The sequence below is a fragment of the Amblyomma americanum genome, chromosome 5 (assembly GCF_052857255.1).
Source record: "Amblyomma americanum isolate KBUSLIRL-KWMA chromosome 5, ASM5285725v1, whole genome shotgun sequence".
Classification (NCBI taxonomy): Eukaryota; Metazoa; Arthropoda; class Arachnida; order Ixodida; family Ixodidae; genus Amblyomma; species Amblyomma americanum.
The window spans coordinates 200,825,815-200,969,993 of NC_135501.1; the positions used below are offsets into that span (position 1 = coordinate 200,825,815).

Genomic DNA, 144,179 nt, shown 5'->3' on the forward strand with positions numbered 1-144,179 from the left:
ACACACACACACACACACACACACACACACACACACACACGCACGCACGCACGCACAGTCACACAGTAAAAAGCAGATGGTGTGCCAATAGGAACCCAACGCACAAAGAGGAATGGGAACATTTGAACAACGCGTAAACATATGCACACATTATAGATTTGTGCTGACCCTCGTGAAATTCTTCAACTGGGACACCAACTGGGAGCTGTAATTGGCATCAAATGGTTTCAGCTGGAATGAACTAGGAATTGTTTCGTGAACCAGTGTGACCCGTGAGAACCAGTTGGGATTTTCACCTGGGAAGAACAGAACAACAAAAAAAAACACCAAGACTTCCTGCTTTTTTGCAGAGCGAAGTGACTACCTCCCATTTATATAGGAGATTTCGGTTACTACTCAATAAGACGGTGGCTCCAGGGCCATTTACGGCACTTAAAGTTCCGTACACAGTTATCGCTTTAAGAGTGGCCGAAAAGCATAGCGCGCACCTGCGCTGCGACCATGAATGCCTGCAAACTGAAGCTCCTGCCTGACCGTAGCTGTTTATGGCCCAGAGGTTCACTGTTGAAGTGACCTAGCACAACGTTAATTTATCTTGTTCTCCTTTGCATTGTCCTCATTGGCGCTGTTCGGTTCAGGCGAAGACCTTCGCTGCGGCAGTTACACCGCAACGGCCGCTGCGTTTAAACATGAGTATGGGGGCGCCATCTCTCACCGAAAGCAAGAACTACGCCGGCGTTTTTATATCATGCTTTCATTGCCGCTGAAGGCGGGAAAGATGGAAAAGACGCGTTTATTCGTATTTGGCTTTTACTTTAAGCAAGTAAAAGGACATTTACGTGACTGAAGCTGCTTCTGCAGAGAGATGAGAGTTCAAACAAAAGACCAGGCTAGGTGGCGGTTCATGAAAATCTGTAGCGCAAAAGAACATGACGGATAGAGAAGAGGATGAAACTCACGAGCACATAACGTATGACAAATATGTGCACGCATCCTATATTGAAGACGACGAGTAAAGGGAACTTGAGTTGCACCGCCGAGACACTTAACCCCTCAATTCCCATAACCGGGAAGGTAAACGCGATTGAGGTATTCCGAAAGGTTGAAGGAAGTGTATTTTAAGACACCTCAGGAAGTTTCAATCTCTCCTTGAATGTGCACTGTGACCGAGCAGACAAGGGAAGGGAATTGGGGGCTCGTTAAGATGTATATAAGAAGGAAGCCAACACTCACCGAAACTAAGGAGCATGGGGGAGTTTTTATATCTTTGGTTTTAATTTGTGATGACGTATGGCAAAATAATGATGGTACTATATAATCCCTGTAAGATAATTGATTAGAAAGCAGAAGAAAAACAACCACACACCGTCGATGGGATCCGAACCCACGAAGTCCTAATTTTGAGTCCCGTTCTCCACCAACTGAGCTACGGCGGTGGCTGTTCAATCCTCCGCTTTCGGGGGTATTTTATTTTGTGTGCAACCCAAACTTGAGAGTGTTCACCAGCGCCACCTTCGTCCGTAAGCGGCGGACGTAGTACGTCCTGTATTGCCGCTGGTGTGGCGTGGAATGTCATCGAACGGCGAGGGCGCAACCTGTGCGAGAACCCTCTTATGACTACGGCATCATGACTGCCAGAACCGAGGCCCTCGTCAAGCTAGTGAGCAGACAAAGGAAGGGAAATTAGGGGCTCGAAAGAAAGACAACGCAAAGAATTTGAAGCTGGTCGCCTTCTCGATAAAGGCAGGGCAAAGGGACTCAGATTCACTGCGAGAATCACAAAGAATTTTTTTTTATTAAAGCTCGTAACTGGCTGTAGATGCTGAACATATCAATACATTTCGGTGCAAGAGTCGCGTCGACGTAATTTAGAAGTGTAAATATTTATAACTAACATTATTAGAGCGCTCATTACCACCGCTGAGTATCGCTGACAGCTGAGTATCCTGTTTAACGATTACCTAACGCGACGTCTGATACCAATGAACAGTATCATAGATATAAAGTAACTTTGGACGTAAAACATCAAACACTAGTGCGTCGTGGGCTTTTGTTTCGGTGCCATTAATGCGCAAAATTCATTCTCACCATCATATCGATAGCTCTAAAACAAACCCGAATTCTTCGCCACTGTCTGTCGTCGCCTCGGAAGCTCGAAACTGTGACGTAGCGCAGTGACGTCACTGCAAGCATCTCCAGTTTGAGTAAACGCGGTCCCTACAGTAGCTCCGTCTCCGCTTGCCGGACAGGGTGAAGAGAGGGAGGAGGAGGGGAGAGGGTGGTAACGTAGAGTGGAGAGGCCTGCCCGGCCGCCATGTCACCGCGTGTTAGTCTTCGCTTCATCGGGCTCCAATGGAGTCCTTAAATCGAGCCCCCTGGTTGTCGGCAGATAGAGAGATGAAAGGAGCGGTAGCGGTAGCTCCCAGACCGGGAGTAAGAGGGGAAAACAAAAGTGGACGGCTGAGACAGGCTCGGCGGCGTTCCTGAAGGTACAGTATTAAAGCGGAGGAAGCGGGGGGGGGGGGGGGGGGGGGAGGTTGGCAGAAGTACGGCGCGCTCCCATAGCTGGGACAATAACAGGAGCAGTTGAGCGAGTGCCAGCTAATGAAAAGAAGTTAAGTACGGCAAACGATCTTGATTGTATAAAGCGATGAAGAGAAGGAGGCCGAGCTCAGGTGAGAGCGGTGGAGTAGGCAGCATGAATTATGAATATGAGGCTTAATAGGCAAGAAGGGCGGGGGAAGGGGTTGTTCCTGTCATCAGGCACGCACTGCAATGAGAAGAACACTGAGAAAGGCAAGCTGATCACTGCGCCGTGAAAATAAAATGAATGAAATAACAAAAATAAAGTACAGAGGGGCTATTGAAAAATCGAGACCCTCGGGGGTGGTTAAAACACGAGGCGTATTTAGACGACAGAACTAATTGCTAAAGAATATGAAACTCTATGTGGTTGGCGTGAGGACAAGCCTCTAATTAAACTTCCTGGGGGTGCTGGGCGCAGAATCGTTTCCGCCATTAAACCTTTGACGCCGGACGTCGATGCAACAAGAAGGGGGGTAGGATAAATGATCCACGTTTTCTAACGTATCCGGTATGGACAGTGCTTAGGCATAGTTTGGCATGTTCCCATCGCGACCATCTGATTCACGACAGGTAGCCAATAACTTCGAAATTTCATGCAACCAACAGGCAACTGGAAGTTGTGGTATTCTGCGATCAGCATTACTAATGCGAAATGAGAAATCTCCATTTCTTTTCTTGGGGAAAACAAGAACGCTCTTTTGTTAGCATTAACGAAACAACGAAAACATTCTTCTCAGGAGAGAGGGTGAACCACGTGCAGATTGGAATGCAGGTGCACCTTCAAAGTTAGCATAAGACCTACTTTGTTCTAACATTCTTGTGAAGCCGTAACGCGCACTGTAGATTTTATCATTCTTCACAAAATGCACAACACTGGGAAAAAAACTGTCAGGGGAGTATGAGAATGGTAGAAAAAAAATGGGGATAATACAGTAATCAAGCTGCAGCCTCGTGACGAGTGGAGAACTACATATAAAACTCCACTATAGTTCCGCCAGCAGCCGACTACCGGCAACAACCAAATCCAACACCAGGGGCATATTTTTTGAGTGTTTGCAACTATTTATTATGCTGCGCTTACCGACGAATCACGTTTCCGACAAATTATCCACGCGTCATACCACGGTAGCTCGCGCGCACACGCACGCAGATTAAAGCTTACAGTGTCGCAATGGCAGCTGTCATTCAGCTAATTATTAAAACTGTAATTAGTAGCAAGTACCACGAGCTTTACGAACACGTAAGTGTAATATAGGTAATAAGTATGATGAGGGCGCCCAGTAATGCCCCTTATTCTAAGCTCATCTAGTCAGCATGCAATGAGAACTAACGTGCAGTAAGAAACCGACTTCAGCCTATACCAGGAACACGCACCCACACACACACAAAAATATTAAAATAAACGTGCATCACAGCCCCAATACCTTGCATTCTTTATTATTTCATCATTCACATGTCAACGCAAAATGCGCGCACACTTCAAAACGACCCAGCGCAGTCATGGACAATAGGATTACGCAGAATACGAGACCAAAAACCGCCGCTACCTCTTCAAACGTTGTGACGCGAAATCGAAACTGACGTGAAAGGACCTCTCCCCTCTATTACTATACACAAAAAGCCCGGCACTGAAAACTACGCTTTAGAACTACGGCTACGATCGTGCTCATTGTTTGAATGACGGTATAGCCTGAGAAGTGGGAACAAAGTTTTCAGAAAACATCGCTAAGGCCGACGTAACAAAGCTCTGCGATGGATGCGCACGATGTAAGTACATGCAGGCTGAAAGACGCCCGTCCTGGAGTTCGTAGAGGGAGGGGTGGGGGGTGGTGGGGGAAGAAGGGGTCTTTTGGATTAAAATAAAAGCCGCAAAAGTGGAGAGGGGGTATTGGGGAGAGAGAAAAACCTCTCCCGGGAGGGAGGACAGAGACCGGATTAGGTACAAGGTATACGTCAAAAGCCGACGCTGGATAACTGGAAAAGTAAGAAGGAACCCGCGCGCTCTCTTCTTGCTGAGAGCTCAATTTAATCCTCGACGGCCCGGGATTACGGAGTGGATTAGTGGGCTCTGGATGCGCCGACGACGGACGGAGCTTCTCACGCAGGGAGTGCGGCGGCGTGCCCTTTGACGAGTCGGTGAAGAGGAGACTCGCGAAGACAGGTAAGATTATGATGCTTTGTATTTGTTCATCATTGTGGTCTTCATTCCTGCAGCCGAAGTCGCAGTCTTAAAGCGGTATGTTTTGCCCCAGGAATGCCGCATTCTGCTTACCGTCTCTTGGAAACTAAACGGGTGTTTTGTAGAGTTCTTTGCAAACTAAAAACGGCTAGGATGCATTTCTGTCTCCGTTTGATGTATTTTGATTCGCAGGCCCTCGTTGAAGGGGGTTAGGTTGTGATGGAAGTATTGAACAGTACAAAGCCGCCTGTAATCAAATAGTGAAATGGTACACTATGACGACGAGACAAGTTGTTTGCCGAGTTGGTAATGGCAGACGAGTCGTTGTGTCCTTTTTAATGTGCCTCATCCGTTGCGCTGTAGTTTTAGAATAATACGACGGATATGACCGCAAACTTGGAGAGGCGATCGAAAGTATGTAGCTACTCCTTTCCATTTCCTTTACCGATAGAGCAACTGACGTCACACAAACACAATCAGGTTGCAGCATTGCAGCCATCGCTCTCATTTGTTTGCCTTAATGCAGGGCTAATAGTCTTGAAGGATTTTGTTTTCTTGTTCGTAGAATACGTGTTACGCTGGAAATAAACTTGTGGAAATACTGTTTTGTCTAACAACGGTCAGCGTACGCAAAAGGAGCAAGGTGCGAACAGTGGATGGCATGACAAGTGTGTGAACCAGGTATGAGTGCAGGTAGGGACTCTGACCTGGGATGCTTGCGAGAACTGCATCATTAAATCAAAAAGTTATCTGAGCTGTCTACAAGCATTGTATATTCTTTGTTTTACATGAAGAGATGCTGTTAGGTCTGATGTGATGTCTGCTCCAGGGTAGCGGTAATATGTTAGTGACTTTTATACCCAACAATTCTGGACAAAAGCATTTTTGAGCTGGAAACCTTTCATGAACTCAAATTTTTGTTCTTATAATGTAAACTTTCACTATAAATATCAATATATTCGCTGATAGTCCTACGTAGTCTCGCAGTTTTTTTTCTATTAACGTTTTGCTATCGTCAAAAGCATTCCCCACTGCTTTTCTGTCGTAGTATTAACTGTTAGACGCGTTCTATGGAAGCACTTTAAAAGAATGATATTTCTACATGTCAGAAGAATAGACCACTATCTTCGGCATTTCTATAAGAGTATCTTACTGTTTTCCAATTTTCAAAATTTTTGTCCGAAAACGTTGTACATGACACGATGGTATTATTAAGATGGTCGACAGCTGGACGTGACTCAGTGTGGGATACACACAAAACTTTGCATTTAGTGGTGTTATGCCTCACAAACCAATGGCTGCAACAATCAAGAATATCTTTAAGGTCAGCTTGTAGTGCATTAACATCATGGTTATTAGTGATTTCTTGGAGTGCGATGCACTCAACAGCGAGCGGATAAATGTTAGGAATAACGTGCTTGGGTAAGTCCTTCCTGTAGATGAAGAAAACAAGGAGACCCAAAACCGAGATTTGAGCTACAACGGAGTGGACTGAGACACTAGATTAAATATTTATAATTGCAGGTTACAAACTCAGTAAGGTGACAAAGGAGCTGTTTTAGCCGCGTTGTAGTTTTAGCGTGGGCTTAATTTTAAGAGTAGCAGCTGGTGCTAAACTTTGAAGAATTTCTCATAAAAATATAAGAAAAACCAAAAAAAAGCGGCGGCAGACAATGAATTAATGGAGCTTAGGAGTAAATGTAAATTTGATTGTGTTTCACAGAGCGTAATGCAGAAGCCGCATTGCGCATGTGCGAATAATAATGAGAAGCATAAGTTAAACGCTTACATGTTTGAGCAATAATATTTTGATGATTTATCTTAGCCATGTCTTTAACAGCCTTGCTGTTTGGCAGTAATCGCAAGTGAAGGAAGACCAGCGCCAAACTTTTGATATGTATACATGATTTTTGCGGGAATCAGTGAATCGGATTTTCTTGCACTCTACGACAAACCCCCGGCAAGTGAACATGAAGTACCTGTACTCAAAAGCGGCTGGAGGCTATCGTCAGATTTTTTGTTTTTTTCGAGAACAATGTCGTGTTGAAGGAAGAATACAGTGCGATTGGAGACGTTAGACGAACAACCATAAGTAGACACTGCAACGCTTGTAACGTGTCCCTGCCATTCTTCGTCCAACATCTCTGTTCGCTTGTGTTAGTCCTTCAAAACGAACGTCGCCTAACTATAGTTCCACTTGCCATTCTTCTAGAGAACTAAATGGGAGGAATATTGCGAATCTCTCGTAATCTTTTAACGAATTTTATCAATAATTAGTTTTAGGTCCCTTTGTCAGTTTGAACAGCCTTTACTATAAACAGTTGGAAGTTCGCTCTCGTGTGCGTGCTTTCTTTTTCCTGTGTGATGTTGTGTTGTGATGTTGATGTTGCAAGAAAATCGAAGCTAAATTATGTTTCTTTTCATTTTCCACTGGTTCTTTCAGATCAGAGAAGAAATCAAAGACAACTGGCAAGCCTCTCTGACATCGAGAGCCGAACCAAGGTTAGAAGCAGGCTGTTTCCTCACATCTTTACTTGACCGTTCAGTATGCGAGATATTCCTGAGGGAACGAAGCCAATACGTAGAGGTCCATCACCCGTCGGCATTCCTGAATGTCGCACCTCGACCTCATATGAACGCCTTTACAAGTGAAAACGAATGTCGGAACCCCGCAGGCCAACGAAACGCAGCCAGCGATCGTCGTCAGAAAGGCATCACGGTGTGACGTCAGACACAACTGCCGCAACGACTTCCGGTGAAGTCGACAGGATCGAATTCGACTTCCAACAAGGCGAAGCCGAAGTGGCGCGTCGAGGAGAACGCATCGAACCCCCATCGCCCCGATGCGGCAAGACAGACTTCTCCATCGATGGCCTGCTGTCATCGTGTGGACCTGGAGCCGGTTCAACCTCGAGTTCAAACAATATCTCTACTGCGACTGTGGTGGGACCGGAAGTGACGGTGCCGGATATGAGTCAGACGTGTTTAGTGAGGATGCCGCACTCTCCAGGGCATGTCACTTCCGCATGCGACCGCAGACTTGGGGAGGTGGCGAACTTCGAGTGGCTGCACTGCAGTCGCTACAAGCCACCAAAGCTTCCCAGTGAGTGAATTTTTCTCTCCCATCAAACATTTATTCACTTTTTTATTTCAGTGCCATCGAGGCCAGAATGCGTTACAGAAATCGGTGGTCGCTAGAAAAAAGCGATGAAAGGCATAAATGCCAGTAGTTGTTGATGAGGGTGATTTGATTTTAATGGCCGAAATATAATTCGGCCACAGAGTACCGTGGCTAAGGTGTTTATTGTGTATTTTGGGTAGGGTCATTAAAGAGCCGCTTCTTTGACCATTTAACTGCAGGGAAGCCAACTACCAGGCCAGGGAAAAGGTTATACCCACAGTGAAAATCGATGCGTACCCGACGGACCAAGGGATCAGACAGCGCATCTCCCGCACATGAGGCAATAGGCCGGCGCTGCACTAGTCATGATTAATTGGGTGAAGTAGTCATTCATGACACACTTTAAATGCTGACGAGACAGGCTTTCTTATGGTTTCATTCGTGTGTCATTTGGAACGAAGGAATAAAAAATTTATCAGCTCGGAAAAACGTTCACTTACTTCATGACTGGAATCAGTGCAAAATGGCACACATGAATACTCTGTAACTAATTCGTATTTCATTTGATGCTTAAGACATTTTACTTCCCCACACCGACTGACAACTCATGCGTTCGTGTTTGTTGTATTGTTGCATCAGAAACTTTCACGGAGGTGAACGATGTTAACTTCGTAATATTCGTAACCTAGAACTAATATAGCCCCGCAGTACGTGGAAAGTAATAAAAATTAAATACCGCGTTCATGTGAAGACCAGACACAAAGTTGCTGAAAGCTCACTGATCATTGCAGTTGAAAAACGCCCCATAGGGTCCATGTATTGCAATACAATGGTCTGAATAGGCCAAAACTCGGATTTTAGCTGACTTTCATGACGCCTGTATGCCGCAAAAAAAACTGTTTACAAGCTGTGAGTGTCGAGCCTAGCTTAAAAGACAATGCTACTCTAAGTTAGCATTGCTAGCTGCAATTTCAAGTTCAACAATCTTCTTACGCTTGTGTCGTAGGGCATTTTGTCCTCTTGTGTTTTCTGAGCAGTGCATGTTTGGGAACTGGCCTCTGTGTTAGCCTTGCTGGCAATATCACTGCACCAGGGAAGTTCACTGAGCTTAAATTGCGCTCCATTCCTGCTCCAATTATAGATTTATTTCTCTTGTAAATTTTGCTCAGACCTGGATATATTAAAAGGATAAATTGATTTGTAGTACGAGTATCACCAGTGACATCACTTCGCATTCTATTCTTTCGTTGCGTCCTGTTTAATATACAGTTGACGACCAAGGCGTTCGCCGCAGTTTCCGCCCCTTACCCTCCATGACCAAGACCACTGTCCGACGCATTTTTTTCTGACACTTATTTTGACCTTTCCAACTTTGACATCACTCTATAGATAGAAAGAAAGGAATCTTCACACAGCTCTGCAGCGCTAGAAACTACGCCGACGCATTCTGGATATGTTGGTTAAGAAATCACTAGCATCATCATGAGCAGCAGCATAACTACGTCTACTCTAGGAGAAAGAGTTCTCCTGTTGAAAACCGGTCATGCATCCATCGTGGCCACGGAATCTCAGCTAATTTCTTAATCTGATTTACCTACTCTAATCTTAATCTACTCTTTTCCACCTCTGATAACTTTTTTGTCGAAAACAACACCCTCTGTTAGACGGCGCTGTCAGGCTCAAATTCGGAAGACCACCTTTCGCTAGTGAGCCAAGCAAGCTTAAGCTTGCTAGAGCGGCGGCAAAAGCCAATTGGCCCCTGGAATGAGGTCCCACCCAGCTATTCTATGCATTAAACGTTTTTCTCTGCCTCTGTTCACTAGCGCCACTCTCGACCGTGGCGGCGGACGCAGTACGTCCTGTATTACCGCGAGTGCCGCGTGTTACGCGATCGAATGGTGAGGGCGGAAGCTGGGCGAGAAGTCTCTCTAATCTCCCTCGGTAGTTGCACCAAGAAGTAGACGATGAGGATGAAGGAGCCAAAAATATGGAAGACGGCGACGAAGTACCTCCTCCGCGTGACGAAGAAGACCTGCCTCGTGCGATAGCTCACGGTCGTCTGTCCGCTCTGCTTCACGATGCCTTCGAGGACCCCGCCTTCAAGGATCCCGCCTTCGTGTTCCCACCCACCGCAGCCCGCGCCGGAAGCATCAGTAAGTGAATAAGCGCGTCGTGGGCACTTTCGGTTGCGTTTATCCAGCCGACGGGAAACAATGGGGAAGCAGTGCTTCCCTTACCTCCTTCCGACTACTACCTGTGCCAGTACATTCTTAAGATCTGAGAGGTTCTTGGAATCATGATAGACCATGTGTACAGTAGGCTGTCCTGAATTAAAACGCTGAAAAACAGACCCGAGAGCATTGATTCGTCATACCGTTTCGTCTCCGACATCCTTTGTCCTCAGTTTGGCCAGGATCTCTCATCTCGAGTCAGACAACCATCCTTGGTCGACCGACGGCGGCCGGTATAGCCGTGCATGCTTGCCAATGTTTAGAATGATTAGTCATTTTTGCATTGTGTTCTACTCCATGTCCTTTAATTGGCTCATGCTTTAACAGCTTCATTATCGGCTTGCTTGCGACGGGGGTGGCAAAGCTGCGAATTGAAGCTTTTCAACTCCTAGTTTCATTAGTTCTTGGGAAAACAGTAAACAAACAGGTGCAACGGCAGAACGAAAGGACAATCTCAGGAATGCGAAGGCGGCCAAGCCGTCTTCTTGCAACCACGAAACTCAACAGTCGTGAGTACCTTAAGCAGCACTCTCGCGGTTATTTTTTTCTTTTGATGTCCCTAACTATCAATCAACGTGGACAGGATGAAGGGCAGGGCATTGGCGGAGTTGTGCTCTTATTTCGTGTACCGTTTATCCAGCGCTAAATATTCACTGCAGGCTGCAAACACACTTGAATAGCGCCCAGCTTTATTGCAAGTTCTTCATTTCGCACTGACCGGCATTGTACATCTGATTGCGAGGGTATAACCACAAAGGCATTCCGACCTCTGGTCTCGACAGGAGAGCTACACCGAGCCTCCGACCGTGATCCGGCCGTCGTGCGCTTGGAGCGCCACCTACCTCGTGTGCTTCCTCATGGTGGCCGTGTCCGGCTCGTGCGCAGCCTTCTACTTCGGCGTGGACGTCTCCAAGTGGCTGTCACCCACGCGAGTCTGCGTCACGCCCGGATGCATGCGGCTGGTCGATCGGCTCTCGGCGTCCATAGACGAGAGCGTCAACCCCTGCGACGACTTCTACCGCTTCGCGTGCGGAGGGGGAAGCCTTCGCAGCGGCGTTGCGAACTCCACGCCACCCTCGTCGTCGCCGTCTCCTCCGACGGCGGTGGTGACGTCTTTGACGTCCAGCAGCCCGGTCTTCGAGGATCCACACAAGGACATGCTGTCCCGAGTCCACGCGATACTGGCCAATTGGGCCCTCGACGACAGGATACAGACTCCCCTGCAGGCGTCCGCGTCCCTCTACCAGCAGTGCTTGTCCGTGTTCGGCGACCAGAAGAAAGGCATCCGGCACTTTCTGCATTTCCTGGAGAAGTGCCGCATCAACTTCGCCAAGGCCGACGCGGACATCGAACCTCTGGACGCCATCTTGAACCTCGACGTGCGCTATAACGTCAAGACGCTCTTCGACGTTGCGGCCGTAGCTCGGATGGTTGTGGTACGGCGGAGGCCCGCCCTAGCTACCTGGGCTACGCAGCGGCAGGTGCTGATTAAGAAGCACACCTACAGCGACTACCTCGAGAACACGTTCACAGAGCTCGGCTTCCCGACGCGCATGAGGATCACCTTCACGGCTGCGTCTGTGTGGGAGGCCGAAGACGTCGTGCTCCGGCTTTTCGCCAAGATGAAGAAGGACGACAGAACGCTGGTCAGGTTCAACTACGTCGAGCCCGGCGTCATGGAGCGTCCAGAGTGGAAGGCGCACCTGGGGCGCTTCTGGGACCGCCTAGCAATCAAGGGAGCCTCGATGGCGAAGTTCGTCAAGCTAGTCTTCGAAGAACTGACGCCGTTGGCCATCACGCAGCACGTCTTCTGGGAGGTCGTCCGCCAACTGGGACCTCTGGCCGACTACCGGCTGCGGATACCCGACGAGACGACCGGCTATAGTAAAGACCGCTGCTTCCGCGTCGTCTACGGCGTCGCCGGGCTGGCCCCGCTAGCTGTGGTCGTGGCGCAAGAGGTCAGCACCGAGGCTGTCTTCTCGGCCACGTCCTTTCTCACCAGGCTGGTGCGTAACGTTGGCGCGACGAACGTGACTCTAAGCGTGGTGGATCCGAGGCACCTCTTGCAGGACACGTCGGTCTGGTCAAAGCCCGAAGCCCGAAGGGACGCTGCGGCGGACGCCAGCGAAGAATTGCCAGAAGTTCCCGGGGAAGAAGGTGGCGCTGGCGCCTTCTTCAAGTCCTACCTGCGCATCCTGAAGGCGTCCAGACAGCAGGAGCTGGATTCCCTCGACTCCCTGGCGCCGATGCTTACTACGCAAGACCTGCTGGCGTCGCGCGTGATCGTCGAGGGCAACCTTGTCAGGGTTCCGACGTCACTGCTCGTCCAGCCCTGGTTCTCGCCCGACGTTCCGCGGAGCTTCAACTTCGCGGGTTTAGGCTTCGCGCTCGTCACGGAACTGATTCGATCCGGTGTCAGGTTGCGTCCGCGGCAGCTACTGCACTCGCCTTCGGTTCCGCCCGAGTGTAGTCGCACGGTGGGCCCCGACGGGCGTGCCTTGGAAGCGTTGCTGGGAGCCCTGACGCACGAAAACCAAGAACGCAACTGGCTCCCCCTGCCGGGCTCGCTGGACGCCATGAGCGACGAGCAGCTCTTTTTCCTCGCCTACTGCGCGGGCGGCTGCTATCGCAACGAAAGCGCTGCTGTCGGAGGAGGCGGTGGCGAGTGTAACGATGTGCTGCGTGGTACGCTGCACTTTGTGAGCGCCTTCGAGTGCAAGCGTGGGGTGCGCATGTATCCGAAGGAGTTGTCGCGCTGTGCGCCGACGACTGAGTCGGTAACGGGCAAGTGGTGGTTGCTTCACGGTGGCCCGTACTTAGCCCGAATCAAGCGGAAGATGGCGGAACTGAAATCGCGCATCGTGAGTCTACACCACTAACGATGTTTCGCCTTGCTTTCGTGCACTTCTTTTCTTAATCTCTGTTTTCTGATGCTTTTCTTTCGTTCTTCTTTTCATTACTATCCCCGATCTAAGCACACACAATACTGAGCATGTTGCTAGGAGATAACAATGTTCTGTATCTATTCCATTGTTTTATACACGTTCTCGTCTCTTATTCGTCTTGGACCTGTTTGGAGGACTGTGCAGTTGCGCATGCAAAGAAGCCAGAGTCTTGAGGCTGCATCGGCGACAACGCCCTCGTCAGAAAGTGAATGAATACGCTTACCCACGTTTCAACAAGTGTTGCTTTCTTTAATATGCTCCTTTCGCGTTTTCAAGCTTCCTTGCATGCCTTATACTTTCGTTGCTTATCGCCACTGGGTCCGCCAGCATGTGCTCAGGCTTTGACGAAAATGCTGAAGCCAGATGGCGATGTGCGCCTGTTTGTTCGTCTTGGCAGCAGCGTGAAAATACTTTTTGCGCCCGTGTCGTCTCTTTCAGAATTTGTGGGGCTGGCGCAAATACACAAGCTGCACATTTGAGCACTTCTTTCATGAGTGCGCGATAAACTTCTGTTCGATTTAACTTTGCTGGAGATGTGTTGCGCCTATCGCACCTACCGACATCAACGGAACAGCGCAATGACCGCTGCTAACGAGGTCGCGCTATTGAACCCTGGACATACTGTATATGTTGTGAGTGTACGTTTCTATGCTAAATCTGGTTTCCAAGAGATCTTTATGAAGAGAACCATTTCAAAAAAATTATCAAAAGCGGGGGCGCTTATTGACAGCGTGCATAACTTTTTGTCTTAGCAAGCCCGTGCATGAGTTGCATGGTTACAGTGTTCAACGTTGCTTCAAAGGCCGCCGAAGTTAATAGAAGTGCGCCTTGAACGTTTTATAGAAACGTGTTACCTATAAACTATGGCGGAGGCTTCGTGTGCACTCTTTGTGCCATTAAATCTTTGTTTCGGTAGCCACATAAGTTTGAATGCGTCCTTCGCGATTTACTGCCTATGCATCTTTTGTTTGAGACAGATTTTAATGATTACAAGAGAGGTGTGCCTGGTAGTTAGCAAAGTTTACTACCAGCCCTATAAGAATGGAGGGGGCAATTAAAAGCGTTTTTCAATGTAGCGCTTTCTGTTACACGCTGACGCTTTGTGCATCTAGATCTTGACCTGTGCGCTCCCACGCCAAGTGTGGTTCATGCTGTTAGGGAACACGATGCAGTAGTACTTTATTCCTGCACTATACAAAGCAAAAATGGTATATTGCTTCGCCACACGCTCAGCATGGCCGCAAAGAACCTTAAATTGGCAGATTCGAGATCTTGTATTCTGCGCATGCGCAAATGTACTGAGCACCAACTTTCGACTCCTCCTCCGGGCTTGTTTGAAGCTTTTTAAACGAAAAATTTGGCTCCAAAACATCCCAGAATGCAACTTCAAAAGATAAAGCAGATCTCGAGAGGGATGGTAGATGATTTGAGTGCAAGTAAAAGTGAAGGAAAAAAAGTGAAAAAAAAACCTGCTTTCGAGTTAGTAGTTTAAACCACAGCTCTTTGGCATTATCCAAGAGCTCTGGTTTAAATGAGGATTTAGCTCTAGTGCATCTCAGAATGCAACCTAAGAGGGGACGCACCCAAGGGTAAATGATTACTTAAGCAAGGGAAATGCGCTAAAAAAGACACGGACGAGGACAGCACAAGGACGGGCGCATTAATTAAAAAGATTAATAGCCTGCATGCTGTTAATGATTCGTTAAGAAAAGGCAACATAAAGCATCGGTAAAACGCACGCACGAACGAACGCACACACACATCGCATAGGATCAGCGAGAATGACAGCTTTTAATTGAGCTGTTACCTGTTCTCACACATATTGTCGCACTTTCGCGCTTGCACAGAACAGAAAAGATGCCGCGCTGGCGAATGTCTGGTCAGCAAGGAGGCAAGAGCCTCAAGCCACTAATGAAGTTGTGCGCATTCACACCGTAAAATTCTCAGGGAGGTCCTATCACCACCATCAGTGTGACTTTAATTGGTAATGTAATTTACATACATTCGCGCGTTGTTTAGGAAAGTAATTAGTAATTAATCTAATTCCTGAAGCCGAGAGTTGGACGAAATCGCGTCTGGTCGGGGAAAATCATAATAAAACTTGAAAATGGGCTCCGAATAAAAGGAAAAGCAACAACAATGTAGACGACTGCTTTGCCTCATTCGTAAAGATGCCTTGCTGGCATTTTCGTCACGTTTGAATTCCATAGAAGAAGCGATTTATTTCACCATTGAAGAAGAAGACAATGGTGCGTTGCCCATCCTGGACTTATCGGTTAAACGCAACCGTGGAAATCTGTCATTCAGCGTTTATGGGGAACTTGCGCTGAAGTTTGCGTTGCCGATAGCAGCGCCACAACACACTGCCTAGCGAGAAGAGCAAGCAGTTTTGGGTAGTACTCTTAGTACTTTTCCGCGCCACCTTCAGGCGCTTATTGGCGTGAGCCTCCGCGCTCTGTCGAAGGCGCACGTGCCGTGCGTCAGCTATCTGGGCTACGCCGAGAGAAGCTAGGCAATGAATGCTGTCATCAAAACGCGGGTATCTAATCACGCAGAATGTGTTCTCGCGTTTGCTGCGGCCCAAGCGGCTGACAAAAGCAGTTTTGAGTCACCGAATGGAACAATTGCAGTGCCACCTTGGCAGCGCAAGTTCTCCATAGGAAACCCACCCGCACCGGAAGATACCTTAACCTCAAATCTGTTCACCCGGCCACTCAAAAGAAATCTGTTGTCACAATCTTATTTAAAAGAGCAGAAAGCATATGCAGTTTTCCTGAAGGCCGGGTAGTGGGCGCTGATACTGTGCGGCAAGAACTCTCGCGCAACCATTACCCAGCTGTTTTTGTTGCATGCGCAGCAAAGCAGTTATCTTGACCGACACGTGAAGCTGCCGTGTCGGCTCCTCTGAAACTGGCCTCTGTTCCGTACCCCCCCCCCCCCCCCTAGAATATTTTAGACCTTGGTGAGCATTCTGGCGCACATTCAAAGTTCATGTCCCGACAAGAAACCTGCGACATGCGCTGATTAATGTCAAAGATGTCCTTCCCAAGGAACAGTATCCCGGCGTTGTTTACAGCGTCTCGTGTTCCGGATGTGACAGCGCCTGCATTGGCGAGACTGGTGATTATAAAAGGTGCCCAAAATAACATTGCAACGCTGCTAAAAATCGAAAAGTGAAATCTAATGCTATCGCCGAACACTCCTTATCAATCGGCCACGACATCGACTTGGATAAGGCACGCGTGCTGACAGCTGAAAATAATCTGTTTCGTCGCCTTCGCCTCGAATCATTATTCATTCAACCGACTAAATACACGCTCAATCGAAACACTGAAAATCTAACCCTAGTACACACCCGCTCCCTGCGCCCTCTTTTTAAGCGTAGTTTAATTCGATACACTACCTGTTTCATCTCATCGTGAACAAGTCTCCCGTCATCAGCCTGACTACGCCCCCTGCAGGGCAAATGCCTCTCCCATGTCTCTCCAATTAACCCGGTCCTTTACCAGCTGCGCCCGCCCTATGCCCGCAAACTTCCTAATTTAATCCGCCCACCTAACCTTCTGCCGCCCCCTGCTACGCTTGCCTTCTCTTAGAATCCACTCCGTTGCCCTCAAGGACCAGCGGTTATCTTGCCTTCGCAGTACATGCCCTGCCCAAGCCCATTTCTTCCTCTTGATTTCGACTAGGATGTCATTGACCCGCGTTTGTTCCCTCACCCAATCTGCCCGTACTGGAGCCGAAACATGTTTTTTTCGTTTGTTTGGTGTCCATTATTGAGTTTTATTGTAATTCCCCTTTATAACTTTGTGTCACATCATCCAACAACGATGTCGTGTTCGAACGCAGGGCGGCGCGAGCTGCCCCGCAGGCGCTACCTGGGCCGCAACCCGCGCATCCCGTTCACTGCCGGCCAGGTGTCGGCGCTGGAGGCACAGTTCGCCGCCGCACGCTACCTGAGCGGGACGCAGGTGCACAGCATCGCCAAGGAGCTGGGACTCACAGAGACCAGGGTGAGTGACACACGGGGTAGTGTGCGGATTTCATCACTACTTTATTTACGCGAATGTAGCGTGACGACGATCGCAACGCGAGGGTCGCTTTTTTTTCGCCGCGGAACCATGAAAAATTACAAAATTATTAAGCGATATTAATTTAATTGCGACGCGAAAGTTGGTTTTTGTTTTTCTGACATCAGAAAAATTGTACGTGTCATATATGCGAGTAAGAATGGTTTATACTAATACAGACACACACACGCGAACCTATGCTTCTTAAACGGCAAGCTTTGATGTGTACTGGTACGATTGATCTATGCCTGCTAATAATAATAATTGGTTTTGGGGGAAAGGAAATGGCGCAGTATCTGTCTCATATATCGTTGGACACCTGAACCGCGCCGTAAGGGAAGGGAGAAAGGAGGGAGTGAAAGAAGAAAGGAAGAAGAGGTGCCGTAGTGGAGGGCTCCGGAATAATTTCGACCACCTGGGGATCTTTAACGTGCACTGACATCGCACAGCACGCGGGCGCCTTAGCGTTTTTCCTCCATAAAGACGCAGCCGCGGTCGGGTTCGAACCCGGGTACTCCGGATCAGTAGTCGAGCGCTCTAACCACTGAGCCACCGCGGCGGGGCCTGCCTGCTACGCTCGATTTAGCTTTTTGAGACATGGAGAGAGTAAATTTTGTTATCGTTAGTCCCCTTTCTTCGGACAGGCTCAGGCCTCTTGAGTTGTGTTGATATTGAAGCGGGAGGCGATGATGCAGGTGGTGATGAAATGTATTTACAAAATTTATGACGACAAACTGTAAGTTGCACCAGTGAAGCCACCCAGACAGATAGCGACTGTAACATAAACAGATTCATCTAGCTGTGACAAACGTTTACAGTAAAAGTCTAGACCGTGTCGAAGAACGCGCTAAGCACGGAGCCTCTACCTTGACTCTGAACGCGCCTGAGCCCTGAGCTCTCAGCCTCTGCCCGTCCCTAAAATGAGCTGACCATTTTCTGACTATTCTGCCTCAGTGCCTTTGTGAGATGTGGCGGCAAATTCCCAACTACGCTACAGCGCATACATCACCACGAAGCCTAGGTTTGACTGCCGCTGCTCCTGTGCTTCGGAGCGCCTTGATGAATTCTTTTTGCTCCAGGAACTCGAGCTTTTTCCTCACAGAGTATGGGTAGGTGGGTTAGGTAGATGGGTATGTAGGTGATTAGGTAGTGGGATAGGCAAGTAGGTGGGTTGGGTAAGCAGGTGGGTATGTGGGTAGCTAAGTGGGGGTAGGTAAGTGAGTTAGGCAGGTAGGTGGGTAGCAAGATAGGTGGGTGGGTAGGTCTGTTGACAGGTGAGTATGTAGGCGGTTAGGTGGGCATGTAAATAGGTGGGTGGATGGGTACGTAGGTGAGTAGGTACGTGGGTTAGGTTGGTAGGTGAGTACGTAGATTGGTAGGTGAGTAGGTAGGTCGGCAGATATGTGGGTAGGCAGGTAGGTAGCCGCGGCTGGCTTCAGACAGGAATGATAGGCGGTCGCTGGGAGGTGGCCTTGTCATAGTGCAGACAACTCTACCTCTTCCGATGAAGGAGAGGAAGTATAAAATAATGAAAATGACGACCCATCTAATCAAATTTATCTGAGTTTGATAATCATTCACTTTCTGTTCTGTCTGCTATGTGTGTTCTTTTGTTTCCATGGCTTTTTGGAATTTATGGTTATTCTTACATTTTAACCCCCACTCCTCCTATATCTTGAGATAGCACTGATGTAAGAAAAATAAATAGATAAATACATAATAAGTAGATGAACAAACAAAACAAAGAAACAAACAATCAAACAAAAATAAATACATGAGCTGCGACTGCCGTCGGCCCCACAGTCAACTTAACGTTGTTTTGCTTATTCGCGTTGTATTTCAGTGCGCAGTGTTTTTCAGTGATATCTGGCGTATGCAACAAAGCTTGGAGTGAGAGCGAGCGACGGGATAGAGGGAAAGGAAGGCACGGGGGGGGGCGTGCTGTTGCCGCGGTACGGAGAGAAGGGCGGGACCAAGGAAGGGAGCCGGCGGGTCAGCTTTGTCGTTGTTATTGGGAGGGAAAAACGTTGGCGGGGAGTCGGCCCCGCTTTTTCCATTGTGACCCAGTTTTCACAAAAAGAAGCCAGTCACAATCCCCTGTCACAGAGCCACGCACACCCCCATAGGGCACGTGCGCCCTGACAAAAAAAAAAAGAGGGATCAGTCGGCCGCGACCAAAGTGGACCGGACAGGCGTCTTTTTGAGAAAGAAACGATACGGGAAGTTTGTGGAGAGAAGAAAAAAAAAAGGAATAGAAACACGAGCAGAGAACAGGAGCAAGTGACAGCGTGAGATTAACAGTAAGGATGGACGGCCGTGAAACGTTAGTCGAATCGTTGTGTAAAGATTCCGAGGAACACTCGCTTTATGGCGCATGCGTCGGAGATGGTGATGCACCCCGAGGGCAGATGTCTCACCACTGTCTTCGTCGTCGTTGTGATGCCACTGAACGCTTCCGTTCCCTCACCTGTTTTTGTTGTTGTTTCTCTCTCTATTTTTTGGCTCATTCATGGGACAACAGTCGTCACCGTCAATGGGAAGATGACGTGGAGGTCGCGGTGGACGGAACTGGACATATATTCACATCCGAGGGTTTCAGCGGCTGTATATCACCCCTGGAGATATATTTTATGTGTGCCTATATCTTTAACTATTTTTGACAGGAAAGTTGTAAATAAGCAAACAAAAAACGACGAGGTTGGTAGTTGATATTTTTACGTGACTGAGACGAGATGACAGATGGCTACAGAATGATTTTAGTGGCGGATGACCTGGCTAAAGCACTCCTGCCCGCGTCACTGCACAGTTCGTCGTCTTCTAGTCGGGCACACTACTCGGGGCCGCCGAGCGATCATCCTGATCGCGAACGAGAAGATCGGCACTGAAGGTGAAACGTAGTAGATGACGATGGGTGAGAGAAATGGCGGAATAGAGAACGAGGTGAAGGGCTTGCCGCCACGGTGGGTGATGCGATTGGCTGACGAGCGATGGAGGCGCATTATCCAGTACAGCCCATTTATTCATTGTGGTCCAAGTTTGTTGGGATAACTCACTAAAAAATTTTAATTGCTATGTACCACGGCACCGTAGGTGCCCCTTACTCTAGTGAAAACCACCTGGACTCGTTTCGGTGTAAAACTACTTCCCCACTGTCGGCTTAGTTCACGTATACCTTCCCTTGGTTTTGAAGGCTGTGCTTCATATCTTTAGATAGGCTGGCTTTCACGCGTGTCATTGATTACGTGGCGTGGTTCCTCGCAGATGCTCATGTCCGACATACATGTCATGCCAATCACCAGCTGCGTTGTCACTGTTTCCCCCTTTCTTTGATGTGCGGTCTCAAACCTCATGCTCTAGATCTCTTTCCTATATTCTTTCTTCACAATCACTTCATACAGTAAAGAATTCTTTTTATTACTAATAGTAGTTCTGTTGTACTTAATAATAATGCCGGAAATAAATGGTACATTATTGAAACATTCCGTGCAACTCGCATTTGAAAGTAGACATAGATTTGAGTACGCGCGCATAACACTCTATAGTCGGATACAACTTAAGGCTGCAGTGAAGCTCCGCCCACATTCAGGACCGGCGCACAGAATTCCTCCAAACAAAAATGTAGGCCGTTGTTAAAACTTCTCTTGTCACCTAAACAAGAAGCTAACGATGAGAAAAAAGTTATAAGCTCTAGAATTTTGATACCTGGCTTGTTTAATAAAGTCAAATATTAAAAAGCTGATTTCGTTCACTTTTGTGACTGGGTAGCGAAGTAATACAGTACGCCGTGGACCGTGGCCCAGTGTAAACAACTGCTGTTTTTTAAGTTGTATCCTACTATAGTGCATCCTTTGGCAGTGAATGCTGCTTGAAATTCAGTAAAAACAATAGCTCAGTAGGGCCTGCCGTAGATTCTTCCTTCGACATGAATGTTCAATTGGCGTCAATCTGCATACTGTATGCCGGCGCATAATAACGGGTGCAGCCTGAAAATAACGAGGAGACATACCGCAAAACCACTGAAAGAACAGAAGGGAAAGTAATGTATGCGCCGAATGGATCCTCAAATGCAGTGTGGTCATTTATTTTAGAGTACTCTTCAAGCGGTCCAAGTCAATTCCTTTTGGTTAAAGCTATCCAAACAATCGCCTTAGTCTTGCCTCTACTGACAGCCCTTTCTAGCATTTTAAACGTTGGTACGACATCCGTCGCATTGTTAGCCTATTACAGAAGCTCGCAAGTGCATGACTTCGTTATCAGTCGTTTTGATCTCGCAACCACATCACCCCGGCCCGACTGTGCTCGTTGTACAATCACGTGACTAATCGAAACGACTGAAATTAAAAGAGCGGAATGATAGGCCAGAGCGCATACAGGTTGACGGCTCAATGACGACACGCGTGCCACCGGACCGCATCAGATATCGGCTCCCCTGTTTAGTATGCAAGAGACAAACAGCTGCATCTTCGAGAAGCCGTGGTCCGCGGCGTGCGCTTAAGATGCGCTGCTCCAGAAGGGTGGTGGCCTGTAAGAACCGTCTTAACCGGGGTCGCATTTACGAATAACGCGACCCGTGAATAAAGCTTCCCGCGTTAGTAGTCGCTGTTACAGATTCAGGCAGTAAGGATTTTCTGATCTCAGATGTTGAGTGCTCCCTGCGAAAATAGTTTTGATTTGCCGAGGAAGTTCATTGAATCGAACAATCGAAGACTCTGTTATTATTTTTGTGGAAGACACAGAAGACAAGGATCATCAGAAAGAAGAGGCGCAGTCTCGTCTGGAATAAGCGCCAAAAGTTAATGAAATAATGCTTGAAAAGGAACTCTTCCAGCAAGCAACTCTAATTATTAGCGCACATATTTAAACAGCGCAATATGTTCAATAACGCAGATATTTCGCATATATTTGGCGTTTCAGTAAAGGTTGTAGCGCCACATTATGAGACAGAGACAGTGTAAAGTCTGTGTCACTTACGGTGGTCAAGCTTTAAATACGTACGCGGGAAGCACTACCGATGGCTCTAGTGTCACGAAAGCAGTCGTACTTCAAGCGTAGAGGGCTTTCACGTTTGAATGTATAATTTATTTACACGCTTTAAAACCCTTCCTCCGAGCATTTTCATACTTCCGTATAGTGCAGTAGTTACCTCAACTATGTACTTACGTCGGTGCAACTTCAGTGTGTTCTACTTGAAAAAATAGCCAACCGGTGCCGGTCGCTTGATGAGTTACTCAGACCCCTTGCTGATAGTTTCCCTCACTTTTTCAAAGACCTTGTCAGAAGTCGTTATAACTGTTCATAACGCCGATCCTATAATAAAAAAGGCAAGCCACGGTTGGGAGCTGCCCACGTCAGTGGCAAGCTGTGTTCAAAGGAGTAAAACTGTCTCTAATCTCTATTTATTCTGGAGGACCGCGGTATAGCAGCAGAGACTGACCTCAGGAGAGTGTGAAGACACTTCACAGACCGAGATAATTTCACGCCTGGGACCCACTATATGGAAGGAGATATCTGTAAATTGTTCATTCTTTATTCAATGTTTTATATAACCTATCAGGGCCCTCTCGGCTATTACATACGGGGTATTGAATAATTACTAGGGAATAATGCTGATAACTAAACAGCCTGGCTTGCCTGGGCAGAACAGAATTAATATGAAGAGTTACATTCCGCGAACACTTTCCTACTTCACTTTTATGTCTATCATCTCAGTCTGTCATTTAGACAAACATTTAATCCATAGGTTGGAAAACCTTTGAAATCAATCATCTCTTGAATCACTCGTTCATTCTTCGAAAACATTTTAATTAGCGCGCGCTGTTGCACTCACAGACGCCATAGCCTGGGAAACATAATTCGAGTACCGAGGTCTCCGCGAGTTGGCCCTTAATCCCTCCACAGCTTTTTCGGCTCGCTAACAATGTCGCCCGGATTGAGCGGTCAGCGAGCGCGACAAGCGGAGAGATCTGCTCTTAGAGATAACGCGAGACGCCGCCGTCTGGGCACCCGCCATTACGCTTCGATACGCAGCCCTAATAATGATTGCAATATTATTTCGACGCATGCGCAGAGCCTCAGACCATTTCAAGAGGGATCAGGTCTGCCTTTGACAAGGGCACGCGTTTGTAATATCGACGTCCCCATCTCGGCCTTGTTAATTTTATTTCCTTCTTCTTTTGCCTCATTGCATAATTTTGTGTTCGCTTATTCTCTGTTTTTGTTAGCTTAATTGTCTAGGCCACCAGCCCAGAAGACGGCAAAATAGCGAGAAAGAGTGGCTGGTATGAAATCTGTGCCAGAAAGACTGCATGTACTTCTTGTGGTTCGTGCTCGAGTTGTCAGAATTGCGTCTTAAGTGTGACCTTGCGAGCAAGCGTACCAGTTCATTATCATAAATCTCGAATGCTCTCAATAACGCTGGAAGCTGGAATACGAGAGGGATTATGGCGGTGTTGACCCAGAATTCTTTATCCTCTCGGTTGCCAAACTCCCCGTAAATCCCCTGCTTGGAAAGGCGAGGCATCGATCGGTCTATTCTGTAGTTTTGGGAGTAGTCGCGCCATCTGTCGCCGTAAGGTAAAATGAAAAACAGTACTTTAACCGGAATGAACTTTTGGCAATTGCTGCCGTAGCTCACAGGTAGCGCTGAAATTCTCACTAAAGTTTCCAAATAACTTCGGTTCATAAATAGGCCGCTTGATTTCCAACGACAGTTTCGAAACTCATAGAAATGAGAACTTTAGTTATGTCCAGTTCATGGGTAGCTGTCTCGGACGCATATTTGTTGATACTATAAAGCCAAGCAAAACAAAGTTTAACACCAGAAACATAGTGTGTAATTATAATACGCACAATCGTCTCCAAATAATACAATGTAGACAAAACTCCTGCTATCGCAGTAATATCCGCTAGTATTCGCTCCTGCATAACAGTTTTTTTTTCGTTTTCATTTCATACTTGCTTATTGAGTGAGGTACGCTATCGGCCAGATAATTGTATTCTACCGAGATAACTCCTATGGCGACCTAAATGTGAAGCGCGTAGTCCCAAAATATATTTGATATTCTACCATGAGAGCAAGTTTTATATCTCAGTGTTGAGCAGTTAGATCACACTAACTAAACATTTTAGGCATAACTAGGAGCTATGGCAAAACACGGGATATGTTTCGCACTAGCGTCCAAGGAAAACATGCAAAGAATCAGTTTTTTCTGAAAAATAGAAAGACGAATTCAGTGCAGACGAACTTGCCACTTAACCCCTCCATTGAAAACGTTTCTACTGCCGTTTACAATGAATCCGCTTTGTTTTTACTACCGTTTACAACGAATGTGTTTTGTCTCCACTCTTTACTTGCAGGTGAAAATCTGGTTCCAGAACCGCCGAGCCAGGGAAAAGCGTGAGCGTCCGCCTCGTGACAGCGATCACGACTCCGCGATGACTGCGGCTTCCTCGGCCCTTAGAGCGACGCTGGCCTCCGAGACCATGCGTTGTTTACCGGCGCTCGGCTTGGGAAACGGAAGCGACTCGCTGCTGCCTTTGCAGCAGCACGTGCAAAGCCCGCCACCCATCTACTCCCCTCGAGGACTCGGCCCGGCATCCGCGCCATCTATCGCGCTGAACGGAAGCAACGCGACGGGCTTCCTTCCGCCCTTCCCGTACTGGCCACCGCTACCACCGCCGCAGTGGAGTAGAAACGCAGGCGACGAGTTACCATGATAACAACTCCTATTGGATTGCCTCTAGTGTACAGAGTATGTCATCATTGCGGAATGCACGTACGGTGATAGTTACGCCAGGAGCCCTGATTCATTCGTGATGACACTTCAGCGTGCGGTGCCATGCAGTGGTAGGTGTTGTGCAACGCTATGCTTGGCGAGCCTTTTTCTAAGCTTCTTCCGAAATCAGAAATGGCACACCATCACGCACATAAATGCGTGATCTGTGGCACTTGTCGCACGAAGTGTGGTGGCGCCATCTGTTAATAGCGAAGACAATTAGTATTTTGTCCGCGGGATGTCTGTGACGCATCTTTTATCCTTCTCCAGTTTGTATACCCCACCAGGGCTGAATATGAAAAATCGTTAATTTTTTTATCTTGGGCCATAATTCAGTACCCGTGCTAGAATATTCGGGAATTCACGCACTCGTTATTAAACAGGCTAGTGTAGTCAAGCAAGCGTGGTCCCACCCATGTCGAAGATTTAAGCGTGAATGAGCCAGAGCTTTATACAGTAAGAAACATTCGCTTCGCTATTACTTTTTTTTTTGGCGGCACTAATGAAAGTTTCCGTATGACGAGTTGAATAATTTTATACGTTTCCATAAAAAAATTATGGAGTCAGTATGGAGCATATGGATTCCTTATACACTGCATGGAAGCACGAATGGAAGTTTACGGACTCCATATGACGTCATGTACAGTTATGAAAATTATATGGAATGCTTATGACGCACAGACGTGATATGGATTTCTATATGATTTTTTATATATTACTGACTTCATATTTCCATAATTCCGTACGAGCGGCTCATATGGAGCACAGCATCATGCCGAAGGGTACTGAATGGTTTGGATATGAGGATGCAGGTCACAGTACTGGTGCGGTATAATGCTGCGGTCAAAATTTCCACCTCCGAATGCGTCCGTGAACCTTGCATTACGAGGAGCCACACGCATATGTCACGATTCTATTCACAACTTACGCCAATACCTTGCGTTGTCCACTCTATGTGGCCGGAAATTTTGTTTGGAACGCTTCCCTCACTATTTCTGCATATAATTATACTTGCGAAATTCTTTGCACCTTATGCCATTGCAGTCTTTGTCGTCTACTTCTAATGAGTATGTTTTCATGAGCGTCTTTTCATGCACCACTACAGCCAGCACGATCATCATCAGCGTACATGTGATAATAGCAGGTTTCTGAATAAAAACTACTTTTTAGGAAGGTCGTACACCCCAGTTTCATCAGGTGAAAAATCTTTCCTAAAAGACAATGTGAGATCTATTAGTGAGAAACGCATAGGATCCTGAGCAATATCTGGAGGGCGACATCAGGAAGAGGCGTATTTGGCTTTCTGAACAACATGAGCTGGTTTTATGTTCAAAGCTTATCGTAGCTTCCCTGCAGGGACAGACAAAGCTCTTTGATGAAGGACTGACATTTCTGGTTGCATCGCAGACATGCGGAACAGTTTATGTAATGATGTAACAAACAGCAAAAAAGTTAGTTATTAGAATTCCGAACAGTTTTCATATTGGTTCGGACAGGGTCAATTCTTTAAAAGTGAGAGCAATGACCCAAGGGTGTAGAAATAAGACACCTAGTGCTTGGCATTGCTGTGAAGGGTATGGCAAAGTACTTGGCAATGTAACTGACATTCGGATGTCTCCATTTTAAACTGTCTACGGTTTTTGAAAAGAAACACTGAGCATTAGAGCAAATTATGTTGCACATTGTCACTATATCTCAGTGTGAACAAAGCACCCGTAGCGGTGTCGAAACGTGAATGTTTACGTTTTTTTAACGTTTTTTCTACAAAATTCACTGTGGCGAGTTTTTTTTTCTAGAGATGCAGTATTTTAATCGCCGGACGGATTACCGTCGAACCCTGAACTATATATTGCACTACTTCAAGTGAACCACGGCTTTCATAGCAAGGAGTGATGGTTTGTATGAAACATACACATAACTTATCTCCAAGCATTGATCTCACTCAAATCGCCTATCACCTAATCCGCTAACCGCGGTAAAGTCTACAGCCTACAGCAAGAGGAAGGGTATTTGTTCTTTCCAAAAGAAAAAAAAAACTTGCGGGACACCTAAGTTCACGTTAAGAGCGTGACGTGAGACCGTTAATTTGTCCCTGCGACCGCTTGGAGGTCCCCTGGCGCACTCTTATTTATACATTGACACACTTGTTGCCGCCACGTACTGCGTTATGACACATCATCGTCCACGTGAATTGGTTAAAATAATTAGTGATCTTAACTAAGGGTTCCTATAATATAACTCGCCTACTATTTATCCAACTGGACGAACGTTACTCACTGGTTTAGACGTAGCTTGCCCGACTCCCGACCCAAAAGAGAGCGGTTTGATTACGCTTCACCACTTTTTTCTCTTTTCACCAAAAGTGCTTTTCTACGTCACTACTCGCTCGACCAATCAGGATTTTCCAGTCACGCCGACGCCGGGTTTTTAGAAATCGCGTTAAACGCGAGCCTCGGCCATTGATTCTAATACAATGTTTACGTTCCTACAACGTTATGTTTGCTGTGCAAACTGCAAGCGTGTATAAGGTAAGGGTCGCACTCTGGGTGTGCTTTCTGATTGTGTATATGGGTAGCCGAATTGTCTGCCATCCTACGAACGGCCGTATTTGAGGTGAAAACCTTGTAACCAGGAACTTTAAGTGTAGAATCAGGTTTTTTTCTTCAAATGCTTGCATGAAGCGCACTGAAGAACGGCACTCAGTCTGTCCGAAAATAGTTCCTTGTATTATTTCTACAGTTACCTCGTAGGAGTTGGTTTGACAAGCCAGAATCATCGAAACACTGTGCGCTGAATCTGTATCACGTCCAGCAGGAAAGAAAAGGTATGAGGAGACAACCACTGAAATAATTTGTGTATCAATCCAAAAACACAATAGAAAAAAGTAAACACGGTGATTTTTCACTACTGTCAATGTAGTGGACAGTTCGATGTGTTTTAGGTACAATTGAGCATGATTCATGCTTCTGGCAAAAAAAGTCTAACCGCGAAGCCCCTCCGTCGAAAGAAATAAAAATGAAGAGGCGATCGTACGATGTGTTGTGTCAAATCTGCGTTATCTGCATTGTTCGTACAATTCAAATTTACACTGACCGCCACCCTATGGCGCCTTTGAATTTCGATTCGCCGTTGGCTTGTGTGTGGAGGTGGTTGCAGGGGGAAGATACATGGATGGTTGGTGGTGTACCCCATGGAGGGTACCTTAAGAGTGGCACCTTCAGTGCTCCAAGAGTGCCCGGGATGTGAAGGCTTTACACAGACTCTTGGGCGTACGCTACCAGAGGACTGTATTGCTGACACAGTAACAGAAACAGTCGGACACTTTCACTCACATACGCTTCTTTTGAAAGTAGTTGAGGTCGAATATTTTTCTTTATTCCCAATCTTTATAAAGAGAAGTGTCTAAAGCCCCGGATATTCTTATGTGGGCGTTTTATTAACATAACCAGGAAAAACGCAAACATATTTAAAGCTCTGCTATGACATCATAGTCTTTTCACACAGACTTCATTCTCCTGCTTTGAAGCATTGCTTAAAGGTAACCAAATTATTGTTCGATGCAGGGGAATTTAAGAATTACTGCGTCCAATTCAGGGCATGAATGGAGGACTTCCGTCACTTAGGGGCGATTCTTCGTCTTCCGATGGTTCGCAGGCGTAGCATCTCTGAAAAGAACGGTGAAAAATAAATAAAAGAAGAAAACTATTTTGACACGCCTATATACTGAAACTTTCCATACGAGTCGCTTGCATGGAATTATGGCAACATAAAATCCATATGATGTGGAAAAATATATGGGCATCCATGCGTTCTCGTGTACAGTCCATAAACTTTTTACAAAATTTTCCTTTTAATTTTTATAAAATGTGCATAACGTCCTATGGAGTCCAAGTTTTCATACGCGCTTTCTATAATGTTCACGCCGACTACATATTTTTCATACTGAATCCATAAAATTCGCATGGAAATATGTGTAATTATGGCACTCGCCTTACCGCGGCGGCTGCGTTTTTATGGAGGCAGAACGCTAAGGCGCCCGTGTGCTGTGCGATGTCAGTGCACGTTAAAGATCCCCAGGTGGTCGAAATTATTCCGGAGCCCTCCACTACGGCACCACTCTCTTCCTTTCTTCTTTCACCCCCTCCTTTATCCCTTCCCTTACGGCGCGGTTCAGGTGTCCAACGATATATGAGACAGATACAGCGCCATTTCCTTTCCCCAAAAACCAATTATTATTATTATTATTATTATTATTATTATTATTATTATTATTATTATCACTCGCCTTATGGAAGCTTTCAGCAAAGCAATGAGCACAACTAGCACAAGAGAAATAATTTTACCGCGGCTAGTTTTAGCACATTCAGCGCACCCAGCATGTCATACGCTTAAGCTTTAATAGGCTTTATATTGGCGAGATTCATCACAAAATCCACCTCCTTTACGTCTACGCCTTAAATCCTGCGTCAGTAGGAATTGAGGAAGGGGGGGGTGAGTTTGTGTCCATTATTTGGCCGGAATCCTCTTCCTAAAGAACACGCGCAGCGCTGCGCCTTTGTGTCTGTGTACAGTCCAAGGGGCCTGCTTCTAAGCACTGCAGTGCGACTCCTCTTGCTTACTCAGGGACCCTAATCTCACGAAGGCGGGAGGGAATTAAGGGCTCAACCATCCCAAACTTAGGACTGTCAAATGTGCTTAAGAGCCCCACTACACCACTTGGAAGCAAACACCTTGGGCTGTATAGTTTTGACAAAGACTGTACGTGTCTGTTCCCCGCGTACTCTTCGCCTCTTGAGCGGCTTTGTCTCCGTTAGGCTAAAGGCGAACACGGCGGCTTCGCGAGCCTACAAGGAAGCGAGGAGACTTCTCTCACCCCGATCTCGCTCCAGCAGACAAAGCAGTAGACGCAGTGGCACACTTCTGTGGGACACAGGTACGATGCACGGTCCTCTGGGTCCCCGCACACGAGGCAGCAGCGCTGGTGAGCCACGCCCACCAGCTGGAGAAACCGGTAGACGCGTGGCGCCATCTTGCGAAAAAACTCAAACCAGCCGACGTCCAGCTGATGCAGTCGCGGACGAGCGAATCAATGAATTAGGCAGCGAATAAAGGTCAAAAGCAATCGATCTAAGACTGTAATTGCATTTATAAAAACGTTTTACAAAAACTACAAAAAATTCACAGGTCCCCCTATTTCCATTATGCGATGGCAATGCGACAGCATTAGCTGCTGTTCCTGCCTTTACCGGAAGTGACGTCACCTTCGGTCTTGTGACGTCTCCTTTCTGCAGCCAATGGGAATGCTGCCGTCTTGGGATGTCACTCACCTTCAGCCAATGGGAATACTCCTGTACAGTGGTGTCACTTCCCTCCAACCAACGGGCGAATTTTATGACCAATGACTAATTTTGGCCTCACGGGGCTAAAAGCAAAAGTTCTTCAGGAAAATAAATGCAGGAAGGAAACAGGAGGCACTCACGTTGAATTCCCGGTCGCGCACCAACTTCCTGATCCTGTGTCGCACATATCGCAGGTAGCCCGCCCTCTGCTTCAGCATCTTGTTGTACAGGTGCAGCACTCGTTTCTTCTCACGCTTAGGTGACGAGAGAGAGAGGGGGGAAAATGCATTGTTAAAGAGCCGGCAGGGCAAACGCACACTCTAAACACTAATACGCCTATCGAGAGTAAGAAGGAAGTAAGCTGTCCTCTAGCCACCGTGCAAGAATAACATACTTATTCTTGCACCATGCTTCTAGCGGACCCCCTCTTATAAAAGGGAGTGAGCTAGAGGACAGCCGACTACTTCCTTTTTGCTCTTTTCTGTTCAGAGTGTACTCTACTGGAAATGGCGCTCGTGCATTGTGCGATGAGAGAATTCGGAGCCCTCCACTACGTCGCCTCTTCGTGTCTACCTTCTTTCACTCCCTCGATCCCTTCCCCGCACAACGTGGTTGAGGTGTCCCCCGATAAACGAGACAGTTTATTTGTTTTGCTTCCCTCGAAAACTCAGACACCCTTTGGGGATGCTCGGCCATATCATATCAACACGCTGCTATCGATCTTTTATACGCTGTTCGCTCTGTTCGGATAGCCCCGATTGACTCGAAGAGCCCGAAAAGACGAGCAGTGCGTAGAGAGTTCATTCCTGCAAATACGACTTATTTCACAATTGCTCGTTAAATCAAGACAGAAAACATGAACTCACTCTACAAACGAAAGTTGATGCACAAGGTAATAAATTTGCGCTGAATATGCTAGCCTCGCGATCTCCACACGCGTTGCAGAAAAGCAAACTAGCTTGAAATGTTCATTGCAGTCATAATGACGATAAAATTATTATAAAAAACAAAACTAGCTGTCTTTTCTATGTCGTTCATACCTTTTATGATTGTTTAGCATTTGTAAAGCACTAGGGTACTGCGCACACAGTGTCGTCCATTTCTAAAGTGGACACAGCAGCGCGCGATGAAGTTAACTCGCAGCTCCGCAGAACGTCACACAAAATTTATGCTCATAATAGAGACTTTTAGCATCCCTTTTATCACCAGTGATACCGCTTACTAGTACCGAGTACCGCTATCCGCGAATGCGCATACGATCCCGAGGTGCGGACGCGAGGTGCAGGTGTGGGCATGTGGGCGCACGTGACTTCTAGGGACCCTTGACGCGTGCGAACTGACGGCTCGTCGTGGCGGCAAGTGGTAGCGCTTACGGTAGACGCTATGCTTGAAGGCTATTATTGTGCAATTGCATGAGAAGGACGAGGAGGAAAAACATTTATTAAGAGCATAAACACTGGGTGGGTTCAGTAGGAGAACCCATTGGTCGCCATCATAATCCGGACCCTCTCGACCAGCGATTTCTGGTCGAGGCGACTGCGTCTATTGAGGGTTGCCTCCCAGCACTCTTGTATTGTATCGGGATTGCTGTCTAGGTCTGTTTTTTTTTTTTACATTCCCAAACTGTGTGAAAGAGAGTGCCAACTGCTCCACAGTAGGGTCAGGACGAATCGTATCTCGGACGCAATGGTATGAAACTGGGAAACTATGACAGTTCCCCGCGCTGTCTGTGCTTTTCGATATAGTTCGCAAGTATCCACCTTAGGGCACATACGGCGTCACCTCAGAGGAGTATTGGTACAGTGTTGAGGGCAATCCTCCCAGGTGGATCAGATATGTAATAGCGGAGCAATTAGTTATTAGCTTCAACCCAAGCTTAGCTACACGACTGCAATGGAAAGGTATATAGCTGTCACAGAAAATTTGTAGTTGAAAAAAAAAATCGTCCTGGTTGCAGGTTCGGACCTGGAACTACCGTGTCTCAGGGGCAGTCTCTGTACCAACTCAGCTAAGCAGGATGGCTACAAAATAAATCAGGTTTAAGCATGAACAGAAATAGTTCATTACTACTACGTCTTGCCTCTGAGTGTGCCCTGTGTAAAGTATTGTGCCGGGTGCCAAGACTACTTCCATGAGCACGAACGGGTTAGAAATTAGCGCTTGTACTGTTCTTCCCACATGTGCGTTTGTCTCCCACCTACGCTACAGTGTTTTAAAATGGTCCACCAACCAGCCCAAACAGTCCACGCTCTTGCTATGTCCTGCTTCGACTTACAATCTATGTATGGTAGTGCCAGTTTTCACCGCAAAGTCATGTTTCATGTCTCCAATGAGCTCATGATTTCGATTAAAATGAGTGTTTGGGGTACTTGGTTCATACTTGATCATAAGCGGGAAGCGCAAAAAAAAATGGTATGCAGCACAGCATTAACGTAGTAGAAGATAGGACGGGCGCTGACCACCACAAGGTTATGATGATGCTGAATTTTTTGGCGCAAGGTAGTCAGTGGCCAAAGAGCACCATGGCACAACGTGTTTTTTCGTCTTCTCAAGGTGGGGTCAGAACCCTTTTCCCAAGCATTTCACCCTAAAGATGCCGAGCACCAGGCAGGGGAAAGCTTGCACCCATTGTATCCCCAGTGGGTACCCGGTGGCACTGGAGATCGAACCCCGCACTACCCGCATGCGAGGCGGACGCTAAAACCACTAGGCCACCACTGCGGTCACCAACAGGGTATTGTGAAGCGACCCGGCACATTATAAATCCATAACACAGATCACGTGCCGTTCAGGGAGCCAACGAAGCGCCAAGGCATAAGGCAAAAAGGAAGAAAAAAAAACTACGGTTCTTTGAATAGATGAAAGAACCGTACTTTTCTTCTTCCATTTAGCGTTTGGCCCTCGTGCTTCATTGGCTCCTTGATTGACACGTGATATGTGTTATGTATTCATACCTAATAATTCTGGACAAAAGCGTTTTTGAACGGAAAAGAGTTTATAAGCGCACATTTTTCATATATTGTAACATTTCGCTATAAAAATCAACATATACATGCATCTCCCGTCGGTAGGCTTGCATTTTTTGCTATTCACATTTTTGCTGTCGTCAAAAGCGTTAACCCATTGGTTTGCTATAGCATCCCTAACAGCCCGATGCGTGTGATTGAAATATTGTTAAGAAAGGTTTTCCTGCACATCGGAAGACACGGGAAGCGGGCAGAGTGAGTGAGGGAACAAACGCTGTGGAATGACATCCTATTCGAAATCAAGAGGAAGAAATGGGCTTGGGCAGGGCATGTACTGCGAAGGCAAAATAACCGCTGGTCCTTAAGGGTAACGGAGTGGATTCCAAGAGCAGGCAAGCGTAGCAGGGGGCGGCTGAAGGTTAGGTTGGCGGATGAGATTAAGAAGTCTACGGACATAGGGTGGGCGCCACTGGCAAAGGATAGGGTTAACTGGAGAGACATGGGAGAGGCCTTTGCCCCGCAGTGGGCGTAGATAGGCTGATGATGATGATGACTATGATGAAGACCTTACAATTTTCCAAAATTTTCAAAATTTTTGTTCGAGAATGTCGGACATACATAATGCGCTTAGTCGCTTCACAATAAGCAGTTCGTAGTCAGCGTCCGTCCTGTCTTCTATGCTGTGCTGCGTGTCGTTTTCTGCACTGCTCTCTTATGATATGTCCCAAGAATCTCCTCCTTCCCTCCGAAACCTCAGTCCTCACCTCGCCTCACTGCTGCATTGGCTTTGGAATGTGTAAGCCAGCGGTTGCTCACCTTCCTGAAGAAGTAAGCGCACACAGCCCTCCTCATCCTGGCCGCGAACAGCTGGGCGAAGACCAGAGCCACGAGTGAGGCGTAGACGAGGTACAGACGCAGGACGAGCCGGCGGGACGTCCGGACGGGCCGCGGAAGGCAGTGCGCGTTGCTGGCGATGCGCTCCAGTTTCTCCTCGATGTCGAAGTCCTTGAAAAGCTTGCGCACCAGGTTGCTCACGGCTCCGGTCCCGAAGACTTGCAGGGCGATGCGGTGAAAGCCTGCGATTCAGCGTTGGTTCGAGATGGACCAAACTTAAGAGCGGGTGAGCGGAGTGTTTTGCGAGACGAAACAACCTCGCGGTTAAAGAAGCGCTCGTAGTGAAAGGGATCCCAGCGGATACATAATAATAATAATAATAATAATAATAATAATAATAATGATAATAATAATAATAATAATAATAATAATAATAATAATAATAATAATAATAATAATAATAATAATAATAATAATAATAATAATAATAATAATAATAATAATAATAATAATAATAATAATCAGCCTGACTGCACCCACTGCAGGGCAAAGGCCTCTCCCATGTATCTCTAATTGACCCTCTCCTTTGCCAGCTGCGCCCACCATATTTGCCAGAAAACTTCCTAATCTCATCCGCCCACCTAACCTTCTACCGTCCCCTGCTACGCTTGCCTTGTCTTGGAATCCGCTCCGTTACGCTTAACTCTTCGGTTACTTTAACTGTCTTATCCATATTGCTAATGACATTGCCGGAGGAAACAACTAAGGGAAAAGGAGAATTTTAGAATAGGCTGCTCAAATGACAGAACAACTTCATTTGAGGATGGTCGGTCATCAGGTGAATATTCTAAGACCGGTTGTTCTGAATCACATAGCTTGATCTCAACGAGGCATCCCGCACATCAGTGCTAAAGCATCGTCTTTTTGATTGCCCTCTGCGCAATGATTCACTACTCAGAGAATAGCGATTCGCCATAGATAAATCAGAAACGAGGGGGAAAATATGAATCCGAAAATCTAATCTACGAAGCAATGAGTGTGTATTTTGTTGTTTAAGTGACATTAACACTACAAAAAAGAGCCAAAATCCGACCATTACGAACAACATAAATTGGAATGCATTGTCCTAAGTGCACCTTAAACTTCGTAGAATCGGTTGTTCTCGGCAACGAGGGGAACGCTCGCTCGCTCTCCACAATCATACTTTCCTCATTCGAGGACCTCCTCTGAGCTAACGGGGCGGAACGGACGCAGTTCTCACCGCCACACAAGCGTCAATCAAGAGGAGAAACTACCGAGCGGTAGCAGGTACAAGCGGGCTACTACCAATTCCAGCGCATCCTGCACATATTCTGTCCCACTCGTTTTCCATCGCAGTCTTCCTCCTGCAGAGCTGCACCGACCCTCTTGCATCTCTTCTCGGAGTACCCAGAACCGCCTTGTCTTTTCCCCACTCCTCCCTCCCCTCCTTAGCTGTGGGAAGCACGCTTGACTCGCATAATAATAATAATAATAATAATAATAATAATAATATAGTCAAGAGTTCGACGGAAATCCGTCTGGTCAGGCATGGTGATGCAATGAAGTGAAGTAGCAGTCACTGACCATAGTCGAAAAAAGAAAGACGTTTCGAAACCCGTACGGGTTTCTTGTTCACAGTGAGCAGGACAAGAGCGGTGGCGAATTTATATCCGGAGAATGTGACGTAAAGATCGGGCGTAGATGCCTGGCATGGGGCCAGCGTTCTTGTTTAATGTTGCTTGTGATGTTTGGATGAATAGCGATTCCAGCAGAAGGCGCGTCGTCAGGTTTCTTTCCTTAGATAAGATGGAGGCATTGGCCCAGTCAATCTGGTGGCCAGTGTCGTGTGCATGACCCGCCAGCGCATTTGTGGCATGCTTTTTGTTTTTTACATCACGTTGGTGGTCCTTTATGCGTCTTGAGAACTTCCCTGTCTCACCGATGTAGGCATGATTGCAGTTCAGGCATGGTATTTTGTAGACGACTTCTGGAAACTGCTCATTTGGTAGTCGGTCTTTCACATTCATTAGCTGATTCCGCAGCTTGCTGACAGGCATGTGGGCCACGCGTAAGTCGTATTTTGAGAACACACGAGACAACGCTTCGCTGATACCAGGCATGTATGGAATGCCTGCTCGTGTTCGATACGTCCTACAATCAGTGGTAGCTGGATGTGCAGCTCGTTCTTGTAGCTTTGATATGAAGCGGCTCGGATAACCGTTGGCTGACAGTTCTTCGTGCACTCTTTTTAACTCCTTTTCTTGATCTTCTCGGCTTTTGCAGACACGTGTCGCACGTTTGGTCAGTGATGTGACGACGGAGGCTTTGTGCGCAACTGGATGATTGGAATGAAAATTTAAGTACTGGGCTGTGTGCGTAGGCTTTCTGTACACAGAGAACGAAAGGCGATTGTCCCTCCGCTCGACCAGGACATCCAAGAAGGGAAGGCGGTTTTCTTGCTCAAACTCGGCCGTGAACTTCAAGCTTGGTTCAACACTGTTTAGTTCATGTAGAAACCGCGACGCGTCCTCTTTCCTTAATATGCAAAAACAGTCGTCGACATACCGGTAGAAGACCTTGGGTGCTGGAGTGAAAGCATTCAATACCTTGTCCTCTAGTGCTTCCATGACGAGGTTTGCTGTGGTGACCGATATGGAAGCGCCCATCGCAGTGCCTTGGGTCTGTCTGTAGAATTTTGAATTAAAGGAAAAATACGTATTGCTTAGGCAGAACCGTAGCAGTGTGCTCAGCTCTGGAACGTCGAAGGGCGTACGACTTGCCAGATTGCGGTCCTTCTCCAACGCTTCCTCGCACGTGGAAACGGCTAGGTCAACCGGGACACTGGTGAAGAGTGCCGTGACGTCGAAGGAGACCATTACGTCCTCTGCGTCCAATTCCAAGTCATGCAGTTTCTGAACAAAATTTGAAGAGTTCCCGATGTACGTCCTAGTCTTTCCGGATAAAGGGCTGAACACTTCGTGGAGGTACCCCGAAAGTCGATACAGTGGCGACCTTGTGAAGACCACTATCGGGCGTAGGGGGATTCCAGGCTTGTGGATCTTCGGTAGACCGTATATAGCAGGAGCCGAACCATTTGTGCATAGGAGGCGGTAGTAAAGTTTCTTGTTATCCGGGGGCACGAGCTTAAATAGGCCCGCCAGCAGTTCTTGCAATTTTGTTTGCAATCTGGCCGTAGGATCGCGTGGTACAGACAAGTAGGTGCCGTCGTTCAGTAAACCGATCATCTTGTCATTGTATTCACTGCGGTTGAGCAGGACGGTAGCATTCCCTTTGTCTGCCGGTAAGATGGCAATCTCCGGGTTCCTTCTGAGGTCGCGTATGGCTCGTTTCTCAGCCACAGAGAAGAGGGGCTTATGCCGCCACTTCGAGAGAACGCCAATGGCGCGAGTGCGGGCTTCATCTCGGACGTTCATAGGTAGCAGGCTTACCGCACGCTCAACCGCACAGATTACCTTTTTCTTTTCTGGTGGGCGATCTGTATTAAAGCTCAAACCGCGGCAGAGGACAGAGGTTTCAGCTGCGCTTGGCTTATAGGAGGAGAGGTTCACCACAACCTGTCTTTTGTTCTCTTTCCTTGGAATCCGAAGAGCATCAATCTTCTTCTCATGCGATGCCTTGCAATGCCGTTCTCTTACTGCTGCCGTGTAGTTGGCGTGCAGTTGTACGTCCGGAAAGCGCTCTTGGACAATGTATTCGAGCTGTCTCCGCGCGAAAAACGAGTCGGTCTCGAGGCGCTTTATCTTCTGCCGGCATTCCTGAACACGTGCAAGTACCAGTTTTCTTTCGGCGTGTTGAATGATCTGGTGGCCCCAGACGGAGTGGACGGGAGTTTTGAGACGGAGAGACTTGGGTACCAGGTTCTCCCACCTGCATGTCAGGTTGAAGTCTAGATGGGTCTTGAAGGCTGCGACTCTTGAAGTTAGTGAAACAAAGCGACGAATCTTGGTGACCACGTCTTGTCCGTAAATGCTCCGAAAGTTCATGTAGTCAAGAGTTCGACGGAAATCCGTCTGGTCAGGCATGGTGATGCAGTGAAGTGAAGTAGCAGTCACTGACCATAGTCGAAAAAAGAAAGACGTTTCGAAACCCGTACGGGTTTCTTGTTCACAGTGAGCAGGACAAGAGCGGTGGCGAATTTATATCCGGAGAATGTGACGTAAAGATCGGGCGTAGATGCCTGGCATGGGGCCAGCGTTCTTGTTTTAATGTTGCTTGTGATGTTTGGATGAATAGCGATTCCAGCAGAAGGCGCGTCGTCAGGTTTCTTTCCTTAGATAAGATGGAGGCATTGGCCCAGTCAATCTGGTGGCCAGTGTCGTGTGCATGACCCGCCAGCGCATTTGTGGCATGCTTTTTGTTTTTTACATCACGTTGGTGGTCCTTTATGCGTCTTGAGAACTTCCCTGTCTCACCGATGTAGGCATGATTGCAGTTCAGGCATGGTATTTTGTAGACGACTCCTGGAAACTGCTCATTTGGTAGTCGGTCTTTCACATTCATTAGCTGATTCCGCAGCTTGCTGACAGGCATGTGGGCCACGCGTAAGTCGTATTTTGAGAACACACGAGACAACGCTTCGCTGATACCAGGCATGTATGGAATGCCTGCTCGTGTTCGATACGTCCTACAATCAGTGGTAGCTGGATGTGCAGCTCGTTCTTGTAGCTTTGATATGAAGCGGCTCGGATAACCATTGGCTGACAGTTCTTCGTGCACTCTTCACTTCACTTCACTGCTACTTCACTTCATTGAATAATAATAATAATAATAATAATAATAATAATAATAATAATAATAATAATAATAATAATAATAATAATAATAATAATAATAATAATAATAATAATAATAATAATAATAATAATAATAATAATAATAATTAAAATAATAATAATATTATTAATAATAATAATAATAATAATAATAATAATAATAATAATAATAATAATAATAATAATAATAATAATTGGTTTTGGGGGAAATTAAATGGCACAGTATCTGTCTCATATATCGTTGGACACCTGAAGCGCGCCGTAAGGGAAGGGATAAAGGAGGCAGTGAAAGAAGAAAGGAAGAAAGAGGTGCCGTAGTGGAGGGCTCCGGAATAATTTCGATCTTTAACGTGCACTGACATCGCACAGCACACGGGCGCCTTAGCGTTTTTCCTCCTTAAAAACGCAGCCGCCGCGGTCGGGTGACTCGCATTATCCTCAACAGGTTTTCACTGCTCCAGAAACCAAAGTTTTGGGCATGGGCAATAGGGTCTTGGACTAATGGCTCCATCCGGGCATAAAACATCACCTACACACGGCTCGAGAATGTTTATCCCCTCACTCACTTGGATCACTGCTGAGGATGGAACTCATTGTATATTTTGGGGGCTGTCATTGCTGTGCGCTACCTTTGCTACCAGCACGTTCATAGCGACCAGATGTCGGGCAGTGCTATGCCATGTGTTGTGATCTTGAGTCGAACAAAAACGCTTCACCTTTCGATAAGAGGCGGCTCATTCGAGAGCAGATCACCCGTGAACGGGCGTGCATGGCAGTGCGTACCTTCCTGGACAAACTCGACCTCCGCGTTGCGCCGTATTATGTCCAGGGCGTCGTAGATGAGGTAGTCGAGGCCCAGCACGATGCTTCCGAAGGCCACGTGCACGAGTTCGGAGCCGACGCCACGCATCTGTCGAGTTTGTTGCCCCTCTGGTTAGACATTTGGCGATGCGCGTTGTTGTATGCACTTCTTAGTCCGGCTGGGAGGCTGTCAAGGTTCAACTGGTTTCCCCGAAACTTTTGCGAGTACGATTGGCCTAGACAACCATTTAACGGCATCAAGAGCAGGGATAACGAACAGACCGAGATGTGATAGGGAAGTGACCAGTTCAGGTTGTAACCTTAATAGCGCAATTTCAAAGTAGTGAACTCGCATGTGTAAGGGGTAGGTCAATATTTTCCAAGCCACATGACCTGTTTTTGACCCTTGTACGTGAATCAGGATATTTACGACAGCGTGAAATCTCAAAATTTGTGGACTTTGAGGAGGAATGTAATTCTCCTGCCCCAGTACCTTGTACCTTGGTGCTTTTGTAGGTGACGTATGTGCCGGACAACACTGGCCATAACCACTCCCTGAGGCCAGGGCATTTTCAGCTACCCTGTAATAATAATAATAATTGGTTTTGGGGGAAAGGAAATATTGCAGTATCTGTCTCATATATCTTTGGACACCTGAACCGCGCCGTAAGGGGAGGGATAAAGGAGGGAGTGAAAGAAGAAAGGAAGAATAGGTGCCGTAGTGGAGGGCTCCGGAATAATTTCGACCACCTGGGGATCTTTAACGTGCACTGACATTGCACAGCACACGGGCGCCTCAGCGTTTTTCCTCCATAAAAACGCAGCCGCCGCGGTCTTTATGGAGGAAAAACGCTGTATATGACGGAATTTTACAACGCCAATGTTGGGGGTTAGCCTCAGCGCCGTTACATTCCATGCCGTAGCCGAGAATCCCATCCATTACATTCAGAAAGCCATATTTCAGACACTTCTTCTCTCCAGCAGCTTAAAAAATCCTAAATTTCTACCAAATGAGAAAAGCTTTGTTCTTAAGGTTCCCTAAAACTCCCTAAAATAATTTTATCAAATTATTACTCTTCCCTTTCCTGAAAAAAGTAAATTCCCCGAATGGAACACCACTGTCATAGTCAGCGTCTTCTTGCCGTGTTTGCCCCCTGCGCTACATTAGAGCTATATCTAGATTTTGCAACTAATAGGGAGCGGCTTGCAGCTTTACCCGGTCCTCTTTCCATGCAGCTGCCTCTTTCTGCACTGGCACCGCAAGTTAAGAACTATGTCTCAAGCCAAGCCAGCTTTTCAAACGTAAGGCATGAACAACTCACCAAAGCTGTGTATTCGTGCCGGGAGAAGCGAAATTCAAGGGGGTCGTAGATGTCTATCGCCTCGTATCGCTTAAGAGGCAATAGGGTATCCATCCCCTGCAAATAGAGACCATGCAACTGGTAATTAGAACTGCGCATTCCTGATGACTCAAGCCGCCATTAAGCGTTGCTACTGCGCGCTGAGTTAGTAGACCTACCAACCTTTCTGGCTCGCCTGTCGTCGATCTTGCAGAAGTATTCGGTTACGTAGATATTGTCAAAGGCCAGGTCATCCAGATATTTTTCCACGTAGCCCTTAGCTCTGCAAGGGGAACAGAAGACTGCTTAACGGGGCTTGTCATTCACTGGCATAATTGTTTCTGAGTTCATGGCGAAATAGTATCGCACGTATAAAGGACGTTTGCTTGAACGTTACAAAAGATAGTCGACCCGACTTGTTTGGTACGAATATGCTCATCGGGCTTGTGAAAAGATTAGCGGGTGGGCTTGATTGACTTCTAAGTCGGCTCGCTTGCATAGGGCTCATGAAAAAAATAAAAAAAACGTGCAAAGACAGAAATGAGCAGCACAAGCCTAGTTAAGCCTTTCTGGCTTTTTGCCTGTGCACCCAACAGCACCTGATGTTGAATCAAGATCAAATAAAAAATTGCCAGTAGCTTAGCTCGGCTGCGCCAGGATATACGTAGCGAAAGCTAAGGCATAGCTTTGTTAGCCTTGGTTAATCTTGATTGGAAGTGCAGGTTAGTCTGGTTGTCTGGCTAGTTGTCACGTGGTTCGTCACGCGGTTGGTCACGTGGTTGGTCACGTGGTGCGGTGCGACCACGGTGGGACTGCGAGCACCGCGAAACTGCAAGTTCTTGTCCAATGTAGCTTTCGCTACAAAAAAAACAAACTAGATCACTGCGGTAACACCTATTGGAGTAATGCGAAAGCATTGACGCCTCATCGGCACTCGTCGCCTCTGTTTGCTCCTCTTTTTAGACGTTCTCTCTTTCTAGTGTCCCACAATGGCTGCGGACACGTTTCGATTACACGAAATTGCCGACATAGCCCAGTTCGCTCACTCTACAAAAGCTCCGTGACGTGGGTGATCAAATGATTGCCCGAATCACAGCCTAAGAACCGCGGTACATTTGTCATCACCCGTATCGTTAATGTGGCAACATAGCTTCGCCTCAATAAAGCCGATATAAAGCATCCCTGCACCACAATCAGAACGACCTATAGAAAAGATATGGGACTGCTGTTATTAACATCGACAGAGCGACTGCTCCACTTCGGAGCTCGCAACACCATCGAGAAATTCATCGAGGCACACTTCAAGGCTCAAGTCGTCCGACTGGCAACCACACAGACAGGAAGAAGTTCAATTCAATTCATTTTACCAGAAGTCTGGAAGGGTACCGGGGCTAAAAGCTTGAAATCACAGCTTGACATTGCCCGGAAAACCTCTACAAGGCAGTGCCGACCTAGTTACTAACAACAATAATTAACAGAAACAATGAAGAAGTCGATAATAGCAGACACTGTACAATAATAACTTTGCGTAGTTTTTCAACATACAAACAAACTTAGTTTACTACAAATAATAGAAGAATACTTTATACATACATACTAGAATAAAACTGCAGATTTATACAATCATAACTGAACCCAAGATAACGTAAAGGTAAGAGAGATAATAGATCAGTGAAGCAGATATATATCAAAACACTACTATTTATAGGTTGGAAAAATATTCTCGAATTGGTTTCATTGAAATTAGCTGGACATATTGATGTTGACTGAGTATTTGTGGGAGGTTGTGGTGCAATGACTGATATTTGTAGATTGCGCGGAGATTCGGAGTATGCCATTAGTCAGTACTACGAGCAAGTATAAGTGTTTTTTTAGGTGGAAGACTTGCGGTTTGTACTAAACAATTCTTCTGCTCAGTAGTCGAGAAGAAGGAACTTAAAATGCGGAAATTGTATATGTTATTAGCTCTGACGATTTTGTATGAGGAAAATAGCTTTAGTGTCCTCAATAATCTTAATGTTGAGCGTCCCCACAAAATTCTTACTAAACAAGTTATCCCAAGTCTATGAACGGGATGTGTCAAGTCTACTCCAGGAAACATGCACCCAGCCACCAGGCACTAAGACAAGCAAGATGAAAGGAAAACCAGTAACACTACAGCATGCAAGAAGCAGTATTCTACGTCGATGCCGTGGGTCCCAAAGGACTATTAGCCATAGTGGCGGTTGTGCACAAAGGGCAGACGATCGATCAACTTACAGGCAGTCAGATTCGACACACAAACAGCATAAGAGGAATAACACTCGCGTCCACAAATCCTGCCCCGCAATACATACTCACAGACTCAAATTTAGCATATCCAAACTTCACTAATGGTAGATGACGGAATCGAAGAGTCACCGCTCCTTGGCTTCGGTGAGTGTGAGGTTCCGTCATGTATGTCATAACGCGACCCTCTATTCAATTGTCCTGTCTGTTAATTAAGAGTAGAGTTGGTTTATGGTTTATGGTTTATTAGGGCTTAACGTCCCAAAGTGACTCAGGCTACGAGGAACGTCGTAGTGCAGGGCTCCAGATCATTTCGACCACCAGGGCTTCTGTAACATGAACTGACATCGCACAGTACACGGGCCACTAAAATTTCGGCTCAATCGAAACTCGACCGCCTCGGCCGGGATCGAACCCGCGTCTTTCGGGTCAGTAGCCAAGCTTCTTAAGCACTGAGCCACCACGGCGGCTAAAGGGAGGGTTACCTTACTTGCATCATCTTCTTCCTCCACACTAGACAAGCATACGTTGACGTCAAACCTGGCCACCAGGGTAGAGAGTTGAACGAGTTGGCACACAACTCAGCCGGAGCCTTCCTCCTCCGGGACCTCGGCTGAGGTACCACAGAATTTCACCTGTGCGATCCGTTCACACCGTTTCTAAGTACGCAACCTGCGCCGAGGTAGAACGCTCACGGCGACAGACTAACGTTCACAGCACGTAAGCAGTCTTTTAGTGCCCTCTGAGTTTTTTTCTTTCGGATTTCGCCTGAATCGAAATAAAGCCACTGCCCTTTGAAAGAGTTGTACGAACCTCCCGAGCCTTTTCTGCTGTGTCCAACAACAATCTACCTCGACGGTCGTGAAAGGGCACGTCGTCTGGTGCGCTGGACGACATATGCGGTACGTACACGCCTGTAATGGCTCAGTGTGCGCTGCAGCTTCTCCATGCGATATAATACATGGGTCGTGCTGTTTCACTGCATTTAATGCACCTGGACATAATTAAAAAAGTTAGGTGAATGTATTGGTGGATACCGTCACCACATCCAGATCAACAAATGATGACATCGCTGGGATTTCGTCTGCACCTGCCACATCTGCTGCTCAAACCAACGTCGTCGCTTCAACGGACGCGGTTTTGCGCCGTGCGTCTCTTTCCATCATTCCTCCTCTCTGCTGTCTGCACGTGACAGTGATCGTGTCCTATTCCTTTGTATGCGCATTTTCGCTTTCTATGCAACTTTACTTCGCCAAAGGGTGGTAGCCTGCTCTCCCGTGGGTGCAGCCTAAGCCGAGGGCTCGGGGGTTAGGCTACCGGACCTGGAACGGTGCCGTTGGTCGGTCACATCCTCGGCCGCCAGGCTGATGAGTTTTTCCCTGCGTAGCGGGGTCCTCGCTTCGCAGCAAATCGTCCCAAGCTGTTCCATGATTGAACTCCGCAGCCCCAGGGGAGCTGTTACATTCTATAGTGATGCATGCCAAAGTACCTTTAGCTCCGCAGTATTTACATACCCTGCCCTCTACCTTGTGCTGATTTTATATACCTAAGATTTCTGGCGAAAAGTAGATGATCGTTTGTATCTTCCTCCAGGCCATTGCTTCCTTTGGTGACAGTGATTTGTCGAGGGGAGGGGGGTAAGGCTACAGACTCAATAGAAGGAAATTACCACCCGCTCCGGTGTAACGTCATCACTGTCTAAATTTTGCGTCATACTGTCACGTCATCTCGCATGTCGGCGGCCCGGATTCGATTCCTACCTAGACACCAATTTTCTTTTCTTATTTTTATTCTAATAACTCATGGCGTCCATATGGCCAATGTACTCACATACCTAGTTACGTCACAGGGGACAAACCTCCGACGACCCATTTTGCGGACAGTTCCGGAGTCAAAATAGCTACCTAATGCTTTCGCATTAATAATATGACCAGTCCACAAAGAACCGAGGGCAATAACTGCCAATTAAGCTGCTAAAGACACACATACCTTTACCAAAAAAAAGCCAATCAGCGAAGCGCGATGCTGCAAGACTTACTCGAGGACAGCGAAGAGCAGGACTGCTGCGAAGATGCGACTTAGGGCGATCGAGATGAGCGCGAGGCTTTTGTGGCGGTGCTCGAACTCCTCGTGTACGCCCCGGGCCAGGTCTTCGGGGCTGACGACGTTGATGGCGTCCTCGGGCATTATCAGCTGCGTGCAGGGTGACGCCGAGGCAGACAACACAGGCGCCTGGTTAGGGGGCATCTTCGATGTTCTTAAAGGGACACCGAGAACTAATCCATCCAATATTGTTCAGAGTAAAAATCGAGCCTGTGCGTGGCTCTGGCTATCTGTACGTTGGCTGGGCAGCAAAAGATGCATTCAGCGGTGAAAAAAATGGTATAAAAAAATTCTTTCCCTGCCATTCGAATCAAACTAGTCACATTAAAGCGAAAATGACTGTGATCCGCGTTGGAACGTGAATATCGATGTAGCATAGCCTCAGGGAACCGTGTTCCTGTCTTCAAATCATTTTGTTTTGGTTGCAAAAGTACCACTGGTGGCCAATGGATACCTGTACTTTGATTTACAGCAAAAGCTCTACCCCTCAGGGTGCAACTTCCGATTTCGATGTGGATGAGACAATGACCTTCAGTGCCTCACAAGGTCAAACCGAACTTAACTGCATGGTGGTATGGCCCAAGCTATAATAGTATGGCCACGTGATCATAACCATGTCCACTGGGTACGTAACCTTGACCTTCGACTTTGACCTTGACCTCAATATCAACTGTGACCTCTGAACTTTGCCTTCCGGGTTCGAACCCGACAGCGGCGGCTGCGTGTTTATGGAGCAAAACGCTAAGGCGCCCGTGTGCTGTGCGATGTCAGTGCACGTTAAAGATCCCCAGGTTGTCGAAATTATTCCGGAGCCCTCCACTACGGCACCTCTTTCTTCCTTTCTTCTTTCACTCCCTCCTTTATCCCTTCCCTTACGGCGTGGTTCAGGTGTCCGCCGATGTATGAGACAGATACTGCGCCATTTCCTTTTCCCCAAAACCAATTATTATTATTAATTATTATTATTGAACTTGGCCTTGACATTTGATTTGTGACAGTGGGCACCACGTCGACAATGACCTTATATGCCTCACAAGGTCATATCGAACTTAACTGCTTGGTGATATGGCCCAAGCTATGGTAGTATGACCACGCGATCATATGTCTATGACCACTGGGTACCTGACCTTGAATTTTGGCCTTCACATTTTATTTTTGTAAATCGGGACCATGCTTAACCGACCTTTCGCTCGCATAACTAGGTTCAAGCCACATCGAACCCCAGCCATTTTTTTTAAATTTTTTCCTCATACAAGCTGCGTTTTCAGTTTTAGCTTGTCTTTGTCAATAGAACAAGCTAATTTATTGGTACAGACCAGCTCAATTGGTGAAATAATGCGAATAAGTAAGAATTAGTAAGTGGATTAGTGTCTATTAGTTGGTGGATGAAGGCGGAAAAGTGTGCCGGGTTTATAACCCCATATGGTATAACTCCAATGGAAGGTACTCAAACATTCTAGCCCTAAGATTTTCAAATTTGGCTGTGCTGAATACGTCACAGCCTTCTTGACTAATCCGGAATTTCATTACGCAGACACCTGGGGGCTTTTGCATGACTACAAACCAAATGCTATCGCACTGAAAGATGCGCCGTTGTCCGGCAAATCCATCTTCCTCGGGCAAAAATTTTGCAAACTGGAAAAATTTAAGACACTGTTAGGGAAGTATCGAAGATAATGGTTCATTATTCTGACATGTAGCAAAATATTACTTTTAAAGTGTTTCCAGCGATTACATCGAACAGTTAAGACTGACATAAAAAAACCAATGGCGAATGCTTTGGAAGATAGCAAAACCGTCAATAAAAAAAAATACAAGACTACCGTCGGGTGATCTGTGGATTTATTGATATTTATAGTGAAATCTTACATTATATGAAACAACTGCGTTCGTAAACGGTTTCCCGCTCAAAAATATTTTTGTCCAGAATTGCTGGGCATGAGGGCGCCAGAATAATTTTCACCGCCAGGGACTCTTCAACCTGTACTCAAAGGCACGGTGTTGGTCGCGGCATGTGCCGTGGCAGCAACTGTAGAAGTAGATCGCGAGCTTCTCAAGAACGCAGCGAGATATTGGAGGGAAAATTGTCTTAAAATGTGACACACGGAACAACCGACCGACCTTGTATTGGACGTTGACCCTGAAATTGGAGTCGAATTCCCGTTTGACGGCCTCCATGGCCGAGATGCTTTGACCGAAGCCAGCGTTTATGGGCTGCAGGCCGTCGCAAGTCCTCTTTCCCAGAAAAGCTGCACAGGGGAGGGGAAGGAGATGTGGAGCACAGTATTAGTTCCCGATGTCATTACTGGTACTGTATATACTAGTGTATGTCGTCTCAAAATTATCGAAAAATTACAGGTTCGAACTTAACTCTGCTTATGAGCGGAAATTAGAAAGCCTTTCCCTGTCCTTTCTCCCCCACTTTACATTTTTAATTTTTAGATTGTTATTTAGATTTCTCATTTTTTATTGATTTTAGTTTTATTTTATGCATTTATTATTATTTTCCTTATTTTATTTGTTTTATTTTTATTTTTAATTATTTATTTTTTTGTGGTTTTTTGTTTCACTACATATATGCTGCTTATCACCTGTTGATTGACAGTTCGTGCGGACAACTTCCGTCCACAACCTCCGTCCGCGCCACTCATGAGCCAAGAAAGGCTTTCGCCTTAATATCGCCACCGCTACGCAATGGCATTGGAACAAGTTACCAGGTGATTTTGTTTTTACCTTAAATCATGACGCCTTTGTGCAAGAACTAAACTGTTTTTTTACAAATAAATTCTGAATAGGAAGACTCGATTCCTGCTAATGCTCAACTTCGAATTCTCTGTACCTTTTTTCCCATTTTGCCTGTTGTTTTGGATTTGTGTTGCTTGTAAAACTATGTGCGGAGTATTGTTTATTTTTAACTGTACACCCCACCCCCCCTCCCCTATGAAATGCCTGAGAAGGGCCTTTAGGGTATGTAAATAAATAAAAAATAGAGCAGTTACCGGCGCTATTAGTAGGTAATTGTTAGTTAAAGTGTACAGTCTTTGTCGAAAGTACGCTGCCCAAGGGGTTTGCTACCACGCCGTGTAGCGGTGACTCTTTAGCACATTTGAAGGTCCTAAGCTTGGGAGGGTTGAGGACTTAAGCTCCTGCCGCATTCGTGAGGTTAGGATACCTAGCTGAGTACGCAGGAGGAGCCGCGCTGCACGGGTCAGAAGCAGACCCCTTGAGCTGTATACTTTTGACAAAGACTGTACATGTTCCTAATCACCACGGTGAAAAATAACATCATCATTATCGAAACTGAGTGTGCTGCAGCTTAGAAACATTCATTTTCTTGCTTTACTTAGATTTGTGACGTTTTTGAGAACACTGCCTTTGATTTTTGACGTCGGTGTAGGGAATAATGCGAACGCGTTGACATGCAATGCATTTCCGTCAGAAGGAGACTTGTGTGGCCTTTCGTCGCAACATTTTGTTTCAAGATGTAGAGTATATGGTATATTTACAACACGCGAAATGGTTCAACCGGCTCTTAAAAGGGGGAAAGTCGGTTTGACAGCGAAGCGAAACAAAGTGCGCGAAGCTGGAGAGGATGTCGGTGTCATGCGGTGTCATGACCAGAAGTCGGTGTCATGCTTCCCGGCAAAGCCTGCATTTATCCGCTTTAAGCATTTCTTGTGTTCCCTGTAAGTATGACACATACTGTACACGTGCGTTCTTGGTAATACGGAGGTCTCTTCGGCGTTCTAACTTTCCTCATTAATTCTGTAAAAAAATCACCAAGGCTTCTAGAGGTTATACGCGAGCACAAACAGCGGAATTTTATTGTGAACGTACAACTACTTCCTAATTTTTTCCTAGGTAAGGCTGGCGAGGAGTTTGACACCGAAGTTTGCTCCGTATTATTATCGCCCCGACTGTACATGCTGTTTCGCGTCATAGTGCCGATGCCGTGTTCCGCAGCACTGCTGCTTGCCTTTCGCAACTCCGTGTGTCGATGTGTTGCCAAGATGAATTTTCTTATTTTGCTTTTCCTTTATAAGAGCGAACTCGAGAAACGACCCTTCGATACGTAGCAACACAATATCGCAAACCTGGAACGTGTCGACGACCATTCTTGGCTGTCAGAAGACCAGTGGAACTACGCTTCATTTAGGCCAAACCTCACTCAACTCACACAAGCCGTATCGCACGAATTTCATACTTGTATAGCTAGCAGCATTTAGCTTTATGAACACCACGACACCTGGCTAATAATAATAATTGGTTTTGGAGGGAAAGGAAATGGCGCAGTATCTGTCTCATATATCGTTGGACACCTGAACCGCGCCGTAAGGGAAGAGTAAAGGAGCCTGGCTAAAATCCTTCTTTTTCACTCGGGCACTCTGCCCATGCTCGCCTCTTCTCCATCAACTTCACTGAATGAAAAGAGTCAGCTCTTATTGCGCATGCGCAGTTTACATTAGTGACGGGCGCATGCGACAGATGGCGGCAGCTGTCAGGCTAGCACGCAATCTTTGTTGGCGCCTCTGAACTGGATAGCGCCTACTTTCATCGCTTGTTTTCAACCAGTAGCAGCCGAATTTTTGCCACTCGTCAGAGGGCGCCACATCTCCTGAAGAAAGGCGGATTCTAACGTGATCCTAACAACAAGTAGCTGTTTGATTTTGCGACTAGCGCGCATCTTGTTACCTCACCTGAAGTTATGTTTGCAGACTGGAATTGGAATATGTTTTGAAAATCACGGCTAATACAAGCATGTATGCTTGCTTATCGAACTGATCATAAAGGCTTAGTTTCAGGGGTGGCCATAAATATCGGTGTTAGGCGCTCTGACACCGTGCGTATATGGCCTATTAAGTGGAGGATAAGAGTGTCTTGAGGACACGCTTGCTTCACTCACTGCTGACGAGGTGGCACAAGATGGTGAGTTTCATGGGCCAACACAGGAGGTATCCCAGGAGGGACAGCGCTTCGAAGCAACGGGCTTCGGCCGACTTGAACGCGTTGCGGCAGGATCGTACGCCCTGGGAAAAGATGCCTGGAATTAAGGAAATATTTGTCTATTTAGTCCTTGTTGGCAGCTATAATGTCGAAATTAAACTGACTTGTTTGCTAACGTGTGTATTCGGGCCTATCCATAAGCCATATCCAACTTATATACAGCAAGTGCCAAGGCAAGTGTTAGACCATACAACGCGTTAAGGAACTGCACATGGTTCATTACTTTAATACGAACTAATGTGTAATAAATATTATAATTGAAAATAAAATTAAAATTGAATTTAATTAAATATTTTAATTACACAATTAATATTATTTTAATGTAAATTTCTAAAAATGTTTACGTAAAGCTTCACAAAGCTAAAGTTTGTGAAGCTTTAGGCACTAACGGGACGCAGTAGGTTGTGAAACACACCAAAGAACAAAGCTCTGAAACAATTTCGACGATTGACACCGAAAAGTCAGTGCACAGGCATTTTCTTTTGTGCATTTTCCTCTAGGAGCACCGCACTTGCATATTAATGCGTAAGCACTAATCCAATGGGTACCAACCCCCAACAAAATCCTCCGTTGCTTGTTCCCTCGTCTGTTCGCAGCTGGCCTAGTGCGAGCGCTCCGTCCCGCGCCACTGCCTGCTTTTCGTCGTCTTCTACGTAACACAAATTCGTGCTTTCGCACTGATTCAGATGCAGTAAACATGCTCAGAAGTCTTTTGTTCAGGAGGTCATGATGCGATGTCCCCGTTTCGAAAAAATTTGGTACGCCGTCCTAACCATGACAATTTACATTGAACTTTAAGTAAAACATCTTTAACATTATTGTTTACGTTAAACATAGCCGTGTTTTACTCCTACACTGCGTACCAGTCTGATTGTGAATTTTGGAATATGATATATAGGTGTTTTGTTTTTTAGTTGCATGTCAGCCTTGTTCCTGATGTTCCTGCATTCCTATCCTCGCAAATTGTAACGTAGAGAAAAACGCGTAACAACTGGGAAACAGGTCTATGAAGTTAAATGTGTACTTCTGGAAACTGCGCAACACGAAACTTCCGTTTTCGGTATTCGCAAAAATGCGCAATTTCGAGTTGCCGCGACGAAGAGGCGAACGCGTGTCCCCCCCCCCCCCCTGACCTTCGCAGCGAAGCTCGAGTTTCTTGGCGTAGTCGGCCTCGATCTCTTTGTCTCGCTCGATCTCCTTCTTGAGCTCCTCGTACTTCTCGCGCACCAGCTTGGAGCGCAGCTCCGAGTCGGACACCTTGTCCACGTACTCAGCGTCCGCCTCCAGAGCCTTCGCCTCTCGGCCGTCTCCGGACACCTGTGCAATTCAGGGGGGGGGGGGGGGGGGGGGTGCACTTTGTTGACCTAAAGTGCAGTGAGGCGGAAGCCTATAGCGCGGTTTTGCTGCTTGTGTCGCTGGTGCGAGGTGTAGATGTTGATTAAATACTGCACAATTGTTTGTGAATCTTCAAATTTCTTTATTCGTAGTAGGCTGGAGCGCAGGTGCATTGTATGCCGGCGCCTTGCGCATGCGCTGTGGATTATCGTATACTGAGTTCCCAGTTACGACATCCCACACCAACCACTATTACTAATTAACTGAACACGCATTAATGAGTAAAATAATCACTGTATAACTGATTTAATAATCAATTAATCGACCAATTGTCATTAGGTGATTAATTGCTAATTTCCTAATTAACAGTTGATTGATTACTACGTCACTAATCACTAATTGTAGTTCGAGCACTATATATATAGCTACGACATACTACACCACTGATGACCTCATCAGTTTGACAGCTATAGTGTGACACTTTTCTGCGAACATCCCCGCTGGAGAGTCATGAGCCTACAAAGGCTTTCGCCTTAAAAGCTTGCACCGTTTGAAAAGGGTTTGACCCATCCTTGAGCAATTGAATAGTGCCGTGAAAATGTGACGGCTAAGCCAATCGGTGGGGCTCAATTCGCATGGATGATTAGCGATTTTGTTTTTCAAGCTTCCGAAATTCAACTTACGCCGAATGAGAAGGTCGTTTCTAGCGATTTCAAAAGGAAGCACTTAGAGTACTTATACATAGTACACTTATTGTACTTATAGTACAAATGGCTGCATTCATAAATAGTAAGTGCTGATATTAAGCAGGGCACCCCTAGTTGCCGAATCGGTAAACAAGACCAACAAGTTGGCGTCAAGCGGCACTATATTAAAAAAATAAAACTTCCTCACCTCGGCCTCAATCGGTTTGACCTCTTGATCGATGGCAGCTGTCTCGTTGTGGATGACCTTAGCCTGCTCCTAAAGGTCGCGTAAAAAAAAAGGAATAATCAACTCACAGTTATTGTTTCACTGCATTATCATCACCGTCGTCAGTACCGACCGAACCATCATCACTACCCAAGCCTCTTCACGTCCACTTTACACGGGAATGCACCAGAAACAAGCGAGGAAATTCGATGACTCACATCGAAGTCCCAGATGATGCGTTTGATGGGCTTGTACATGAGGAGCAGGCGTTCTTTGGTGTGGTTGTAAGAGAGGGCGCCCAGGCACATGAAGGAGTCCACGGCGATCTTGCTGTTGATCATCATGTTCTCTATCGGGCCTGCACGCGGAAGTCGCTATGAATGAGGGTATAGTTTCGTTCTTCTTATTTTACCTTCTGCAGATATTATGAGCTTCGCTGGTGTCGTAACTGTTTTACTATAATTGCTCGAAAAGCAAACCCTGTGGCCTGGTATCTTTTGAGCGACCCTGTACCTTGCAGTATGAGGGAGACGCTGGCGGTGACCATCGCCGACCGCCCTGCCTTGCCGCACAGGAAAGGCACGAGGAGCCAGGCGATGGCACGGGCGCGGGCAGACAGCGCGTATCCGACGCCGGTGAGCAGGATCACAGCGGTGCCCATGACACGCAGAGTCAGCGCAGTGGTGAACAGCTGGCGCACGATGCCCCAGTAGAAGACTGCACTCCCGGCGTGCGTAAGAAGACAGGGGCGATCAGAAGCGAATAAGGCTACTTCGCTTTTACATGTTAAACAACATTGGGCAAAAATTTTGAACATTGGAAAACTGCAAGATACTGGTATAGAGTTATTGAAGGAAATGGTCTCATTCTTCCGATGTGCAGAAAAAATTGAAGTTGTTCTATCGCTCACATCGAGCAGTTCAGCCTGCCATAGAAAATCAATGGGGAACGCTTTCCGCGAGAGCTAAATTGTTAATAGAAAAGAATTCAAGCCTGTCGACGGGAGATCTGCGGTGATATTGCTTGTTATAGTGAGATCTCACAATAGTATGAAAAATTGTGCTATTAAGCTATTGCTAGATTAAAATTGCTTTTGTCCAGAATTGTTGGGTATGAATGGGATAGCAAGGCCACGCTACCTTGTGACGCCGTCATAACCTGCTCAGCGTGGCAGGTGGCAACATGGCCGCCGGACTGTCAGCTATGTATCCACCATGGTAGGTGGCAACTAAATTCGTGATTGGTCGAGAGAGGTCACATGGTTTTCTGACGACATCATAATCTGTCCATCGGGTTGGGAGCAACTTATCTTATAAAGAGCCACCTAGAGGGAAACGAAATCAAAAAGAGAAAAATGGGGTACATGCAAATGTCGGCAGCGTCTTAGCAAAGCGGATGCCTTCTGCTGCAGCAAGCAGTCAGAATATGGAGCTTGATGCACCGACAGTTGCAAACTAAATTGACGCAAACACGCACAGCAGTTGCAACAGAAGCTCCCGCAAATGTGAAATCTGATGCCAGCGCATTCAATTCTGAAGGCGACTTAGGTGTCCCTTTATTTTTTGTTTTTACGCACTGCTTTTTTTTCATATTCTCGTACAACCAAAGAGCCTAGCTACATACTGTTATTTTTGTGTTTGGCCGAAGAAGCCGAACTGCCGAAAAATAATTGGCGCGCGATTTTGCCTTCGATCATCCCAAGCACATCACGCAACACGGCATATACATATGATATGAATTCAGCGTAGTTTTCAAGCTTCACAGTTTGGGAGCGTGTAGCGCCTCTCGCGTGTACCGTGACTTCATGAGAACTGGAACGAACAATCTTTGGGGAATCCTTAGGTCCTACTTAAGAACCGAAGTATCTCCAGATTCACACAGAACCTGAAAGGGGCATATAAAACGTACCTATCTCTACAGGAATATTATTCATGCATTCATCTAGCTCCTGCTTCAAGAATAACTTTTGAGACTTGATTCTATCGGACCTGATATAATTAGATGGCCTTTCATGGTGTCTGTGCCATCCAGAATTCGTCATAAGCCGATAATCTATCTTTGTTAAATGTCTGATAAAGCAGTGCTCTCATAATATTGCGAAAATAAAGAGTGCACTAAAATTTTTAGAGGGATTAAAGCAAGTTGCTACAAGTTAGTAAGGTTCTCCTACCGCTTGCTTTCTGCCTGGCCAAGGAAATGCTGATAGCAAAACACCACTGCTTAATAAAAAACCACGCGTCCTAAAAACACTGATTAAAACCATTATTAGACCGCCCATCACTCTTGACTATAGTCTTGCCTTCCTATTTCCGGAACGCCTCTATACGTCTTCCTGGTATTCATCGTAAGGTGTAAACCTTGAGAGATAGGCAAAAATATTACGGTTGCATTATATGGCATTAAGAAAGCGAGGGGAAGCTTCCAACAGATTCTCTATATTAGCGAGAGCAATCAATATTTTTTTAAGTATCACTCACAGTAGCCCATAAAGAGGCCGAAAACAAAGCCGAAGACGACACGCAGCGCCCTGCATTGTTCGGGTTCGCCGAAGAAAAACTTGAGCACCGGCACGGGCACGTGATGCTTGCTCCCTGCGTCAGCAACGGCCCGCGTCTGTCTGATGGCATACAGACCGACGTAAGAGATGCAATCATCATCAGCACCACAACCACCTGTGTCACTTTCGTTATCATCGTCTCAGTCTAAAATATTAACACTCACGTCTCATATTTCTTGTGTTCTCTATTCCAGGTAGGTAGTATTTCTTCTATTTTTAATACGACACCATTGGAGTTGTCACGACAAAACCCGGCCAATGTCCCGAGACGAAATTCGTTAATTGGTCGTTATATATTTTTTTTCACATACCCTATATAGGCCCTTTTCAGGCATTACATAGGGGGGGGGGGGGGGTTGTACAGTTACATATAAACAATACTCCACGCATGAAGACAATATCACCCGGTAACTTGTTCCAGAGGTGAACGGCAAGAAACAATGGTGAATGACTAAAGAGATGGGTACGTGCAAACATGGGTTTGGTGAATGACTGAAGAGATGGGTACGTGCAAACATGGGTTCGATTTTGAGAGCATGATCTAAGCGCGGAAAGATACGGTGGGCGGGTCTAATATAGTATGAAGCGAATGAAGAGTGACTGTGATACAATCTGTGAAAGTGGGATAATAGTGCCAGTATTCTCTTTTCGAGTGATGGTAGCTTTATCGACGCTTTGATTGCCGTTATGCTGGACAGACGTGAATAGTTCTTAGTTATAAATCTCGCTGCTTTATTTTGTATTCACTCCAGTTTGTGAATTAAGTACAATTGGTGCGGGTTCCAAATTAAAGATGCGTATTCGTATATATATGTCACGCGACCTTGCAAAGTCATCACAGCCTGACCTGATGGGCCACCCTAATTGGTCGAGAGAAGTCACGTTGCGTTGTGACGTCTTCCCAACCTACCCACCAGGTGCGGTCTAGTTTCGGAGCATAAGCTAGCAATGTTAGATAGCTGAGAGGAGTTAATGCATTCATATGCTCCTTTTTTCTAGGTGCCTGATTTGGCAAACGTACAAATGCTAACTTGGTGCTATATGTTCGTGCAATATTCTCCTTGTTGAAAAAAAAACGCTATGATGTTACAGGTGACTCCGGAGCATCTCATAGGCATGCGCATGATACCATGGTTTTGTCTCACGTGGTTTTGCGCTTCATCGGTTTCGAATTTACTGCGGGCAACCGCGGATATTTCCACAACAGTGAAAAAACAAAACAAAAACGTAAACACATCGAAGTGTCAAAACTTCAGTCTGAATACGAGGGCCTCGTTTGAGAACAACGCACTGGTGAAATCGATAAATATATGAGGTGGACACGCATGAATAGGGAACTCAGCGATATTCACCGTTTTCCGTGTATCCGTCTTTTACGCTCGCCTCCAAAGTACTCATAAGATGTAATTTTCTGCGATAATGTAAGTGTGAAGTGAACTAGATCTGTACTCACAGTTTCTAATAGCTTTGAACAGGGAGTAAACATTTCCCGTCGCCATGCCTGTTCCACGTTGCAAGCATTCTTCTTCTTCTTCACCCCAGATATATGGCACATACCCACGCGGGGGGATTGGCCAAGGTGTAGTTGAATAAACAAAGAAGTTTCCATGGAAGATGACGACAGAATTGTAGCACCAATCGTGAATTTTGAAAAATCAATGAATAAAAACAACAGAACAATATTGACAGTTAAATGCAAGCATGGAACGGGTTTTTCCTCTTCTTCAGAGCGGGAACATATTAGAGTAGGTTACTCTACGGAATTGAAGAATGGTTCTCGGGTTGACTCAGTCCAGTAACAGTAATGTACTTTGAATGAATGAATTCCTAAAAAAATACGCTGAGTGGTGCAGTAGGTATCTAGGACAGATTTTTCGCAAGTCACTATCAACTGCTAACCTGCCACATGATTGGAAAAAGGCTAAAATAGTGCCGATCCACAAGACAGGAGACAAAAATAATGTTTCTAATTTCACACCTATATCGCTCACCAGCCCTTCATGCAAAATACTAGAGCATATCATTTTAAAACACATAACAGTCTTTCTAGAACGCGAAAATATACTCTCGCCCCACCAGCATGGTTTTCGATCAGGCTTATCAACCATCACTCAACTAACAGATGTAGTTCATGACCTTGCTTTTTGTGTTAATAATCGTTCTCAAATTGACATGATATTACTTGATTTTTTAAAGCCTTTGATAGCTTAAGTCCCGCCAAGCTCATCGCAAAACTGGAACAAGGTATTGGGAAGGGAGAAGTTTCCGCTTGGATTACAGATTTTTTAACAAACCGCTCTCAGCTTGTTTTGTTCGATCATACGCCACCTGATATTGTACCTGTCATATCTGGAGTACCACAAGGCTCAGTTCTTGGGCCACTGCTATTTATTATATTTATTAATGATATAACCAATAATATAGGGTGCAAAATTAAACTCTTTGCTGATGACTGTGTGATATATAAAGAAATTAACAGCCATGACGACCATCTTGCTCTTTCTGGTTCTCTTAACACGCTAGCCGAGTGGTGCTCCAAGTGGCAAATGTCTATTAATGTAAATAAATCAGTGTCAATGACGATAACAAGAAAAAAACAGCCATCTCACTTCACCTATACCGTTAATAACATGCCTCTTTCGAAGGTCGATCAACATAAATACTTAGGCATAACATTTACATCAAACCTCAAATGGGAAACACACATAACTAATATTAAATCTACTGCACAGCGAAAGCTATTTTATCTAAAAAGACTCCTAAAGCTCGCTCCAATGAATATTAAGCTTCTGGCGTACAAAACATTTGTGAGACCTATTTTAGAATACGCTAACACAGTTTGGTTTCTTTACACAGCAACTAACATAGCTAAACTAGAAGGCGTACAAAGAAAAGCCGTAAGGTTCATTCACAGCAAATACCGTCCTACTGACTCACCCTCGCGTCTCTTAGCTTGTTCAGGCCTTAACACACTATTGACGAGAGCAAAACAAGCTCGACTTAAGTTCCTTTTTTCAAATTCTGCATTGTCAGTATAAAATGGATACCACCCAGTACATTTCATATTCGCAAGCTAGAAAAACACGGCATCAACACGAGCATACGCTAACTGAGTATTCTTTCTCTAAGGACACATTCAGGTACTCATTTTTTCCTCGCGTGATCAGAGAATGGAATGAACTTAGCTCATCATTAACAACGACAAATTCATTATCCGGGTTTGTTTCACAGTTATAGTTAATCACAAAAGATTATTAAGATCTTCTAATGTTTGTTCGCGATTCTATTTTAGGTAGCACTCTCAATAAATAGAATTTAAATGCAGTTGCTTCTTTAAACTTTCTCGTTTTTGCTTATGACTATGACGTGCACAGTTGTTGTCATTATATACTACGTCGTTTTCTATTTTATGCTTCTATTACCTTGTCGCTTGTATTTTGATGACTTATGTTGTTTCTTCGTGATTTGCGTCACTTACACGTATACTTGTACGCGTACAAGAAATCATTTTTTATGCCCTTCTGCTAGGCTCTCAGCTGAGAGCGGCAGTATCGTAAAATAAGTAAATAAATAAAAATAAATAAATAAAACTTTTCATTTTAGCCAAAAAAAGAATAAATACCACTGATACGACGTCTCTTAACTCTCAAGCAATCTAACCAATGAGGTTTAGTAGAAGCGGCTTGCTTCAAGTCAGAAGATACTGGTGAAGATACGTGACGCTTGAACAGCCTTCAAAGGACACAACGTAATGGTTTATTCTTTTGATAATATCGTATTCACACAGTTTAAAGACATGTTAAGAGAAGGCTACAAGATATAAATTCGGGAGAGGGGAGGTTGTGAAACACGAGGTGAGGACTATCGCAGGAAATAAAGCAGACGATGAGGCGCTTCGCTATTTGCACGGGTTCTGGCGGTAGTGCAGCTTGAATCCACGGGCGTTGTTCACGTGGTTCGAGACGAAACGCATGAGGAACGGGCCTGGTGTGCTGTCTGCAAATCGAGAGAAGGAAAAAAGATAACGTAAGTAAGGATCTTTAGATAGGCATCTAATGCAATAGTGGTGGCACTGGTAGAAAGGGTTTGCAGAGGTAATTTCTTTCTTCACCTTGTTCCTCCTACCTTTTCATTCTACACAGGGGAATTTTAATTACACTTTCCTTCTTGACGCCGCCGCGGTGGCTCAGTGGTTAGGGTGCTCGACTACTGATCCGGAGTTCCCGGGTTCGAACCCGACCGCGGCGGCTGCGTTTTTATGGAGGAAAAACGCTCAGGCGCCCGTGTGCTGTGCGATGTCAGTGCACGTTACAGATCCCCAGGTGGTCGAAATTATTCCGAAGCCATCCACTACGGCACCTCTCTCTTCCTTTCTCCTTTCACTCCCTCCTTTACCCTTCCCTTACGGCGCGCTTCAGGTGTCCAACGATATATGAGACAGATACTGCGCCATTTCCTTTCCCCCCAAAACTAATTATTATTATTTCCTTCCTGGCTTTCCTGTATTTTACTAGAATAAGAAGATGAGAGCCAACGGAGTCCTTCTCGCCTTTTAGGCTATGTATTGTAATCTAACCTGGAGCGATGGAAGCAATAAAGGATAGACGTCAACCGAATGAAAGGGAAGTAGATTGCATTACTACAGACAGTGACCGCCAATCTCTACAATCTGACCTGAACGCAGTAAGCTCTTGGTGCTCATCATGGTTAATGGCAATAAACGTTTCTAAAACTAAACTAATATCTTTCACTCGCCGTACAGGTCGCATTCCAACCACTTATATTCTAAATGACAATACTGTGGAACTAACATCAACATACAAGTACCTTGGGGTGCACCTTCAGTTTGACCTAACATGGCATCACCATATCGACCTCACCCTAGCATCTGCTAACCGCTCACTTGGTTTTCTTAAACGTAACCTCAGATACGCCCCTATACACGTTAAAAAGCTTGCTTATATAACTCTAATACGCCCTAAAATCGAATATGCTGCGGCCATTTGGGACCCTATTCAAGCCTACGTTATCACTAACATTGAATCCTTGCAAAACCGTGCTGTTCGTTTCATATTTTCAGACTACTCACCCTTCACAAGCCTTTCAGCATTAAAAAAACGTGCCGAACTGGAAGATTTGTCATATCGCCGTAAACTTGCTCGCTTAACCCTTTTCCATAAGCTTTATCACCACCCATCCCTTCGCCGTGATTTGTTTCAGTCACCTGATGCTCTCTTTCCACGCCGTGATCATTCTTTCAAAGTTAAACGCGTAAACTGTCATTCATCGTCTTATGCCAATTCATTTATTCCCCGTACTATCACTGAATGGAATAGTTTGCCATCAGTCATCGCCACAGAAACTGACAATAAAAAATTCCAAGAGCTTCTTCGCTGTGACGGAAATGTGTAAATGTTTGCTGTTTTTGTTAGTGTTCAATTTTTCTTTGTGTGATGCCTTATGTTTTAATTAGCGTTTTTACTTATGATTGTACCCCCCCCCCCCCTATGTAATACCCTCTTCTGGAGGGCCTTTAGGGGTAACTTGAATAAATAAAATAAATAAATGCACTCCTCGGGCAATGGTACGAATGCACATCTGGCCGCGTATTAGCTCATTTGTTTACCAAGAGATGTCGTAAGTTGGATGGAGCTTCGGTATTGTGTTCTTGGTCTCTTTATCTCATTTCATTTCATTCTATTCCTAATCTTGCTGTAAAAATTATCAAAACAATGACCGAAGCCATAGCCAGAGACTAGTGTGGGGTTCAGAAACAAAATACATTATGGCAATGACGCAGCACTTGTGTAAAATGAAAAGCACAAAATCACGACGCAGGACCAAAATACAGCCTACAATGTAGAGAAAATAAGTCAATGTGCATTTTATAGCAGAATGAATAAATATCTATCATGAACAACACTGTACAGCAAATACAAACCGAAAACGACTGTCACGGAGGTCAAATAAGGCTAATAATGTATGTACTTAATGTTTTATTTGTTTCGTGGGACTCTTTTATTTCTGGGAGTAAAGCATTCCAAACCTTGGCTCCTGAAAAGTGTACCAATCTTTCGGTGCAGATGTTAGTATTCGGTGGCAGATTAAAGTTACTATCTGTGAGGTTTCTTGTGAGTCGAGAAGGAGAGCGAAACATCTCTCCCTTCTCTTCCTGTTTGACTTCTCTTTCGAACACCACTGCTACGGCACAACACTTGTGCCCGGCCGTTAAAAACATTTTGAACCACATCTTCATTCACATAAAGCTGCTGCGAAAATTGAGCTGTAATGTTCGTTGCTTCCATTTTCCAAAACCAAGTGTGATAGAGATCCGAAACCCGAATTCAAAGAGCGCCTCTCCGCAGCCCAGCCGCCGTGACCTTGTGACCTCATCACAACGAGCCAGCTGTAATTAAATTAATGCTTAGTAAGAGAGGTCGCGTGACCTGGTGACGTCATCGCAACCTGCCGATGCCGAAGACAGAAGAAAAAGAAGCACGGAAGAGAAGGCAGGAAGAGCGAAAAAGAGAAGAAAAGAAAGCGAAGCAAGAGAATTGGTAGGAAAATTCGGATAAAAGAGTTCTTGACTTCGGCTAGACAAGAATGTCACCAGCCAATCCAAACACGTCTGTGAGATCGAAGTGGACTGGTTGAGCGTTGACGAGTGTACCAGGAGAAACGCAAAAAAATTACATATAAACACCAAAATAACAACAATGGAGATCTATTATGCTATTGCATTCCACTCTTCAGGGGCGTTACGCGTCGCCCAAGTTTTTTTTTTTATTAAGCACAAACGTCATACTGAGAAAGGCATAACATGAATACGTAGGATGAAATAAATTGTGCACTGCTTGCGAAACTCATCTTAGATTACGGCCGTACCTTGAGATAGAACTGTTTGTATCTATGCCCCACTAAACGCCCCTAGTAACCTCAGTTCGATATGTTGCTTCGATACCACCTTCGTTGGCATCAAGGTACCATAGCCGTTTGGAATAATGACATACGTGCCAATAAATGTATTCGCGCTACTTTACGCATGAATGTAGTGAACCGCAAAGATTATTTTTTATTATGATATACTTGCTCCAGGATTTATTAATTTATTTATTGATTTAATTCAATACCCTCAGGGTCAATGCGGGCATTACTTAGGGAGAGATTCATCAAAGATAACTTATCAAATATAGCACATAAAATACAAGAGCTAAAAACAGGAATAACAAAGCTAAAGAGCCAGGTGCTAATTAAGAAGAGAAAGGGGAAAAATTGCTAGGAACAGGTACTTGAAGGATAACAAAAATTGCGCATATAGCATGATTGGCACATAAAGTCGTTCAGAAAAGATAACTAAAATTCCATCTTCGGAAGTTATGAAACATGGCACCTAACATTTCTCGGAGCGTAGCCACCGACACACACACATACCCACCCAAGAAAACGGAAGAAAAATAGTGAACCACAAAGCGAGAAAAAGCGCACATCACTCTAGGTTGGAAGATTCTAAATATCTTAATAATGAATAAGTTCATTGCATGCACGAAAAGTATTTGAAGTAAGTGATATATATTCACCGGTGATTAGCGTGAGGCCCGTGGCGTTGAGGTCCCTGGTGTGGCGCTGTTCGACCTCCGCTTCGTGGCCCGTGGAACACATGCGCACACCGCCTATTATGATGTAATCATCCGGGCACTCGGCCATGATGGGAGAAGCGGTCAACTGCACGCTGTAACAAATAAATGCGAGAAGAAAAATTTGGCGGTGGTTTAGCTCTAGTTAAACCTGGAGCGACGCGATAGCTGCAGCTGGCCGAGTAGAACTCGCTCAGTTGAATTGCACAGTCAGTCTTTAGCCGCTCCGTTTCGCTGGGCGTTCCTTCTTCATCTTCGTCCCACATGACACAGCGCATACGCACAGCTATGGCAGCTCGGTTTCGCCGGCGCGCCGCACCGCCGGCAGCAGCAGCTGCTCCGCACCACGTGGCTGGCCACGTGACCAACCACATGAAGAACCACGTGATCAGCCACGGCACCGCGCCGCCGGCAGCTGCTCCGCACCACGTGACATGCCACGTGACAGCGTCGCGGCGCAGCCACAGGGTGGCGGCGCCGTTACCGCCACGCTGAAGGGTCGAAATGCTACCGTAATGTAGCTATCGCTACAAAACACAGGCAGCAGTGGTGTATCGCCTGCTCCGCCGGAAGACTCAAGAGCGATAAACGATGTGAGACAAGCGTGGATTAACGTGAACCGATGTGACGAAAAACATTCGAGGTAATCGTCAAGCAAAAAAAAAACGTGAGCTAAGCGACCGTAATCACCGTGAGATAAACGAGGCATAAGATGTGAACTAAACCTATGTAAACAGCAGAGGGTAAACATGAGATCAACTACGTGAACTAAAGAAATGTAAACAATGTGCGGTAAGTGTGATGCAAACAACGCGAAGCAGACATGGGGTAATCAATGTGAACGAAAGTATCGTAAACAACATGATGCAAACGCAAGGCAAGCAACGTCAATACTGTGGAATAAACAACATGCGGCAGTCTTCAGATAAACAACGTAAACAAACTGATATAAACGTCGCGAAGCAGACATGGGGTAAAACGACGTGAACCAAAGTGGATGTAAACAAGGATGCACGTACCCGCCCCTAAACAAGGTGCGGCAGTCTTCAGGCAAACAACGTTAGCAAACTGATGTAAACATCGCGAAGGAGACATGAGGCAAAACAACGTGAACCAAAGTGCGTGTAAACAATGATGCGCGTACTTGTCCCTAAACAAGTTTCGGTAGTCTTCAGGCCAACAACGTTAGCAAACTGATGTAAACATCGCGAAGCAGACATGAGGCAAAACAACGTGAAACAAAATGCGTTTAAACAAGGATGCATGTGCCCGTTTCTAAACAAGGTGCGGTAGTCTTCAGACAAACAACGTTAGCAAGCTGAGGTAAACTTCGCGAAGGAGACATGAGGTAAGACAACTTGAACCAAAGTGCATGTAAACAATGATGCACGTACCTGTCCCTAAACAGGTTTCGGCAGTCTTCAGGCAAACAACGTTAGCAAACTGATGTAAACATCGCGAAGGAGACATGAGGTAAAACAACGTGAACCAAAGTGCATATAAACAATGATGCCCGTACCCGTCCCTCTGCGAAGGTATGGCGCCCACACCGAAGGGCGACGCGCCTAGCTCCTCGTCGGGCGCCACCTCGTAGGTGACGGAGCAGAATCCGGGCTCCTTTCGCAGGCAGACCACGTAGTCCAGGTCGTTCGGGTAGCCCTGGTGGTGGACGCTGCCGCCGGCCTCGTCGTAGTTGAAGCTCTTCACTGTGCCGTGCGTGCCCCAGAAGTACTGGAGGCAGTGCGAGGGCGCTGCGAGCGGGGTTGACGTTTGAATAATGCAGGTCATCGATCTTGAACATTTCAAGGAATTGTAATGTTCACGACAGTTACAAAAGCGGAGCAGAGAAGATTAAGGATAGGAAAGAACACACTAGCGCTGATCCATCCTTCTTACCTCCCTTCTGATCTGAACACTGTCTCTTCCTGTCCGTCTACTAGATAATTAGTAACTAACCTAATTAGCAATTTAAAAGTTTTTAGCGCTGGCGCTGGGTGCAAGAGAGAAACGAGGCGGCTATTACTTAAGCAACAAGCATGGCAAATGTAGCGAAAATGGTAAAGTATATATCGAGGTGATCGTCGGAGAGAAGCAGGGGGCATGGAATGCTTTGTGGGGAAATCATGCGCTGACTCATAGATTTAAGTTCGTTTACTGGGGCAAGGGCATGCTGGATAAATCTGTGTTTGGACTGTCTGATCCTGAAGAACTGCCGCAAGGTGAATGAATGCTTACCGATGTGTGTATTATCATTGCCCAGTAACAAAAAAGTACACCACAGAACAGAATTCATTTAGCTTTAAAGGCGTCACTGGGGACAGCAGTGGCCAATGACAGGTTTTTGAAAGATGGTATCGCGCCTAAGAAGTGCAGAGCCATCGGGAAAACAAGGTGCAGTGAGGTTGAGAGCTCTTTCACGTGCTTTTTTTGCAATTTTCCTCAACACCAAGCCAGATTGAAGTTCTTCGGTGTGACAGAGATTCTTTTAAACCACTACTCGTTGAAAAACAGCTCCGTCAGGGTGCATGTGAGTAAACGGATGACCAAAAGAAGACCGTGCAACTTTGTGCCTCAGAAGTGGCCAAAACTTGTTATGACGCTGTGACACTCTCAATCTCCAACGCCACGAACATTCTGTAGCATTCGCCCTTGAGACGTCGGGTTTATTTATGCATTATCAACCACACACAGCGTTAATTGTACGTTTAGTTGTTTAGCTTAGTGCCTGCAATTTTGTGAGCGCTCCTTAAATCTGTTCCAGTCCATGGAAAATTTTTGAATTGTTACTTACTAGAACATAATGAAAATAAGATGCATTCATAACTGCCTCGTCTCCAATAAAAAATGTGAGGTAAAAACGTGAATTTTCTTTATGTAACTCAGCGACCGGAGTATTTTTCTCATTCGCATCGAACTTGCCAAAAAAGCCTAACAAAAATATTTCTCCTACTTTTTGCATCACAGATATTCAGCTAAAGGTCAGTTTTATTCCGAATAACGTGTAGCGCCGGTCTTAAGGTGCGTTTAGCTGGCATCGCAAGAAAATTCAAGAAGGTTGCTAGGCTAAAAAGGGCTGAACTGAGAAACAAAAAGTTAAAGTACAGAAGAGGAAAACGCAAACATTGATCCGCCTTTCACATGTTTCACGAAAGGTTGAGCTGCCTTCTCGAACAAAAGTGAAATCAATGATCAACTCCCTAAAGACACCGCACATGCCGCGTTCTGTCACATGAAAAACAGCGGCTATGGCATTCAAAAATAGCGCTCTTGCTCAGCTGTGTCTATGGATAAACGTAGAAAGTAAGGGCATGGAGAAATTGATACTGCTTTGAATTTTTGCTTTCTTTTCAAAGTCGAATGACGACCGCCACGTGCTCTCGAACCGATCAGTGCTTCCACTTACAAGTTTGGCTTAAAACAACAAAAACCTCAGGAAGAGTGCTATCTTGATGCCCTTTATCTTTTTACCTCTACAACGCACCGTCCCAAAGAATTAGGAGACTGATTGAAACAGTATGCTAAATCACATTGCTTCGCTGGCGGAAATCAATCGAATCGCGAGTAGTATCTTAAGGCTAGGGCGAGACGCTGCTGCGTCTGACGGGAACCGGTATTGAAGCAGAAAGCGCGCTTCCTTTATCGGATGTCAATCGGTAAACGAAAGTGGCTGGTCCTGTCGTCCAGAATGCGAGCGCTTGTCTCGCTTGACTTGGGACATTGCACTCGAAAATTGTGCTTAAAAGTAGACTGGGTCAGACACGTGTGGGCTGCTTTAGCAGTGCTTGAGTCTCTTTTTGCCATACTTATTCCTTAGCGAGAAAAGAAAACTTCCATGTCTGAAGCACGATGACAAACTTTTTCGAAGTCAGTGACATTGTTTTCAATGTTTCAACGTCGCGCTGAGCGCAGGAGATTCGTTGTAGTATTCTACTAGACAGTCGCAAAAATTTTTTTTTGACTTTTTGCTCGGATGCGTCGATATTGCCTTTTTTTCTGAAACTATATGATGCGACACGCCTTCTTGAGTGTGGTGTTTTGTTGTAGACTTTTATAAAGTTTCGTTGAAGTCCTTGCATAGATTGGATGTACTTTGTTGCCCAGACAACGAAGTTCCACATGCCTATTGGGGAGGTTGTGCTGGTAATATTTAACCTTTTGTGTAATATCAAACTATTTGGTAAATTCGGTTTGGTATTCATCACATTCACACCTTGCTAACATTCAAATGATGTTCATAAATCATGTAAAACCAGTTATTGAGACTGTGAAGCTGCTCATGTCATCAGTACTGGAAAACACCTGACCTATTTTTTTTCTCCTCCATGTCTAGGCTTTTTCCTAGACGCGACCTTGATGCTCATGCGAGTGCCATCACATTGATTTTTGTAGCACGTTCGAGAAATAAGACGTCATCCGAAGAGATTCTGTACAGTGCCGTCATCAAATTCAGGATCGCCGAGCGACTTGTCCAAGGTATATGTCAGAAGGTGTACATCCTCATTTCATATTCATACTCAAGAACTATTCAAGTAAGTGGCATACCAATTAAGCATAATTCTATTATGAAGTACAGGTTAAACTCTAACATAAACGTTTCAGTGATGGCCACTGTGATGTTTGCGGAGAATCGGACTGCCTTATGCCTACCGTCCTACATATAGGACACTGCTTTTTTGCTCAGTAACTCTACAAGTGTAACGTGTAAAAGCTTGCCCCTGCTAGCGTAGGTTCAACAGGGTCTAAATTTTTCCCCTAAAAGGGTTTTGTTGTGTGCAATAAGGTTTGCACGCTGTGTGCGTTCATAAAGATTTGCCAATGTTCTCTGGACCTTATTTTTGTAATTCGACCCCATCGACTACATTGCAGTTCTGTAAGAAAAACAATTTTTGCGCATAATCATGAGCAAGCCACCGCGCGCCATATTCTAATTATCTCAAGTTTCCGAAGCTTCGGCATATATGGGTTAACGCCCAAGGAGGCGACGGCCACGTTAAAAAAAAACAGTACTTAACCGGCAGTCAGTGAAGTAGATGACCACTCCGATGTTTGACGTACTACCGTCCTTCTCAAATTTCACACGCTTTTCGCCTATGAGAAGGTTGTTTGCGAAATGCGTCCCTCTAGTTTCAAGAGGGGGGGGGGGGGACAAATTTGATGCTCAAGATGCATATGCTTCGATGAAGATGAGGATAAGACTCATTTCCGGAATACTATAAGGCAGGAGCTGATACGTGGCGCAACCGTTTTAATTCGTAAAATAAAACGCAGTTCCGTAGACGGGAAGTGACGATGGTCCTCGCTTCACAAGAAGGCATGAAAAAGTGGGGGTGAAGTGAAGTTACTTTGTCAGTTTTCCTCAGTCAAGTAGGTGTTGCGAAAATTAGGAAACACCACGTTGCAATTTTTAGCCGTCTGAGGTACGCCGTAATGAGATTCTGACCGAATTTATGAATTTAGCATCTCCGCTTACCCCGCCGCGGTGGCTCAGTGGTTAGGGCGCTCGACTACTGATCCGGAGTTCCCGGGTTCGAACCCGATCGCGGCGGCTGCGTTTTTATGGAGGAAAAACGCTAAGGCGCCCGTGTGCTGTGCGATGTCAGTGCACGTTAAAGATCCCCAGGTGGTCGAAATTATTCCGGAGCCCTCCACTACGGCACCTCTCTCTTCCTTTCTTCTTTCACTCCCTCCTTTACCCTTCCCTTACGGCGCGGTTCAGGTGTCCAACGATATATGAGACAGATACTGCGCCATTTCCTTTCCCCCCAAAACCAATTATATCTCCGCTTCGAGGGAGCTCTAGCTAACTCGTCACATTTTGGGCGAGATTTCTCGGCAAGGCCGAGCATCACTTTGTTCTTTCAGCTTTTTTATGACACGCAAGAGATATCGAACAATAAAAACCGATGAAAAGACTGTGTCACGGCAGCTGATGGTTCTCCCAAAGGAGAATTCCTCAGTGCGCTTTTAAAATTGGTAGGAACGCTGAGTTAGGAGCATAAGCTTGCAATCAACGGGAGTAGTTTGAAAAGAACTCAGTGAAGCGTCAATACCTTCGGTTGCCGATCTTTACAGGAAGGTTGGATATCTTCGGACAGACATGAGTCGTTGTAGTGAAGGGGTGTTTATGTACTATTACAGTTATTTACATCAGTGTTGCACTCACGCAAGCAAACGTGCACGCAGAAAAAGGCGCAAGCAACAGATGCGTCCGGCAAGCCTACCTGACTGTGGGCCTTCGCATTCCAGCTGAGTTACTTTGATGTCAAATTTTCGCGCATAACTTCCGACCATCATCAGGTTCAAACTGATGCCCCCGGATTCTTCGACGTCCACGTACGCTGAAAAACAAGTACAAAAGTTGTGTAAAAAAATGTTGATACTGAGCCAACACTGTCACTACTCCATGAGCAATATGTATTTAGCGAAATGCCTCTGACGAGGTAGCTTGAGTTAGCTCCTTCGTTTCCTTGAACCCTGACAATCTTGAAAATATCCCCGTTATTGCTAACTGTTGAGATACCGAGCAATTCTGGACCAAAGCATTCTTCAACGAGAAAAATTTTTGAACGCAATTTTAACATACATTGCGAGATTTCACTACGATAATCAATATATTTGCAGATCACCCTTCAACAGGATTGAATTTTTTGCTATTAACATTTCTGCAATCGTAAAAAGTGGTTCTCATTCTGTGGCACTCTTAACTGCTCCATGCGAGCGAGGGAAAAAGTTTTGAAGGATGATTTTGCAACTCATCAGAAGAGTAGACCATTACCTTCAATATTTTCATAACGGTACCTTACAATTTTTAAATATTCGAAATTTTTATCCAAGAAAGTTGGACATGAGCTTAGCAGTGATTCTTGCAGTTACTGTGTGACCCCGTTTTTAATGACAAGTTGCAAACAAAAATTTGAATTTAAGAGGATTTAAAACTTCGTGATTCATTGAGGTGGTTCCGGCGTTTCTGTGCTACCCATGAAAGTTAATAGGTTTAATTACTAGGTTTAAAATTTTAAACGGTGCTTCGAAACTGCCGTAGTGCAGTGAGACATACCGCTTTTCGCTAGAAATTCTAGGTCCTCAATTGTAGACGGTCATCTTCGCGTAAAGGAACACTATTGACCTAACTATTGACGTTTAGTGTGTTGGCCGCAAGTCAGAACTTTTGGAGTTATTTGGCCGGTTGCTAGAAAAACGCGAGCTAATCGCTCCAACACGCCCAAAGTTGCTATTGGGTGAAGATGCAACCTTGTGTTTTTTGCTTTTTAAGTGATGCCGGTTTTCTCTGCAAACTCTAATTTTTTACCACATGATTCACTGCATTCTTTGACACACCTCAGCCACTTTCTCACTCCTGAGAAGAAGGCTGAGTTTTTTTTCTTTGTTGTGGTTAGGAGCCTCGAGATCCTTGCCCAGGCAAGGATGGCTGCTGAGGTTACCCGACCCTCTTGAAACCTTTTCTAAGTAGCCATTTCTTAAATATCTTCAGTTTGTCATCACTAGGTAGTACTAACATTTTAGACGCTGCACCAGCGATTATTTTTCACATCTCTATAGATTAAGCATCCGCCTCGCATGTGGTAGGTGCGGGGTTTGATCCCCAGTCCCGCCGAGTACCCACGGGTGATGCAATGGGTACAAGCTTTCTCCTGGTCCGGTGCTCGGCTTCTTTAGGGTGAAATACAAGGAAAAAGGGTCTTTGACCCCACCTTGAGTAATCGAAAATACTTTGTGCAATGGCGCTCTTTGGCCATAGATGCCCTTGGGCCACAAAAATCCATAATCATCATTTCTATATAACTCTGCAGGAAGCTTTTCTTATACCTTGAGCTTGGCGCATGATGGCTATAGTTGCCTATGCGCCATGAAACCCAACACAGCTGCGTTTTTATGGAGGAAAAAGGTTAAGGCGCCCGTGTGCTGTGCGATGTCAGTGAACGTTAAAGATCCCCAGGTGGTCGAAACTATTCCGGAGCCCTCCAATACGGCACCTCTCTCTTCCTTTCTTCTTTCACTCCCTCCTTTACCCTTCCCTTACGGCGCGGTTCAGGTGTCCAACGATATATGAGACAGATACTGCGCCATTTCCTTTCCCCCCAAAACCAATTATTATTAATTATTATCACACACACAACTAATCGCTCCAACAACGCTGCTACACACTCGCTCTAAAGGCGTCCCCCGATCTGTCCCCTTACCGTGTTGTCCTGTGTTTAGCCCGCAGATCCGCGGCGCCTGGTTGTTCTCATTCTGGCCTGAGACGACGAGCATGTCCTGCGAGCAGTTTCCGTCCACGGGCCGCGCCAGGTCCAGCGTGAGGAAGTCCAGCCGGAACTGGCACACGTCGGCGTCTCGCTTCGCCACACGAACCTTGCACATGGCCTCCCGGTTGTGGGCGCCAGGGAAGCCCGGGTTACGCACGTACGCTGTGCGTTCCGAGCTCGCCTCTCCGCACGACAGCTCGACTGGGCAAGAATTGGGAGGCGAGGTGAAGAACAGCAGAGAGAATGAGGTGCTTTATTGCATCATGCTACTTGGGATGTTCGATAGGCCTTGCCCACTGTGCTACCGGTTTTAAAGCGAAAGCAGTACTTAACACGGTTCCAACCAGGACTTTTGTGTGAAGACATCGTAAATGGAATACAATGGCGCAAGAAAACGAAGATCAGAACACGCAAAAGAGGGAACAGGCGCCAACTACCAACTGATTTTATTATCTCGAAAGAACCGCTTATAACCGCAAGAGAGGCACAAATATATGCAAAACACAGAAGGCGTGGGAAAGGAAAAGCAGATAAAAAAACTGGCATAGGATCGCGCATAAAGGCAATCTCTTCGTCTGTTAAGGACACAGACGGCCTACTCACGCACACGTGAACCCGCTGCTTAATCAGTTATGCCTCTGTTATTTTTCTTTCCAGCCTATCTTTTGACCAAGCGATGAACCTGGATTTATTAAGAGCAGGATAACATGTCACCTACTGCAGTGTGTGGGCTTGTGGTAAGCTCAGGTTAGTTCGGAGGAGCGTCGCGCAAGCTGTAGCAAATCGGATGGTGGCCTTGAGGGTGACCTGGGCACTCTCAAGGTTCCTTGCTTGGACACCTTTCTGGGGAGGGGTGTTTTTGCACCTCTTGCTTTCACACCTCTCCTGGGTTTTACTACGTTAAAACCCCACCACTTTTTTTTTTCTACAGGTATGGCTGGATCTGTACCTGGGAATACACAAAGGGCGCCGTCACATTATAAGAGCCTCTTAGGTACCCCGCCTGCCCGTCCCCTCTCTCGGTAACTACAGTAGTGATTTCAGTTATGGCTACAACTACGGCTGGAGCTATGGTTTTTGCCATGGACTTATTTATGGTTTCTGTGATAGATGCTAGCAATAAGGTTAGCCGCAGCTGGCATGGAATGGTCACGGGGGTGCTCACAGACGCAGCAGACTCCGTCCTCGCAGCGTCCCATGGGCGTTCCTCCGCGGTTGAGGCACTGGACGGCGTCGTAGCAGGTGCCATCGCGGCCGTCGGCTGCCCGGCATGTCTCCTGGTCGCTGGGCTCCTTGAGCAGCAGCTCGTGGTGCCGGTGGTGGCCCGACGTCGAGGCAGACCCGGCGCCCTGCCGGTGCGGGTTGTAGTAGTAGGTGGTGGCAAGAAGGGGGGAGTTCGAGTTCAGCACGGGCGCTGCGGAGGGCGTCGAGAGGAATTACGTGAGAAAGGAGAAGCGAGAAATGAATAAAAAAACACAATGTGTTTCCTTAAAGAATCTCAAAACAACTACTTTCCTCCACAAGTTTGAAACACATTGGAGAGCTCGGCCACTCTACTACTTGACATGCTCCGTTCTCTTGCCTTGCTGAACGACACATCGCCACACATCCTAGACCGTGCATCTGTCGCTGCGTCTTCGGTCTCCCGAGTAGCCCACCGGGACTCATTTTCATGCGAACTCGGACATAGCCGGTTATGAATGTAAATGTTTGACTGACTGACTGACTGACTGACTGACTGACTGACTGACTGACTGACTGACTGACTGACTGACTGACTGACTGACTGACTGACTGACTGACTGACTGACTGACTGACTAGATGACTAGACTGACAGGACTGACTAACTGACCAGCTGATTGACTGGAATAATTGACTGACTGACTGACTGACTGACTGACTGACTGACTGACTGACTGACTGACTGACTGACTGGGCTGATTAACTGACTGTACTAACTGACTAGACTGACAGGACTAACTGATCAGCTGATTGACTGGAATAACTGACTGACTGACCATCTGGCTGCCTGGTGTGACTAACTGCCTGACTGGAATGGCTGACTGAATGGACAGCTTAACTGACTGGACTAACTGACTAGACTGACAGGGCTGACAGGGCTGACTAATTGACCACCTGATTGACTGGAATAAGTTGCTGACTGACTGGTCTGACGGACTGACAGACGGGGCTAATTGACTGACTGGTTTGACTAATCGCCTGAGTGGAATGACTGAATGGCTGACTGACTGTACTGGACTGTTTAACTGACAGGACTAACCGATTAGTCCGACAGGGCTGACTAACTGACCAGCCGACTGACTGACTGACTGACTGACTGACTGACTGACTGACTGACTGACTGACTGACTGACTGACTGACTGACTGACTGACTGACTGACTGACTCACTCACTCACTCGCTCACGGGAGACTTAGTCGCAGAAATAGAAAACTGCGCACATGCTTTGGCGTACAAAAGCTACTCTACCAAACTTCGCAGTTCCAGCACTTTCACCTCTGGACAACCCGTCATATAACGTATTCTTTTGTTTCGAAAAAAAAAATCCACAAGGTTTCCTCACAGAACGGGTTTGAGGGCACCCCGGGCCTCTGGTCGTTCTCGCCAATGAAATCTTTGCCGGAGCCAGACTGCTTCCGCGTCCCCGTGCGGGAGTTCTGGTGGTGCGCATGTCGGGTGTGGTCGACCGTGCCGGCGATGATCGTGGGCACCACTGCCAGCGCCAGCCAGAGGGCAACGAGCTGCGAGGTAAGTGAGCACAAAAAGCGACGGCTAAAAAAGATAAAGCAGCCCGCAGCTAGCCTCGCTGTGGAGGTTACAGAAAAAGGCAAAACTTAAGACTACTTCACCGACGTACCAAATGCGGAACGGAACATGAATAAACAGTAACAAATGCATACTGCTACAAAGAAAAAGTCAGCAAACATACAGTTCAAACCTTGTGGATGCATTCCTGAATGTATTTATGCAAAACAATGAGAACGCGCGGTATCAAAATTACGCAAGACAAACTCTCTCGTCTCACACAAAAATAGAAGAGTTTGAGATATACAAGCCTACAAAATGCTTCTACTTTACGCTTTTCTATTAATGCGTTTACAAAAGCAACTGTTGCAAGCATTTCGTACTGTGCTTTCTTGGCGCGAACTGCGCGCTTGGCGTTATCTTTGTGTCCATTGTGTCTATGATGATGATGATCACAACGACCTCTCTTTTAGCCTGTTCTGACATCTTCTTTTGCAATCGACGTGACCAACTTCAATGGGACTCTTGTAACTGAACCAGTGTGAAATGTCGAATAGCCACGTGACCCGCCAACGGGGAACGCCCTCGGGCGGCTGGCTGCTTGCCGTGACGTCACGACGAAGGCTCGGTCGCGTAGGCGGCGTTGACCCCGCCCACGTGGCTGCATGCTCGCGGTGACGTATCTGGTCACGTGACCCGTTAGTGCTCACGTGAACAGTCATGCTACTAGGCCGACGACTGTAAATATAGCGCGAACGATCTGCTAACAACTACAAAGCAAAGCAAACTGAGGCACGTAAACAAATGATAGGAGATGGTTCATTCAAACACTCCTACTCAAAGAAAAAAAGGTAATTAAAGGCCGCAGCGGTGGCTGAGTGGTTAAGGCGCTCGGCTGCCGGCCCGAAAGGTGCGGGCTCGATCCCGGCTACGGCGGTCGAATTTCTGTAGAGGCGAAGTTCTAGTGGCCCGTGTACTGTGCGATGCCAGTGCACGTAAAAGAATCCCAGGTGGTCGAAATCTCCGGAGCCCTTCACTACGGCGTCCCTCATAGCCTGAGTCGCTTTGGGGCGTTAAACCCCCATAAACCATAAACCAAAGGTAATTGAAACGTAGGTAAAATGCACACGTTGGTAATCAAAAGGGATCCGCACAACTTAAGTCTCGAGAGAAAGCTGCTATGTGATGGGCAGCTGATTATAATTTGCTGATGCATTCTATTACAAGGCAGCTTGTTAAACGAAACATTACGTATATAGGCCACAGTGAAACCTATATTCTGTTAAATGTTTGTATGCATAGTGTTCCTTGTGAATTAAGATGAAAAGTGGCGACTTCGGTCAACCTTTAGCGCTCCACTCAAACGGTCACAATCGAGCCTCGGAGAGAGGAAAGACAAGCTTTATTAAAACAATAGCTACTCCATGCGCGACCTTGATTTTTATTATCCAATCATCGTCTTAGCTGTATCATTGTCAGAAGTATGAGTTCAGGGATGTATTCGTTCCGAAATCGAGTAATCAATAATAATAATAATTGGTTTTTGGGGAAAGGAAATGGCGCAGTATCTTTCTCATATATCATTGGACACCTGAACCGCGCCGTAAGGGAAGGGATAAGGAGGGAGTGAAAGAAGAAAGGAAGAAAGAGGTGCCGTAGTGGAGGGCTCCGGAATAATTTCGACCACCTGGGGATCTTTATTAACGTGCACTGACATCGTACAGCACACGGGCGCCTTAGCGTTTTGCCTCCATAAAAACGCAGCCGCCGTGGTCGGGTTCGAATCCGGGAACTCCGGATCAGTAGCCGAGCCCTCTAACCACTTAGCCACCGCGACGGGTCAAGTAATCAGCGTCATTACCCATTTAGAACGAATTATAGCTTATGACACCAGATCGTATACCCGACGCGGTGGCTCAATGGTTAGGGGATGTGATCAGCCCGAAATCAAGCAATCAGCGTCATTGTCCATTTAAAACGATATATAGCTCATGACACCAGATCATACCGGCAGGGTTCGCTCAGTGGTTAGCGCGCTCGGCTACTGAGCCGGAGTGTCCGGGTTCGAAGCCGACCGCGGCGTCCGCATTTCGATGTAGGCGAAATGCAAAAAGGGGCCCGTGTGCTGTGCAATGTCAGTGCACGTTAAAGATCCCCAGGTTGTCGAAATTATTTATTGCGGAGCCCTCCTCTACGGCGCCTCTTTCTTCCTTTCTTCTCTCACTCCTTCTTTTATCCCTTCCCTTACACGACGGTTCACGTGTCCATCGAGACAAATACTACAATTTTGAACGCTCAGGAGCTAACTACGAATTCACTCGTTTCAATGAGCTGGTCCGCATCGAAAGAATGGAAGAAGAGATAATAACGACAAAAATATTTGCATTCGTTCAACAAGTGTAAATGTTATTAACTTAATTTATAATCTGTCTAAGAACGTCAACCCACCGCGGTGGCTCAGTGGTTAGAGCGCTCGGCTACTGATCCGGAGTTCCCGGGTTCGAACCCGACCGCAGCGACTGCGTTTTTATGGAGGCAAAACGCTAAGGCGCCCGTGTGCTGTGCAATGTTAGTGCACGTTAAAGATCCCCTCGACCAGGTGGTCGAAGTTATTCCGGAGCCCTCCACTACGGCACCTCTTTCTTCCCTTCTTCTTTCACTCCCCCATATATCCCTTCCCTTACGGCGCGGATCAGGTGTCGGCCGATATATGAGACAGAAACTGCTCCATTTCCTTTTCCCAAATACCAATGATTATTATTTTTATTATTATTAAGAACGTGAGTAGTTACTCCGAGGCGTAAGAAATTTCTGTAGTAGTCAACGATGGAGGTGCTGCATACATTCTCTGAGCACAGGCCTGCTCTGCATAGGTCGTATGCACAATTCCGAGCACGCAAGGGTAACCCTTGGAACCAAATGTGGGCGCTTCTGAAATTTTTCCGAAATGTCCCTGCGAATGCTCCAGCTATGTGCGTGACACATTTGCTGAGCCATAGACATCACAATAACCCCCACCCCCACCCTCCCCTTTTGGCGTTGCCTGAATACATGGACTGCCGTTACAGTAGCGTTAACTCAGCAGCCTCCGTGGACAGGTTCTATGCGCCTGACATTCACTCATCGAAGAAGAAAGAAAGCAGGCTTTGTAGGTGCCGAAGTCGATTCCCAATAAATGTTTACTGTTCCGCCTTTTTTCTCTCTCTCTTAGTGTAGTTTTTGTGTACATTTTGTATAACGATAGCATGGTGATGTCTTTGTAATAGAAAGGAAAGGTCTATAGTCGAGGAGTACACGACATCTTCGTCGCAACCACACAGCGGTACTGATTGTTCGTACTGTACTAAAGGCAAGCAAGTCCGAGCAAGTATGGACTTTTTTTTTCGAGCCTGTTATGCCTGGTGGCGCCTAGTAGTGACGTAACTGAGTGCGAATTAGTATTTCATGTTAACTTACTCAATTAATCTTGCGTTCCCGAGCAGTTTAAGTTTGACCGTGAAAACGGGTAGAAAGCATTCGCTGGTTCTATATTTATATGCCGAGTTTGCTTACATGCTTCTTCGTTGTGACGAATATATATTTTGGCTTCCAGTTCAACGTACACGCAACGAAGGAATATAAGAAGTTCAACTCTCCGATGTTGCATCAGCGGCCATCTCTCTTGCTCATTGTTTGATGGCGTCAATGTGTGCAAAAGATGGTTGTGTTTGTAAAAAATCCGGCAGCATACCATCGCACAACAATGAAGGGGTGCTGGCTATGCCATGATGTGAAAGGACATCTGGAGAATAGTTATCTTTTGTGCCAAGTATGTGTACGTTTCTGGTGCCAAAGCATGGATGATATACTCATGGAGGAATATTTTGTATAAACGTTTAGTAAAAGTGCCACTGAAGCTTCTTTTTCCGTTGAAGAACTATGATATATGGTACAATTTTCCTATATGGCTACATTCAAACTCTTACAAAGATGCCGAAAAAATATTTATTGGCCCCTATTTATCACACCGCGAGGATTTTAAGGTTTCACTAACAACTGAACTAAGTTAGATTTTATTCATTATCTCACATATATTAAATTGAAGTCCGACTTTGCCTTAGAAATGCCGTCTTTTTGACGCGAGAGTTAGAGCGAAATGAGTGAAATGTATAAATAGCGGTCGTTTACTTCCGTGAGCTTGCATGAACCCGGAAGGTCGAATATTTGTAGCCGTAAAGCCTATCATGAATGCTGTTTGTGCAGTTTTACGGTATGAGGGTTAACGTGAAACGTGCTCACGAATTAAAGACATACGAAAAGTTTAACTCGGTAATGAGCCCTCCCTGACCAGGTTTAAGATCTTCGCAGAGTGTGTTAGAAGATGAGTCCCTGGTTTGAACTAAGGGAGTTGTACGCACGAATCTTTCTCTTTCAGAATGCTCATCACCTATATGGTTATGAAGGTTCATATTACCTTTAGGCGTGTTTACCTGGGAAAGCTGACCCTGCCCGACGAAGCACACCGCAGTCGAGGCCCCAGATTAGTGCCTACTTCCGGGGTATTCCCTTTATCACGCTCATCTGGACTATCACCTAATCTAGGCATAAAGAGAAGAAATGCTTTGTCGGGAGCGGCAGTTACTCAGCCGGCAAGAAGAGCTCAAGAACCGTGCAGAAATAATATAGCCACAGGTACCGCGAAATAATCATTATTTTGGAGAAGGCTTTACCCTGCAGTGTAAGTATTTCTGGAAAGTGGCGATGGGGCTGTGAGGTAATCATGGTTTCTGGGATTCTTAAGGGTGCACCAAGCTCTCGGTTCCTGAAATATTTGTAATCCGCCTTTATCAAGACGCGATAAGCCGCTTTCCGCCTTGGTTGAGACATTTACTGCAACTTTCCTTTCCTGACAAACTTATGAACTCCACAAAGATTCCTCTTAGAACATCACCTTCAGATGACCTCGCAGTTAAAATAGTGAGTTGCCACAGTATCGAATGTAGCTACTACTTCCCCGCACAAATCTCACTCCGTCTCGAAATTAGTTTCTAAGCCACCATCGCCACTATCGTAATAAATTTGAACCGGGCGTGTCATTCGTCATTTAAGCAAAGACAATCGCCATGAACACTCACCAGCACTCGGGTTCTATCCTGCAAGGGAGTCGCCATGCGTCGCCGGCGACCTGTATCCAGCGACGAAGCCGTTCAACTGACCGCGGTCATGTGAGGCCAGCGAACGCTAGAGCTCCCCCGACAGAGTTTGATCAGCAGTCCCTACGCCGGCCCCCTTTCGCGCTTTTTTTTTCTATTTTCCACTTTAATCCGCCATTTGTGTCTTTTTGTGGACTCGAAGCGCTGCGCCAGAGAGACTCACCTCAGGGTACCTGTTCTCCCACAAGCGATCTTTACGATCGTTTTATGTAAAATCGCTGCTTTTCTTCGTCAATTTTTGCTACTTTTATTGGTGTTTCTCGCGTTTTCAGTTTTACTTCCCACGCCTCAAAACGCAGCCGACGCGGTGGGAACGCGAGCCACCGGAAGCGCCGCCGACCACTTCCGGTTAGGAGGTCGCGTATACGCGTGCGCACGCCTGTCCGAAACCGGACGCAGTGGACGCCGGCATTCGCTTCCGGTTCCGATAGGCGAACCATCGCCGTGCGCGTTCGGCTCTGCGCCTGTCACAACCATCTTTCATCGCGTTCGCTTTATAATGAAAATCCGGGTGGGAGGCGAGTCAATTCAGTTACGTCGTGTGGGCTCTGGTCTGTTATGTTAGAAGGTTTAAAAAATGAGCAAGTGGAAAACGTTTTTTGAGAATGTTCCGAGAGATAAGATGATTTCATATTTTTTCTTTGTTATTGGTATAAAGGCCGTTTGAATTGGGGCCAGCCCCTGCAGTGACTGCGCGTTGAAAAGCTGCTTGCTGAGTCCGTCCCACAAAAACGTGAAGCATCTGCTGAACCTGGTTATTCGGACAAGGACCAAACGCATCCGTTTGTAGACCACGTAGCCCATATGGTTCAGCGGAAGATCAGTTTAGGACAGCGGTATAAAAGCAGTTATGTGTGAGGTCGGTGAACTTAGAGGAGATGAATATAATGGCATCACGCTGCACAGAATAATGCTCTAAAAGAGAAAAAAAGCATGAAAGTTGAAGAGGAAAATTCGCAGGTAATCAGGATTAGTTACAGACTAGTTTCTGACTAAGGCTGTTGAGAGCAAAGTGCCATGTGAGGGCTGTAGCTGAAGCCCGCAAAGCATTTACACTATGCCTTATTCATTATCATCATCATTATAACTAGTCATGAACGCAAATTGCAAGGCACGGTTCCATTAAAATCATGGAGTACACTGCAGCCATGCAGTTTGTTCTGCGTTAAAACTTACCCTTAAAGAAGTCCTAAGGGGGAGTGGGGGGGGGGGGGGGGGGGGTCTTGTCAGCCACCTTTAGGAATGGATCATAAGTACTTTTCTTTCAGTGTGCGCTGTTGTTTCGTGAATATTTATACATGACTAAACCTAAAGCGATAGACGGCTAAGCATTAGACGTTGTCAGTGAATGTATCTGCTCACGGTAGCTAGTAACAGCTTACTGGGACCACGAGACAAAAATTAATAGGAAATAAGAAACGGATGCAGTGCGTTGCGTAGGTACTCTAAGATCACGATTAGAAGCGTACCATGCAGTATACCTTAAGAGGAAAGTATATATATAACAGTTGTATCTTGCCAGTGCTGATCTCTGAGGCGGGAACTAGGAGGCTTGAGAAGGCTTGAAATTAAGTTGTGGACAGCACAGCGAGCTATGGAAGGAAAATGATATGTGCAACATCGAGAGACAGGAAGACGGCAGTATTGGTGAGGTAACAAGCCTGAGTTAATGATATCCTAACTGAAATCAAGAGGAAGATATGGGCTTGGACAGGGCACATAGTGCGGAATCAAAATAAGCAGTTCTCTCTCAGCATAACTAAATTCGTTCGAATAGAAAGCAAGCGTATATTAAGGCAAGCCAGAAAGTTATGTACGTGGATGACGTTAGAAAGTTTGCGGATCAAGGGTGGCTGCAACTTACACTAAACAGCGTTATTTAGACGGATGAGGGAGGTGCTTTGTCCTCCTGCCTATGTAGATAGGGCGGGGATGTTGAGGATGATTAAATTTAAGTTTTTCCTCACCGGTGGTCTATATGGCTCTACGATACAGCTCTGAGTGCATATTGAGCACCAATGACTGCCAGAGGCGTTGCAGAGCTGGTGGCGTCTTACCTACAAATTATGTGCTGCTTGCTGCAATCATAGTTTCCCCTTATTCATTTATGCAAGTTATGTTGAAGCTCCTACCGTAGCAGTGAGCATTGGGCTGTGCAATGCTAATGGAGTAAAATACTACGATGCCACAGACACTATCCCATAATTCACCATGCCATGGCTGCTATGCATTTCATCTCGGCCAGCAGAGGCCATGAAAGCCGTTTTCAGTCCTGCCATAAGCGTCAATTATCGCGTACGTAGCTATCTTTGTGAAACAGTTGACTTTAAATCAATGCCCCAGTAACCTATATATCGTGGTATTCGATAGATGTATTGTTATTAACGGCGTATTAATAGAATACCGCAATTTATAAACACACGACTTGCCGCGTGTAAATATGTCACTAGTAGAGTGTTGAATGATTAGACCGCACTGAAGCAAAATAAGGCAGAAACATCCGCCTAGTTCGCGGGAATTTCGAGGTTCTATCTCCAGTGTTGCGCGGGTAGCCACTGGTTATACAACAGCTGCAAGCCTTCTCCTGTCGGGGTGGTCAGCTTCTTCGAAGTGAAATGCATGAAACATGGGTGTCTTACCCCAGGTTGAGTAGCAAGAAATACTTTTGATATGGGGCTCTTAGGCGAAGTTTACTCAGTTACGCGAGTTTCGGCGTATATGAAAATTCCTTTTTTTTTTGTCAACGTTGAAGGTTAGAGAAATGACGCAGGTGCCTTTATTAACACAAATTCAGAAGGCTTCACAGATTTCTTTTGTGTTCTGGCTTTTGAATCAGCGCAGCACTCGTGTCGAAGCAAAGTCGCGTGTGCACTCGTGATCCCAGCTGCAGTGATCAGCCAGATGGTTTCCGCCACCGCATTGAAGCTGTGGACGCAAGCTGCGTTTTGAAGCACCATGCCTATTGTTGAAAACTAACTCGCCCAAACGGTGACCCTTACAGATAATAATAATAATTGGTTTTGGGTGAAAGGAAATGGCGCAGTATCTGTCTCATATATCGTTGGACACCTGAACCGCGCCGTAAGGGAAGGGACAAGGGAGGGAGTGAAAGAAGAAGGGAAGAAGAGGTGCCGTAGTGGAGGGCTCCGGAATAATTTCGACCACCTGGGGATCTTTAACTTGCACTGACATCGCACAGCACACGGGAGCCTTAGCGTTTTTCCTCCATAAAAACGCAGCCGCCGCGGTCGGGTTCGAACCCGGGAACTCCGGATCAGTAGTCGAGCGCCCTAACCACTTAGCCACCGCGGCGGGTACCCTTACAGATCTAGAAGAGATAGTGGAAGCGGATGGCATGCTGCTCTGGGCAGCTGGGACATTGCGTGGCCCCCTGAACAGGCACAGATAGGTCTATAACCGACGTGTAGAATATGTTATATACGCCTAGGCGAAATTCCGCTCTTGCTAATACCCAGAAATTCTGGATAAAAACATTTCTGAGCGCGAAACCGTTTATGAACGCAATTTTTTTCATATCATGTAAGATTTCACTATGAAAATAAATATATCGGCACATCACCCGACGACAGTCTTCTATTGTATTTCTATTGACGCTTTTGATATGGTGAAAAGCGTTCCACATTGGTTTTCTATGGCAGACTTAACTCTTTGATGCAATCGCTGGAAACATTTTAAAAGAAAGGTTTAGCTACATATGAAAATAATGGGCCATTACCATCAATATTTTCATAACAATGTCTTGCAATTTTGCAATGTTCAAAATTTTTCCCTAGAAAGTTAGACTTCCTCCAACGTGTGCATTCCAAAAAAGTGCTTCATTTTTCCAACTAAACAACTACTGTCACAACGGGGGCGCTCATGAGTCTGCATGTAAGGACACCACGTAAGAGGAGAGAGACGCAATAATCCGCAGCCCGGAAATTTAACAAGGCAGCTATTATTCGTGCCCTCGTTCTAAATTTGAATTTCATATTCGCACCTGAGCGCTTATCTTTCCATCCCGCCATTTTTAAACAGAGGAAATCACATGACATTGACCGAGCGAGTAGAGGATGCGCACCGGCTCTTCTTTATATACCCCGACGCTGAATTGTTCGTGCGCAGTCGGTCCAGACATGTGCGGCGTGTCGTCACGGACGGTTGGGCACATCGGGCGCGGTGCGATCTCCCACGCCCCTGAATGGGACAGCACGCACAGCCGCTTTCGTGAATTCTTCTTTCAGCCGGCGCGCGCAAATGTATTCGTGCTGTGTTTGAAAATGACCCGTCCAAGTGCTCAGGCTCGAAGGCACGCGAAGTACACCTCCAGTTTTAGTGCGCCAGCACTAGATGGGTCACTAGCGTAAAGGACATGACTCGTCATGTTGAGGCCTGGGAGTAACTCGAGTAAGCTCTGAGGATCGTCGCGCCAACTGCAGCCAATGGCAGGAAGCGCGTGCAAGCTAGGAGGAGCGTCGCGCCACCTGCAGTCAATAGGAGGAAGTTCGTGCAAGCTCGGAGGAGCGTCGCGCCGGCTGCAGCTAATAGGAAAATGTTCGTGTAAGCTCGGAGGAGCGTCGCGCCAGCTGCAGCCAATAGGAGAAGGTTCGTGCAAGCTCGGAGGAGCGTCGCGCCAGCTGCAGCCAATAGGAGAAGGTTCGTGCTAGCTCGGAGGAGCGTCGCGCCAGCTGCAGCCAATAGGAGAAGGTTCGTGCAAGCTCGGAGGAGCGTCGCGCCAGCTGCAGCCAATAGGAGAAGGTTCGTGCAAGCTCGGAGGAGCGTCGCGCCAGCTGCGGCCAATAGAAAAATGTTCGTGTAAGCTAGGAGGAGCGTCGCGCCAGCTGCAGCCAATAGGAGAACGTTCGTGCGAGCTCGGAGGAGCGTCGCGCCAGCTGCAGCCAATAGGAGAAGGTTCGTGCAAGCTCGGAGAAACGTCGCGCCAGGTGCAGCCAATAGGAGAAAGCTCGTGTAAACTCTGAAGAGCATCGCGCTAGCTGCAGCCAATAGGAAAAGGTTCGTGCAAGCTCGGAGGAGCGTCGCGCCAGCTGCAGCCAATAGGAGAAGGTTCGTGCTAGCTCGGAGGAGCGTCGCGCCAGCTGCAGCCAATAGGAAAATGTTCGTGTAAGCTCGGAGGAGCGTCGCGCCAGCTGCAGCCAATAGGAGAACGTTCGTGCGAGCTCGGAGGAGCGTCGCGCCAGGTGCAGCCAATAGGAGAAAGCTCGTGTAAACTCTGAAGAACATCGCGCTAGCTGCAGCCAATGGGTGAAGTGCTTCACGTCAGCTGCAGCCTAGTGTATAGAGGGTGTGAAGATGAAGGGCTAGAAACGCAGCTTCGTGCACATGCAGATGCCAGAAAGAAGGCAACGATGAAGTTGCCAGATGAACGTGTAGTGCAGCAAACGGTAAAGCATTGATGAAGCCAGTCCTTCGACAGATTCCGAAGCCGGACGACGTGCCCGGCGAGCTGAACAGCAACGCAAAACAAGGAAGCGTCAACGTGAGTTAACCTGTCCAGCGTATACATAGTGAGGTGGCAAGCCGAAGCAAAGCGGCGAAAACAGTAACTTTACTAAACGGGATGCGGGAACGGGTGAAGAGCGAGAAGGAAGAGGGAAAGGATGAAGTCTCCGTGGAAATTTTGGTAGGTCATCCCATGCTTGCCACATGCAACTGGTCATTTAATTAGTCACCGCCTGGTTATGGCCAATCCCCCTTGTGGGTATGTGCCATTGTGTGAGGTCAACAACAACAACAACAGAACGTTCTGTCCAAAGGCATACATACAAGTGACTTCAAAGCCCACAGCACAGAGGGAACAGCGACTGCAATCGCAACGAGCAGCTCAAACGGCTTATCATGAGAAGAAAGCCGAGAACATTTGGGTGCCACTCGAATGTTCAAGCTTGTAAAAAACTAAACAAAGATAAACGAAGCTAAACAAGGGAAACGCGAAAGCCTACCAAAGTCACATTTAGCTTAACCTGGTAAGTCGGGGGCAATATTTTTTGTCAAGCATCAAATGCTGTGAGGAGAGTCAGGCATGTGTAAGCGAAGTTTCCGTAGAGGAATCTCGAATAAGCTTTTGTTTTCCCGTAAGGCGTAGCAGGCTCTGATAACTATCTTGAAGATTCACGAGCCTTGTTTTCACACACGTGAATCGCCATCTCTGGTCAGGGCCAGTGCGTCATAGTTCCGTACCTTCGATTTTTCATTTCATTTTCGAAGCGAAAGCTTCACTACGCTAGGTAGAGCCGCGCTTCGAGTGGCACTAAATTTGACCTTTGCCGAGCTAGAGGTCGTGAATGGCTAAAGTCGCACCACAGCTAAGCCCTCCAGCATAAACTTCTGAACCATCATAGTGTCGCACCACATGGTCACGACCTTCGACCTTTCGATTCGCTGGTAGAGGGCGGTAGAATAGTAACGTGACAATCGTGTGATGTGCGATGGGAACTGCCGTTGTGACGTCAGTCTTTGGGGGGGGGGGGGGGGGGGGGTAATTTAAGCCGCAGCCGCGGACTTGACTTTAGACTCCATCGAGAGGTGCGGCGAGGAGCGCACGTATAGCGTTCATTGGGTGGCCAACCGCTCGCGATCTACCATTAACTACCACTTGTCATGGCGGCAGGGTAAGAGCGCTGCCTATCCGGTGTCCGGGACGCACACAACGTTACAGGCGCCAAGCCGCGTCTACTTGCCCGATACACCACAGCTTTCGCTCTCTAACCAGGTTCAGCAGTGGTTGAACCGCGGCTAATTTTTATGCTCCTTACCACCGACTCACCGATCAGACAATAGTAGATGCGTGGCGTCTTCTGAGCCAACGACAAAAAGCGAAAACTGCTAGATTGTATCAGTGGAGATGACGAACAGCAGAAAACTGCGCGCAGCATATCGAGCCCAACCGGGAGGCTATAAGGGTTGAACAAGAAATTTTATTTGCGCTTGCTGGTTATATTGCATTGTGAGGGGAGGAAGCGTGAAACGACAAGTATTTGTTAGAAATCCGGAAAAATATGTAGCACTGTCTATCTAGCCTGCAATTGGATTGGAGCAAACTTTATTTGTGCCTGCAGTTGGGCGCTCGCGCGCCCCGACGAGGGCCTACGTCGTCTACGAGGTTGCCGTTACTCGGCGCGGGTCTCCGCTCGCCGTTGCCGGCTCGCTGGGTCCCTGCCTTTCGAGCGCGCCGAGGACCTGCTGGACGGCCCATAGTTGTTGGTCTTGGTCGTTGCTCTTCGCCGCTGCCTCCAGCCGCGGCGGGATTGTTCTTGATCTTGCTTCCTTTGGATTTTTGATGCAGTCCCACAAGATGTTTATTTATTTATTTATTTCAGTATACTGCAAGCCAGAGTTGGCCCAAGCAGGACGGGCATACAACTAAAAAAATTTCTAAAAGAGCACCAGCTACAAAACCGCGAGTCAGTAAACAGGACACAAAACCAGAGTCATCAAACAAGACACTGGGAGCCATACAATAAGTTCTTGAGCTCCTTCTCAAAATTCCTAGACTTACATAGACCCGAAGGAAGGCCATTCCACTCCGCGACAGTGTTCGGAAAAAACTGTTCTTAAACCCACTAGTTCGCGCGAAAATTGGTGCTAATGACTGCTCACGTACATGACGTGTTCTCCTAGTGCTCGCCAGCTTCGCACAATCAGGAAGATCTGCCTTCAGATTTCCAGACATGTAATTATGAAGCAGTACTAGACGGGTAACTTTTCTTCTTATTGCCAAGAACTGTAAATTACTCTTTCGAATTAATGCAGTTGGAGAGTCTATCCTTCTATATTTCCCATAAATAAAACGAACTGCTTTTCGCTGAACACGCTCCAGTTGAGCAATGTCTTTCTTGTTATGCGGGTCCCACACTGCTGCCGCATATGCGTGTGATCTGCCGCCTCCCTCCGGCAGACTCTACACGTATCGGTCGGGTAGGTCTCGGGGTACATGCGATGCATCAGTCCCGGGCTCGGTAGCGATCCGGTCTGGAGCTGTCTCAGTAGTGCCGCCTCCGCTCGACTCAGCCTCGGGTGCGGGGGTGGGAGAGTCCTGCGAGCCAGGCCTTCGTGATTTCGCTGTAATCCGTCATGCGGTCCTTGGCTGCGAACTACGTCGGACGGTGTGTTGCCGGGGCGCGGTTGGTTAGCGCTCGCGCCGCTGCGTGTGCCGTCTCATTGTGGTTCTCACTGCGTTCCGACGCGTCGCCCGCGTGCGCCGGAAACCAATTGATTCTTACTCTTCTGTCTCGCAGTTTGGTCGCTCGTAGTACCCGCTCTGCATCCCTGCAGAATGTTCTGCCTCTTATCGTCATGTTAAGGACTAAACCTCGAGGTGTCGGTGCCAGGCAGCGCTGTGAAATTATGCATCTTTTTGAAATTTACGGCAATTATATCGCGTGTGGATGATTAACAGCTTCTTGATATGGGTCAAGTTGGACAGGCAGTTTTCAGCCAGAAAGTCATCCAGCTCCAAAAAAAAGAATAAAAATTTAACTGTACAAGAGGGCGTGGAGAAGTCGCCAAGCATTGCTGAAAAGATTGACTACCATATAAAGGCACCGAATGCGAATTTTCAGCCTTAGCTCAGCCCTTTCATGTTTTGTTTCCACTGCAACATAAGCCACAACACCTCTTTGCCGAGCAGAAGAAGAGACAGTTGGGTAGGCACTTCGTGCCACCGGTTTGATTACAGACTTAAGTGTAGTGCGCGCGCATGCGTGCGACGAGAGGGCTCCATGCTAAATGTTCGCAGTAGCAAGTGCTGTATCACTATCAGATATAGTGATAGCGCCGCTGTAGCTACGACACTAAACAGCGCTGCGTGAGAGTTCCATGATCCGTCAGAAATTGCCGTGCTCAAATCCTATTGCCAGCATAGCGTATGACTGCATTATCGCCAATGGCAGAGACATTGCACATGCCAAGTAGTTCTGAACTTCTCGGCTGATTGCTCGAATAGCTGCTCTTGACTTTTTTTCTTTTGGAAAAGTTTCTTGCCAGCAATCTGATGGGAGAGGGCGGGGGGACGAGCTGGCTGAGGTCTAAAGTTGGGACTCAACTAGGACTGAAATGAAAATGAGGGCGCTTAAAATACACCATCGCGAGTGTAATCAGAAACTAATGCCATTAGCAGAATGCCAGTACACGCTAGGATGTTTCGAATTGATAGATATTTTCATTCTGGGTTTTTTGCGCAAAAGACACGACACAAAAGAAATCATCCATCAATAAACACCTGAGTTGTTAGTAAGCGCTTGTCCTGTCTACCTCGTTTCTTTTGTGTCGTGTCTTTTGCGGAAAAAACCCAGAATGCTTAGGCACCAACTAGCCTGCAAAAACATACTCGCATGATAGATATTTAATGGTCCAGTGTGGTATAAATCCTTTAATCGACAGGAGATTGCACAAACTGTCCGATTGAGGTTGCAGCACGCAGTGGCACGTCCAGCTCGACTAAAAGCAATTAAAAGCGCTAAAATTAATTTACAAGAAAAAAGTTAAGGTAGGGTCGATTCCACATCGACCCTGACGTCATCCCGCCTCGGTACCAGGACCACCTTGGCGTTGTCTTCCCGCCACGACCTGAAGGAGCGGTAGTGGTACCGGGCCGTGAAGTAGGACCAGATGAGGAAAGCCGTTATCAGCAGGACCGATAAGGCTATCAGGCTGCCGGCCTGCATTATCTGCCGAGTGGTCGCCTGCGAAGTGGCGCCCTGAACACACAGTTCGAGTCCCATGCCAGCTATGGGGCTGAGCAGGACGAAGCAGATGAGGTCGGCGTAGAGGGCTCGGCGCTGGTCGGGCGCCTCTCGGTACCACTCGGCCAGCGTTCGGCGCACTCGGGACGTCGGGAAGCGCTCGTGGCAGAGCTCGCAGGAGTCGGCCTGGCTGATGCTCAGCCAACGCTCCAGGCACCGCGAGTGCAGGAGGCCCATGGTTCCGGTGCAGGCGCAGTACGAGGTCAGTGGCCCGGAGTGGTCACCTAAGAAGTGAGAATGGAAGTTCATTTGATATTGGTGAACATATAGGAGGAGGATAGCACGAGATAGACTAAGGGATTAAAGGAGGAAACAGCACAGAACGGTGTAGGAGCCATTGCGAGACATCAAGGTACGAACTAGCGTAAACCTCGCCGTGGGGACGTCAGTTTGTTCGCGGATAATCTGGGGCCTCTCTAAACGAGCTGCACCAATCTGAAGTCGGAACCCATGGCCAGCGGCATGAAACACGCGGTAACATCCGAAGCATGATGCGAGCATGAAAGAGCTGAAATGTGTGAAACGGTGAAGGCAATGCACACAAAAAGAATGCGTTGATCTTGGCACGAATAGTCGCGAGCAAGAAACGATGAACGGGTAGTGCGCACGGTAAAAGGATTGATACTCTCGCTTAGAGGCAGAGCGTGTTATAAGGAAACGCCCCCCAAATGGCTTTCAAGAATGCAACGATCGTGCTTTCAGAAGTGGACCGGTGTAGCTGCTGCTGAAGATAAGCTTAGTCGGTCTGAAGTAGCATCGCAAGATCGTAAAGCGCTCTTAGAGACACTAAATCTCGTCGATTGTTGGGTCCCCGAAGCGACGCATTTCCGTTTTGACAGGTAAGCAAGCCATTGCCAACATGCTGCTCGCGTGGTTTGATTGAGACCAAATGAACGTGTCTGCCCCCGGACAAGTTCCGCGATAACTGCCGTCGCCAAGGCGGAAATGGCCCATTAAAAATGTTCCACTACCCAGTTCGTTGGGGCAAGGCGGCTATGACACAGCATCAGCAGTATGCGAAACGGCCTTCCGCAAACGTAGCCTGGGTGAAAGCAACTGCTCCACTTGTGCAGTATAGACGATACTGGTTTGACACAAGGCTCACTGCATACCTTCGTGGCAGATGCGGCAGATGGGCCCGCTGCTGCTCGCCAGGCTCTGTCCGGGGACGACCAGCTCCCCTGAGCTTGGACCGCAAGTCCATGGGTGGCCGCTGACCACGCTGATGTGCTTGGCCTCGGCGGCGAACCAGCTGACGATCTCGACCGGCGACGCCTGAGGTCGGATGGGCGTCGGAAGATGTCCGTCCGCGGTGAACGGATGCGGACCGTGACGGTCCGAGGACGTCCCGGGCCGGGTCCGCGGGACTGGGTCCGTGTGACAGTCCGCGTGGCTCCAGGCTGTCCTGCTGCGGGTCGCCCGCTTCGGTGTACTGGTGGCGTTCTGCCTGGCCCGAAGCGTCGCGCACGAGGTGGTCTCCGGAAGCGACTGGTGACGCTGCATGTGGTCGCTGGCCAGGAATCCCGCTGCGTCGCTATCTTCCATGATGTCTGTAGCCGTGCGATGCCGCGGTCACCGGCCTTTTGAAAGCTGACCGCATGAGCGCCGGCTTTTATTGACACCACCAGCGCTCCTATCCGGACTGTTTCGAGCAAGGCAGGGAAGGATATTACGCGACCCTCTCTCCCTCCTTCTACTCTGCAGTCGCCAAGATGAATCGCCCCACTTTGTATCTCCGAAGTGGCTTAGCGCTATCGACAAGGCTGCGTAATGACAACCATTTAAGCGTTGCTTATCAATCGCGAAGAAAAAAAGAAGTACCTCTAGCACACTATGCAAGACGCACTTTTGTAGTAGTAGTAGTTGTTTTATTAAAACAATAATAAAAAGGAAGGATAACATTTTTGCTAGCCCCGCCATCTCCCATCGATACTGAAGCACCTGAGCTGGGGCAGCGCAAATCAAGGATAGCAGGCTGAATGTAGAAATGTAGAATGTAGAATGGATAGGGAGAGAGGTAACATACACAAACTCTTTACATAATAAGAAATGTGTATAGGCTGCGCGCGTGATTAGTTAATGATGAGGCAATAAAAACGCACGCGCACAGTATTATGACGCACTCTTGTCTGGCTAAATTTCCAGCGCTGCGTTTGTGCGAGGGATAGCAGGGGCTGTCAAGAGGCTGCTTTGATGGAAGTTGCTGGATATTAGGCTGCTTTGATCTCGGCAGCTGCTCTATGAACGCTGCCTGCAAACCCACCATGAAAGCTGAGGGGCAGCTGGGCCATTGACTGAAGACGCCGCTTGAAGTCATTCATACGTTTGATGACAATCGGCTGTTTGTAGACGCGTTTCGCGCAGCGTGTGCCAGAAAACATGGGTCCACGAGAAAGCCCCACCTGACACCAATGTCCGCCACGTGTTTCTAAGTTTTGGCGAAAACCAGGAGAGTGCAAACGATAACTGGAAGCCGATCCCTGAATTTCATCTTGCCAAGGAACAGATCACTTCTCGGGGCTGTTTCCACCAGTGGAGACACTGTTCCGCCACAGGTGCTCTGGTCTGGGCCTCTCCAGACATACAGGCGAGACCTCGCGCCATCCGACTCGCGGTATGTTATGTTGAACGCGACAGCGTATACAGATGGTTTGGTCGAAAAGTAGCCGGCACCGCGTGTCTGAAATAATGGAGGTCTGCGTAAAAAAAATCGCACCATGGTAATTTGTGGTTGTAGTGACCGATGACTGATCCTGTTGCGTGATAGGTGATGACGAGTTAATGAAGTTATTATAATTAATGGAGTAGTCAAAGAAATGAAAATATTGGAAAAGGGGGCTCAAAGGTGTCAAAATGCTCAGAATGAAAAGCCAAAGCTTGATGATGCTAATTTAAAAATTTAAAGCGTGCAATCGATCAATTATCTAACTGAAGCAATTAAAAAAAAGAATGCGTTCAAAGGGGTGAAAACTGCTTAGAATGGAAAGTCTAACCCACTACGCTATCACGTCATACCCTTAAGGCGGAGCTTAAGTGTTCTCTCCAATTTTTGTTGTGTTGTGTTGTGTTTCATTGTGCTGCGTTGAGTTATTGTATATATGATTTAACGTTCGAATGCTGAACATAGGCTATGCAATGCGTCGTTCTAGAGGGCTGTGAATTAATTTAAGTCATCTAGCGTTTATCAACGTGCACTGATATCGCCCAGCAGACAGGCGTATTTTGTATTTAGTTATGTACTCCTACGAAAGAGAACACTTCATGCTTTCATTTTTAAGGCAGCACTTCGTAATTTCCTCATTTAACGCATATATAGCAGTTCCGCGGGCTAAACTTACGGAACACATCTGGTGTTATCTCAGCGTCGGCATCGAAACCGGGGTTGGACCGAGTCAAATGGGGCGTTAACCACGTGCTCGTATTTTGGTATTTCTTTTCACTCCGATATTCGGCAACTTCGGGAGTCACGTAACAAAGTTCGCACGCATGATTAGATCCCCAACCAGGCTTTGTTGCAGAGTTTACGAATTCATTCTTGCACCAACGTCACTTGCAGAGAACATGATTAAGCTTCAGTGCTCGTTTATCTAAATGCCTGTACTATCATGAGCAATGTAGGCAGGAACGCGGGAGAGCGTGGCAGATAGCCTTAAAACCTCTGCTTGTGGCGATCCATGGTGGCTGCCGCTTTTCGCAACATTGTGGAAAGGGTTCTGCTGCGTTGCCTGCTTCTGAGAAATAGAAGAACACAATTCCCTTTCCACTTTGTTTGGCACGTATCTCTGTACGCATAGTTCGAGGCTATCGGGAACGCGCTCCCGTGTTCCTGCTCATATTGCTCATGATAGTACGTGATAAGTAAAAAAAAGAAATAGGTGGTTTACTTATATAGGACTGTTTTACTTATGCAGTGAACCAGACCTTGATGGCAATTTTAAAAGGAGCAACGTAAGGGATGCTTGTGCTAGATGCAATCAAGTGGTTTGGTTCATTTGTAAGTTTCGGAATAAAGTTAGGAATAAAAATAGATTATAGAGCGGCAAAAAAAAAATATCACCTGCTTTATGACGACGATATGTGCGCGCTGATGTAAATATAAGGTTCGATAACTAACTCATGCTTTATTAACTCATTATAATAATAAATTTTGTGCAAAGGGAGAAACTAACTAACTTTCTTATGATAACAGAGGCTATGAAGACCCAAGGTTTCTTTCATGGAAGGCATGGAATGTAAACAAGAATAATTAGGTTAAAAAAAAACGTGTGCTGCTATTCGGTAAAAACAATTTTGTAATTAGAAATGCTTGACCCACAACTCACTTAAAAATTCTTAATGTGAGCAGACTAGTGAATTATATCATGTAAGTATTAAAGAGGAGGGTCTTCTTGAAAAGGTTCTACGTCGAGAGCTAAGCGGACGGTCAACGTTGTGAATTATATATAACGTTTATGGGTGTTCGCCACGAATCGTAAAGGTTTATGTGGACTCCTGTATACTGGCGTGAAGGACACTCTAGCCCAAAATACGTAATATTTATGAACCATAACCAAACCGTAATATCAGAAAAGTGAAGCTTAGGTTTTTTACCTGTTCGGGAGATTCTAATCAGTACTAAGCAAAGTTTTGCTCGCCAAAATTATATTTGTTGCGAGGAACACTGAAGTAGACAATGCCGATAAATTTCTGCATTCTCACGCTCTTTGACGTGGTGCTTTACCGTCCTTTCATTTCGTTTGCATTTTATGAACGCTATCCTCAGTCATGCGAATAAATATACGGTGTCTGTGCAAGAAATTGAGAACCTGATATGGTAACTGTGGTGCTCTATTACTTGAACGCATCTTATCTTATCTTATTTATTTATTTATTTATTTATTTATTTATTTATTTACTTGTTTATTTATTTACACATACCTTACAGGCCTCCCGAGAGGCATTGTCTAAGGGGGGTCAAATACAGAAGTTTGTGCAAAATAGGTTAGAAATAAAAATTTAGTAAAAGTGCAGCAAAACAGACAAAAACAAGTGAGTGCAGATAATACGATATCGCAATTCACAAAAAGTGATAAAGGTACAAACAACTATGCGTCAAGGAACAAAAAGATAGGCATGCGTCATGGAGCAAATGTGACATGGAACAAAAAAAAAGCAGCAGGTCGCAGGTTCTTTAAAGAAATATGTCTCCAAGACGATTCTCCGATTGTGTTTCAATTGTTAATGCTTTTTAGTTTTTAAATGCCTCTCTCATCAACACACTTTCCAAATAAAAAAATAATGTATATTTCTTCTAAAATGGGAAACAGGAATGCTACGAAATGATCAGGACGTACTATTTTGCGCGGCACGCATTTTATTTTCATTATCCGCTTTTCTAGGCCTTTGCCTAAAAAGGTAGTAAAATATGCTATGTGCTAAACAACAATGTGGGTAGTTGCAACCCTAGTTTTGGATTTTGAAGTTCCCGCCGCACCGCGCAGCGACATCTATCATTGAGGTGAAAGATTTCCCGAGAGAGGTCGCCACCTGCCTAGACCTTCGAGGTGGTATCAGTTGGAGAGCCTTTTTTTTTTTTTTAAGAACGTCATTGAAAGGAGAATAATTCCTGCAAGGTTGTTGTGCAACTTTGAAATTTCTTCAGCTAATGGGCATTGACTGCCGGAAAGAAGAATTGCGGCTTTTTCGTTCTACACTTTGATCTTAGCCGATAAGAGGCCGAGAAGCGATTTTATAATTATTATTATTATTCGTTCTATAATGTGGTTCAGCTGATGGTGACTAGAACAAAATTCGAAGCAAGTTGTGATAACGAGACCTTCAGCGCTGGCCTGTTTATTCTAACCCCCCCCCCCCCCCCACATACCCTCCCCCCGCATCCCTTAGGTTCAAGGTGATGAACTTTCTGAAGGTTTCCACCTCTCTGTCAGACTTCGTCAGTCTGACACTTACATGGGTTGCATTCCATTAGAAACATGTTGTAGTTAAACGAGCAAGGCTATTTCTGAGCAGAGAAGTGTCGCGCAGTAGATAGCTCCGTTTTTTTTTTTTTTTTTTACGGCAACTTCAGGATTTTTGGTGCGCATGGGCGCTTCTGGATTGCGGCTGCATAAATGCGCTGCCTAATATGAAATCCACCATAACGTACACGGCGATAACTGTCCTTGGAAAACTCGGTATCTGTGCACGTGCCAAGAAAACTACAGCATAAAGGGACTTCCCACGCATTCAAAGCACCCTAGCACAGTTTCCGTCCAAAATGCGAGCTTACAACAGGCAGCTCGACCTATGTCAAGGGCATGCAAGCATACAAGCAGGTGCAACGAGAAGCTCTGGCCAAGCACCTTATGGCTATCCTTTATCTTCCTTAACATGCACCTCATAACGAGCCCCCCCATCCACCCCTTCCCCCTATTTTGATGAATAGCTTAGCGCGGTTCTGGCAGTCTTGGTGCAATAGGCGGAATAAGAGGGTTCTCGCACAGCTTCAGCCCTCACCGTTCGATCACGTCCCACATGACACTCGCGGTAATAAAGGACGTAGTACGTCCGCCGCTTATGGACGAGGGCGGCGCTGGTGGACTCTATCTAGGTTAGTTTACACGCAACATAAATACCCTCGAAACCAGAAGATTGGACGGCGGCCTCCATAGTTCACTTGACAGGGCACCTCACGTGACATACAGAGGTCGTGGGTTCGCACCCCATTGGCTGCATGTGGTTGGTTATTCTTCTACTTACATATCAATTAAGTGTGAACCATAAAGTGATTACACTAGTAATTTCCAATTAATCAACGTAACAGTTTTAAAGAAGTTAAAAAATTCCCTTATGCTTTCCTGGATTCGATGACTCTTAGCTTTCTATTTAATGTGTATATCATAACGAGTCTCTCATTTACGTAGCCTTGTCTGCCTTGTACCATTAAACCCAGATCGGTTGTTGGGATGAAGGCGTTTCTTAAACCCGAAATATTTGGAATAAATGTGGTATATAGCAAGCCTAAAGCACTGTTGTTAGTACGTGCATTACGTGAAAGTTAATGTAGCCTTTATTTACCCCTTTTTTATGAAACGCATTAATTCGCAGCCACTCATGCCTAACTTCCGTGCCGTGTAAAAAGCGCGTGAATATGTCGCTGCAAAGCGCCAACTCCGAGAGCAATGGTCACGACTGTGAGCGAAAGAGGAAATAAAAGAAAGAAGCATGTACAACAAGGGCGCAACGGAACAGGGAAGTGACATTCAACGCAACTCCGCGCATAATTGTCAGAGCTGGCGGACGTGTCTTTAATTACGGTCGTTACGGTTCTTGCACACCTTGCGGTCGCGAGTCGAATATGAGCTCCGAGTCCGTTAGCGATCCCTTTATCGCCACATTAACGGAGGACGACACTAATATCCTCGACATTTAGCCGTCCGGCAAAGTATTCCTCACCCCCCCCCCCACCCTTCCCTTCCTGCTCCAACCACGTTCACTGTCTACAGCGTACGCATTTATTACGCAAATAAAACGGTCGACCTGTGACGAGCACCGTCGAACATTTTCCTCCCGTAATTGATGCTCGCTTTTACATTTATGCTTCCGGTTTTTGCGATCGAGTGCGTTAAAGTTTGGCGATTGCCGGCCACCGAATCGACGCACCTGGAAGCTCATATTCCAGATGGCAGGGGTAATAAGTTTCTGCACTGCTGTGTTAAGCCGTAAAACAGAAGTCGTACGAGATGTAACTTAATAACTGGACCTAAATTGAGTCACCAAACTTTTCTTTTCGCACTGACTGCTGTGTGGAGACGAGGCGTCTTATCTTTTCTTTGGTGTAAGACGACATGGAATAACGTTGCTTCATAGAGCATGCTTATATTGCCTTGAGAAGAAGGCTGATTTCTGTTAACTTAGTGTAAATGTAATCTCTTCACTTTAGTGTACGTTGAATGATAAATGTGCAACCTTCTGTATAAACATTGACCTGTTCTCAGATTGATCGCTGCCACCTCTTGCGTGAAATTTTATAGAAGGCAAAGTAACTCTCCGACAATGGCCTTCAGTGATCCCTGTCCTGTCAGCCATCCCATCGGAGAGAAATTAACAGCGACACCTAACTCCATGCATTATGTGTCAGCAGTGCGATTGCATTATACTCGTATACAATCCAAGAAAAAAGCGGCTTTTCCTCGTCAAATACACCCTCCCGCCTCCTTTTCCAGCCAATGGCGTTTGCAGATTGTCATGACCCTCTTAGTGTGTCAATGCAGGGAGTGGCAGATGAAAGCGGATAGTCATCTCCCCGCGTTGTCTGGAATAGTCCCCTCTGTGCATTGTCCCACTACGCACGCTGGCAGGTTCATGAAAATCGGCCTACGCCATTGGCTGGAATGGGGTCTTTTGGGGGAGAAAAGCCGCTTTTTTTCTTGAATTGTATCTGACTCATACCAAGCAGTTCAGAGCAAAAGTATTTTTGAGCGGGAAACCGTTTATGAACGCAATTTTTTCAAAGAATGTAAGATTTCACTATAAAAATCAATATATATCCGCAGATCACCTGACGGCAGTATTTCATTTTTTGTTCTATTCATGTTTTTGCTATCATGAAAAGCGTTCCCTTTAGTTTCCTGCGGCTGCCTTAACTGCTCAATGCGATCGCTGGAAACACTTAAAAAAAACATTTGCTACATGTCAGAATAATGGACAATTACCTTCAATATTTCCATAACAGTGTGTTACAATTTTCCAATTATCAAAATCTTTGCCCGAGAAAGTTGGGGTCGATAGAAGCTGTTGATACCTTTGACGGAAGTGACGTCCCTTTCAGTCTGGTGACGTAACTTTCCTCCGTGCAATGGGAGTGCTCCAGTTTAATGACGTCCCTTCTCTCCATCCAATGTGATTGCTCAGCTCTGGCGACCCCACTTCCCCTTAAACCGCTGAGCGGATTTCATGCACGACGACGCATTTTGGCCACATGATGGTTCTAACGCTATCGCGCTGAAATTTCCTAACTCATCCACTCACCTGCCTGACCCCGTTAGGGCTAGGTTCCCCTAAATTTGGCATGCCCTCTGCACTGCAGCCGCTTGATCCAAGGAAAAGGGCTGTCATCGCCATCTGGCTGGCGGTCATTTTTGAGCGCGATTAATGCAAATAACGTGCGCATCGTGGTACAATGGAGCATTGCAAGCGGTTCGAAAGTTATGCCGTAGACATGGGAACGCGTCATCAGCTGGCGTTGCGGTGACAGCAAGTTTCCTCTGCTCCTCATGCGCTCAGCTTTGCTTTTTCTGGCTGAAAAAGCAACGTATTTCGTCGCTCTGCAGATCTTTAGAGAACGGATTTTCCTTCGTTTCAAAAGGGTGGTGCGGCATCACCTTGTACTCGACTTCGAAGTCCTGATTGGCACTCATCACCATACTGTGAATTATAAAGGCTATCAGGGAATTTTAACTAATAACTAACTCCCTAATTATTCAGATTTTTACCCTACCTGTTGTCCCTGCAGTCGACAGTTTTTCGCTGAAGACCTTTGTTTCGCATTTTGAACCGTCTATTCTTTAGAATTTTCGATAGTGTTCACTGAAACACCCGGTATATACGGGAAATTAATGAGACTGTCGATATATGTTACGCCGATATATGTTATGAAGGACATCCTCCAGTGTAAACAGCTTTGGTGCCGTACTTCGTAGCAGGGCACTCACTGTTCACCTTATGCCCATTAGTTTGTCCAGATTTTTTTTATTTTTAACATTAATTTTCAAAGCCAGTACACAAACAGTTGGTTGATCCCATAAAATTTAGGGCTAGTAATGTGTTCAAATGCTAAACAAGCGCAGTGATACTGACAGACCTTATTATGCCAGGACACAATCCTAGCACACTTTAGTAATGCACAAAAAGAAAGTTGGAGAGCTCAACTACAAAACTGTAGGGTATGATCGATTAGATCACAGCACAGTCATCTGTAAGCAAAATTTCTCAATCAAATCACACCAACTTCCTCATTCTTAAATTGCCATGAAAATTAGCAAAAATGTTTTAAAGATGCCGAAAAATTATTTTTTTTCTTTTACTTCGTTTGTGACTTCATTCAACACACGGGCTTTGTTATATACTAGGAATCTCTGGCCGTACGTATTATGACAAGGTGGTAAGTTAAACATATCGTTAGTTGCAGCTCCTGTTTGTTTCACTCGTGATCTAAATAAACTAAGGGGTAGGAGGTTTTTAGATCTTATTATATTGTTTACTATTTTAGCTATCTTCGGTTTCCAAGCTAAGCAAGAAAAATATAATTGCGAGAATGCAGAGAAAATTTTACCGAAACAACACATATCAAGCTTCTTTGGCGTTTCTTTTTTTAGGGGGTAGCGGAGTTCATGAGGGTACCGTAAACGCCTCGTAACCGTGATTCTTTCGCTTACTAAAAATAAGATAATTAATTATCGAGGCGTCGTAAAAGAGACTACCAATCATGCAGAATAAGCCTCGCAGTTAACTCTCCAGAAACCTTTTTGCGCAAGTGATCACGAGGGGCCGCGTCTGGAGGGATGAAAAACCACGTCAAGATCACCCCCATTGCACGGAGTGCCCTCTGCCGTCAAGCGGACTCTGCTCTAACCACATGCCCACTCTGTCTCGGCAAGTGTCGCAAAGAACAGAAAGTAAAGCGAACAAATACACCTAGACACGTCGCCCCAGTGATAGGAGTGCGGTAATTAATGACTAGCCCTCCGAACTGACGCGCTGAAGATCACAGACACAAAAGAGCAGAACGCACAGTAGTGCCATGGGTTATATGGACCACCAAACCCACCCCACCAGGCATAGCTAGCTAGAGGAAGTGAGTGTGGAGAAGATATGTTCTTTCAGAGGACCAGATAAACGCTTATTATTATATTAGCTTCGCGTGTACGAAGCGACCACGCGGAAGTCGCAGAACGGGATGGCTGAAACAGATGAAACAGCCATACACAAGTGCGGCAGACGACGGAGCCAAAGCCGCAGGCCCAAACGGCGCAACAAAATCGGCAGCAGACGACAGCCGAGAGACTGCGCACATGAGCAATACATACGAACGCACAAAGCGTGGCGTTGTCGCCATGCCTAGCGTACAAAAGACGGGAAAAACGTGGCGATAAGAGCGGCAAAGCTTGACGCAAGATGCTTCCCTTGCTGCTGCTCTGTGCAAACGATCTTGCAGCTAGCGACCTCTGGGAGCGGGTGGCAAAAGCGCGACAGAAAAAGGATGAATGTGGGGCCGGCGTTTTGGACGTCCGCCCGAGCGCTCATGCCGGCTCACGCGAATGCACGCACAGATCACAGAAAGGCCGGGACTCGGTGATCGCTAGGCGCTGGGTGTCGGGGTTAATGGAGCGACGCTAAACACTTTCGCGCGCTTGCCCGAGAGAGGGCGGTTTTTGCGATGTAGATGCCACTAGAGTTGAAGTCGCTCGGAGATCAGCGCCTGTAGCGGCCGTGTTTGGTATTGCACGTCCTGGCGTACTTGTGCGTGGAAGGCAAAATGGACGGGGCAAAAGAGTTAGTGAATGAGTAAGTTTGAGCCTGCAGGAGCTTCACAGTGCGCACTTACCTCAGTAGGAGACAGAGTACTAGAAAAGAAAGGCCGGTAGGGTAACCGCACAATGCCCGTATGGCTACCCTACATGTGGGGAAGGGGATAGCGCGAGAGAAAAAGAACTAGAAAAGAACTGAAAGGTCAGTTTAGCCCCGTTAATGGAGGGTGGCTATGTTGTCTCCCTGTCCGTAACAGCAGAAACAGCCCCGAGTAAGTATACAGTGCGATGCTCAAGTTCCTTGATGTTGTTCCTAGCTTTATTATGTACTGTGTGTCGGACTGTCTAACGTGTACTGCTGCTGCATTGTAGGTTACGAGGACTAGTCAAGCTGCTGATACAGCTTTGTGCCTTACTATCCCTGTTGTTCATGGAAATAAGTGAATGATTGAATGAATGAATGAATGAATGAATGAATGAATGAATGAATGAATGAATGAATGAATGAATGTTCGAGCCGAGGTTCGTAGAGTCTTAGTCTTCGTTAGTGAATCCAAGCTGCGGATTGATTCCTCCGTAGAGATTTGTTCACTGTCAAATAGAGGCCAGTCACAAATTAGGTATCCCATTGATCATCGCTAAAGCAACAGAATGAGAAAAATGTCAAGTCTTGCAAGAAAAGTGACTAAGAGGAGACAAATAAATAAAAACTACAAATATGAGTCGCGCAGAATTATTCTATTTTCCCTTTTCACCTGAAATAGTGGTGACAGTTCAGCGCGGTTCCAGCTTATGTTAGCTGGTGTGGAGACCGTTTGCTCAAAATTTGACTCAACAGGGCTCTTATATCCCGGTGTATAATCGAAACAAAGTGCTGACAAGGAGATTTTAGTGTCTTGATAACGAAGACGAGATTTGGACACCGAAGTTTTGTTCCCTTTAAATACAATTCACTACCGCCCCTCTTTCTTCCTCTCTTCTCTCAGTCCCTCCTTTATCCCTTGTCTTACGGCGAGGATCAGGTGCCCGCCGGGATGTGAGACAGATACTGCGCCATTTCCTTTCCGCAAAAACGGTTTAATTTAATTCATTCGGCTGTTCTTCGCAATCTTTTTGGTTTGCTCAAAAACGGAGCGCCGACCGCTCCGTTCGCGACACCCTAGAACTCCGCTTCAAAGAGCCGCAGTCTGCTAGGTGGCCTCATCGGTCAGCGCTTTCCACCAGCGGCAGAGCGGGCAGCGGAATTTCATTGCACGCACTAACCATTTATATTCGCCTCAAAGTGTCCTTCCCTGGATGGCGCTCGCGTCGACCGGAAGCGGCGTTCTCGCTTCCGGTCAGCGGAAGCATGTCGCGCTGGCGTCGCTGCGATCGTCTGCTCCGCATACATACGAGAGAGCGCTCGTCGTCGTTTGCTGGCCGCGAACAAGCGCCATAATTTTTTTTTTTCGTCTGCATCCACTCTGGCGCGTCCTCCATCTTGTCCAAAGAGGAGAGGCCTCTCTTGTACATCTCTCTATTTCTGTGCGCACGCGCTGGCTGTCCTTCCGCCGCCTCTCTCGCATCGTCCGCCCAGTGTCATGCAAATTTGGCTCGCTGCCGGACGAAAACGGGAAGTGTTTCCAGCGAATACGATATAAAAACACCAGCGAGACGAGTTGCTCGTATGTGTATGTGAAGAGAGCGGCGGCTCGTAGAGTGGAAAGATAAATGGTCGGCCCTCTTTGAAGCGGGGAGGACCAGCAGCGCCGCCTACCGGACGTGGCCCGAGATGACGCTCTCTCCAGCGCTCGAGAATGTGTACGCGACGCGCTTCTGTAATAAACGCTGCGCTAGTTCCGTGCAGCGCAAAGGGACTGTAGAAAATTGGAGAAGCTAGAAGCGGCGCCTGTGACTGCGACACAAAAAGTAGTTCTATAATGTGTCGCTTTGTAACTGCAGGCTTACCTTCATGGCCCAATTAAGCTAAGCCTATTTAGGCCTAACAGACAACTCTGCTATCGTCACACTTACGTTTAAAGAGGAGTTAGCTTAAGCGACCTTAGGCTGCGCCGCCTAACACTTAACTCGTGTTGACACCCGCTGGGCTCTTCTAGTTAGAGGGTAGTGTACAGAATTGTTGCTGAGTGAAATGAGCAGTGATAAGACCGAGAGTGAAATGGCTGGAGGCGAGCTCAGACGGAAGAGAAAGTGCGAGACGTTGGAGCGAGGCGTGGACGACCGTGACGCCCTCCTTCGAGCTTTCGCGTGCGTCACGGCTGCAGTTGTCGGTTGGTTCCAACGACCGCCCATTTCCAGCGTTTAAGCGCGACCGTTTAGCGCGGGCTGTTAGGAATAAATGGCCGGACGATGCTGGTGCTCGTCCCTAGCGTATAGAGACGGGCGCGGTGCGCACACTATTCTGCGCTCCTGCAGTGTTTGCGTAAATGGCCACCTCCGCTTTTGAGCAAACGCTTACGCTTTCGTGAACGAATGTTTTCTGGAGAATTACTGTGACGTCAGGTGCGCTTGTAGCAAAGGGAATGGTCCTCACCGCACGTTTGGCTGGTGATTGACAATTATAAGTTGTTACAAGGGTAAGCAATTGTGAAGGCGATTCGTAGGCAAATTTTATTTGGAGGAAAATCACACCCGGTTCAATAGGAAGAAAACGGTTTATTATATGTCTGAAATTCTTTTCTCTGTGTCATTTCTTTCCTGCTTTTTTTTTAAATTTCGCTTCGGTCATTTTTTTTCGGGAATAGTAAGCTTATTTAGTAGCAGGGAAGAAATAGCTGTTCATCATTTTTGCTCACAGCGCAACAAGAACGGGACACTAGATGTAAGACTAACAAGCAGAAGCTTTTTAGCGGTAGTCTTTCGTCTCGTGCCCCGTTTTTGTTGCGCTGTGAGCAAAAATGATGAATACTTAACAACTCGCCCAAATTTCCGCCTAGCTGAAGAAATAGCTGACTTCGTTGAGGCACCAAATCGTCTTGTACTACACATATATACAAGTAAACAAACAAACAAAAAACTCACACTCATTCATCGCCATTCTACACAGATTATTTACACAGATTAGACTGTGTAATTACCATAGTTTCTGATATCTGTAGCTAGTTTTCCACTGAAGTAGGTATTAGGGATATCTGGTTCTGCGGAAAAGAGTCTGATTTATGCTTAACATTTGCCTGATAAGAAGCAATGACTGGTAAGAAAATTTCGATATAGTGTTGAGCGTATGAAATCGTCCGCATGTCACGGAAATGCCTAATGAAGTTGGAGAAATCGCCCATCGCGATGGCTGCTCTAACTTGCGTGATTAATGGGAGCTCTCCATGTCAGCGCCACAAGCGGTTACAGTTAAAACGATCGAATGCTTTCTTCATTACGTTTTGTTTTGTAGAAGGTTTGAAACAAACCTCATATACTGCTGTAGAAATTAAATAGGTCATCTGTGGCGGACAGGAAGTTTTCTGACAAAACGTTACCTACTTGCAACTCGAGCAGCTGTGATGCGAATCAAGCTCCCCCCCCCCCCCCCCCCCCCACCATGGTTCTTTAACCCGGTACAATCGTTACGGTTCGTGTAAATCAACCACTTCTTTTATTTTTGACGTTTTCTAAATTCAGCACGGCTCATGTTTGTTCGATTTGTCGTTTCTTTAGCTGGTTGGAAAACGTGGGAGCGAGCGAAACCTGTCTGCTTTCTTTTCTTGTTTTTTTTACTTGCTTGTACACTTTGCCTGCTGTGTTTAAACGAACGGTCTGGTGACGTAGGCATATCCAACTGATGACCCCCTTTTGCCGTACGCATCCGTTGAACGAGCTTGTTTAATCAGCGGCGCCTGGAGTCATTAGGCACACACCTGATACAATCATTTCTCGAATTTTCGTGCCACCCAATTCTATTTTCATTTCGCACGGTCAAACTCTTTGTTATTTTTTATTCTGCTGCCACAGCCAGACGTATATTCATCATTATGGCCGCTTTATATCACACAATAGAAAACTGTTTGAGCCTACCCTCCTGCAGCTCTTATCACACCTAATCCTCGAGCAAAAACAAAAAAAAAGTATCGTAAATGCTACGTGTGTGGCCGTAATGCAACCGCACGTTTACGCGATTTGGTTAGGCGACTGCCAGCGAAAGCTGGTGATGTGCTGGCACAAACTGCGCTTGCCATAGCTTGAACTCCACACGCACGCTCTCGTTTAGCGAAAACTGTTAAAGGCGCGTTTCCCGGGTGTGCGACGTCGGCGTTGCACCGTGCTGCGCTGATTGGTCATCACGTAGTGACGTCATATGTGACGTTTCTGCAACACGCCACGGCACTGCGCTAAGCTTAGTGGCCCCAACACAATGACAGTACGCGCATTCTACCCGAGAAGACATATAATATTGAATAACCATTATTACTTTCCGTAACGTCAGCAACTGTCGATGTATCTCGTGTTACACAGTGGTACAGTGTATACTATATATAGTCAGGTACAACTCAACATCGAAGCGCCTTTTCCCCGTCAAAGGACCACCTTCAAGACAATGGCGTCGGCCAATTCTCATGAACCTGCTAGCGGGACAATAGAAAGCATGGCGTGACAGTGCAGGCAGCGGACTATACCCGATTAAGGAAGGAGGGGACTGTCCCCTTTCATCGGCCACTCCCTGCACTCTCTGCTAGCAGGATCATGAGAAGCGGCCGACGCCATTGGCTGGAAGGGGGTCCTTCGACGAGGAAAAGCCGCTTCGTTCTTTAGTTGTATCCGAGTATAGGAGTGGAGTGCAGCGCGCGGCAGGGGTTATACATTGGCCGCTTGACCCGGCACTGGCGATTGAAGTGGCGGCGCTGCAATCGCCCGCACTTGAACGCGTTTCTACGGTGTCGCAGAGTTCGTCTGCAAACTAGGGTGCCTCAATGCCAGCGCCGCCGTTCCCGGGTGGAGACAACTCAAGCGACGCCGCCATATTGAATCACAACTGGCTTCTCCCGTGTACCGCGAATTGCTCGACTGGTAGCCCAGTGTAGCTCTCGGTGCAAAAGGCCGTTCAAGTTATCGCACTTTGAAGCGCGCCGAGAGCATGAACGGCGCCGTTACAAACGCTAGCGCCGCTGATCCCGTGTCGTTCAATATGGCGGCGCCGCTGAAGTTGTCTCCACCCTTGCGCTGGCAATGAGGCACCCTACTGCAAACAGAATTGGTAGCTTGCGCATTCCAAACATCAGTGTAGAATTTATTATATTAAGGAAAATAAGGAACAGCAGCCAAAACGAGACTCATACACGAAACTGGGGAGAAGAGGACAGGACAGAGGCTGGACAGAGGGCAGCTTCTGTCTCGTCTTCTTTCCAGTTTCGCGTGTGTGTCTTCTTTTGGTTGGTGTTATTTTCCTTAAGACAAAGGACCAACTAGCCCAACAATGTGTTCTACTTCAATGTAGAAGTAACATCAGAATTTGTTCTTGTGTGAAAACTGGCTGTTTGCAGGTCATATTGGTGCCTGGAACAACGAGGCCTCAGCGTTAGGTACGAAGGCTGTGTTAAGATTTTTCGGAGACACTGCACTTAGCGAAGAAGAGGAACAACTACTCGTTAAATCACGTTAGTGTAGCCCTCATCGCTCTGCAAATGTCATGTAATGTGTAAATACTGATACGTCGTGCATAAGTTGAGGTTGAAGCGGGCGCCTTAGCGTTTTACCTCTATAAAAACGCAGCCGCCGCGGTCGGGTTCGAACCCGAGAACTCCAGATCAGTAGCCGAGCGCTCTAACCACTGAGCAAGCGCGGCGGGAAATCCAACTTTCGATTTTCAGTTTTCTCTTTCCTCTTTCTCTCCCTCTTTTATCCCTCCCTTTACGGCGCGGTTCTGGTGTCCACCGAGATATGTGAGACAGTTATCGCGCCATTTCCTCTCCTCAAAAACCAAGCAAAACAAGTTAGCCGACGGCGTTCATAGAGTTCATTGGCGCTGACAACTTTGCAAAGAGCGTTCATTTTCACTAAGGGAAAGGCGCACAACCGGCTCCGTGGGCCAGTGAAGACCTCAATCTCACTTTCGCTTTGTATATCCTGGATTAGGTGCGCTAATGCACATTTTTTATTATTTTAACTGAGTCACTCCTTTATCCCTTTCCTTACGGCGCGGTTCAGGTGTCCGCCGAGATGTGACACATACTGCGCCATTTCTTTCTCCCAACAACCAATTTTCATTTCTTTTACTTCGTGTTGATATATCCAATGGATCTTTAGTGTTAAGAAATTTGAAACAGGAAAATCCCTCTTTTTCAATCTAGAGTTGCCAAATCAAAATTCAAAACTAAACGTTTTACGCAATACATTGTTCGCATTTTTATCAGGTGATCGAGCAAAACAAATAAACGGCATTGGCACAAGGGCACAAAAACCCGGTGCTCTTATAAGCGTTTTAGGGAACAGCATTAGATTATGGCAACGGGAGTCGACGAGAGAAACTGCGGTCATTTTTTGATCTATCACTAGTGGCAATATTCTTACTGTTGGCAACACACTCACTGTACGCTATTTGTGAGGGAATCTTTAATGGTTCACACGAACATCTACACAGATGTCTGGAAGGAAATTTCATTGTGTTTGAAAGCGAAAGCCTATGAAATGAAACGAAGACGAAGCCGCCGTGGTCGGGTTCAACCCGACCGCGGCGGCTTCGTCTTCGTTTCATTTCTCAGTGTGAAACCTGCGTCCAGGTCGAACGCTCACGATGACACACTAATGCTTTCGCCTTTGAAGCACGTGAGCTGTCTTAAGTGCCCTCTGTATTTTAAAGCGAAACCTACACTACGCTAGGCAAAGCCGATTTCGCCGTGCGTTGCCGGTTGACCTTCAAGTGAGCCAGAGGTCAAGTGTGGCTATAGGCCTTACCATATGTCGTCCACCATGGTGTCGCACCACTTGACCTTTGACCTTTCGGTTCGCCAGTAGAGTGCGGTAGAATAATCACGTGACAATCACATGATGTCACGAAATGGAAACTGCAGTTGTGACGTCAGTCTGGAGGGTATATATAGGCCGCAGCATTCATTAGATGACCAATCTCGCGATCAACCATTAACTACCACCTGTCAGGGTGGAAGGGTGGGCGCACTGCCTATCCAGTTTGCGGAAGGCACTCAACGTTACAGATGCCAAGCCGCGTCTACTTGCCCGATACACCACTGCTTTCGCTCTCTAACCAGGCTCAGCAGTAGTTAAACCGCAGCTAATTTTTCCCGGATTGAGATGCGACACCAGCCAGATTACGCACTAAATCGTACGATTCGGATCGCTGAATTTGCTATTCTTCGCCGTGTACTTGCCATAATTATAGCAACGACTCTTAGTACGGTCATAGGACTGTGGTACGGGTTTAGTTTTACTCCGAAAGGGGACCCCGTAAGGCTACCTTATCCCAATACTTGGTCGAAAGTGTGCCCTTGACACCTTTATCTGTATGCAGCTGAAGCCATGTCGTTTAGGGGGCCATCTTAGCATCAGCTGGCATCAGTCAATTAGGATCCTGATTCTGTGTGTGTGGCGCCTTCGCTGCTACCAGTGTGAATGAGTGGGGAGAGGTTTCTCATAGAATCACGAAGTGCTTATACTTCGCGTTAACTTCTTTATGGGGTTTTTACAACCTGAACTAACGCATGATTAAGAGATGCGGAAAAATACGATGCTAATGTCAACAACCCTGCCTACCTTTATGCGCCATTAGGCTTGAGTGTACACCAGTGTTTGCTTCCTTTGGCCTGCGTCAATCTGCCACCAGCTATCAGATCCGTAGCTGCTGCAAAAAGCTCCGCCCAGTGTAGGGCTAAAATTCTCGCAAGTGCGATGCTTTTCCCGCAAATTATTTCCCTCTTTTGTATCCGTCTTGATTCTCTTGTATGCTTTCCTTACAACAGTGTGGCAACACGGAGGACTGAGATGAAGTATGAGGAATGTAGGGTGGGCCAGCGAACGGCCTGCTTGTACTTCCTTCCTTCCTGTTTATCGGTGCTTTTATTCCATCGGCTTTGGACCACTCCCCTTTCCATACTAGCCGTATTTTCCCGGATTCGATGCCCCCATTGTTCGAGGACGACGCGAACAAGAGGGTTAGTGCAGCGCACGGAACGGGAGACTGCATAGGTATACAGTACACAAGTGGAGCGGCCGCAGGACCATTTTTGGTGAAACGCGAACCGGGCTATGTACATGGCAGAATAGCTTTCAGGGGATCGACATCGTTTTTATTTGATGTTTACTTTCCTCGATTCGAGCCATTTATTTTGCCCTTACTATATTAATTTATTATTGCTTATAGGTTTTCGTCACTGCTCCTTATTCAGTACACCTCATAGAAGTCTGTATTGAAATGAAATTGAAAGTCAGCGGATCGTTCTGCCCTGCCTTAATGTACATGGTGTAAATGGCACAGCGACCAAACATTTACCGATGTTTCTTCTTCAATGCAGCGCTTATGGAGGCATCCGTAACCGGTCATAACGCGGAATCAGCTACCGCAAAATAATTTGTACTAAAGAACTTTTACAGCTGTGCGCAGGCTGCTAAAGCTGCTAAACCTGCAAGGCCTACTCCGATCAACAGCATTATGACTTGTCAGGAAATGGGCAGAAATCGTACGAGACGATCGAAGTTGTTAGCACATCGAGCACTGCAGATGTCAACTGCTTATCTCAAATGCATTTGCCAAATGCGGCGAATAAACTTGTGTTCCCTAATTTGCGCGCACGTGATGAGAACAGCGACTGAGGGAGCTGAGGACCTGTAAACCTCGCCTGTCGGACGCAAGAATTTCTATGCGGATCTTGTTATATGAAGATGTACTCTAAGTAGTTTCGCATGTCATTTTGTGGTGTGAGCAAATAAGAACTGGTTCCTCAGCTCATCTGTCTAAAATAGATATAAACCCAATATCATATCACACAATCCTCGCACGGATTGCGAGCAAAATAGCATCAAAATTTCGGCCTAAAAAGGTTGAAAAGTGTCTTTACTTCTGACATCGGCGAGATGTGACTTCGCAATCACTCCTAATCCGCCTGCATGACCTGTCATCTCACGTACTGCTGCTCCGGTACCACGCAGCACAGCGAGACAAGTTGATGGGGGGGGGGGGGGGGGGGGGGCTGGTATGGGGAGTCTTTCCAGCCAAGGGAATCAGGGGGGCTCGATTCGGAAACGGGACCAGTGGAACGTGAAAAAAGTGTGTTTCGGAAAAACAGAGCCATAGCCGAGGAAAACAATTCACGCAGAGAGGGTGGTCGGTATCATTTCTTTTTCTTTCCCCCAACACTCCCGAAACCGCCTTTGGGACAATGGAAGACAGCGAAGCCACAGTCGTCCCCTTTCTTCCGTATTTCCGGGCCCTCATATTGGTCCTCTTTGACTCGTGGGGCATTGTCCCTGAAATACGGGCTCGACTCCCGATTCTAGATCCTTCCTTTCTGTTATTCCTTTTTTTTCTTTTCTCTGCCGCTCTTTTCTTCGCCAGAAGAACTTCTTGAGGTCCTTTTTGAATACGTGCGGTTGAGATCACGACCGACGCAGACTAGAATAAGGTGCACGTTACTGTCGAACATGCATTGCTGAGCACGGCATAGGATATTGAAAAGCGCAGCTCAAATCACGATGAGACGGAATGTTTGCAACATGCGTGTACAGTGCGAAAACATGGTGTATTTATATATGAAGAATCGGTATTTCTTTCCTAGGTCCCTGGGAGTCCTCATACCACTCCTGGCGCAGTGTTGCAGCGGTTAAGTAGTGCGCCACTGCACTGAGATGGCAGGTGCTGCTACCGGTGCAATTTGTGCGATACAGGTTGCTCTTCCCGAGCCACTTCCCTGGGATGACAGGTGCCGCCACCGGTGGAGTTCTTGTGCTACAGGTTGCTCTCGGACAGACAGGCATACAGACGCTAGACAAATTTTCTCTGGTCAGGACTTTTGGATTAGCGCTTTCGCACTGATAACATAGCCTTTCACCTGGTTATAGTTGTCAGGAGGAACCCTGGGAAATGCAGTCCAGAGCATGAAGCACCTGTAAAAATGGCTCTTCTCCGAATGTCCTGTCTTGCAACAGCTGCACCTTCCTGCTCTTCCATATCCCACCTCACCGCTTCGCCTGCCTTTCCTACCTGTTCCGTTTTGTATTGTTGTGGCTGCTACAATGATAAAACCTTAAGCTGGGCTGAAAATGCTATTTCTGTACGGTGCTTTCGCTTAGCTATAATTGCTCATTGTCTTTGTCCTTATAGATCAATACCGATCTGCATGCGAGATGCAATTACGTTGCTGATACTTTATAAAACGTTACTATAAATGTGTGTTGCCGCTAACAACTCCCACAACGTCTCGCCTATCAATCACCCGGCTGTTTTTCTCTGAATCGCGCGAGCTTTTCGTGTAGTCCGACATGTTCCCGCGTACAGTTTTTTATTTCACAGATTTCACGTATACTGGGGCAGCGAAATTAAAGGCGGAGGTATTTTTGTCCTTTCAGCCGTCTTCTTGTGGAAAGACAACCACGAAAACGCTCTGTATCTGTGAAAGATAGGCTTCAAACATTCGACGGTACTTCTACAGGAAATGCTAATTAAAAAAATTGGCGGTGGTTTAGCTTTGGTTGAACCTGGAGTGACGCGATAGCTACAGCTGGCCGAATGGAACTTGGTCACGTGACCAACCACGTGACGAACCACATGATCAGCCATGGCGCCAAGCCGCCGGAGCTGCTCCGCACCACGTGACCGACCACGTGACAGCGTGGCGGCGCCGCCACGCTGAAGGCTCGAAATGCTACCATAATGTAGCTATCGCTACAAAATAACACTAAAACGTAAGTACAGGATGATCAGCAGTTTAACACGTGCATCTTATTCCGCTCGTTACTACTGTTTGACGTAACGAATATTGAACCACACCAAATGGCAACAATAAAATGACGGGCTTTAGAAGAAAAAGTATTGCGTATTTATTTTTCCCTTTTAAGAATGTAACAGGTGCATACGTTATTTTGCACCGGGACAGGGCTTTCACGACGAGGCACACTCGACGCGGTATAGTCTCAGGTTTGTAAGCTTTTTACAGCTTCCAAAAACTTGCCCTGCATCTAATTTAAATGCAGAGCTTGCTCAAAATAGACATCAGCGAAATGCCTACAAGTTGCAATAGCTATAGGTTCAAAAACGATCCAGGAACACCCTGTTTTGAATAGACCCTTTACAGGCAGAGCACGGACCCCATTAAAAAGAAATAGGGGGAGGAGCAAGACGTCGTCGAAGGAGAAAAAAAAATCGATCACAGCGCCACCGTCATCAGCAAGCAGCATGTACTCCCTCTACTGGAAACGAAACTCAAAGCCTGACCCAAATAGAAACATCCGCGCAGAAGGCAGTACGTGAGAACGTTCCAGGTCATTTAAGCCTTAATCTGGACAACGAACTCTCCACTAAACTGCCAACGAAACCGAAGCGTTAACCATTAAAGTCGGCGGAATACCGTCACACAGCACCGGTATGCGGAAATGCTAAGCCCAGGTAGCTACAAAGGAAGTAAACCAAACCAAGCAGTAAAAAGTCAGCGCTTAGTTTCCCGTTAAAAGTAATAAGAGAAACGAAACAAGAAAACGGAAGTTGTACCTAAGAAGAGATGGATCCCTTCCTTTCCCGCACGGGAAGCCACACGCAATGTGCAACGCCTTCAGGCAAAAACCGACGGAGCGGTTAAAATGAAAACAAATATGAAGGTAGCGAGGAAGGCGGTGGCGAGCTCATGAACGAGACCGGAATGAAATGGCTTCGCGCCGTGGGAAGCGAGAGGATGAACCGCGGGCAGGGCTGAACCCGCAAATTAAAACAAACTGTCTCTTCCCCAGCGGCCCCCGCCCACTGGTCGTCCCGTATTGCCGTGGCGGCGACGCCGAGGCACGCTAACCGAGCCGTTTTCAGGCAGGGAGTCGCCCAGCGCCGCACGCCGCGGCTACTAACGAACCTTTCCTGACACACCATTTGGGGACGCTGTCGCGAACGTTTTGCACACGTCCCGAAGCTTCTTTCTCCCTTTTTCCCGATTATCCCTGTACGTTATCTGCTTGTAAAATTCTTTTCTTTCTTTTTTAGTGGAGAACACTTGTTCCTGTTCACTGATCTGTTTGTTAGAACTCACACAACAAGCACGCCTCGCCCGTCGACTCTACCCCCTCCCCACCCCCTCCTATCCCACTACCAACAAATCCTCTGGAGGCGACTCCAGACCCGAACTTTTCCCACCCCTCAGCTCCTATCCTACTTCCGCCCTGTTTCTCCAGAGTACTATCTGCGGGGAATCCCACGGCACCTTGGACCACATCCTCTTCGGCTGCCCTGCCAATCCTCCCCTGCAGGGACCGCCCGCCATCGGAACATGGGAGGAATGGGAAGCCCTCCTTGCGTCGCAGGGCACGGACACCCAACTTCTCTGTGTGAACCGGGGTGCCAGTGCCATGGCCCTACGTGGCTTGGACACATGCGCGTAATGAGAGGGATGTGCGGTGGCCATGAGGTCCAAACTCCTTTGCTAATGGAGTTTTCCATCCATGGGTCCTTTACATCACCACCTCTCCTCACATCTGGAGAGAAAGAGCCGACGAGGAGGATGAAAGGAGGAAAGGGAAACCCTGGTAGCTGTCCCACTCTTAGTGTGCACCTCTACAACTCGAGAGAAAGGATGGAGAGAGCGGAAGAAGAACTGCAGCGGAACTGCAGGTGTACGACACAAGCACGCGCAATGAAGACGTTTGATGTAGTAGACTATGCGTTTTCGCACTGTTTTAGCGAAGCCGGCTGCATTGTAGCTTCTGGCACATTTAGAGGCGATAAATGTGCTCAATCCTTGTATGCCTTTCTCTTCTTTCCAGTGCTACCTCCCTCTCCTCTTTTTTTAACGTGACAGCGTTAAGGGGCTCGTGTCGCTTAGAAGCCGGTGTCGTCGGCGTCGGCCGTGAACGAAAATCTCTCCTCTCCCCGTGAGCGAAAAATCTTTCCTCCTTCTCCTCTCAATGTACGCCACTGCCCCAACAAAATTGAAAAAGAAAATGGCGCAGTAACTGTATCACATGTATAGGTGGACACCCGAACCGGTTTTGAGGAAAGGAAATGGCGTAGTAACTGTCTCGCATATATCGGCGGACACTCGAACCGCACCGTGAGGTTTGACCTCTGGCTCATTTAAAAGCCAAAATCTAAAAACCAGTCCAATTTTACCCGCCGCGCTGGCTCAGTGGTTAGGGCGCTCGACGACTGATCCGGAGTTCCCGGGTTCGAACCCGACTGCGGCGGCTACGTTTTTATGGAGGAAAAATGCTAGGGCGCCCGTGTGCTGTGCGATGTCAGTGCGCGTTAAAGATCCCCAGGTGGTCGAAATTATTCCGGAGGCTTCCACTACGACACCTCTCTCTTCCTTTCTTCTTTCACTCCCTCCTTTATCCCTTCCCTTACGGCGGAATTCAGGTGTCCAACGATATATGAGACAGATACTGCGCCATTTCCTTTTCCCCAAAAAACCAATTAAAAAAAGTAATAAGCCGGAGCGTTCATTGGGTGACGAACTTCTCGCTATCAACCATTCATTTAACCGCCATCTGGCAGGGTGGGTGCGTCGTCTATCCAGTGTGCGGAACGCACTCAACGTTTCAGAAGCCAAGCCGCGTCTACTTGCCCGATACACCACAGCTTTCACTCTCTAACTAGGTTCGGCAGTGGTTGAACCACAGCTAATTTATTTTTCCAATCTAGAACTCTCAAAATCGAAACTAAACGTTTTACGGAGTGTCTTGTTCGCATTGTTGCCAGCGCGATTCGTTCATCTCCTGCGGCAAAACAAGTAAACAACATGCGAACTAGTACATGCCAACCTTGAGCTTTCGCGTGCGTCTTGTGGAACATCATTAGATTACGTCGAGCGATGTTCCGGTGCTGGTCTTAGTGCGTAGTATAGGGGGAGCATCTATATCGCTATTAATATGCTCCTAAAAAAAATGAGGCCGTGAACTGGCAACTCTTGAAGCATGCTGATAGTGAGGATTACTGGCGCAAACAAAAAAAAATGGTTGCGGCTTAGCTGGGCTAATTGAGCGCAGTGACCACTCTTGCATTTATTTTCTGACAGAGCCTGCACATTTGCGCTCGAGCGGCGTGAACTTGATTACTTTTTGTATTTGGTAAATAGTGTACAAGACCCGCCGCAGTGGCTCAGTGGTTACGGCGCTCGACTACTGATCAGGAGTTCCCGGGTACGAACCCGACCGCGCCGGCTGCGTTTTTATGGAGGAAAAACGCTAAGGTGCCCGTGTGCTGTGCGATGTCAGTGCACGTTAAAGATCCCCAGGTGGTCGAAATTATCCCGGAGCCCTCCACTACGGTACCTCTTTCTTCCTTTCTTCTTTCACTCCCTCCTTTCCCCTTCCCTTACGGCGCGGTTCAGGTGTCCAACGATATATGAGACAGATACTGCGCCATTTCATTTCCCCAAGAACCAATTATTATTATTATTATTATTATTATTATTAAATAGTGTACAAAGCTATCCCCTCTCCTTTCTTGCTATCGCTCCCCTCTATACTTCAACTCGCTATCCTCTTCCTTTCCCTTTCACCTCCGCCGGCTGCAGCTCGGGTGCTTAATAATAATAATAATTGGTTTTGGGGGAAAGTAAATGGCGCAGTATCTGTCTCATATATCGTTGGACACCTGAACCGCGCCGTAAGGGAAGGGACAAGGGAGGGAGTGAAAGAAGAAGGGAAGAAGGAGGTGCCGTAGTGGAGGGCTACGGAATAATTTCGACCACCTGGGGATCTTTAACGTGCACTGATATCGCACAGCTTAAGATATTAAATAGCAATTACCGCAGCCAGCAACATTCTTTTCGTTCAATTTTCGAAGCGAAATCTTCATTACGCTAATCAAAGTCGATTTCGCCGTGTGTTGCCGGTTGACCTTCAAGTGAGCCAGAGGTCAAGCGTGGCTGAAGGCCTTATCATAAGTGGTACACCATGGTGTCGCAGCACTTGACCTTTGACTTGACCTTTCGGTTCGCTGGTATAGGGCGGTAGAATAGGCCACAGCGTTCATTGGGTTCCAACTTCTCGCGATCAACCACTAATTTAACTGCCACCTGCCAAGGTGGCAGGGTGGGCGCGTTGCCTATCCAGTGTGCTAACGCTCTCAACGTTACAGACGCCAAGCCGCTTCTAGTTGCCCGATACACCACAGCTTTCTCTCTCTATTAACAAGGTTCAGCAGTAGTTAAACCGGAGCTAATTTTTTTCCAACCGTTGTTTCGTTCGCTGATAGTTCCTTCTTGGAGCCTCCTCAGGGCTGTCGTAAGTCCTGCGCTTAACCTTTCCATCTCCCTGCTTTTTAAACTTCTATCTTTGGAGGCCACGATTGCAATGTGAAAGCCACATTGAAATATTCTACCACTTCCTTTTGTACTCAGCATTTGAACGCTGCGACATCGAAGTGATGTCGGAGCGAACACGGCTGTACAGCACACGTAAGGAAAGAAGACACCGCATTACGGTGTTTCCTAACTAGATTTTGAACCCCTGGAAATAAGATGATGAAATGAACTCAACGCATCGTTGTTCATGGGGTTGCTTTTACCCTATGCTATACTATTACACTAAGTTTACTTGCCCCTTCGCAGGTAATTGAATCGCTGTTGTCTTTTAACAAGACTATATTGCTCACAAATACTAAAAGAACTTTCCCATGTCGCCTTCGTGATCTGGAATGTACTTGCGAATATTCGCTGATGTGCTGTGGTCACGATGTTAAAATCTTATTTCATGTCGCTTTAGTGCACCTCATGACGTGTTCATTGCTTGTGTGGTTATCCACACAGGATCAAAGGAGCTAAATTGGAAGAATTTATACTTCTGGAGAGAGTACCGTTAACAAGCGCTCCTTTCTTTACGTTTAATGTTTGAGTAACTTGTTCTTATTCTTATTCTTACCCTGGATTATTTGCGCAGAATTTTTTCACTTGTCGCTTTTTCTTACGGGTTAGTTAGAGATCATATGAGTAGTAACAGAGTTAAATGAGGATGTAAGAAATTATATATACAGCATCGCGGACAAGAAAGAGGGACTGCATGTGCCATATGTACTCTTATTAGTAGTAAAGCCACTTTGCAGGCTACAGGAACAATGAACTCTTGTGTTAATTACTGATGAAAGTTCCACGTCAGTTAGAAGCACACTGTGTGAGCTGTCTCTATCCGACTGGGTAAAAAAAATTATTATGGCCCATGCATGAGGCGGAAAAGATGTTAGTGCATTTACGTTATTGCGAAGTCATGCCACCCTTTAATAACCAAGCGCATATGTCAATAAGCGAGAAAACTTAATTAAAATGGTGCACTCGCAATCTCTCAAGGAGAGCCGGCACATCGCTTGAATTGGAACAACGCCAACAGAAATTATCTGCGCATAATATTAGAAACTTATTCCAAGGATGAACTGAAACGTCAATGAGTAAAAAAAAAATGGCAGTGGCTTAAAACTTGGCTATCCCAGAATTCAGCGAAAAGCAAGGACGCTTGCTGAGCGTCTCAAGCTTGTCCATGGCAGCTCCGCTACACGCTCGCGACAGGCGTTCTATATGTACCCACACGACCACGTGGCTATGACGTGGTATAACATGGTCTTACGACACCCCCATCGGATGTCATCACGTGGCGTCACGTCACACCATCGGTTGTTCTTAAGGTCAAAGGTCAACCCAAAGGTCACCCAATGTCAAAGTTCAACTAAAGATATGGGTCAAGGTCAGGGGTGAAGGGTTCGGCGCCATAACTGTACCACATATGGTCACACACGGCTATCCTTGGTTCGGCTGAAGTCGTTCAAGGTCGTTGTGCTGGCTACCCGAAGACTGCTTTGCCCAACGTAGTGAAGCGTTTCGCTTCAAGAATGATGCCCTTTTATCGTTAATACTTCATTGCGTGAAATTTTCTCGCATTTCGTGTGACTGTTGTTCAGAGACCGTGAGTAACGTGACTCGCGCGACTAGTTCGCATGAACTGCAGATGTTTAAATTTATTTCTTGCATTGAAAATCGCCTCAGTGAAATTCGTCGAGGTGAAATTCGATACATGACACATGCGTTTCCAGAAACAAGACATATGAGAATAAACAAAAGCATGTATGCAGGGTGTTTTACCTAAGACTTCACGCAATCTTTGAAAATAGGCTTTTTGAGTCAGAAGAATGCTTTTTTCGACATAGCATTGTCAGCGGTGTAGTCCGTCAGAATACAGCTAAGATGTGCTATTTAGCACGCTTGTTAACTAGTATTGAAAAGTTAACTTTTTAACTATTACTGAGGCTCATTTGCTATTGAGAGGCATGTAGTAGCACAGCGTAATTATTATCCGTATCAGTTTATATTTAATTTTGAAAACAGGGTTACCCTCGGCGCTGTGGCCCAACGAATTTTGGCTACATCGCGCCAAAATGCATGCGCTTTCGAGAATCTTGTAGGCAAAGCAAACTCTCTAGTGCATGTAATTCGTCGAAATAATCAAAATTTGTTGGGTCAGAGCACCGAGGGTAACCGCATTTGAATAATTCTAGAAACTGGTATCGATATTAATTACTGTCAACTAGACGCCTTTCAATAATTAAGGAGACTAACAGTAATAGTTAAACACTAGATTTTTAATATTGATTGATCATCCTGCTAGTTAGCGAGTCAGCTATATTCTCATGTATTACGCCACTCAAAATGCTATGTTAAAAAGAAACGCTTTTTTAACTCCAAAAGCCTATTTTTAAAAATTTTGTTACGTCTTGGGTGAAACACCCTGTATATCGATATGAGTGCCGTGTTATACGGTGGTTGGAATTGCCTCCAGAAAAATGGTTCATAGTTCCCGAAAAACGAACGGGAGGGAAAGAGACGGAAGTATGACCACAACTGACCCCCCCCCCCCCCCCTCCCCCTCCGAGCAAGTCATGCGATTCTCATCTCAAGGTAAGAGTCACGTACGCCCGCGTTCGGTTACCGGCTTTCCGACCCGACGCCATGGCGATCAAGCGACGACTGACGACAACGCCCTACATCGTCGGACGACGCCGCTCCCGCGACCACTTCCGGTTCCGGTTTTTCCGTGCAAACCGTGACTGCGCCGGCGTGCAACGCCGGAACGGCAGCAGCAGCGACCGCAGCGTGCTTAGCAAGGAAAGGGCTCTCCAGTGATGAGCAGCTCGCGTGCCCTCGACCATCGGCAATCTGCGGGACAAGCCCCCATCCCGCGTCGTCATCACGGGAACAGGCGGTCAGGGAGGGAGCGTCGCAACCCCTCACACCAGGCACGGGATTCCCGCGAAGGTACCGTATTACCGCGAACTTAGTCATCACTCCCTCGTCTTCATTCATTTGTTCTTCCCACATCGCGAGACGATATTCTTTATTCGGAGGTTGTGGTTCGGAGCCCCAACGCGTCACCGCAGTGGAGTTGCAACACTCTAAAACGATTACATTATAGCATTATAGCAGTGCCTACCCGCCGCGGTGGTTTAGTGGTTAGGACGCTCGACTACTGACTGATCCGGAGTTCCCGGGTTCGAACCCGACCGCGGCGGCTGCGTTTTTATGGAGGAAAAACGCTATGGCGCCCGTGTGCTGTGCGATGTCAGTGCACGTTAAAGATCCCCAGGTGGTCGAAATTATTCCGGATCCCTCCACTACGGCACCTCTCTCTTCCTCTCTTCTTTCACTCCCTCCTTTATCCTTCCCTTACGGCGCGGTTCAGGTGTCCAATGATATATGAGACAGATACTGCGCCATTTCCTTTCCCCCCAAAAAACTATTATTATTATAGCAGTGCCCCAGAAGTTGGTGCAACAGCTCTTTGCAACAGCTTTGTGACTTTCTTTCGAAACTGACTTTGCAAAAGCATATGGCTGGAAGTGAACACTGCATTTATACAGAAAACGAAAGTGCGTCTTATCAGTGCGATAGTATTTAGGTTGTTGTTTTGGAAAAATGACATGATTTCTCCGAACCGAAATTTCCTAACGGTTCAAGAGGGTCTTGACGTCATAAGCACCGTAAGATTTGAAAATCTGAGGGCAAGAATGTTCGAGTGTCTTATATGAGATTATAATATCCCGACTCACTGCACCACCTTAGTCCACCCACTAATCCCCAATAATCAACCCCAATCCAACCCCTAATTAACATTATTTCACCCACCAATCCTTACTAATCGACCGTAATCCACCCACTAATTAACCCTAATTAATTTATAGGGATGGATCTACTTCCAGAATTTGGGGCAAAGTCCTTTGGAATATCTGGGGGGGGGGGGCAAACTCTCAAATGCTATCGCGTTTTCTTCATTAAGAATGTGGTTAAGAAGGCCCCAACTTTTACCACTTAAATGCAGCGCCAATTTTCAGATGCTTAAGGAGCCACCTATTTCCGCCTAGTTTTGTTCTCAAGAATTTTTCTAATAATGTAATACTCAACCTATATCCACATGACACATTTTCACGCAAATTATGGTTTCTTGCACGCGGCACTTCTCTTTTCTATCTTGAAATTTATAAATCTGAAATCGACATTCTTAGAATCGCGGGCTGTTCTTATTCGAGTAAATGCGGTATTTATAAGAAAAAGAAAAGAAAAGCCCTTTAGAAGAACGGTAAAAAGGAAAAGGAACGTAACCGGTAAAGTTTCCATGATGGCCAACGACATTCGCTTTCTGGTCGCGTGCAGTCATCCGAAACATTTACAGCATGGGACGTGGGACGATGGCCCGTTGGCGTGCTAGTCCTTTCAGCGAGAAGTTGAAAGATAGGTCAGTGGTTCGGTTGCGAGGGGCCAAATTGAGATTGATAGAGCCAGGAAATGCGAGGTAATGTGTTGGGAAGAAAGGGTCAAGGACTAAAAAAATAAAGAAAAATAAAGTTGCTTTGTCATAATCAGCGTGAGTATCTGGAGGAGGCACCAGGGGCAGTTGTTGCAGGCCGCTAAGTAACATGAGTGAAACACGACGTGACCACTGCGATATTTCACATCTTGCAACAAAGCTGGTGTTTGTGGTTGCTAAAGAGAGTGCGCGTGCCCAATGTTGTTTTTTTTTAAACTCAGGAGTTTTTTTCTGCGAAACTAAGATGAACAATCCTAGAAATCTTTCTCTTCTTTTCACGAAAAAAAATATTTCCTGACCTTAGGAACGTAGAGGGACCCTTAGTAACCGAAATGTCAGTGAGCTACTCTAATTGACTGAACGCCTCGGTGACCTGAAAAAATGAAAATCAAAGATGCGAAGTAAGTTGTTACGCCCTGCTTGAAGAACGTCTTCGAGAAATATCCTCAGAAAATCGAAGAGAGCAGCTTTTGGTCAGGTGGCCAATGTGGCCAGGACACAGGTTCTGCCTTCACTGCTAGCGCCTCCTTAATGTATTTTGCTCCATTACAATCGCAGCGCCAGCGAGCACGGATATGTTCACGAATTTCAGGTTTGTGAACCCTGGTGCCACAGCGATAGAGTGTGTGGTCACGACGAGTTTTTTCATACTTCGCGGGCTTTCTTCTCAACACAGAAAAAAAAACTAATCTGTAGCAGACATCAAAACGCTTTACAATTTTTCCCTGGAAGTTTCGCCCAAAGGGCGATGGCCGAGGAGATATTTTTCCAATTGTTTAATTCAATTGAATAAAATGTAAAAATCCTCTGATTTACGAAATACAGTGGCCAACAACATGATTGTAGTTGCTTCCACTGACTATGTTGCGGTATGAATAAAGTAAGCTGGGATATCCGTTTACAGTGGCCCCTCGTGCAGAGTGCAAAACAGGGACTAGGACATCTGTGCGTGAGCGGATTATCTCCTTTCTTCTTTGTATGAATATCTGTACGTCAGTATGACGGCGGCTTTGTCAATCCTCGTCAGACTCCGCGTACAATTTATGAGCATTTGTCTTTTACTAAATTTTTAAGAAACGTATCACTTCTGCCGCCGAAGTGTTCTAGGATGTACAATTTATAAGCATTTGTCTTTCACTAAACTTCTACGAAACGTATCACTTCTGCCGTTTAAGTGCTCTTGGATGTTCAGTGTTCTTCCACGGGGTGACTTTTTTCAAGCACCGTAATAATAAGGGCGCTGTGAGCACCCTTCAGGGTTGGTTACTTTGTTTCAACCAGCTCTGTGCTCCCAGCAGCCAAATCGCTGCCCCGTTTCTCTTGCCAAGTTACAATGAAGTTACAAGTAATCTTGAGTTCAATATGCATTCTGCTGTACACGTATTTATGTAAATATGCGTCATAAGACATAGATGCATGTTTCTGAGGGCACAGAGCTCTGCAGAAGAGAGCACAGAGCTCTGCAGAAGAGAGCACAGACAAAGGCCACAGGGATTGAACTGTTTGACCCACGGCTGCAAATTTTTTTGGCGTACAGTCGTAGGCACGTTTATCTAGAGCGCAGGAGCTATGTGCTGCACAACAAATTAAAATGTTGGCTTGGCTGCTCTATTACAGGTACAGTATGATTGCCAGGGAGATTTGTATACCTGTGCGCCTTCGTTGCTGTGCAAGCACTGTTTCTACATTCCGATACATGCATGCTTTATTCGTATAACAAGGCGGTGTTCGATCACTGCGGACATATTTCAGGAATGTATTATGAACTAACGCTGACAAGGCAACTTGCATGTGCTATTCGCGAGAAGGCAAGGAGATATAAGGCAATCATTAACTAGCCGATATTTCCATATTACTGAAACCGAACTTGCGGTGGGAATGACGAAGGTATAGTTGCAACTAATTTCTCTCCCCTATCCCTTCTCGCCATTTCCCCTAGCTACGTTTCGCCTTCCTGTCTTCACCCATGCCTTTTTTTTTCTCCCGGCGATTGCAGGTCATGTGCTTAATATAATAGGTAGCAGTTCCCGCCGCCGGCAGCAATATTTTCTTCCGTTTTGTTTTTGAAATAGGCGACTGCAATGTCCACCTCGGTTGAAAAATGTCGCATTGTTAATCATACTTTGACTAAATGCAAATTAGCTGCATGGTTTCGGTTTTGTGTCGAGGCTCGGTTTTTTTTTTAAGATCAAGCAGGAGAGAGACAGAAATGGGTGAAATCCTAGAGCGACGGCCTTCGTGCTAACGCACTAAAACTGGAGGGGACACTTAAGCTCCGCCTAAAAGGGTATGACGCGATAGCGTTAATGGGTTAATGCCCACGTATGCGGAATCGGTCTTTTTTTTTTCTTCACATTTATAGATCGCTCCTTGTACCACTCCTCACGCAGTGGTGCAGCGGTTAAGCGACGCGCCACTGCCCTTCGATGGCAGCTGCTGCCACTGGTGGTGTTTGTCAGACCTAGGTTCGTCTTCCTGATCAACCTAACACGACTAATCACTTGCTGTGCTGTGACCTACGACGGTGAGCAGTTTGTTCACAATTCGGTGGGTCAATTGCAATGGCGTCGAAAGATCTTCTGACCTAGGTCACATGATCCCACCTGCCACCCAGCTCTTCAATGTCGCTGAGGGACCCCACGAGTGGAAGCTCTAGTGCTTAGCGCTTCCCTAATAGCGCACTAAAAGAAGTGGGACCACTTTCGTCCCTCCTCCTCCGCGTGCACTTCATCGTGCACTCACATATCGGCGGACACCTGAACCACGCCGTAAGGGAAGGAATGAAGGAGGGACTAAGAGAAGAATGGGCCGGGGGTTTCGGCCGTCAGGCGCCAGTTGCGACCAACCAGGGTCGCATTCATGCAAGCGCCCGTCCATCTTCAACGCGAGTCCCACCGGCGAGGGAAGTGGGGACAGACGTCAGGAGAACATCCGCACGTTTGCCGACCACCCCTTTCCGGGACCGTAAACCGCCACCTACCACAGCATGAACGGGCGTCTCGAGTCACTTCGCCAACCACGGCAGTGATTGTACAGGGGTTAAGAGTGCTTATCTATGTCCAACGTATTGGCGATGCCGTAGCTCTTCGTCACCCTTTATGCTCCAGCGTCGGGGCAGCTCCTGATAATCATAATCCTCGCTTCTCTTTCTGACACCAAAGACTGAGAAAATAAGTACCGTACACAGCTGCCAACCTCCAAATATGGTGAGTCGAGGAGAGTAGAACAACTAAGCAACCTCTGGTATGTTAATAATATGGCTGTGAAATGTAGCTCACGCCACATTATTCACTCACTTCTTGTATAAACACTAACACTCTTTATCTGATAACATTATTCGTTAAACAGATGCTTGGGAGAGTTGGTATGACATTTTTCTGAAAAACAGCGCTAACTTGGAGCGGCCGTCTGCGTGTCTTCCTTCTGTCCGTGTCCAAGTTAGTGCTGTTCTTCAGGATTATTCGTGAATACATAATAAAGCTATTTATTCGCCGATTATTCAGAAGTGATGAAAAAGCGAGAAAGACATCACAGAAAAGAAACAAGAATCCTTATAAACATAACATCAGAAGCATGTTATCAACAGCTCCAGCCGAGAAAAGCCAGAGAGGCTATGCTTAGAGTGGGAGAATTTATTCTCTTGAAAGTGAATTTTTTTACGCCAAAGTCATTCTGCGACAAATGCGAGCGATGAAAGGTGAACAAGATGGGAACGCGTTCTTCTTCTTTGCCGCCTGTCTAGTGTAGCTGGCCATAAGCCCACCTTTATGACCACGCAACTCTCAAACAATGAATTCTATAGTTTCGTTATATCTTGCATAGTTTAGTTTTACTAGGCACCCCTTTGTGAAGATATTCGAGTTAGTCTTCATCCCAGCCTAACTACCGAACATACTTCTCGACGACCGGCTTCTTTAGAGCAGGAACAACTCAACCGCGTCAAGTTCTCAAGTTGATCGCCTGTGCGGAGTGCTTTAACAGTTTGTTTGTTTTTTTTACACTGCAAACTACGTACACAAGACATCCACGATACTTGTGCCCGTCGGTTCTGTCCACGTGGCTAACGACTCCTTCAGGAGTGCGCATACGCGTTCATCTAAATGGCTCTCCCCTGGCACTGTGCCCGCTAATAGGCGAGCCAGCTGCCCCTTTCCCTCTCCCCCCGGAAGGGCTCTCGATCGGCGTCAAGTCATTAACTCCATGCGAAGCTACTTCATTGTGCTCTCATCGAACGGCAACCGCGAGGATGTCAGGGTCTGCTGCCGACCTCGGGCTAAGAGGCTCGCGGTTTCCTGCGAATATGGCCCCGGCATTATTAGGTCGCCCCAACCCAGGAGAGGCTGTCTGCACCCGAACGCTGGGCAGGAGAAAGTGGTAGGGAAAGGGGAGGGGAAGACCGCGCCGTGGGATAGGACGACGGAGAGGGTTGAATGCCTAGCGGCCCCGAAGCGTCGACCCTCGCTTATCGGGAAGCAAGTTCCACATGAGGGGCTATTCGTCTCTCTCCTACGGGGCTCGCGATTGCGAAGCCATGCATGAACGAGAGCGAGTGCGGGAGCGCGCCGATAGGTGCCGCTTTAAACACGCTGTTCCTAAATTCGTCTTGCTGAGAAGCGACGCCATTTTGCAGGTGTCGGGTTTATGTAAACTGTGGACCTTGCCAGCTGATTAGGAACGTTATCAGAAGCTATGCCTTGTATATGAAACCGCAGGTGAGACAGAGAAAGAGAGAAAAATATTTTACTTGAGGGAAGGTTTGCCAGAGAAACACATGTGTTGTCTAGTTTTTGATACTGGGGAGGGGGGGAAGGGGAATGAAAGACATACGTAGGCAGAAAAATTCACAGGGTCGCTTAATTGCATCATGTACTGGCAACACCGGAACATTAGCAGCTGTTCGTGTCTTTACCGGAAGTGACGTTCCTTCCCCCAGTCGATGGGAACGCTTCCGTCCGGTGACGTCCTTTTTCTCCAGCCAATCAGCCATGGGAATGATCCTGTCTTCTGACGCCACTTCCCTCCAGACAGCCAGCGAATTTAGCTTCTGGCATTTTCGTCCCGATTAGGCTTCTAATGTTATTGTATTAATTGGTAGAGAGGGAAGATTAAGCGGTGCTGATTACAGAACGCACTGAGCAGCTAACCCAATGCCGAAGGTAAATTATGTGTACTCCTTAACTACACACATCTCGCATCGAGCGACTCTGTGCACTACCGTCTACTTTTTCCGCAACGGGATAGGTGACGTGCTTACTGCTTAGCGAGTGCGTGGTAGAAAGAAGGCAGGCAGATGGATTTCTTGAGAAAACAAAGAAGGTGGGAGACTCAGGGGGCTTAGCCAACGTTTTGTGAAAGGAACTGGACACAGACGAAGACAAGTCTTCTTGTCAAAATGTTGGCTAAGCCACTTGAGGCTCCCCCTCCATTGTTGACTTGGTGCTGTCGATATTTAGTAAGGCCTTTAGGAAGCCTGCGGCTGTTTATTTTCCTGTTTTGTCATAAAACATCCACTACTACTACTACTACTACTACTACTACTACTACTACTACTACTACTACTACTACTACTACTACTACTACTACTACTACTACTACACTTCACAAGGCCGGTAATTATGTTTTCATTTGGTCTGGAATCACGGCCTACTCCCCTCAGTTTTTCGTGGTTTCTAGCACTGTTAACTCGAAGATGCTGCAAGATTTATCAGTGCTCATGTGAATAAACAGCTCGCGGAGGTTAATCCTGTAAATAATTCTACTATGATTATTAATTGCTGTTGATTGATTGATTGATTGATTGATTGATTGATTGATTGATTGATTGTTTGTTCTATCGCGAGACTGCCTACAGGCAGTTGAAAACGTGTTTAACGTTAGACTACAAAATGCAATTTCGTCAAAGTCACAATCGAGAATAGAAGAGTAAATTTCAGGTGCATTGAACTGTTTCGTACACTGATATATAGCAACAAAAACATAAAAACACTAGCGCAAATAACAAAGTTTATTCCGTCACCCAAGCTGTTCCACTGTGGTTTTATATCCGAAAAACTCCACAATGAAGTAATGAAAATTTCGGTCAGAGTTTTTGCTGAAAACATGTTTTTGTTAAAAACACAGCTTTTCCCGTCTTGCCACTGAAGTATTTCTTTGACTGCAGTGAACGGTGAGCAAGAGCAGTTAAGGTGGAGAAAAATGCGCTATGCACGCTTCATCATTGCAGTTCAACCTCGTTATACAAAAGCTGAAGGGGCCCGGCGAATACTTCGCTGCAGGCGTAGCTTCCTTATAACCGGTGTTAACCCAGCTTCCAAGGGGATTCATCATTTCTTCGTCGTTATATTCACTATTTCTTTATAAACCATTTCGTTATAACGAGGGCTGTGTTATTTATTTCACTGTGCTTCGACACAGCCTTCTTGTCATGATGCCTACAATAACTGGCACGTGCAATGGAGTTCTTTCGAGCTAACCCCGGTTCAAGTGATACTTGGTATGGATCACTGCTACACATTCTTTAGCCTTTTTCATCTAAGACATAGTCACGCGATAGCAACTCTCCCCTGTCCGCTATATCCGCCCCAAGCAGCACGAGATGGTAGGAGTGAGCGACTATTAAGTTGTGCGTAAACGACCGATTGAATTTATAAGCGAATGAGCACTGATTCGCGTGAATTCAGTAAACGAGGATATGAGCTAGTGAGCAATAAAATAAACCGAGAAAAGGGACCTAAAGGAAATGGGTCAGTATTACGCAACCAAAATATGCAAGTAAGTCCATCTGCTTAGCGTTCAAAACATAGAGGCAGACTCAGCCGCCTGCTTAGCCACGACGGGTGCTCAACTTTCTTCGCTTAAAGTCACTTTTATCATAAAGTGGCAAAGGAAGCCAGGGTGACAGAGGGTGCGTCTCCCGACCACGCATTTGCGGAGACACAACATACGCTTCGTCACCGCGGCGCCAGCGAGAGTGGGAGCCGGGTTCCCGTTAACGCCACGTTAGCTGGAGTGGCGCGCAAGTCGCGCTTGGCTGGTCACATTCACGCGCGGCTTGGTAGCCGTCTGCCTCCCTCGCGATGCATTGGCGGGAGCAAACCGAAGCCGCGCGTCGTTTCCCCAGCCACGCATTGTCGCGATAAGCGCGCGGAACATTGTTTAGCTTCGAGATAGCGACAACAGATTGCATTGTGCTGGAAAGAGGCAGCGGGGGACGCTGCTCGGAGTGTAGCGAGCTCCAGACAAAAAGAGGACAAAAGCAAGGCTCTTTTAGTAACAGCTAACAGAGCGGTTGTGTTCAGCGCAGTTTAGATTTCTCTTAAAGGAACGAGTACTTCGTTAATATCATTAGTCCTCAGTTCCCGTTTCATTTTCCAATGAAACTTATATGAGAATGGCCGCCGTGGTGGCTGAGTGGTTATGGTGCTCGGCTGCTGGCCCGAAAGACGCGGGTTCGATCCCGGCCGCGGCGGTCGAATTTCGATGGAGGCGAAATTCTAGAGGCCCGTGTGCTGTGCGATGTCAGTGCACCCCAGGTGGTCGAAATTTCCGGAGCCCTTCACTACGGCGCACTTCATAGCCTGAGTCGCTTTGGGACGTTAAACAAATATAAACCAAACCAAACCTTATATGAGGGCACTGTTGCTTGAATAACTCAGCCCGACAAACCTGCCGCGCTGCACTCGGTCATTACATTTGCTCTACTAGTCGGTTATAAACTGCCTCCTTATCCGACAAAGGAAACAGCTTTTCGCGATTGGCAGATCATCATTGGAAGTGGTAGGCGTTGTGTCGGGTTTTATGGCTCATAAAACTCAACAAGCTCAACAAGTCAATCATGTGCCAAGCTCAAGGTTAATGCGTTTGCACTGTAAGCAAGAAGTGAAATGTATTGAACGTCTAACAATGCGTTCAGAAGCTTTGTGGAAATGGCAGGGGTATTCACGCACTGTCGTGAGCAATATGAGAGAAAACACACTTTCGGCACAAAATTTCTAATTGTTTCTTTATTTCTCGACGAAATTTTCGAAATACTTTATGACTCTATAAGCCTTGGGGAAAATTATTTAGATAACCGAAAAAATTGCTCTTGTGACACATATTTATGGAGTAGTGATGAATAAATTAATGCTCAAACTGTTTTATTCCTCAGATTGGTCACTAGTGCACATACGGCAAGTAGTGACCGTAGATCTAAACCGCAAGAGTGAAACAGACAGCTCGGAATATAAGAATGGCGGGGAGTGCATTCATTCTCATGTCATGAATATCAGCTTACTGGCATCACTCAACAGTTAGGACCGCAATAGTTCTGCCTTTCCAGGGTTCACCTATAGATAGCTCTAGAACTTGGGCTGTAACGATAATGCTTGGACATGAATTGAGGCCAACGGAGAAAGCTGCGGAAATAAAAAGGACATGGGTAAAGATAATAGGTAAGAGAGCAGAGTGGTTATGGGAAGAAATCCGAGTCAATGATATCCTGCGCGAAATCAATAAGGGGAAGTGGGCATGGGTGGGGCACATAATGAGAACTGATGACTGAATGTCCCTTAGGGCTAACGGATTGGGTTCCGAGAGAAGGCAGCATAGCCGGCTCAGGCAGCAGAGAGAGTCAGATGGGCGGACGCGACTGGGAAGTTTTCGCATTTAAGGTGGCCGCTGCTGGCAGAGGACAAGGTGAGCTGGACATTAGTGGGAGAGACCTATGTCTTGCAGTGGGTGTTACTGGGCTCATGATGATGAGGGAAGTGAGCGCAAGATAATACTGTTGCATAATTTTACATTGAGCAGGAAAGCTGCTATTCATGACGCAAGGTGATGCACCAAGAGCACTACGAACATTCCCTTTTTCCATGGGTTCTTCTCATGGTCCATGGGTCCGTGTTCACTCTTTGTCCTGAAGAGATGCACAATCCTAATACTTAAATATTTCACTATCTGTCTTGTGCTGCTATTGCCTTCAAGGAGTGCTGAGCATGACCTTATTTTCGAAGTCATGAGGGAGAGGGCTTAGAAAATTATGTCGCGCTCAGCAGTCCTTGAAGGGAATAGTACTTAAGAAGACGACGATTACTGGAGGCCGGACTTGGGGCTACCAGGGAGAAACACCTTTCCTTGTGGCTAACGGAGCAGGATACCGCTCAGGTTCCTGGATGAAAACAGTCTCCACGACCTACGTCAGCTTATCGATAGCCTTTGTTTATGCCACATGTCAGGTCTTCGAATTCAAAAAAAGGCCTTACTTTTCTGCTATTTTTCAAGGAGTTGTGAGACCATATTGTTTGGTTGTTTTCTTCTTTGTTAATGATGCGTAAGAAATTCGCATGCATGGATACCCATCTGGCATTCACCTAAGATAGCTAAATATTTTTAATTAAAATTGTCACATCATGCTGTTTTGGTTTCAACAGATTAAAGGTATCTATGCCATCGGAGCTTAGAACACTTATCGTGATTCTTAAATAAAACTTATATAATCACTACTTCCTGGTTTTCACTGCAACGCTTGAGCCAGGCTGCCTCAAGAGCCGGAATGGCAACAAGCGGCGTGTCAGCGATTGTATATCACACTGTCATTCATGCGTCACGTGACCGATGGTGCGCTTTGATCACAGATATCATTTGGTTGCTGAAGACGAAACCGAAACAACATGAAAGAAAATTAGTCAAAAACTATTAGTGGTCGAAGCCGAATACTGCGTGGTGATTCTTGTATATTGAGTAATGTCTTACTCATGGTTAGAGGGAAAACGAGCAAGAAACGTTCGCCTGTCTTTGTTGTTTGGGTTTTAACTTATAAAGCTGTCCCTGTCGCATTTTTTCGTGCGCATGAATTTTATCAACCCTGTGCTACCATGAGTGTTCATAAAATTTTACAACTGTGTGTATAGGTGAAAACTGAGAACAATAAGTGCCCCTTTCTCAACGCGTTCTATTCTCTGAGCAAGAAATATCGCGTTTTGCCCTTAGTTTGCTCATAACAGTGGATGAAGTGCATGCGATGAATGCAATGCCGCTTTTTTATGCAGATTCTTTACTAGTCCCAGTAAGTTAGTGTATTTGCAGTTGGTAGAAGAAATTCCAGCGATGGCAAAAAAAAAAATAGGGTGACGTCATCAAGCGGCTGTATGACGCATACAGCAAGCCGAACACCGCAACTTCAGAGAATCCAGTATTTTAGCCGTGTATTCAGGGGTGGATGAGGGGAGAGATATAGGGAAGAAATTTTTATGGTAAACCATGCTGAACCTCAACCACGTCACAGTTTTGGTACGAATGTTGTCGGGAAAACTGGGGTCGCGTGTGGGTCGGCCAGTGGCGAGTATATATAGACCAACGACATATGTGACTGCAGGCATCTATGATCTATCTGGCGCGATACCTCTAGTGGCGGCAATGTGACAACTATGGAATGAGTAGACTCCCGATTGCTCCCCGTAAAATGAGGTATGATAATGAATAGATTAATGAATTTATGAAACTATTAGCCATGTTCTGATTTTGGGGAATGGGGAGGGGAGTTAGGGTTAAAACGGTCGTTGTATTTTACGTCACTGTACTTTGATTCTCCCGAGGCGATGAGGTGGAGATGAACTTTTGCTGCAAAGCTCCAGAGGCTGGTAATTATAATCCCGTGGTCCTTTGTTGAGTGGATCCAATTTGCGTAGATAGTTGCGCGTAAGAGCAGGCGTTTCCTCCTCTCTTGTACGAAAATGGGAGCACAGCAAGACTAAGTCGATCATGCCCGGATTACCCGGCCGGCGTATAATGTCAATAAATTGAACAAAACAAATTGGCAATAATAAATGTGAACAGATCAGTATTCTTAAAGGATAATACAAATTTCTGTAGAATGACTATTGGAATTGGACATAACTGAAGCGCAAAAAAAGACAACCACATAGGAAAAAAAATGCTGCTTTTTTTTAACTTGAATAACACAGAAAGAAAGACCCACTTTAGAAGAAATATCCTTTAGTAAAACGAGCTTTTGGACAAACCGGCTGCATAGCTTGGACATAGCTTGTCCTGAGTGTTTTATTCCCTATGTGGTTGTCTCTTTTTTGTCGCGCTGCAGTTATGTCCAAGCGAAGCAACCAACTTGCCCAAAAGCTCGTTTGACATTTGGAATATTTTTGCAATAAATCGTTTAGTATTAAGAGTGTTAAGAAAGAATCTACTAAAGCAGTTTATCAGCTGTTCATTAGCATAATTACATTTTCCTCGCGCCGTGAATAATACGAAAACCGTTGCTAAAGTTATTAAAAAATGTTAATAATAATCGTTTGTTTTGGAAATCACGGACAATCGTTTTTTAAACGGGTAGGGCCACCGCAGTAATTCCGGTTATATCGTTAAACGGTGTTCCACTTTTGTAAAAACAGTTCTCTGTAGTTTCAGATGGAAGCTAAATAAACCTAGAATAGAGAGAGAGAGAGAGCGAATGACTTATTTGAGCTCAAACTAAAACTTATAGGAACTCCTCAAGCGGGACAATCATGGTTAGCAGCAGGTCGTCCAGTGCTGCACCTCCAACCCCATCCGCCATTGAGGTGGACGGAGGTCAAGGCGTTCAGGAAGATGTGGAGCTGATCTGACATACTGGATTGCATTGGGCTTGAATGCCTAATGCCGTGATAGCGACCGTTTATCTAAGTGGTGTTTCACGTTCTCTCTTCAAAAGCCAGTCTCTTTTTATCTCAACTTGTAAATTTTGGGGTTCAACTGCCCGAAGCGAAGCCAGCGCAACGAGGGAGCTCTTAGTGGAGAGCTCCGCATTCATAATGCACTACCTAAGTTTCGCACAGCACAGCACGCCAGTCTTTTTTATATTTCGTCGCCATCGAAACAACGCCACCGCAACCGGGTCGAGTCCACGCTACGACCCTGAGATCGGCAGCCGAACGCCAGAGCCATTGAGCCTCCCTGGTGGCTCCTCTTTAACGTACAGTGGCGCTCGTGTACAGTGTCACTGTCTTGGATTTTGCATGTTTGCTGTTTCATACTGCTGCCTTCATTTTACTTCGCGTTCATTTGGTTTTGGTTTTTCATTTCCACTTAAGCCGCAGTTGCACCTTAAGCAAGCTACGCAGGCCACGCTGCTGGCACTGTGTACTACAGCACGTTATTTATTTATTTATTACATATACCTGCAACGCCCGGAGGCATTATTGCAGGGGGGTGGGGGAACACAATGACTCCTTCTCGTTTGGCCGAAAATACAGAGGATAACAAAAATACAATACAAATGCAACTTTAAAAATACAAATAAAAATACAAAATAGAACATAATAGATGAGGAAAAGCATGCACTGAAGGAGAACAACCAAGCTCCGCAAAAAAAAAATACACTAATGAAATGAAAACACACGCGCAACAGAACTGCGCGCCACGTCACACATCAGATAAGAATGCGCGGGATTGACCTTCCGTGCAGCACTCAGTGACACCGGCCGGCAGCCTGTTCCACTCATTGATCGTCCGTGGAAAGAACGAGGTTTTGTAAATATCTGTAAATGGGTGAGAAGCTAGGATAAACAACCCTGACTTAAGTAGCCAATAGCCAGCAGAAATTACAATTCCAAACTTAGTCTGAAAAAAGGGGCGACAAGCACAATGTCCCGGTTGTTTTCTCAACCCCCCCCCCCCCCCCAAAAAAAAAAAAAAGTTGCGGCCCCGCATAATTTAATGCCAAATAGAGAAAATGTTGGATGCGGGAAGCGCCATGCCAATCCGTATGTGAAGTCTGCTAGCGGTGTTGTGTACGAACTGCCTCTGCCATGCGGTATGGTATGCATCGGACAAACAAGCAACTGTGTAGATGATAGAACACGGCAGCACGAGCTGGCAGAAGTCGTGACACTGTGGAACATGAGTTGCTCCAAGCGCTTTTTATCAGAAAAAAAAAGCTGATATGCATATTAGCAACACTTGAGTAGGCTTGAAACAAAAAGAACAACATTTCTTGGCGACACGTGTGTAAGTCTGTGAAGATTCTGATACGGTCAATGACTTTATGAGTATACCTAAATATGTACGCCTATTCTTTCCGAATAAACAGTTGTGAGTTAGCGCCTGTCTTGTACCGTCTATGTGTCGCGCAAAAAAGCGAATTTCTCTTAAAAGCAACGTGAATCAACTGGTTTGGTTTGGTTTATATGGGTTTAACGTCCCAAAGCGACTCAGGCTATGAGGGACGCCGTAGTGAAGGACTCCGGAAATTTCAACAACCTGGGGTTCTTTTACGTGCACTGACATCGCACAGCACATGGGCCTCTAGAATTTCGCCTCCATCGAAATTCGACCGCCGCGGCCGGGATCGAACCCGCGTCTTTCGGGCCAGCAGCCGAGCGCCATAACCACTCAGCCACCGCGGCGGCTTCATGAACCAACTAGCACCCACAATAATTCCCTCTACAATAATGCCCGTTTCAGGGCGCTCTAGGTATCTGAATAAATAAATAAATAAATAAATAAATAAATAAATAAATAAATAAATAAATAAATAAATAAATAAATGCTGCTGAATAACTTACTCAGCGCTCAACGTTTAGCGTAAAAGCTGCAGAATTTCGTGAATAAAACTTGGGTATTACTTTCCGTCGGCAAGCGTGACTAAACAAAGCGAAACAATTATGATTACTATCAATACACGCTGGCTTCATTTATTTTTGTTTACGAACCGCGCAACCAAAAACCACCTATAACCATCACCGCCGCACTTCGGTATCGCGCGGGCTCCGCAATCCCGACTATCCCAAGCGCAATCCCTGACGATCATTGAGGGGGAGCCAGATTGAGACGTATAAATCGCGGGAGGGTAGGTGACATCACCCGATCAGGCAATCAAACCCGTCAAGCACGGCCACACGCACAGCCTACGAAACAGCACGGCTGAAATAAACCAATAAAAAAGCCCAGTGCGGAGTACGACGACACAGGCAGAAGGGAAATTGAGGGAAGGGGCGGTCGTAAGAACGATCTGGAGCTCCGGGTGGACGAGGGAGCTTTCGTGATGGGAAACACGTGTTCTGCGGTCACTTTATGACTCGTGGGATGGGGGGGGGGGGGGGGGGGGGGAGAGAGAGAGAGAGAACGAGGAGGGCGCTCCCGACGCTGGTGACGATGAGGGAAGTGATGGCAGCGGGTAGATAAAATTTCCAGCCATGTACCGTCCTTCTGTGTTGCGTTCCCGCGGGAGACGATTATTACTGAACAGGACTGGATTCTGAGCGCCAAGTATTTTGTTTTATTCCTTTTCCGAACGGTGGTGCCATCTATATGCGACAGCACGAACCTCTTAATGTAGCCATTTTAATTACTGGAGAAAGAATGGGCCATTGGGCTTCTACTTTTCCCACCTTCGCCTGGCGGCGCTTTCCTTAGTGGCGCTACGGACAACTTTATGCTTGTGTCTTTACTAGTGTTAATTAGTCGATCATTTTCCTTTTTGACCAGCCCCCTAGAGAGCTGCCGTTAAATCCCTAAAAATATACAGCGCATCAAGTAAAATACAGTGTTTTCACTCAGGTATGCCCAAGCAGAAATTGCTAAATAATATCTCGATTCAGCACAAGTGCAGGACGGCGTCATAACTAACAAGTATAATGACTAAAGAAATAATAGGTCTTCCACATTCTCTTTTTATTTTGTTTATTTTGCTCTGTTCATTGCGATAACGACTGCGCCACCAATAGTTTTCCTCCCGTTTTCTGAAAAGTATCATTTTTGAGCGACGCCAAGCGCTCCTCAAAAAACCTCGATTCTTTCAAGAGGAACGCTACGAAGCTTTTATTTCACAGTGAATTCTCAAGAGCAATTGTGTTCAGAAAAGACCACATCACTCAGTTTCAGACACCGATTTATACGGATCACATGCAAGGCATCAAGAAGCGTCTTCTCTTAAATTTCTCCGCAGATTCCCTTCTTACAATACAGACAATGTACTGTCATGAACGAAATGTTGCTGGATGCGAATTAGCGGAGAAAAAAATTATTTCTGCGTTGCCCCGCTAGCCAGCCAGATAGAGTCCGTATAGCGGATGGAGCCAGGCCCTTTCGTCATGCTTCTATGCATATAATTCCCCTGTTGTGCCTAACCGCGCCTCAATAAGTTTTTTCAGCGGATCCGCATCCAGCAAACTTTTGTCCATGACTACATCTGCGGTCAAAAGTTCATTGAATACTAACAAATAAAATTAATCCCATCTATGTGCCCGCACGCAGCCCGGATTGGATATACGCTTCAAATTTTGACCGTGCGAATTACGCAGTGTTCCGTTAAATCTAACGCAATGCACCCTCGATACAATAGCTTCGTCACTAAAACCGCGGAACATAAACTTATAATGGCAGTTGTACGCCAGGCGTTCAGGCTGTTTGCCTTCCTCTCTTAAATCGTGCGCGCCCACGGTCCTTTCCGGTTTCACGCTGTCGAAGCGAGTACTGCACCGTTCCCGCCAAGACCGTAATGAAACGCGGTCGGGCCTCAAACACCGTCGTACATACAGCAGGAAATGCGATACGCTGCACTGCACTCACTGCATTAACGTGTACGGGAGGTGAGGGGGGGGGGGGGGAGCAGATTGATTCTCGAGCCGCAATCCTGCTTGCTAGCAAGCGCTCAAGGAAAAGCTGTAAAGATAGAAATGTACCACCCGCGAATGCACGCACAAACACAGAGTCTAACCCCCTCCACGTGGCAGGTTTGTATGTACAGTACTCACGGATTGAAATAGGACATTCGGAGCGCGTGGCAGTCGCTTCATGGAGCGCCGCCCGTAGACGCTCATGGAACCAAGGTGGTGCATTGTGGTATGGCGTGAGAGGGAGAACATCTACAAAGCAGAATTGTTCCTTCCAGTAGCCAATCAGCCGGCCTGTGGTTTACCACATGCCTGCGTGGCACTGCAAGGCTAGCGCTCCGAATGTCCTATTTCAATCCGTGAGTACTGTACATACATGAAAGAACGATATATAGATGTCACTAGCACGTGACTCTGCTCTGTGCCCTATAGGCTGGCCATGAATCCTACCACCACCTCCAATGGCCTCCCCCTTCCCATCCGCACACAGCGCCTCTATCTATCCGATCCAGCAGCAACCCCCTCTAAACAGCCACGCTTGTACCCGTACTTCGTGCCACACTTCGATGCCCCCATAGTGTCGGCCGTGCGTCGGAGTGCGTGAATTAGGACACGTGACCCTGGGGTGGGGTGCGTATGCTGTGAAGGCCAATAAAGGCGGTCTGTTTTACCACCCAGGGAAGAACATAGACCCCCTGTTGAAGGGAACCGAGGCCGAGTGGAAAGCGCCCTCTGCCGTGAGTATTGGGAAAGAGAACGAAAGAGAAATAAGTGGTAGGGAGGGCTATCCTCAAAAGCCACGTGGCCCGACGAGGTGGTTTGGAGAGGAGGCAATCACGAAGGAGGATGAAGGAAAAGCAGAGAGGGGATGCTTCATTCGCAGGGGAAGTAGAAGAAGGGCATAACAGAGGGCGCGCGCGCGGCGTTCTCGCCTTTCATTTAGTGCCCCCTACAGATGTGAGCGCCCTCTGTCGGCGGTGGTGGAGACACGTGGCGGCGGCGGTGGGTTGGCGAGTCTCTACGCGTACCCAACCTGCGGAGAAGCTTGGGATGGAGAAAGTTAACACCCCGCCACCAAAACCGTGGCGGTGGTGCATTGACTGATGCGAGCGGCTCTTTGTCGCGCATGGTCGAACGCGCAATGTCAAGTTGATAAATCGCCCGCACTTCCGTTGGTTCCGCTCCTTTCTTTCTTTCAGCGCTGAAAACGTTGAGGAATAGATTAAACGAACGAACGGATGAAGGGCAGCAGTTTTTCTAGGTGGCGTAAGTACAACAGTCACAGGAAAGGGAGGGGGGGGGGGGGGGGGCGTAGTGCTTATGCAGGCACTGTGTACTACGAGGGGAACCCGAGATTCGTGAGAAACTTTGCGCGAGACAGTGTTCGCGTCGCATGAGTTACGTTCAGTCGATCCTGCAATACTTCGCACGACATGCGGGTGTCGCTCCGCGTCGTTGACGACGGAGGCATTGTGTCGGGGAGTGGATGGATTTTAGGACACGGTGTCAGCAGGAAGGTGTGTAGGTCTCGATTAAACCGTAACACAAGGGAGGTGATTGCACTCGCGTAACCACGGATGTTGAATAAATCCCGGAGTGTTTACAGTTCCATTAGTAATTTTGTTTCGGTAAAGTCGGCTAAATTACTCGGACGTGAAATTAGTGTATGAGAATGTTGGTTTTTGTAGCGAGAGCTACACTACGCTACCCAGTCAAGCATTTCGCCGTGAGCCTGGGAGGCTGATAGTGCGCATGCGCAAAAACAGAAAGGAGCAGCAGGTGCGCGGCACATGACGTCAGAGCTCGGCCGCCGCCGCGTGTGGGGTCGTGTGGATAAATTGCGTGTGTGCGGCTGTGCGTATACAAGGTGAGGTGATAGGACTCGGTGTGCTGATTTCAATAGAAAACAAAACTCTCTTAGCCGATACATAGAAGAGGTTTGTTCTTAATTTAGCTAGCGATCCTCGCATTCAGACTCAGAGGGTGGTGTCGGCAGCATTGAGACAACTGCTTGTTACTTTACCGATCAATGGGCACTGTTTACCTTTGTCAAAACAATTGAATAAATAAACAATGTGTCTCACCAAATACTTCTTCAATGCTTAACGTTATAGTCACAACAACAAGCTCGACAACATGCGTAACCAGGGGGAACTGCAGCTCTCGCTACCTATATCCTGGCATAGCTGAGCTAAGCCACTATCAATTTTTTGACGTATACCTACCGTGCACTACAAATTTAGCCACATGCTTAAATATTTGGCTGTCTTTATAGGAGTATATTGCGATTCGCTCCTCAAAGATTTATATTTTATATCGTCGTAGTTATTTGTAGTGAGCTACTAAATTATATATTTTTATCGTATTATGATTTGTGTGCCTGTGCTTCTGTGTAGTAATGGTAGTAATTGTGCTAGTTTTTTTTTTCTTCATTGGCTGTTTCCACTATGGCCTCGTTTCGTGTAATACCAACTATGAGCTTTACGACGCAGTTCTGCCACAACTACCGCAGTCATTTGATCACTCCACTGGTGGCTGGGAAGTCAGGAAATGTAGTTTTCAAAAGTTAATAACCACCGGAGAATGAATGACAGAATGAATGAATGAATGAATTTGCATGGGCTTGTAGTTGGCATCGTTAAGAAGGTTGAAGGTACATTTAGTCATGAGAATGGTTAAAAAATTAATCAGAATTTCTAACTACCTTATAGCCACACCGAGACCGGTAGATACCTCAGAATAATACACAGATTCTAAAATGAACTGAAAAACAGGGCAAAAAACAAACACCTGGGCAAGAGTAATGCACTCTAACGCCGCGCTACCTAAAACTGATTATTTCACCCGCCGCAACTCCTGAAACACAATATCGACGCGGGTAGAAAGGGCGATTACAGAGAACCAACACAATAAAAAATCGTTATTTGTCACGCACCGATTTTTCACCATAATATATGTACCGCCTCTTAATATTCACTTGATCCCTCGTAAAATCTGAGCATCTGCTCCGCAAGTGGTTGAAGACATGCAAAAAAAAATATAGGGTTGCAGTTAAGACTGCTTAAGACCGAAAAGGCGAAAACCTCTCCCTTTCCTCTATTTCTCCCTCCATCGTTGGTTTTTAATTTAATTTTTATTACATGAAGCCTTATTCTTATCATTTTTATTTATTTTAATTTTAATTTCTATTTCTTTTTTCTAATTTTATTTTATTATTTTTTAAATTTTTGTACCAAGCAAACCTTCTCACGCATTTACATTGCTTTTTATCGAATCAATCACACAAAACCTGCTTGAAACACAACATTTATTTTCATTATTTCAATTTAATGAAATAACCAAATACAATTCATCACCCAAACTTTTTCCATTTCAATATCTACTCACGCACTACCTAACACATCAAACTTTTGCGCATTTATGTCCACAGAACGACATAATCGTGCGGACAAAATTTGAAGACACTTTTTGCTTTCTTATTAAAATCGATTTGTTACCACATGTATATAAAAAAATTACCATATGTTAGGTAGCGTCATTAGCTTAGTCGTTCAGCTTGGTGTCGTTTATTTACTTGCGTCGACACAAGCTTCTAACCGCGCGCGAAATGTGGGTAGCATCTTTACGACCACTTTTGTCGATGCTGAGAGGGTCTGGCGCCACAGTCTGTGTCGCACCTGTGAGCGTGCTCTGTTCTTCAAGTGTCCACATGTTGAATAAATGAGCATTCTGTGAGCGTGGTCTGTTCTTCTAGTGTCCACATGTTGAATAAGATGAGCATTCAGCAATAAGTGCAGAGGGGAACTCTCTGCAGCGGGTGACGGCGACTTTGCCTAGGGCCCTGCACCGCCTTCACTATTTCGGTAATTTAAAAAAAAAATATTGGGTGAGGACAATGCAACGTTTTCCAGTGTAAGAAAGCACTCATACGCTCACCAACACTGAACAAGAGTCACTTCAACAGTTCTTGTGCCGTTGCCCAGCAACAGCAACGCTGTGTCTAGTTAAATGTTAAAAAAAAGCATAACACACAGTTACTTCCGATTTCAACCTGCCGCCCCTGAATTCGACCACGCCCAACACGATGGTGACCTCCAAATTTGGCCCGGGCCACCCCCAAAATTTGCCTCTCTCTATCTTCGAAATTTGACCTTGCAAGAACGGGACGCGAAATGCGGAGGTCGTGGGTACGCATCCCACCCTCGGCATCTGGCTCGTTTTCTTCTCCTCTGTAATCAGTCATCTTTAAAACCATACCCAGCACTTTTGGACAAAGGCATTTTTGAGAGGGAAACCGTTTATGAACGCTATTTTTTCATATAATGTAAGGTTTCACTGTAACAATCAATATATTCGCAGATCACATTACGGCAGTCTTGTATTTTGATTTCTATCAACGTTTTTTTCTACCGTCAAAAGCATTCCCCATTCCTTTTCTATGGCAGTCTTAACTGTTCGATGCGATTGCTGGAAACACTTTAAAAGAAAGATTTTGCTATATATCAGAATAATGGGTCATTACATTCAGTATTTCCATAACAGTGTCTTACAATTTTCAAATTCACAAACTTTGTGCCCAATAAAGCTTCACTTGAATGACAATTACTCCATTCATATCCCATTGATGAACGGAAAGAAAAAAAAAGCCTATGCTTCTTGGTTTCTGTGACTGTTGTCTTCAGCCATGTATGTAGAATGGAGAAGAATTTTTTTGCAGTTACCCTTATACTATTTTTCTGCTTAGCCCTGTACAGGTCAGCACGCCCTGATGGTAGAGTTCAGACAACAGGCTGTAAGAATGCTTCCGAGGAAGCTAGTTAGACCGCTGCGTTCAACTTTTTAATTCTATAATGTGGTGCATTTATCATGCTTGATGCATTGTATGTTCCCAGCCTGGATAGCTTGGAAAAAAAAACTAGTTTTTTAAGTACATTGATCCTGATGTCATTTGTGAAAACCATGAGGTGACCTTTTCTACAGTTGTAGACTGCCTACAAACAGAGTGTGGACAATAATCTACTTAAGGTTTAGTGGACCGAGGTCTATAGACTGTCTATAGAGAAATGTTTATAGAATTGCTAGGTCATAAATCTATGGATTGTCTATAGACAGTCAATAGACCTGTCTACTGTATCAGTAGACTTTGTTTATCATCATCATCATCATCATCACCACCACCACCACCACCACCACCACCACCACCACCACCATCATCACCATCATCATCATCAGCCTGACTACACCCACTGCAGTGCAAAGGCCTCTTCCATGTCTCTCGAATTAACCCTGTCCTTTGCCAGCTGCGCCCACCCTATGCCTGCGAACTTCCTAATCTCATTCAAACCTTGGGTCGCCCCCTGCTAGGCTTGGCTTCTCTTGGAATCCACTCCGTTGCCCTTAAGGACCAGTAGATCGACTATAGACTGTCTATAGACCTGTGTCCACTAGACTCAGAAGACATTTGTGTCTAGGCTGGCTATAGACAAGTCTACTAAAAGTGCATTCCATAAAGCAATAGATTGTCTAAAGGCTAGTGAAAAGGATTTTTTTTTATTCACATACCCTAAGGGCCCTTTCCCGGCATTACATTGGGGGAGGGGGGGATGTACAGTTAAAATTATGCAATACTCCACACATAGTTCTACAAGCAACACAAAACTAAAACAACAGGCAAAATCGAAAAAAAAAGTTCAGAAAATTCGAAGTTGAGCTAATGCAGGAATCGAGCCTTCGTAATCAGAATTTATTTGTAAAAAAAAACACTTTAATTTTTGCACAAAGGCGTCATGATTTAAAGTGAGGACAGTATCACCTGGTAACTTGTTCCAATGATGAGCGGCAAGAAACAATGGTGAATGACTAAAGAGGTGGTACGTGCAAACATGGGTTCGATTTTGAGAGCATGATCTAAGCGCGGAAAGATACGGTGGGTGGTTCTTATATAGTATGAAGCGAAGGAAGAGTGACTGTGATACAATCTGTGAAAGTGTGATAATAGTGCTAGTATTCTTCTCTTTTCGAGTGATGGTAGCTTTATCGACGCTTTGATTGCCGTATGCTGGAATGACGTGAATAGTTCTTAGTTATAAATCTTGCTGCTTTATTTTGTATTGACTCCGGTTTGTGAATTATGTACAATTGATGCAGGTTCCAAATTAAGTATGCGTATTATATTTTTGAGCGGACGAGGGTAGTTTAAGATAAAAGTTTGGTGGCAGGATCAGCTTGGTGCAAGTGGCGTCTGATGAAACCAAGTGGTTTAGATGATTTACTTACAATTCCATCAATATGGTTTTTCCATGTTAGATCAGCTAGGTATACCTAGGTTAAATACCTAGGTGAACACCTAGGTATTTGACTGCGGAGAAATTCTCAATGGGAATAATATTCATGGAATACCAGTGATTTTGAACCTGATTATTGGTGGTGAATGTTATAGTCTTTGATTTAGAGACGTTAATTTTCATTTGCCACTTTTCACACCAAGCGGTGACTCTGTCCAGGTCTGTCTGCAAAGAGTTGGTGTTGTCAGGTTTGGTAATCTGTCTATATATAACACAGCCATCAGCAAATAATCTAGTAGTAGAGGTAATAAATTCACTTATGTCATTAATATAGATCAGGAATAAAATTGGTCCAAGCTCCGAGCCTTACGGCACGCCAGATTTTACCACGGTTGGGGAAGAACAACACCCATTTACAGAGACATATTGGTAAAGATTGGCAAGAAAGTTCGTAATCCAGCGATAATATGCTTGTTAATGTTGAGAGAATTTAGCTTCAGTAATAAACGATAATGGGGTACCTTATCAAAGGATTTCGCGAAATAAATAAATATAGCGTCAATACTTAATTTAGCGTGCACGGCACGATGAAGATCGGTTATTAATTCTAACAACTTCGACTCACACGAACGACCATGTGTGAAACCATGCTGATTAGGGGAAAAGAAGTTGTGCTCGGTTAAGTATTTCATTATGGCAGATGATATGATATGCTTCAACAGTTTGCAGGGTATACTGGTTAACGAGATAGGTCTGTAATTTGTTATCATTGATTGCTCACCTGATTTAAATATAGGAGTAACACGATAAAGTTTCTACGAGTCAGGTACGCACCCGGCGTCAAGAGATTGCTGGAAGACGGCAGTAAAAATCTGAGATACAATAGGTTTTGTTAATTTTAGCAGTTTAGTGCATATACCGTCTGGACTAGGCGACGAGTTAATTTGTAGTCTGTCAATAGCTTTCTCTATCCCTTCATGAGTGATAATAAGATTATTAAGTTAAGATCAGGGGGGATTGGCAACTCTTCAGTGAATACGGAACTAAAAAATAAATTAAATTCTGTTGCTGCTTGTGATGGCGAAATGCGTTTGTCATCCTTTATAATGCCTATAGAAAGTCTATAAACTTCATGTACTAGAATCTATGAACAGTTTGCAGACTGTCTAAAGGAAGAAGAATGATGATGAGATCGCTGCAGGGATTAGAAACGGCGACATATAAACTCACGATGAGACATTCATGCTTTCGCCTTCACAGCACGTAAGAAGACAAAAGCACCCTCCGTATTTTTTCAACCATTTCCCAGCAGATTGCTACCGGTCAATATGCGGCCGCCGCGACCGCGTTCGAAGCCGGGTACAGCGGCTCAGTAGCCGAGCGCCCTAGCCACTGAGACACCGCGGCGAGTCGTTGTGTGGTCATGTGACTTCATGCGAGGCTAGGATAGTCTGGGAGAGGCATGCTGAGGCAGAACTAGGAGAATTGGTTATGAAGAAAGGCGCACTGAAGCTGTCACGCTCAGTGGGCACCTGAACCCCGTCTTTAGCGAAGGGAGGAAGAAGAGTGTAAAAGAATATAGAAAGGCAGGCGCATTTTTCGGACAAAATTGAAAATTGGTTTTCGGGGAAAAGAAATGGTGCAGTATCTGTCTCACATATTGGCGGACACCTGAACTGCGCCGTAAGGGAAGGGATAAAGGAGGGACTAAGAGAAGACGGAGGTGCCGTAGTGGAGGGCTCCGGCAGACAGCCTCAAAATATTTTGGAAAATGTTCCGTTTCCTGGTTTATGGTTTATGGGGTCTAACGTCCCAAAGCAACTCAGGCTATGAGGAACGCCGTAGTGAAGGCCTCCGGGAATTTCGAATCCCGTGGGGTTCTTTAACGTGCACTGACATCGCACAGCACACGGGCGACATTTTGCGTTTCGCGTCCATCGAAACGTGGTCGCCAAGGCCTGGTTCGAACTTGAGTACACCGTCTCAGTAGCCGAGCGCCCTAACCACTGAGCCACCCCGGCTGGTAGTGACGTCTTTCAGAATTGAATGAAACTCATCAGTCGTAATAGGCCTTTCATTA

At 46.3% G+C, this 144,179-nt stretch overlaps 4 protein-coding genes across 4 annotated transcripts; 1 reads left to right on the forward strand and 3 right to left on the reverse strand.

Moving 5' to 3' along the window:
* The first annotated feature begins 7,423 nt into the window (after positions 1-7,423).
* LOC144134520 (uncharacterized) lies at positions 7,424-24,923 on the forward strand. Its single transcript, XM_077667428.1, has 3 exons — positions 7,424-7,868; positions 16,912-17,075; positions 24,489-24,923. The coding sequence occupies exons 1-3, from the start codon at positions 7,424-7,426 to the stop codon at positions 24,846-24,848; spliced, it is 969 nt and encodes a 322-aa protein (XP_077523554.1). The 3' UTR covers positions 24,849-24,923.
* A 3,562-nt stretch (positions 24,924-28,485) lies between these two features.
* Positions 28,486-55,205, reverse strand: snky (ubiquitin protein ligase sneaky). The gene is made up of 15 exons (XM_077668156.1): positions 55,101-55,205; positions 53,137-53,340; positions 52,842-52,981; positions 52,606-52,674; positions 51,510-51,693; positions 50,276-50,413; positions 47,494-47,621; positions 45,308-45,462; positions 41,185-41,284; positions 40,984-41,079; positions 39,644-39,770; positions 34,029-34,288; positions 30,387-30,500; positions 29,781-29,969; positions 28,486-28,572 (listed from the first exon to the last, which is right to left on the reverse strand). The coding sequence occupies exons 1-15, from the start codon at positions 55,108-55,110 to the stop codon at positions 28,498-28,500; spliced, it is 1,989 nt and encodes a 662-aa protein (XP_077524282.1). The 5' UTR covers positions 55,111-55,205; the 3' UTR covers positions 28,486-28,497.
* Positions 55,206-58,959: 3,754 nt separating this feature from the next.
* On the reverse strand, positions 58,960-79,030 carry LOC144135506 (uncharacterized). Its single transcript, XM_077668157.1, has 8 exons — positions 78,963-79,030; positions 73,667-73,844; positions 72,247-72,495; positions 71,016-71,282; positions 69,036-69,152; positions 64,334-64,565; positions 62,758-62,909; positions 58,960-59,176 (listed from the first exon to the last, which is right to left on the reverse strand). Exons 1-8 carry the CDS (start codon positions 78,996-78,998, stop codon positions 59,079-59,081), a joined length of 1,329 nt encoding a protein of 442 aa, XP_077524283.1. The 5' UTR covers positions 78,999-79,030; the 3' UTR covers positions 58,960-59,078.
* A 9,392-nt stretch (positions 79,031-88,422) lies between these two features.
* On the reverse strand, positions 88,423-90,546 carry LOC144135507 (E3 ubiquitin-protein ligase MARCHF2-like). The gene is made up of 2 exons (XM_077668158.1): positions 89,914-90,546; positions 88,423-89,025 (listed from the first exon to the last, which is right to left on the reverse strand). Exons 1-2 carry the CDS (start codon positions 90,344-90,346, stop codon positions 88,541-88,543), a joined length of 918 nt encoding a protein of 305 aa, XP_077524284.1. The 5' UTR covers positions 90,347-90,546; the 3' UTR covers positions 88,423-88,540.
* Positions 90,547-144,179: the final 53,633 nt, after the last annotated feature.

What these genes read in the sequence shown, in the direction of transcription:
- LOC144134520 (XM_077667428.1), top strand. Translation starts at nt 7,424, where the DNA reads ATGTCGGAACCCCGCAGGCCAACGAAACGCAGCCAGCGATCGTCGTCA. An exon ending in CAAGCCACCAAAGCTTCCCA is followed by an intron (nt 7,869 to 16,911) that starts GTGAGTGAATTT and finishes GTTCGAACGCAG; the next exon opens with GGCGGCGCGAGCTGCCCCGC. An exon ending in TGGGACTCACAGAGACCAGG is followed by an intron (nt 17,076 to 24,488) that starts GTGAGTGACACA and finishes CTTTACTTGCAG; the next exon opens with GTGAAAATCTGGTTCCAGAA.
- snky (XM_077668156.1), bottom strand. An exon ending in GCATCATCTGGGACTTCGAT is followed by an intron (nt 52,675 to 52,841) that starts GTGAGTCATCGA and finishes CGCGACCTTTAG; the next exon opens with GAGCAGGCTAAGGTCATCCA. An exon ending in GGGTCAACGTCCAATACAAG is followed by an intron (nt 45,463 to 47,493) that starts GTCGGTCGGTTG and finishes CCCTGCACGCAG; the next exon opens with CTGATAATGCCCGAGGACGC.
- LOC144135506 (XM_077668157.1), bottom strand. Translation starts at nt 78,998, where the DNA reads ATGGCGACTCCCTTGCAGGATAGAACCCGAGTGCTG. An exon ending in AGGATAGAACCCGAGTGCTG is followed by an intron (nt 73,845 to 78,962) that starts GTGAGTGTTCAT and finishes CTTACCTCGCAG; the next exon opens with CTCGTTGCCCTCTGGCTGGC. An exon ending in GGGCCTCACGCTAATCACCG is followed by an intron (nt 59,177 to 62,757) that starts GTGAATATATAT and finishes CTCGATTTGCAG; the next exon opens with ACAGCACACCAGGCCCGTTC.
- LOC144135507 (XM_077668158.1), bottom strand. Translation starts at nt 90,346, where the DNA reads ATGGAAGATAGCGACGCAGCGGGATTCCTGGCCAGCGACCACATGCAG. An exon ending in CTGCCGCATCTGCCACGAAG is followed by an intron (nt 89,026 to 89,913) that starts GTATGCAGTGAG and finishes CTCACTTCTTAG; the next exon opens with GTGACCACTCCGGGCCACTG.